The 129,868-nt window shown below is 44.6% G+C and overlaps 3 protein-coding genes across 3 annotated transcripts; all 3 read right to left on the reverse strand.

Annotated features, from left to right (window-relative positions):
- Nucleotides 1-2,669: 2,669 nt before the first annotated feature.
- Nucleotides 2,670-3,235, reverse strand: LOC119406539 (early growth response protein 1). Its single transcript, XM_037673279.2, has one exon. The coding sequence runs from the start codon at nucleotides 3,080-3,082 to the stop codon at nucleotides 2,798-2,800; it is 285 nt and encodes a 94-aa protein (XP_037529207.2). The 5' UTR covers nucleotides 3,083-3,235; the 3' UTR covers nucleotides 2,670-2,797.
- A 38,894-nt stretch (nucleotides 3,236-42,129) lies between these two features.
- LOC119406541 (zinc finger protein 771) lies at nucleotides 42,130-46,170 on the reverse strand. Its single transcript, XM_037673281.1, has 2 exons — nucleotides 46,158-46,170; nucleotides 42,130-42,545 (listed from the first exon to the last, which is right to left on the reverse strand). The coding sequence occupies exons 1-2, from the start codon at nucleotides 46,168-46,170 to the stop codon at nucleotides 42,130-42,132; spliced, it is 429 nt and encodes a 142-aa protein (XP_037529209.1).
- Nucleotides 46,167-83,376, reverse strand: LOC125760269 (zinc finger protein 425-like). The gene is made up of 6 exons (XM_049420131.1): nucleotides 83,371-83,376; nucleotides 82,762-82,825; nucleotides 76,301-76,516; nucleotides 70,054-70,311; nucleotides 55,589-55,791; nucleotides 46,167-46,307 (listed from the first exon to the last, which is right to left on the reverse strand). The coding sequence occupies exons 1-6, from the start codon at nucleotides 83,374-83,376 to the stop codon at nucleotides 46,167-46,169; spliced, it is 888 nt and encodes a 295-aa protein (XP_049276088.1).
- Between the last annotated feature and the right edge of the window lie 46,492 nt (nucleotides 83,377-129,868).

Raw genomic sequence — 129,868 nt, forward strand, 5'->3', positions numbered from 1 at the left:
GTAAAGTACCAGCGAAGCTACAGGGATTTGTTGCACGCTCTAAGCAATTTCTCTCTTTCATCCCAGCGAGTGTGTTGAAAGCTAAACAGGAGGCGGGGCGATAACAAGAGGGCAAGAGCTATGTTCGTATGTCAGCAGGCGTCATGACCTTCCTTTCTTGCTTCCTTCGAACGCACGCGTGGCCAATGCATAAACGTTGTGCGCGGCTCATTTGCTCACACCACGACATGCCGTGGCGTGGTCATGTCATGGCAGACAATGGCGGCCAAGGTAACTACGCAGCTCACGATGCTCCAATCAGCCAATGGCCGTGTCTTTTGGGTTCGTGACTTGATTTGGGTACATGGCATCATTTGTCGAGAGAAGAGTGAACGATTTCTAGCTGACTTTGAAATTTCATTGTAAATTCCCTGCCGCATGCTGCGCTATAATGTTTGGCTCACATGTTCGCAGGAGCCTCGACAACCGATCGGCAGCATTTTCTGACCTTGTTCAAAAAGCGTTGCAGGGCTCCTTTAACATCAATGAGCTTGACAATGCCTAGTGTTCATTCTGATGGTACATTACGTAAACTTCCCATTTGTAAAAGGGCAGTAGTCTCAATGCACACTGTGAGCATTGCTGTATTTGACATATTTTTCATTTATAGTTGTCATTAGCAAACAAAAAAAGAAAGGCTAATGGTGAACCCTACTACTTGGCTACACATCTGGATACAGCCACAGCCACTGTAATGAACCACTGTAACGTGTTCTCTACACACTGATGGCATATGATCGTACAGTAGCCACTAGTAAAAATAAAAAATGTAGCCTAAAACTCTGAAAAATAGGACAATGGAAGCATGTTACTGGAGACTCACAACCACTCTCACTGGCAATCAATAATTTGCATGCAAAATCGACACAATTTGAGTAAAAATGAATCACTGTCATCAGTTTAGGCACTCAGGGGTTGTAAATCTACCACCAATACCTTGGACCTTCTGAAACTCGGGAAGCACTAGGAATTCTGCAAGCCAATTTCTTCCTGTTCTTTCACACAAGAAGGCTGCATAAAAATTTCATGTAACTGAGAGTACAGCAAAACATACTCGATTTCCTAGCCTTTACATGTGGAAGCTGCTTGAGTCACATACTTGGAAAACCTTACAGCTTGATTGGTTCAATGAAAATCTTCACAAATGCATTCTGACAAAAACAAAAAGAACATAACTGCAAGCCAGCTCGTCTTTCTTTCTTGAATGACCTGGTGAAAGCAGCTGAACAAAGATTCCAAGAAAGGCGCATCTACTTCTGCAGTTATGTTAAGTTCTGTCATTCTTTCCATCCTGCTCAGTGACACCCAAACATTGCAGTGCTTGAGCTCATCCAACGTTGACTGTCATTCACTTTTATCAGCAAAAATGTTCTCACGGATAACAATTCTTTAGGACAATCACAAAAGATATAAGTGGATACAGACACACATGCAAATTCTTTGCCACAGCTGCTGACAGCACAAAGAAAAAAAAAGCTACTTGTGTAGCGATTGGTGTACTTTTAAATTCTGTGCTAAATGCAGCTTCGCTACTGTAAAACCTCAGGAAGTGCATAGCACAGGAACCCAGCTGTTCCTGTTTGTAGAGTTCCCACTGCTCCATTTACCAAACTGTTGATGGTGGCAGTGTTTGTGGTAAGCATGTATGGTTTCCCCGGAACCAGTGGGATCTTGTTAGGGAGATTCGCAAACTCAGTGTGGAACATGCGCACTACTTATTGCTGCACTTTATCAACTTCCTGCTTGTTACGACAGTTGAGATATGTGTCATCTGCAATGACTTCCGTCAGGTTGTTTTCCTCTTAAGATGCAGCGACGAAGTGCCAGTGGGAGGAGCAACCACTCGCTCGGCAAGGCGGTGGTGCCCTGTCTTGCGCAACTCGCGTGTCAGCCGCATGTTTCTGAAGTGTTTTTAACGATTTTAAGTTAATTATTGCAATTACTACTTGGTTATTTCTGTTTCGAGCATTGCTAGCCTTTCTTTAGGCCTGTATTGAGCACATGATTGTGGGCATGATCATGCGATGAGGTCTACGGACGACAAGCCAGGCCCCTAAAGTGCTATGCACTTAGAAGAGGTCAGTGGGTGCACATCGCTTATTGGTGCATATGACGTATGAGCCAATAACGACACCGTTGGACATAACTACCTGGTGTCAGACATTGGCAAAAATTGATTATGAATTGAGGGTTGCTATCTGAGAGGCTACAAACACTCTCAAAGTCTAGGTCATAGCTAAAGCAACAATGAAACAGAAATCTTCCTCGGAAAACGCAGCAAGCAGCCATGCGACATTAAGCACGACAGGCTCTGAACTACGCAGCTAATAATAATATCTAGAGTATAACTTGCCAAAACCATGATATGATTATTAGGCACGCCTTAGTGCAGGGCTCTGTAAATTTTGACCATCTGGTGTTCTTTAACGTGCACTTACATTGCACAGTACATGCGCCTCAAGCATTTCGCCTCCATCGAGATACGACCACCACTGACTTGGATCGAACCTGCGACTTTCGGATCAGCAGCCGAGCACTGTAACCGCTATACCACCGTGGCGGACTGAACTTTGCAGCTGGTTCTTAACGCATCCTCGGTCACAGCCAGGTAGATTCTGACTAGAGGTTTCATCACACACTAAGGAATGTGGTGTAGTTGCTCACAAAGCATTGATTGAGAATAGACCACTAGAACAATTGCAAAGACTCAACAGAAGCACGTCACAGGCCCTCGGTTGATTGCGTGCGGATGATGCTCTCAGTTGTGTTCCTGCATGTGCTTGGAGAAGGTGCTCTCACAGGTGAAGGCCATGTGGCAGAGCTGGCAGAGGTAAGGCTTGTCACCCGTGTGGCGCCGCTCATGGAGGGTCAGGGCGTTCCTCTCGAAAAAGGCCTTGGGGCAGTAGGAACACTTATAGGGCCGCTCATTCGTGTGAATGCGAATGTGCTTCCGCATGCGCCACGCCTCCACAAAGCCCTTGTCACAATGTGGGCACTTGTGAGGATGTGCGTCGACGTCGATGCTGCCAGCATCCGCGACCATAGGGCGTGGCTGGGTCACAATACATGCAGAGTGTCCAGACGATGCCGGCAATTCACTCGCAGCAGGTGGTTCAGCTGGTTCTTCTGGCCATACGTAACATTCTTCAATTTTTACTCTTACGGGACATTCTTCAATTTTCACTCTTACAGAACCTGGATCTGCGGAGGTTAAGGAAAAAAGGTTGAGAATTGCAGTTCGTAAGTTCGTATCTCTGAAATTATGGTGTATTGCAAGCATGACTTAGAAAGCAACGATCAAAGCATGCCATAAATATTGTTCCAAGTACTGCACTAGACTGATCTGTCTCTGCATGCATCAAAAGTACACTAGTTCACAGGAAATTCCACAAACAGAGGTTGTACAATTGTTGTATGGCTCTTTTCTCTACAGTGTTATATTTGCTTCAATTTTTAAGCCACAACCTTTAACACAAATGTTTACAACATGTACAATGTACTCATCTGCATTTACCGCAAGATTGGGCTTCAGGTGGCAGCACTGTCGCCGCGTTAGTGTGGATGGGCGGTCAGCAGCACGTATACAAATGTACGCAGCGGCACTTCACTGTGAGCAAATTGAGGCAAGTGTCAGCGAATTAAGCGCACTGACTGCAGCCTAATGTTGATATATACACCCTCCACTGCAACATTAATGCACAAAACTGGCCTAACATTCTTATTACATGCGAGTGAACAGAGTGTTGCCAAAGGCCAGCACCCTGTTCATCTGCCAATGAACAGGGTGCTGGCCTTTGGCAACAGTAGTGTGTTTTCACACTGTGTTTGATGTTTTTTCTCGTTCTATTTATACGTGTTTAGCTTGTGTTCTGCCTATACTACAATAGCGATGGTGTTGCGCGAGTGAACCAAGTAAATATTTACTTCTTGCTTGAGCAGCCTGTATTTCTGCATGAGTTGAAGTAGAATTTTGTGCACTTTGCTTTTCTGTATGCATAAATACGTACCCACATTTTTTTTTAATTATCCACACATTATAGCACTGTTTTTAAGCTTAGCCGACCAAACTGCGGTGCTGACAATGCTTTAGCGTTATGAAGGTGTTTCACACATGCTTGTTCTTATTCCAGTAACGGTATAAAAAGATGCCTGTATAAGTTCGGCACGAAGCTTTCTTTCTATGATTACTTTCAGAACAATGGCAAACCAATGCTCCGGTTATTTTTGTGCGATAACAGTACAATTTTCTTGAAGAAATAATGTCTGCTACCTTCCTTCATTCTATAACGCCACACGGAAACCCAAGCTACAATATGTATATATAAAAACAAGGTGAGATTGGTGTCAAAACCACAGTATGATTGTGAGGCATGCCATCGTGATTAAATTTGATCACCTGGGATTCTTTAAAGCACACTTAAATCTAAGTAAACAGATACTTTTGTATCTTATTTTCTCTAAGGCTGTAATAGCCACCGGCAACTCAGTTTTCACTTTCACGTCATGCATAATTCTCCTGTAATACTGTATTCCATTATCTGTTCTTCCTAGTAGACAATTGATGAATAAAACCATCAGATTTCACTTGCGGAGATAAATATTTTTCTGTAGTGGAACAAGGACCATATAATAAATAGACATCTTAAGCACAACAGCTTGTCGCATAACCGTTAAATGACAGTCACGAAATCATACTCCTAATGACAGATGTGCTGCTATAGAAGTGCATGGCTTGAGGTCTTTTTTACTGCTAACCGGCTTTTGCAGACGCTAGTTCATGCTTCACGCTAACACAAGGATTTCAAGATTGCCGACACTTCACGAGATGGTGTTGCTAAAATTCTGCATTCACACCTTGACATTTAATACTTCTTGCCGACTCTGTTCAATCTTGTGGCCGACAGAGCTCGAGTGTCAGTACATATTGCCTCTGTGCAAAGACTTGTTTATGCATTATATTTAACACACCTCATACAACAAGGACGTAGATAATGGTGAGGCTGTGAAAGTGAAAGGTCACGCAATGACATCGATGTTCAGCCACTAAACGTATCGTTAAAGTGAAGAACATGATAGGCACAGCATCATATTCTAGACACATGCATATTTCAAACATGCACCGAATGGACGTGTTGGACATAATCTTTCAAAAAATTATAAACAGAAGAAAAATGTTTGATGCATCAGTATAAGAAAGAGAAATTAACAACCACCCGTTTGTAGCACAAGGCCACAAAGAAATCCATATGGATTTCTGAAAAAGAAAGCTTTTTATTGGACACATATTGTTGCAACATGTGTCCAATAAGAATTCATAGATAACTTGAAGCACATGGACACATATTGTTGCAATATGTGTCCATGTGCTTCAAGTTATCAATGAATTTCCCTTGCGCTGCCAAGCGCTAGCTTACCGATTAGCTCAATTGGTAAAGCAACCACCCGTAAAGGTGTTGGTCCTGGGTTTGATCCCCAGACCAGAATCAATTTTTCGGCAACTAAGAAGCTTTCTTTCTGAGAAATCCGTACGAATTTCCTTGTGGCTTTGCACTACAAACGGGTGGTTGTCAATTTCTCATTCTGTCACCTTGCCGGATATCGCAGAACTGATTTGCAATGCATCAGTACACCATCTACAAAACCATCAGCATCACATCTCATATTCGCAACATCGCAATGTGAAAATATGTCTGAGTAGCTTATGTCCCAAAATGCTTTTTAAAACTTCATATACATTTTCACTCTGCCGATCAACTCTTTAAAAAGCAGTGGATATGACAGAAATAACAAAATTCGCAAAATGTCAATAGGGACATGTAAAGGACTGCTCAATCACGTGGATGAAGACGTGCCTCCGCAGGCATCACAAGTTCGCAAAGGTCTTCTCACAATACGGGCTCTTGTTAGGCCACATGTCGATGTTGACAACGCTACAATCAAGGATCAGAACGTGGGGCTGGTTCACAATCCATGCAGTCTCTCCACAAGAAGCCAGCGGTACACTTGCAGCAGGTGGGTCAGCTGGTACTTCTGGTCATACAGAACATTCTTCAATTTTCACTCTAACGGAACTGGCGTCTGCGGAATTCAAAAGAGAGAGTTTCAGAAAGACAGCATGCAAACTTGTGCTAGTTCATGTCTGAAGCGAACAGCATAAAAGACAAATAATAAAAGAAAAACGAACCAGGGTGCAATCTTGTATGTGTGCTATGATAAAATGGAACGCAACATCATGAGAAAACCAGAGGGAGGAAAGAGCCAATAAGCAAACGGGAAGCGCCCCGCGAAAGTGCGCCGTGTTTTCAAACACCAAAACCTTTAAGGAATCGGATGATTTAACGCCTCAATTTCTTCCTTGCAAAGAAGAGCCCTTTGGTCAGAAAATGGTAATGATCTACTTTATGCCACCCAAATTGTGTCTTAGCCCTTTACAGCTCCCCTAAATTATAAAAGCCATCTTGAAAGAAAAAGTAGAAAAATGAAATTACAGGTGAATGGAGATCAATAAATATTGGTGATGTGTCTATGAAAAGAAAGGTCACACAGTTGCATATGCATTCACTTAAGATGACTGGAAGGTGAAATTTATCTTCATCTTCTTCTCAGATCATTGTGCTGATCCTTCGGCCCTCCCTCCCCTCCTGCCCTGAAGCTTTCTGCACCTAACGTCGTGTTGCACTTCCTCCAATATCAGCCCACATTGACCAAGCAATGATGTCATGTACTGACGTCATGATGATGTCATGAATGTTGGCAATTTGTGACACCATGATGATGTCATTTGCGATCGCATGACTTTTACAGCGAAAGCCGTTATGAGGTCACAACAAGGGCCGTTTTTGGCGCTGTAGTTGTCCGCCGTCGCTGCCGGTGTCCACAACCACTATCGCGTGAAATAAGAAAAACTATCCAGGACGAAACGAGGTTCGAACCTGGGCCCTCTGCGATGGAGCCCAATATTCTACCTCAGAGCCATGCTGGTGCTTGAAACTGCTTTGCAAAAAGACCCCATACAGGCTTCATGTCAGGAAGGAACCACATTAACATATGTAATGTAGCATGGTAGAAGAGTAAAATGACAACAAGGAGTCACGCAATGCGAATTGCGCAATGAGTGGGTTGTTGAATGATTCCAACCCATAACAAAGGGCTCTGCCATAATTCTTCATCGTCATTAGCCACAGCATCAACAGAGTGCGCATAATGCCTTACAGGTGTTTAGCGTTGACGCCAACGCCGCCAATGGTCACTTTTCACATTTAATGAAGTGTCTAAGGCAATAAGAAAATTGTTGACAAGAATAACGACTATTCAGAGCATCACTTCTTTTTAGCCTGGCAACTGGGTGTTTACCACTGAGGGAGCGCTATTATTTCGGTGTTGACACTGAGTTGACCGCCATCGCCTTCTCTGAGGCACTGGAGGACCAAGAGTGTGGTGCTGAGACATGCGACATACGCCTTGATGTTCTATCAATTTTAGGGCCCTTGACAGGGCCTGTGGGTCCTTTAAGATGATGGAGAACCAGCGGCTGTTTTCACTATACAAAGGGCAAAAGGAGTTGCTACAGAGCAACTCTGTGAGGGAGGTCCAAAGGGGCACTTGCCCCTACTCATGCCACACCAGCACCACCCCCCTACCACAGCCGTGATGCAACATGGGTTTGCAACCCCCCAAGAAAAATTCCTGCCGAAGCCCATGCCCAGAGGCCTGACGCTGCTCTTCCCTGTGCCACATTGAAATAGCTTCTTCTCAAAAAGTACAACAGTTTCCCTGCTTCGTAGGAAATCTTATCTTTCACTGCTATAGCAACTCTCTTTATTTTTCAGCAAGGGCAAGACAACGAGCAAGACGAATGATCTCTTTTCCAGTTGGCACAGTATGGTGAGAAATCCCATTTGCGAGATGGATGGTCATTTGCAACACATTTTGCGCAAGGTGTTTTTGCATCTACAAGTGTGGGATGAGTGTTGAAACCTTTGGCACTGGAAGTACGTTCTCAGGTTCAGGTGTATAATCTCACGTTTACTCATACGTACGCTGGTCACAAGATGAAGGCATTGCGCTAGTTCCAGAAGGAAGCTATGAGTTATGTTGGCTTCAAAATGCCAGTAAACAAGCTCCAACTTTTTTTTTGCACCGCCAAAACAAGCTTACTAATTCAGCAGAAGGCCACAGCTATCACATTTTGCAAATATTGCAGTGCTGCGCACCGCACAGACATTTCATTTCGAAAAACAATTCCCGTGCCTTCCTCCTGCGCCTGATCAGTCCTTTTCGCCCGCGCAGTGACGTAATCTTGCCCATGGGCAACATTATGTAGCACCGACTTCATCGGTTGGTCTATTGCACTACGAAACTGTGCCTTGGCCCTGCAGTGATGCACTTTTGGCCACACAGTCCGCATTTTCATTTTCCTGTGCAGCACTCTGTCGTTTCGGTAGAGCCCTGAGTCTAACGGTACAAGTGGTATCACTAGAACGAGAGCCTCCGTAATCAAGAGGCATCTCACAACTTTACTGATAGGGCAAGGGCGCATGTGCCGTGACATATTTCTTTACCTCGCCAGTGCCTCGCACTGCGCTTCTTCTCTGCGCTGCTCTGACCAGAACGACACATAGAGGAAGCCTTGCACGGTCGTTGGCTTCACGGCAATGATGTAATCACTGAGGAGTGTTACATTGCCGAACTGGACATAGTCATAACAAACGGCTGCGCCTACCCCTCTTCACTATCAGGGGTGGGAAGGCCACCTGAAGCAGATTTCGAAACCACCTGAAGCAGATTGTTCTACACCCTGTAACTCCCTAATTACAGCACTTATTTTCAAAATTCTTGTGACAGCATGTTACACTGCACAAATGAGCAGTTATCTCTCCATCACAAATTCTGGACTGCGAGGTTGTTAACTGACCCTTTAAACGTCCATCCGCTTGACATCGACTCAACCACCTGAATACCCTCTTCCCTGCATATGGCTCAGCCATGCACAGCTACACGTGCGAGGGGGTCGAAACCCCCGTTAGCTCAGGTCCGTGGTGACGCTACTCACCAAACGTCTGCAAAAGCAGACGCCCCTGCGGGAAATTACCCAGTAACGGGCACCATCCGACCTTTTCTCAATATTTAGTGGGAGAAGAGGTAATTTGACCCACCAATAACCCATAGAGTTTCCTACAATACTTACTAGAGGGAACTCTGGCGCTAGTGTCTATGGGAGCTGCAATGCATCGCGCTTCAGCCAGCATGGGAATCATGGGTAGTACACGGATTTGTCTAAACTTCGTTCTTTTGGCTCCGTTTGGCTCCGCGTCGCCTGCATCCGCTTTGTCGCAAAACAAAGTTCAGCAAAAATCAGCAGTTTCACTTCACCACTTTAACTTCTTTAGGCTCACCGATTCAAATCTGGTCACGAAGTTCACAACGATCCATTCTCTTATCCGAAAGAAAACCAAAACATAGCAATAAACAAAGCCACAAGTGCGTTCGAAGCCCACAAGCACGAAGACTAGGCAAATCCGTGTACTACCCATCATTCCCATGGTGGCTGAACGATCGCAGCGCCAGAGTTCCCTCTAGGTCATTTTAGGAAACTCTATGCAATAACCACTTACAGTAAACACCCGTTAACACAAACTTTGCTAAGCCATATTCTTGAATAGTATGGGAAAGATTGTCTGGTGTTCAGTAGACACGAGATAAAAATAATCTGCTTAATACAAGCTGCTTCATGCTTCAGCTTAACTTTTGTAATGTACTATCCGCATCAAATGAAACCCGAACAGTGGCAAGCCTGCGCACGGTACCGTGCGCGCGGTCCTGTCATCACCATTGACAGGCGCGCACATCCGCTTTGACTGCACTGCACATATGCGCGCCTGTCCACGGTGATAACTGGACGGCACGCACTATACCACTGCGAAGGCTTGCCGGTGTTCAGGTTTCATTTCACGCGGATAGTACATCAACATGGGCCTCTTCACTTTTCGGAGTTCTTCCATACAAACAGCGGCAAACTAGTTGTGGTCCCAATATAAAACGACGTCAAGGTAACAGCTACTGTGACCATGGCAAATTGCAAACAGCTTATAGGCCGAAACTGCCTTTGAAAAATCGTCCTGGTGTTGCAAATCAAAATGTCTTTACTTGTAATGTCATAGCGATTTGTGTAAAAGTGGCAACACACTGCCCAGGTTGGACAAATTAGCCCGAGAGTGCCTGATGTCACCATCTTCAAACATACACAGCCAAATAACTACTCCTTTTGTGATTACTTTCCCATTGTGAATTAATCTTATTTGTTATTTCTAGCAACAGATATTTGGATTAGCCTGGAGTGTTGTCACTTCTTATTGACCTTATTCCTCCACTCCCTAGGACAGCCCATACAAAACCACATCAGAAAATACATATAAGATGAATCATGAATGCATTGTACTTGAAGAAATCTGCAGTAGCTCAGGTTAACAGCATGACGTAGATTTTTATTTCTTTAGAATGCGACAGACAGTTGGATCAACTGAGCACAAGAACAGAATAAGTGAAATTGTCAACTGGCATTTTCAACAGTGGTGAACAGCACAGATACCCAGCCACGCACGGCAAAGTATGAGCGGGGATCAGCATACTTGCTGTTCTTACAACAGCAACACTTGTCGGTGAGTAACTATCAATGCCCCTCTGAAGCATCGTTATTAGGCTTGTGCGAATAGTAAATTTTAGGTTCGAAGCGAATTCGAAGCGAATAGTGATTTTGGTCGAATAATTTCGAATCGAATTCGAATAGTACGTATCACATATTATAAAGAAAAATTAGCATATTTGTCATGACCCAACCAACCTGCCCAACATTTTTTTGAAATTGTAACAAGGTATGTGCAAATGTCATTCTTTTTAGTTCAAAGGAAGTGGAACCAATTTTGAATAGTAGCAGGATTTGGCTTTCGGTAGAATGCAAATGATAACCTATAAATTTTGTTACGTTTTAAAATTTACTATACTTAGAGCATAATAGCCGGTATAACAAGTTTTTAAACTTAAAAAATGATGAATCGATGTGAGGGTAATATGTTGATTTAACCTTGAAGTGGGGCTTCGCGCCAGTGCAGATTTTCCCTGGAAAGGTGTATTCACGATATAGCACCCCTCCGCTGCAGTGAAACCACCTTTACAGAAGATTACAAACGGACAGTGCGAATTTTTTCTGGAAAGGTGTATTCACGGCACAGCACCCCTCCACTGCAGTGAAACCACCTGTACAGGGGGTTATAACCGGATTCAAACACACATATTCGTTCATTTCGAATACTTCGAAATTTTCAATAATTTAAATTCGAATCGAAGCGAATTCGAATACTGTATTATTCGTTCGAATATTCGAATTGCTCGAATATTCGCACAAGCCTAATCGTTATTATTGAGAGCTATAAAGATATCTTTTCGTGAATGTCTCCCAAGACCACTAATACGCTGCAGAATGCACGAACATCAACGAGATTGACAGTGCCTAATGTTCACTCTGATGATACATTACATAAACTTCCCATTTGTAAAAAGAGTCTCAATGCGCACTGTGAGCATTGCTACACTGGGAAACATTTTTCATTTATAATTGTCACTACCGAAGAAAAAGAGAAGCTAGTTAGTCAACTCCGCCACATGACTACACATCTGGATGCAGTGACAGCCACTGTAAGGTGTTCGCTACGCATTGATGGCCGTGATTGTACAATAGCCACTAGTAAAAATTTTAAAATGTAGCCTAAAACTCTGAATACGACAATGAAAGCATCTTACTGGAGACACAGAACCACTCTCATAGGCAATCAATAATTTGCATGCACAATCAACACAAATTGACTGAAAATGAATCACTGTCATAAGTTTACGCACTTAAGCGTTGTAATTCTACCATCAATACCTCGGATGTCCTGAAACAATACAGCAATCAGTAGGAGCTCTGCATGTCAATTTCTTCAGTTGTTTCACAGAAGACTGCATCGAAATTTCATGTAACTGAGAGTAAAGTAAAAGCTAATTGATTTCTTTGCCATTAAATGTGGAAGCTGCTTGACTGCTTCGTTAACATTCTGCACAAATGCATTCTGAAAGAAAAAAAAATGAACATCAGTGCAAGACAGCCTGTCTTTCTTTTTTTTTAGTGACAACAGTAGAACACAAGCAGATTACAGGAAAGCTGCGTCTACTTCTGTGAATATTATAAGTTCTGTCATTCTGTCCCTGCAGCTTAGTGACACTTATCCATACATGGTAGCGTTTGAGCAGGTCTAATGTTGACCGCCAGTCATTTTTATCAGCGAAAATGTTCTCACACATAACACCTGTTGGCCACAATTACAAAAAATTTAAGTGGACAAATACACTCATGCAAATTCTTTGCCACAGCCGGTGACAGCACAAAGAAAAAGGGGCAGTGGTTCTAATTCACTCAATGGCTGCCCATCACTTATTGGTGCATATGATGTACCAAGAACCACATCACTGGACATACCTGCCTTATCTCTGACGTTGGCAAAAATTGATTATTAATTGAGGTTTGCTACACGAGGGGCTAACAAACAGTCTCACAATGTGTTCTTTACAGCTAAAGCAACGAAGGAACAGAAACCTTTCTCAAGAAACGCCACTAGCAGCCACCTCACATGAAGCACGGCAGGCTCTGAACTGCGCAACTGGGTGTTAACGTCATCCACGGTCACAGGTAGGTTGATGCTGAATAGAGTTGATCAGACGTTGAAAGGAATGAGGTGCAGTTGCTCGCAGAACATCGAGAATGGAGCACTAGAACAATTGCAAAGACTCAACTGAAGCACGTCACAGGTCCTAAGTTGATTGAGTGCGGATGATGCCCTCAGTTGTGTTCCTGCATGTGCTTGGAGAAGGTGCTCTCACAGGTAAAGGCCATGTGGCAGAGCTGGCAGAGGTAAGGCTTGTCACCCGTGTGGCGCCGCTCATGGAGGGTCAGGTATTTCCTCTCGGAAAAGGTCTTGGTGCAGTAGGAACACTTAAAGGGCCGCTCATTCGGGTGAGTGCGAATGTGCTTCCGCAAGCGATACGCCTCCGCAAAGCCCTTGCCACAATGTGGGCACTTGTGAGGATGCGCGTCGACGTCGATGCTGCCAGCATCCGCGACCAGAGCGCGTGGCTGGGTCCCGATACACGCAGAGTGTCCAGACGATGCCGCCAATTCACTCGCAGCAGGTGGTTCAGCTGGTTCTTCTGGCCATACGTAACATTCTTCAATTTTCACTCTTACGGGACATTCTTCAATTTTCACTCTTACGGAACCTGGATCTGCGGAGGTCAAGAAAGAAAGGTTGAGAATTGCAGTTTGTAAGTTCGTATATTTCTGAAATTATGGTGTATTGCAAGCATGACTTAGAAAGCAACGATCAAAGCATGCCATAAATATTGTTCCAAGTACTGCACTAGACTGATCTCTCTCTGCATGCATCAAAAGTACACTAGTTGACAGGAAATTCCAGAAACAGAGGTTGTACAATTGTTGTATGGCTTTTTTATGTAGAGTGTTACATTTGCCTTCAATTTTTAAGGAACAACCTTTACCACTAATGCTTACAACATATACAACATACTCATCTGCATTCACCGCAAGATCGGGCTACAGGTGGCAGCACTGTCGCCGCGTTAGTGTGGATAGGCAGTCAGCAGCACATATACAAATGTACACATCGGCACTTCACTGTGAGCAGTTTGAGGCAATTGTCAGCGAATAAAACGCGCTGACTGCAGCTTAATGTTGATATATACGCCCTCCACTGCAACATTAATGCACAAAACTGGCCTATCATTCCTATTACATGTGAGAGAAGCACAATCTGCCAATGAATGGGGGGCTGGCCTTCGGCAACAGTCGTGTGTTTTTGCACTGTGTTTGATGTTTTTTCTCGTTTTATTTCTACGTGTTTAGCTTGTGTTCTGCCTATACTACCATAACAATGGTGTTTTGTGACTGAACCGAGTATTTACTCCTTGTTCAAGAGGCTACAAAAAAAGCCCGTGTTTCATTGTAATGAGTGGAAGTAGAACTTCGAGCACTCTGTTTTTTCTGTTTGCATGAATACATATCTGCATATTTTTCTTTTTTTTTAATATAGCGCAGTTATTAAGCTTAGCCAGCCAAACTACGGTGCTGACAGTGCATTAGCGCTATGAAGATGTTTCACACACGCTTGTTCTTATTCTAGTAACAGTATGAAAGGTGCGTGTAGAAGTTCAGCATGAAGCTTTCTTTCTATGATTACTTTCAGAACAATGGCGCACCAATGCTCCGGTTATTCTGTGCAACAACAGTAGATTTTTTTTCAAGAAATAATGCCTGCTACAGTCTTTCATTCTATAACAACGCCAGGCGGAAACCCAAGTTACAATATGTATATATAAAAACAAGGTGAGATTGGTGTCAAAACCATGGTATGATTGTGAGGCGCGCCATTGTGATTAATTTTAATCATCTGGGGTTTTTTTGCTTTTGTATATTTTCTCTGACAACTCAGTTTTCACTTTCATGTCATGCATAACTCTCCTGTATTACTGTATTCCATTTTCTGCTCTTCCTAGCAGACAATTGATGAATTGTCTGCTTGCGGAGACAAATAGTTTTCTGCAGTGGGACAAGGACTATATAATAAAAGGACATCTTAAGCACCACAGCTAAAGCTTGTTACATAACCGCTAAACGACAGTCACGAAATTATACTCCTAATGACAGATGTGCCGCTATAGAAGTGCATGGCTTGAGGTTTTTTTTACTGCTAACCGGCTTTTGCAGACGCTAGTTCATGCTTCGCGCTAACACAAGGATTTCGAGATCGCCAACACTTCACGAGATGGTGTTGCTAAAATTCTGCATTCACACCTGGACATTTAATACTTCTTGCCGACTCTGTTCAATCATGTGGGCAATAGAGCTCAAGTGTCAGTACATGTTGCCTGTGTGCAAAGACTTGTTTATGCATTACTATTCAACACCTCATACAACAAGGACATGGATAATGTTGAGGCTGTGAAATTGAAAGGTCACACAATGGCATCAATGTTCAGCTACCAAAAGTAACTTTAAAGTGAAGAACATGATAGGCACAGCATCATATCCTAAACACATGCGTATTTCAGACATGCACTGAATGAATGTATTGAACATAATCTTTAAAAAAAAATTACAAATAGAAGAAAAATGTTTGATGCATCAGTATAAGAGAAGTCGACAACCACCCGTTTGTAGCATGAAGCCACAAGGAGATCCATGCGGATTTCTCAGAAAGAAAGCTTCTTATTGGACACATATTATTGCAATATGTGTCCATGTGCTTCAAGTTATCGATGAATTTGCCCTTGTGCTGCCAACTGCTAGCTTCCTGGTTAGCTCAATTGGTAAAACGACCACCCCGAAGAGGCGTTGGTCCTGAGTTTGATCCCCGGACCAGGATGAATTTTCTGGCAACTAAGAAGCTTTCTTTCTGAGAAATCCGTATGAATTTCCTTGTGGCTTTGTGCTACAAACGGGTGGTTGTCAATTTCCCTTTCTTAACCGTTCTGCCACCTTGCCAGATACCACAGAACTCATTTGCAATGCATCAGTACAGCATCTACAAAACCATCAGCATCACATCTGATATTCGCAACACTGCAATGTGAAATTATTTCTGAGTAGCTTATGTCCCAAAATGCTTTTTAAACTTCCCATACAAAAAGCAGTGGATATGACTGAAATAACAAAATTCACAAAATGTCAGTAGGGACACGTAAAGGGCTGCTCAATCACATGGATGCAGACGTGCCTCCGCAGGCATCACAAGTTCGCAAAGGTCTTCTCACAATAGGCCACATGTTGATGTTGACACTGGTACAATCAAAGATCAGAACGTGGGGCTGGTTCGCAATCCATGCAGAGTATCCACAAGAAGCCAGTGGTATATTTGCAGCAGGTGTGTCAGCGGGTACTTCTGGTCATACAGAACATTCTTCAATTTTCACTCTAACGGAACTGGCGTCTGCGGAATTCAAAAGAGAGAGTTTCAGAAAGACGGCATGCAATCTTGTGCTAGTTCATATGTCTGAAGGGAACAGCATAAAAGACAAACAATAAAAGAAAGACGAACCAGGGTGCAATCTTGTATGTGTGCTATGATATAATGGAACACAACATCATGAGAAAATCAGAGGGAGGAAAGAGCCAATACGCAAACGGGAATCGCCTCGGGAAAATGCGTCATGTTTAGAAACACCAAAACCTTTAAGGAATCGGATGATTTAAGGCTTAAATTTCTTCCTTGCAAAGAAAAGCCCTTTCGTCAGAAATTGGTAATGATCTATTTTATGTCACCCAAATTGTGTCTTAGCCCTTTACAGCTCCCCTAAATTATAAAAGCCATCTTGAAAGAAAAAGTAGAAAATTGAAATTGCAGGTGAATGGAGATCAATAAATATTGTAGGCATCTATTATGCACTTCTTCCTCATCTCTGTATTATTGTAATCATTATCGCGCGTTTGCCTTTCATCATCATCGTCTTCGGGTGTGTGCTCTTGATCATCGTGGCCGTGGCACTTGTTCACTCTCGACGTCGCGACGAAATAAACCTCCTTACGACTGAGACGTCATACGTGGTGGAGGTGACTTTACGATCCCCGGTCCTCTCCTCGCCCCGACTACTCGCTGGAGCTTCGTTCGGGCCGCCGCTTGCACCCACCGTGCCCCAGCATGGCGCAGAACCAGCCAGCCGACGCCCATGTCGCTCCCATTGCCGCTCCCATCCCGGCGCCGCAAGCCTCACCTCTCTACGTCATCAACAACCTCCAGCGTGACCCCCCGATCTTCACCGGTCTCCGCGGAGATGATGTGGAGGACTGGATTGACAATTACGAAAGAGTAAGCGCCACTAATCTGTGGGACGATCCTCACAAGCTCCGTCACGTCTCCCTCTATCTCACGGGTGTTGCGAAGACGTGGTTCTTCAACCATGAGATTGATTTCGCCGACTGGCCAGGCTTCAAGCAGCAGCTTCGCCAAGTTTTCGGGACACCTGCCGTCCGATCCGCTCTCGCGAAGAGGACCCTCGATGCTCGCACACAACATCCCGGCGAGTCATACACATCGTACATCGAGGATGTTCTTGCGCTCTGTCGGCGTGTCAACTCATCGATGACGGAGTCAGACAGACTACGCCACATTCTGAAGGGTATAGGGCCTGTTGCCTTCAATGCCCTCGCTGCTCAGAATCCGTCTACTGTCGCTGACGTCGTCACAACGTGTCAGCGCCTCGATGAACTTGACTCCGTCCGCCTACAACCGGCCACTGTCGAACACCGTCCTACGGCGGACCGTGACCTACGCGACGTGATCAGGGAGCTCATACGTGAAGAACTGCGGTCAATGGGCTTCTCCCCACCTTCACAGTCCCCTGCACAGCCTTCAGCAACGGCCTTGCGAGACATCATCAGGGAGGAACTAACATCCTTGACCTGTCCAACGCACGTCCCACCAGATGCTTCTCGGCCCCCGACGTACGCACACGTTGCTGCCGCGCCTTCCAGCAACGTGAATTCAACGTTGACGCTACCATCGTACGCGTCGGTTGCTGCTGCGCCGCCGGTCCACCTCCGGTCGATGCCATCTGAATCTCCATCTACCCACCTGACTGCACTATCCTCCGGTGCACCGAACGCCCTCTACTACCCGCCTTGGCGTTCGTCCCGCCCAACGTGCTATTATTGCGGATATCGCGGGCATATCTCACGTTTCTGCCGCAAGCGCCAGCAGGACGAGCGTCGTGGTTACGATATGCGAGAACGTGATTTCTCCACTGGGGATTCTTACGGCCGGCGTTATTCGTCCCTTCCTCAGCGGTCTCCATCTCCGCCCGCATCGACTGACGCACGGAGTACGTACCGGTCCGCAAGACGCCGATCACCTTCGCCCTTTCGTCGCTCCTCCTCTCCGCTCCGCCCTGCCTCGTTCACCACTGCCAACCGTACGGAAAATTAAGTGATGCAGTTTTTGGAGGGAAAACTACATTCCGAAGTAGAACTGAAATTCCTCCAGCACGCCCGTTCAATATGCTTTCTGTCATAGTGGAAGGAGTTCCCGTCGATGCTTTGGTGGACACCGGTGCGACATTTTCTGTGATCTATGCTGATTTGTGTAAACGCCTCAGGAAAGTCACGACGCCTTATAATGGACCCACGCTAGTCGCAGCCCAGGGGAACACCATACGCCCTTCCGCTCTTTGTACTGCCCGTGTTTTTATCGATGACATCCTTCATTACATCCAGTTTACAGTGTTAACCCAGTGCTCTCACCAGCTAATTTTAGGATGGGACTTTCTATCTTCTGCTTCGGCCGCCATTTGTTGTGGGCAACGTGTTCTACACCTTACAGACACAGACTCCATGTTAGACGACGACACCTACAAGCCACTTCGTCTGTTCGCTACAGAAGATCTCGAACTACCGCCACGTCAAGAGCGAATTATGACCCTTACGTCTAAGGACATCGACCACGGTGATGTCTTGGTGTCCCCTTCATCCCATTGCTTTACCAAAGGCATAGCTCTTGCGTCAGGTGTGGTTCGCTTTCGCAACGGCTCCGCGCTCGTCATGGTCATGAACGCCACATCGGAGAAAATTCTCCTTCCACAGGGTACCACGGTGGCCTGCGTTGCCGATGCTGAGCCTGTAAGCGTGGCGCCACTTACACCTGCCTCTACCAACGACCCTCCAACTTGTGAGCCTGCTTCTTCCTCTCCCTTTACTGCACTCCTCAGCGATGATTTGTCCGCTACGCAGGCGCAGCAGCTGCTTGCTTTGTTAACAAAACACGCCGATTCTTTTGACGCCTACTACTCGACGTTGGGCCAGACTACCGCTGCAGCGCATCGCATTCAGACAGAGGGAACATCTATTGTGCACCGCCGCCCATACCGCGTGTCTCTTGCTGAGCGCAAAATCATCGAAGAAAACGTTGCTGACATGCTCCAACGAGAGGTAATCCGTCCATCAGCTAGCCCCTGGTCGTCGCCTGTTGTCTTGGTCAGGAAAAAGGATGGTTCCATGCGTTTTTGCGTTGATTACAGGGCGCTTAACAAGATCACTCGCAAGGACGTGTACCCCATGCCATGCATTGACGACGCCCTTGATTCCCTACAAGGCGCGGAATACTTTTCAAGCCTCGATTTGCGTTCAGGATATTGGCAAATTCCCATGCACGAAGATGATAAAGAAAAAACACCGTTTGCAACTCCCGACGGACTCTACGAATTCAACGTGATGCCTTTCGGGCTCTGCAAGGCACCCGCGACTTTTGAGCGCATGATCGACACCGTGCTGCGTGGCCTGAAATGGAAGACTTGCCTCTGCTACCTTGATGACATTGTCATCTTTTCATCAACATTTGCTCAGCACCTGCAACGCCTGGATGAAGTTCTAACATGCCTCGCCACCGCTGGTCTACAGCTCAACACCAAGAAATGCCGTTTCGCCAGCAAATCCATCAAGGTTCTCGGTCATGTCGTGAGCAAGGACGGAATTCGCCCTGACCCTGACAAGATTGCTGCGGTCCTTCACTTCCCTCGCCCCGAAAGGTCTAAGGATTTGCGAAGTTTTCTTGGTCTCGCATCCTATTTTCGTCGTTTTATACGGAACTTCGCTTCGATGGCTGCGCCCCTGCACAAGCTACTTGCTTCCGATGTACCATTTGTCTGGTCCGACGAATGTCAATCGGCGTTTGACCTGCTGAAGGGAGCCCTCACGTCAGACCCTGTACTATGCCATTTTGATGAGACCGCACCGACTCTCCTGCACACAGACGCTAGCGGCCGCGGTATAGGTGCTGTTCTTCTCCAACGCGACGACTCTTCCCGCGAGAGAGTCGTTGCATACGCTAGTCGCGTACTGACCCCTTCAGAGAAGAACTATACGATCACTGAGCAGGAGTGCCTGGCTGTGGTTTGGTCAGTACAGAAATTTCGCCCTTATCTGCACGGCCGTCATTTCACCATCGTTACGGACCACCACGCCTTATGCTGGCTTTCTACACTAAAGAACCTCTCCGGACGCTTGGGTCGGTGGATTCTACGTCTCCAAGAGTATGATTTCGACATCATTTACAAGTCTGGCAAAAAACATCAAGACGCCGACGCTCTTTCTCGTTGCCCACTACCTACCGCTCCACTCGACGCTCCCGCAACCGTTTTCGACACACACACACACACACACACACGCACACGCACACACACACACACACACACACACCTGCTCGGACGAACCTTCTAGTTCAGTTACCTCGCTCGCCTCAATGGACCAGCTACCAGCCGATGACGATCAACCATTCAGCTCTCGCCAGCTGGCTGACCCATACTGCCGGCGCATTATAGATCACCTCTCTGCAGCATCCCGTCCACCTAACGCGCGGCTTCGTCGTCAACTCTCGCAATTTAAGCTGGAGAATGGTGTTCTGTATCGTCACATTTACCACCCTGACGGTCAACTCTGGGTGCCCGTTTTACCACGCTCTCTTCGACATCATGTTCTTAACGCTTTCACGACGATTTGACAGCTGGCCATCTTGGCTTCCACAAAACCCACGACCGCATTCGAAGCCGTTTTTATTGGCCTGGCCTTTCAACCAGCGTAGCAAGGTACGTAGGTTCCTGCTCTTCTTGCCAGCGTCGCAAACTTCCGACATCTGCTCCTGCCGGCCAATTACAGCCAATTCCGTGCCCCACAACACCATTCGAGGTCGTAGGTGTCGACCTATATGGGCCTCTTCCCGTCACTGGCGCTGGAAATCGATGGATAGTGACTGCCGTGGACCACCTCACGCGCTACGCTGAGACGACTTCAGTGATTACTGGTTCAGCTTCGGAAGTTGCTGACTTCGTCCTTCACGCCATAATTCTGCGTCATGGTGCTCCCAGAGTACTCCTGAGCGACCGTGGAAGGGCATTCTTATCACAACTGTTAAGTGAAGTCCTACGCGCTTCTGGCACTACACACAAGACAGCGTCTAGCTACCATCCTCAAACCAACGGTCTGACCGAAAGATTTCATCTAACCCTTGCCGATATGATCGCCGTCTACATTCAACCCGACCACAAAAACTGGGATAAACTGCTACCATTTCTCACTTTTGCCTACAACACGGCCGTTCAACGCACAACCGGCTACTCACCGTTTTATCTCGTTTACGGGCGTTCGCCTACATTTTTTCTCAACGTTTCTTTCTTCACCTGCAATGGCCATTCATCCCCGACTTCTTCCGAAGAATATATTTCGAGACTTGCGCAGTGTCGCCAGCGCGCTCGCATGAACACACAAGCCACGCAACAAGCCAGGAAGCTCGTCTACGACACATCTCATCGCGTTGTCGCCTTCCGACCTGGTGACGAGGTGTTGCTTTTGACACCACTTCGCACACCTGGTCTGTGTGACAAGTTCCAACCTCGGTTTATCGGCCCATACATAGTTTTGGAGCAGACTTCTCCTGTAAACTATCGCGTGACACCACTTGTCGTCCCTACTGACCGCCGTTACCGCAGTACCGAGATTGTTCACGTTTCTCGGATGAAGCACTTCACGCGACGTTACTCGTCGCCTTGACTTGCAGCGGCCAGGCTGGCCGCTTCCACGTGGGGGGAATTAGTGTAGGCATCTATTATGCACTTCTTCCTCATCTCTGTATTATTGTAATCATTATCGCGCGTTTGCCTTTCATCATCATCGTCTTCGGGTGTGTGCTCTTGATCATCGTGGCCGTGGCGCTTGTTCACTCTCGACGTCGCGACGAAATAAACCTCCTTACGACTGAGACGTCATAATATTGGTGATGTGTCTGTGAAAAGAAAGGTCACACAGTTGCTTATGCATTCACTTAAGATGACTTGAAGGCGAAATTTATCTTCATCTTCTTCTCAGATCATTGTGCTGATCCTTCACCCCTCCGCACCCCTCCTGCCCTGAAGCTTGCTGCACATAACATCGTGTTGCACTTCCTCCAATATCAGCCCACCTTGACCAAGCGATGAGGTCATGTAATGACGTCACAAATGTTGGCAATCTGTGACACCATGATGATGTCATTTGCAATCGCATGACTTTTACAGCGAAAGCTGTTACGAGGTCACAACAAGGGTGGTTTTGGCGCTCTCGGTGTCCGCCGCCGCTGCCGGTTTCCATAACCACTATCGCGCGAAATAAGGAAAAAAAAAAAGAAGAAAAATGATCCAGGATGGAACGAGGTTCGGACCTGGGCCCCCTGCGTGGGAGCCCAGTATGATGGGATCTCTTTGGAAAGAGAATGATCTCTTTTCCAGTTGACACAGTATAATGAGGAATCGAATTCGCAAGATGGGTGATCATTTGCATTACATTTTGCGCAAGGTGTTTTTGCATTTACAAGTGTGGGATGAGTGTTGAAAGCCTTGGCACTGGAAGCACCTTCTCAGGTTCAGGTGTATAATCTCACGTTTAGTCATACGTACGCTGGTTCATGAGATGAAGGCATCACGCTAATTCCAGAAGGAAGCTACTAGTTATGTCGGCTTTAAAAGGCCAGTAAACAAGGTCCGACTTTTTTTTTTTTCACCGCCAAAACAAGCTCGCTAATTCAGCAGAAGGCCGCAGCTATCACATTTTGCAAATATCACAGTGCTGCGCTCCGCACAGACATTTCATTTTAAAAAACAATTCCCGTGTTCCTATCCTGCACCTGACCAGTCCTTCTAGTCTGCACAGTGATGTAATTTTGCCCATGGGCAATATTACGTAGCACCGACTTCATCAATTGGTCTTTTGCACTACAAAACAGTGCCTTGGCCCTGTAATAATGCACTTTTGATCACGCACTCCACATTTTCATTTTCCTGTACTGCCCTATGCAGTTTTGCTAGAGCCCCGAGACTACTGGGACAAGCGGTATTGCCAGAACAAAACCCTCTGAGATCAAGAGGCATCTCGCAACTTTACCACTAGGGCAAGGGTGCATGTGCCGTGACATACTTGTTTACCTCGCCAGTGCCTCGTACTGCGCTTCCTCACCACACCACTCTGACATGAACGACACGTAGAGGAAGCCTTGCTCGGTGTTTGTCTTCACGCCGATAACGTAATTGCTGACAAAATGTTACATTGTTGAAGTGGGCCTAATCATGACAAGGGGCCGTGCCGACGCCACTTGCTGTTGAGAAGGGTGGGAAGGCCAAGCGAAACACCGAAACCAGCTGAAGCAGGTTGTCTGACACCCTGTGACTTCCTTATTACAGCATTTAGTATTCGCAAAATTCTTCTGGCAGCATGTTCACATCGTAAAAATGTGCAGTTATTGCTCCATCGCATTTTTCAATTGTGAGGTTGTTTACTGGCCCTTTAAGGCCCATCCACTTGACGTAGACTCAACCACCTGAATCCCTTCTTCCCTGGACATGGCTCAGCCATGCACAGCTACACGTGCGGTGGTGTCGAACACCTCCCCCCCCCCCCCCCATTAGCTCGGGTCCGTGGTGACGCTACTCACCAAACGTCTGCAAAAGCGGACGCCCCTGCGGGAAATTACCCAGTAACGGGCACCATCTGACCTTTAACCAATACTTCGTGGGAGAGAGCTGATTTGGCCCACCAATAATCACTTACAGTAAACACTCATTTAGACGAACTTTGCTCAGCCGTATTCTTGAATATTGTGAGAAAGTTTGTTTAGTTTTCAGCAGCCATCAAAATAATCTGTTTTATACACACTGCTTCATGGTTCAGATTAACTTTTGTAGTGTCCTTCAACAATGGGTCTCTTCATTTATTAGAGTTCTTGTCATCAGACAGGAGCTAGTTAGTTCTGGTCCCAATATAAAACGTCATGGTACCTGCTACTGTGACCACAGCAAATTCCGAACAGCTTATAGACCGAAATTGCCTTTGAAAAATCGTCTTGGTGTTGCAAATTAAAATGTCTTTATTTGTACTGTCATGTACATTTGCGCAAAAGCGGCTAGAAACTGCCCCAGATTGGAAAAATTAGAGAGTGCTCAATGTCACCATCCTCAAACATCCACAGCCAAATACCTACTCCTTTTGTAATTACTTTCCCATTGTGAATTAATCTTATTCGTTATTTCTAGCAACAGATATTTGGATTAGCCTGGAGTGTTGTCACTTCTTATTGACCCTATTCCTCCACTCCCTAGGACAACCTATACAAAACCACATCAGAAGATATATACAAGATGAATCATGAATGTAGTGTACTTGAAGAAATCTGCAGTAGATCAGGTTAGCAACATGACGTAGATTTTTATTTCTTTGGAATGAGACAGACAGTCGGGCCAACTAAGCACAAGAAAAATATAAGTGAAATTGTCAACTGGCATTTTCAACAGCGGTGAACAGCGCAGATACCCAGCCACGCACAGCAAAGTATGAACGGAGATCAGCATACTTGCTGTTCTTACAACAGCAACACTTGTCGGTGAGTAACTATCAATGTCCCTCTGAAGCATCGTTATTATTGAGAGCTAGAAAGATATCTTTTCATGAATGTCTCCCAAGACCACTAATACGCTGCAGAATGCACGAACATCAACGAGATTGACAGTGCCTAATGTTCACTCTGATGGTACATTACATAAGCATCCTATTCGTAAATGGGCAACAGTCTCAATGCACACTGCAAGCATTGCTGTACTGGGCACATTTTTCATTTATAATTGTCACTACCGAACAAAAAGAGAAGCTAGTTAGTCAACTCCACTGCTTGGCTACACATCTGGATGCAGTGACAGCCACTGTAAGGTGTTCACTATATATTGGCGGCCGTGATTGTACAATAGCCACTAGTACAAATTTGAAATGGCGCCTAAAACTGTGAAGAATAGGACAATGGAAGCATCTCACTGGAGTCGCAGGACCGCTCTCACTGGCAATCAATCATTTGCATGAACAATGAACACAATTTGAGTGAAAATGAATCACTGTCATAAGTTTACGCAATCAAGCGTTGTAATTCTACCTTCAATACCTCGGGTGTCCTGAAACACAGCAATCAGTAGGAGCTCTGCATGTCAATTTCTTCGGTTATTTCACAGAAGATTGCATCGAAATTTCATGTAATTGAGAGTAAAGTAAAAGCTAATTGATTTCTTTGCCATTAAATGTGTAAGCTGCTTGACTGCTTTACTAACATTCTGCACAAATACGTTCTGAAAAAAAAAATGAACCATCAGTGCAAGACATCCTGTCTTTCTTTTTTTTTTTTCAGTGACCTGATGGATACAGTAGAACACAAGCAGATTACAGGCAAGCTGTGTCTACTTCTGTGAATATTATAAGTTCTGTCATTCTGTCCCTGCAGCTTAGTGACACTTATCCATACATTGCAGTGCTTGAGCTAGTCTAATATTGAGTGCCAGTCACTTTTATCAGCGAAAATGTTCTCACACATAACACCTGTTGGCCACAATTACAAAACATTTAAGTGGACAAATACACTCATGCAAATTCTTTGCCACAGCCAGTGAAAGCACAAAGAAAAAGGGGCAGTGGTTCTCATTCACTAATGGCTGCACATCACTTATTGGTGCATATGATGTACCAAGAACCACATCACTGGACATGCCAGCCTGATCTAAGACATTAGCAAAATTGATTATTAATTGAGTCTACTTTCTAAGGGGCCATCACCAGTCTCTCAAAGTCCTTGTTGCAGCTAAACCAAACAGAGATTGCAGCTAAACTAAACAGAGATCTTCCTCAAGAAACGCCACTAGCAGCCACATGACATGGAGCATGACAGGCTCTGAACTATGCAGCTTAGTGTTGCAGTCGAACTCCGCCACAACGAACTCCGCTTCAACGAAATTTCCGGTACAACGAAAAATTCTCGGTTCCCCGTCAACAGTCCATAGGAGTCAATGCATAGATATGCTCGCCACAACGAACACTTTTTCTGCTGCCATTCCGGACTCAGAAATTTAGTTTACTCAGCAACAAACACAATCTCGGACATTGTGATACATTTTAGAACATAAAAATACGAATGCAATGTCTAAATCGCGTGTTTGCACCACCAGAAACCGCCGCTGTTGACTGAGCATGGGGGCCGCCATTCCTTGATAGCGACGGCGATCAGACTTCCCAGCTTTCACAAGTGGCTTGAATAGTCGCAGACAATCCGAAGCCAAACGCCAAACTTCAAAGCTCAGTGCTCAGTAGCTCAGTTGTCCACGCTAGGGTACAATCGCGGAACGATTCCTTTTCCGTTGCCTTTCCAATGCTTTTTGTGCTTTTCGCGCTTCGCTAGTGGTCACAGAGCCACGGTACATCCGCGTTTACAACGCGAGGAGCCCTGGGGTAGAATCGCGGAACGATGCCTTTTCCAATGCCAATGCTTTTCGTACTTTTCGCGCTTGGCCAGTGCGACCAGTGGTCGGAGCAACAATTCGTCCGCGTTATCAGCCGGATCAGCCAGCCGCGAGTGGTGGATAAGAATAGCATCGCTCCGCGATAGCACGCCTGCACCTCGCCGTTGTTGGCGAATAGCTAGTGTTAGCGTATTAGTGAAACTGTGCAGTTCGTGGCGCGCCCGTGCCTCTGTTTGGCTCGATCGTGGAAGCCGTTGTTTCTGCGTGCTTTTTAGGGGCGAAGCTCCTTAAGGCGGCACCCGTTCGTCCCTCGTAGTCGTAGTCGTAGTCCGTAACCAGTCTTACGCTTTGACCTCCAAGGTGGTGCCGGTGGGAGATTTTTCCTGTGCGTTGTTGAACAATAAAAAATTCGCAGCGGTAGCTACAAGCCGACTTCTTCTGTCTCTCATTCACATTAGCAGCCATTCTTTACCTCCAAGGTAGTGCCTGGTGAGATTTCTCCTGTGCGTGATTAATCAATAACAATTTTGTTCAAAACGCTGTTGATTGATGAAATAAACCAACGAAAGACGCCAGATGTTTTGTAAAAGCAAAACGGAAGAACGCCAGATGTTTCTAAAGCAAGAGGAAAAGACGCCAGCTGCCTAACGAAAGATGCCAGATGTTTTCTAAAGCAATGGTTTTCTAAACAATGAAAATTCACAGCGTACATGTAAAATTAAAGTGAGCTGCAAGTCGTCATAACTCATCGAACCTTTAGTATAAACGCGCCCTATCTCACGTCGGTGATGATGTACTGGGCATAATTCACGGAAGATTCACGGTTTACCGATGAACCTCCGCAGCTTCGCCCACTCATCATCATTCACTCCGTGGATATGCTGTGATTTTTTTATCGTGTCGTCGCTATGCATATACGAGAGTCGCGTCATGACGCTGCTGGGGACGCAAAGGAAGCAGTAGATACTTTTTGAATTTTGGAAATAAAAGTTTCTCTGTTCTACTAGCTCAGGTCGGCCATATTGTTTTCGATTTCATTACAACAAAATGTTCGCTTCAACGAACGTTTTTCCGAACACGGTCAATTTCGTTGTAGCGGGGTTTAACAGTAACACATCCACGATCACAGCCAGGTAGATTTTGACCAGAAGGTTCATCAGACATGGAAAAAAAATCTGATGCAGTTACTCACAAAGCATTGAGAATGGAACAACTGCAAAGACGCAACTGAAGCTCGTCACGGGCCCTCAGTTGATTGAGTGCGGATGACGCTCTCAGTTGTGTTCCTGCATATGCTTGGAGAAAATGCTCTCACAGGTGAAGGCCATGTGACAGAGCTGGCAGAGGTAAGGCTTGTCACCCGTGTGGCGCCGCTCGTGGGCAACGAGGACGTTCTTCTCAAAATAGGCCTTGGGGCAGTAGGCACACTTGTAGGGCCGCTCATTTGTGTGGGTCCGGAGGTGTCTCTGCACGTGCCACCAGTTACTAAAGCTTTTTTCACAATGCGGGCACTTTTTACGCTGGATGTCAGAGTCGACACTGGTAGCAACTGGGACCAGAACACGTGACTCATTCACAATCCACGCAGAGTGTCCAGACGATGCCGGCGACACACTGGCGGCAGGAGGTTCAGCTGGTTCCTCTGGCCATACGTAACACTCTTCGATTTTCACTCTTACGGAACTTAGATCTGCGGAATTCAAGAAAGAAAGATTGAGAATTGCAGCTCGTAAGTTCGTATATTTCTGAAATTATGGTATATTGCAAGCATGACTCAGAAAGCAACGATTAAAGCATGCCATAAATTTTGTTCCAAGTGCTGCACTAGACTGATCTATCTCTGCATGCATCATAAATACACTTGTTGACAGGGAATTCCAGAAACAGAGGTTATACAATTGTTATATGTGTGGCTGTTTCCTGTGCAGTTTAAAGGGACACTAAAGGGAAAAACAATTTTTCGCATATTAGTAAATTACAATTTCACAATACCGAGAACACCATTCTTTTTGCGAGAAGACACATGAAAGGAAAACATGGGTGGCAGCGCCACATTGAAATGCCCGCACCCAACGCTGTGACGCTGTAGATTGTGACGGCGTCTACTAGGTCATACGTAGGTCCTAATAAGTAAAAATTAAGTACATTGTCCTCTGAGGGAGCCGTAGACTTAACATACCAAGTTTCAGGAAATTTTGTCGAGCCAATGTCGCCAAAATATGAAAAATGCACTTTGAAATCCATGACATCATGCACGGAGGATTGGGCGCGAAATTTAAAGATGAAACTTTGACCTTGATTTTCTCCTCTACTAATAAATATATGATGGTAAGATTAATGACATTAGAGCTCTCAGAGTACAATTTATCAATCTAAACCGATTCATTGTTTCACTTTAGTGTCCCTTTAATATTCGTCTCAATTCTTAAGCAACAACCTTCACCATGAATGTTTACAACATATACAATGTACTCATCTGTATAGAGCTCGAGTGTCAGTACATGTAGCCTTTATGCAAACATTTGCTTATGCATTAACATTTAACACACATAAAACACCAAGGACATGAATAATGGCTGTGAAAGTGAAACGCACAATGGCTGTGAAAGTGAACGGCTGTGAAGTCACACAATGGCATCAATGTTGAGCCACTCAACATAACTCTGAAATTCAGAGCATGATAGGTACAGACTTATAGATTAGACGCATGCATATTTCAGACATACACTGAATGGGTGTATTGGACAGGATCTTTTGCAAAAGTATTAACAACAATAATAAATAGAAAAAAATGTTTGATGCATCAGTGAAGCGTCTACAAAACCATCAGTTACACATCCGATATTTGCAACACCGCAATGTGAGAATATTGTCTCCTTAGCTTATCTCCCAAAATGTTTTTTAAAACTTATTATATGCTTTCTCTCTGCCCATGAACACTTTAAAAAGCAGCAGATATCATAGAAATAACAAAATTCGCAAAAGGTCGGTAGGGACATGCGAAGGGCTGCCCATTCGTGCTGATGTGCATGTGACGCCGCAGGTGCCACTGGTTCAATGTTCTTGCCACAATGCAGGCACTTGTTAGGCCGCAAGTCGATGTTGACAACACCAGCGTCGAGGCCCAGAACGTGGGGCTCCTTTGCAATCCACGCGGAGTACCCACAAGAAGTCAGTGGTACACTTGCAGCAGGTGGCTCAGCTGGTACTATGTCCATACGGTACATTCTTCAATTTTCAATCTTACGGAGCTTGGGTCTGCAGAAGTAAAAAAACGAGTGAGGAAGACAGCATGCAAGTTTTTGGTAGTTGGTACACGTCTGAAGGGGAACAGTATAAAAGAAAGATGGACTGGGGGCGCAATCTTGCACATTTTCTGCTGTGATAGAACGGAATGCAATGTCACAAGAGAATGAGAGGGAGCAAGCCGCCAATATGCAAAGGGGATGCACCCCGGCAGAATGCATCACGTTTTAATCTGCAGGGGGACCATATAACAAATTCAAAAATGTTTTTAATACGTGAAGAAATATAGAATTATTATAACTGAATACCAATATGCAGGGGCGTTGCTTTCAAAGCTGGAAATGGAAAAGCATCATGACTTTAACAATTTATTTGTGTTAATGTCTTGCACTATGTGGTGTCGCAATTTCACGAGGCGTTCGGTGGCTATTTTTGCAAACAGTTGGTGCCGGGCTGCATTAAGCTATACACAAAGTAGGCCAATTCGCTTCTCCGGCCCAGAGGCTTACGTTTACAGAGCCAATCCATGTTTTGCAGAGACTGTTCCAAATCCACTCTGTAGGATGGACCGGTGTCCTTGCCCGTTCTTTGCCTGTTCCTTGCCTAGTGGACGACAAAATGATTGACAGCACTGCCTCTTTCAGTTGCTGTTCTCATGTCTGACTGTCAGACGCATGCGCAGCAGTCTCGACCAATCACGTGCGGAGTGACAAGATGTTCTATCGGGGAATGTGTACAAGATTGTGCCCTTGGACTACTCTTGTCCATCTTTCCTTTGCACTGTTCCAGTTAAAGGGACACTAAACAGCAAAACGATTTTTCTCGCATTAGTAAAGTAGTCTTCCACGATACCAAAAACACCACGCTTTCTGTGCGAAGACGCATAATAAGCGAGAAAACGCGCAAAAAGAAAAAGGAATTCCAAGGTGGCGACGCCACCTTGGAATTCGCGCACCATTTGCCGTGACGTCCCATACTTTTGACGGCGCCTGCTTGGGCCTACGTAGTTCCTAATCGGTTAAATCGAAGTACATTGTCCTCTGAGGGTGCCAGAGACTTGACATAACGAGATTGAGGAAATTTCGTCGAGCCAGTGGCGCCAAAATACGTTAAATGCTGTTTGAAGTCTTTTATGTCACGAATTACAAAGTTCGGCGCGAAATTTAAAAATGAAACTTTGAACTTGGTTTTCTCCTCTAATAATACACCTATGGTGGTGAAATAAACCACACAAGAATTCTCCGAGCACACTTTATCAATCTAAACCAATTCATTGTCTCTCTTTAGTGTCCCTTTAAGATATGAGGACAGGCATGCAATGTCCTCAGAAGAATGTCAAATGCAAGATTACTCAGACAGAAAAGCGTTCTGCAGAAGTGCAGGAACAAGGCAGCAGGGTGAGAGGATTGAAAGGAGAAAGGATAATATGCAGTGTGCGTCATCAATGTCGTTTATGCCATACCTCTCTCATGTGGCAAGACTTGCATCGGTCAAACTGGGCACTCTATTAAGCAACCTAGGGAGCACTTCGACTGGCAGAGTGGTAAGTGAGGAATCTCAGCACTGGACAAAACTCACTGTGCTTTTGCAGTACGTAGAACTAGATTGAAACAGTAAAGAAAACGAATGATCATGCTTGAAAATTGACCCGCAGGATGCAGAAATAGGCACAGTGCATTCTATGCAGTTTGTTTTTTTATCGGCATCTTATGGATTGTCAAACTCCTGAAGCGGTACTATCGCAGGAACTAGTGTTTCCCAGTAGTGGCCATTGGCGATGATTTTACTCACGAAAGGCATCATGGGAAAGCAGTAATAGAAACAACCTAAATATGAATTGATGACATATAAGGGAAGTTCCATCATTCAATGCAAAGAATGATACCTAGCCTATCGAGTTCACGTTATAAAGCTAATGATAGATTTGGCACTCTATCATGCAGGTAGATTCCCTGTATGTGACGCCTTTTCTCTCTTTAATTTACCGAATAATTTGGAGCGGGCCACGAGAACAAGAAACACAGCCATTCGTGCATAAAGCTCCACTAGTGAATCAGCACTGAATGGCCTAGAACTGGCGAGCTTCATGAGAGAGCACGACACGCATGTTTTTCCTTCTCCGTTAGCAGACACTCACGCCAGAGGGCGCTTCAGTGCCGTGCCCAACTGTGCAACTTCATTGGGACACCCGAGGGAGCGCTGTTTCGCGTGCTCGAGAATTCTCGCTCCGTACCCTGTACTCAGCCGAATGTTATTTAATGTGTTCACGTATTCGATAACTATATTTGACATAATACAGTAAAGCGACTGAAATACACGGTCACAGGAAAAACACTACACGAGCGCTATACACTGTTGTTCCTGTGTCCCTGTCCTTTAAGCACTTTACTGTTAGTATGTCACACCAACAAGGCTGAACATCAGCATTGGTCAACTATATCTGGAGAGGCCCCGCCCAGATGAGCGAATCGCAGCAGCCAATTGCCTCCTAGACTAAAGAAATAGTCCCGGGCGTCTATGTTAGGCATGTTCTTCGTCGGCAGGGTCACAAGCCGTCCGGCTCATGACGTCACCTGAAGTGCCCACCTATTGGTGGAGGCTCGTGTGCATCCGCCTTTGAGAGGGAAATGCCGCTGCCTTCTAAAGTTGTACCCGACTATAGTAGACTTTGTCAAAATCTACGATGTCACGGCAACTGGCACAGGAACTCCAAGGTGGCGTCGCCACCCGTATTTTCTTTTTCTGCATTTTCTCGCTTACCAAGCATCTTGCAGCAAGCTTGGTTTTTTGGTATCCTGAAAGAGTAATTTACTAATACAAGAAAAATCGTTTTTCGCTTTAGTGTTCCTTGAAGAAAATTGATGGGAAGAATGACGTCTATTTAAGTTGCCGTTTTCTTTTTTGTGCGCGACTCTGTCCCTCTTTGTGCCACTGAGCGAGCGCCGTACTTTTGCCGTCGACAACATCGGTTCGACCTCCATGATTTTTTCTCATGCACTGGAGGACCAAGAGTTAGGTGCTGAGACATGCATCTCATGCCTTGGTGTTCAATCGATTTTATGACTCTTGGACATTATTGTCTGCGGGCCCTTTGAAGTGGCTGCTTCCTCTAAAAAATGGCAAAAGGAGTTGCCAGAGTGGCACAGCTCTTCCCTGTGCCACATCAAAGTAGCTTCTCCTCAAAAGGCACAACAACTGTTTCCCTGCTTCATAGGCAATTCTGTCTTTCACTGCTACAGCAACTCTCCCCATTTTTTTTTGTTTAGCAAGGGCAAGACCATGAGCAAGATGAATAATGTCATTTGCAGTTGACGCAGTGTGGTGAGGTATTGCATTTTTTAGATGGGTGATCATTTGCATTAGATTTTGCACAAGGTGCTTTGCATTCGCAAATGAGGGGTGAGTGTTGATACCTTCAGCATTTGAAGCACCTCCTCAGGTTCAGGATGTATAATCTCACATTGACATGTACATACCCTGCCTCACGAGACGAAGACGTTATGCTAGCTTCAGAACGAAGCTACATGTTTTCATATACTAGAGTATTAATGCTGGCTTGTTGGTACATACTGAACTTTGGAAAAACAGTGCTAAGACGAGACATAGAAAGAAGCGACAAGACCACTCGCAGCGCGTGGTCATGTCGCTTCTTTCTATGTCTTGTCTTAGCGGTGTTTTTCCGAAATTCACTACAAGTTTTGTTGGCTTTGAAGGAGTACCGACACAAAAATTTTACGTCTTCGTTTTTTCTTTTGCATTAAGTAGCTACCGACCCACATATCACGACTTCAAACTGTCATTTGCTTGAACGTGCAACAGTTAATTATTTGGGGACATCTTTATGGCGCCCAGTCGCAGTTTCGGTTTCAGAGAGCGCTGAGAAAGGCGGGACCCAGAGCAGTTTGCATGTAAACATAGCTGGCTATGTGAGCATTCAAAGCTGCCTGCACATGAGCACTGTGTTGAGAACCCTTTTCAACAAAGGCTCCCCTTGGTGTTGCTTTAATCCCCTCTAGGATGTTGTAAACATGCGTGGCGCCCTAAAAATGCATGGCTGAGGCGAAGACGTCAGCCTTTGCCCTCCCATGCAAATCCATAAACGAGGTGTTCCTTTTACCGTTCAAAAGGTTTGCTAGGAGAGAGCGCTCGCAAGGAGCATGGCAGCCAACACAAACTCATGAAGCAGGCAGTTGTCAGCTGTTTACATTAAAAACAAGTTGGTGTCGATTTCGTGAGGTGGTATGTTTGGCACGCAGTTGCACAACACGCTCTTTACGATTTATTTTAAACATGTTCTAGGCTATATTAGCCATTCATATTTTGTATATGATGCATGTGTGTCTACACAAATCTATGCCACAAGTTATCTCGCCTTCAAAATTTTGTGTGAGTACTCCTTTAAAGGTCCACACAACTGACATCGACCCAGCCCCTAGTATCCTCTCTTCCCTGAACATGGCTGTCATGCACAGCTACACGTGCAACGGGGCTGAAACTCCCCTCCTATCTATCTGCCCCCCCCCGTTAGCTCGGGTACGTGGTGACGCAACTCACCAAACGTCTGCAAAAGCAGGCGCCCCTGCGGGATTTTACACAGTAACATGCGGCATCTGATCTTTTAGCCAATATTTAGCCGGTGATGAACTGATATGGCCCACCTATAACCACTTATAGTAAACACCCACAAATGCAAACTTTGCTAAGCCGAATTCTTGAATATTGTGGGAAAGTTTGTTTGGTTTTCAGCAGACATGACATCAAAATAATCTGCTTAGTACAATCTGCTTCATGGTTCAGGCCAGCTTTTGTAGTGTCCGTCAATAATGGGCCTCTTCACATTTATCGCGATAGTAATTACATGGAAACTCTCGGTGGGTTTCTGCCATCGTCTTCATGTTCCGTTTAAAGTCCAAATTGATAACATCACTGCATGCATCGTATGTTCTAAACGCGAGCGCTGTTGACAAGCGTGACTGGAAAACAGATGAAACAAGCCAGCTATCTCCCTGCGATCGATGGCACCTCAAGTGCAGAAGAAACGTCTTGTCTGTCTTTTGTCAGGCAAAGGAGCATGAAGGGACGCCGGGGGGGGGGGGGGGCTGTGTCGTTTGAGCAGCAACTGTGAACGTTGATTATAAGGGCGCAGTCTCAAGCGCTGGCGCATGTGCTATCTCGACAGACATCAGACAGCTCGTATACCCTTGTATGCATTGTGCTTTGACCGCTAACTTCACATTGAGATGACAGACTGCACGAAAACCACTACTCTCCCTGGAGTAGCCGTATTCCCTAACACCAGCATTTTGTAGAGTTAAGCGAGACTGAATCCGAAGGAGTTAGCTGCTAGCCTTCCTTCGTATAACATTTCAGTTTGTTTCTGTCGCATTCATTGCTTCGCCCTTGCGGCAAAACTGCGATTCTTGTAATCAAACAGCAGCCGGGAAGTTCTGGTCTCAAGAGAAAACATCATGTTACAAGCAGGTGTGGCCACGACGGACTCCAGACAGCTTATAGACCCAAATTGCCTTCGAGAAATCATCCTCGTGCTGCAAATAAAAATGCCTTCATTTGTGATGTTGCACCGATTTGCTTAAAAGCAGCAAATAACTGTCCCAAACATACATATCCAAATAACTACTCCTTTTGCCATTACTTTCCCATTGTGAACCAATCTTATTTATTACTTCTAGCAACAAATATTTGGATGCAGCTAGCACGCTGTCACTTCTTATTTGCTTTCCTCTTCCTCTCCGTAGTGCGAACTATATGAAACCACACTCATCAGGAAATACATACACGATGAATCATGAATGTAGTGTACTTGAAAAAATTCGCAGTAAATCAGGTTAACAGCACGACACACCTTTTATTTCCTTGGAATGTGACAGACAGTCGGGTCAACTGAGTGCAAGAACAGATTAAGTGAATTTGTCAACAGGCGTTTTCAACACCAGTGAACATCGCAGATGCCCAGCCATGCACAGAAAAGTATGAATGGTGCCGGTAAACTTGTTGTTCTTGCAACGGCAACACTTGCCCGTGAATAACAATCATTGTTCCCCCGAAGCACTGTTATTATTACAAGCGCAAAAGATAATTTTTTAACGGATGTTTCCCAAGACCACTCATATGCTGTAGAATGTATCTACCGTATAAACGCGTGTAAGGGCCGCACCCCGTTTTTTCGAAGTGCATATTCTAAAAAAAAAATCCGCGTAAGGGCCGCACCCACACTTTCCTCAACCAATACGTAGTCAAAATGCGCACGCGTGTAAGCTTCTAGGCGTAGTCGATAGATGGCGCAAGGAAACGCAACCATCATCATCGTCACCAGAGTGTATATATATATATATATATATATATATATATATATATATATATATATATATATATTTGGGGGGGGGGGGGATTTTATTCGTGTTAAGATGTTCATGAAGTGGGCTAAAAATTTTAACTTTTTTATTAGTATTCATAGACCTGCCAACTAAAGGTTAAAGCAGGATTTTATCTTTGGCTTCTCACATCTCTATACAAACGCGCTATCGGCGCTATCCATATCGGCATTAGCATCACCAACTTTGGCATGGCGTTCAAGGTCGATTCAAATAGGTCGCGAAGCTTCGGGCGAAAAACGGTTCAGAACCTATTGCCAATGACACCAGCAAGGGAAATTATGGGTGCTGCGATTGAAGCACGACTATGTTTGGAGGGAACAAACACTAATAGCGAAAAACCAAGTTTAATTCAAACGTAAAGCAATCTTTATGTTTTACAAATTATATTTATTTCCCGAACAATATTATGCAGGCACAATGTGCCAAGAATGTACGACAGTGTTTAATTCTTACGAAAAACATTTTCTTAGCGCCCCTGAAGAGAGGCGCACGTCATTGTCATTCAGTGCAGTTCTTGCGGTGCATGGAAAGGCGCGCTCGTAAGTTCGTCTGCGGCGACACGCCCCCTCAGGTGTTCTGGTGTTTCGCACTTGCATGCGTTCTGTGAATTACTGTGGTGAGAATTTGATTTTGGTGTGCGCGAAGTTGCGAGGTGCGTCTCATCGTTGGTGAACGTGTTGGCTACGGTGTTCAACGGACAACGGCACGAGGCGGCTAAAATTTCACGCCGAACGCTTTCCTCGGTACTCGCAGAAACGATGTGGTGTTCCAAGGATGCAATAGCAACACGCGTACGCCTGGCGAGCCCTCTCTTCTAGATAAGACACCGGGCCAACAGTTCAGAGTAGTGTGCTTGCTGGATTTTCATGGATCAGTATTCCTGCTGCCCGGTTTCCTTCGTGAACAAGCGGTGCCTACTATATTTCCTGTTATCGGTGAGCAGATCGCCAAGTTATCTGTCCCGCTACAATCACTACATTTCGCATGTCTTGATACGTTACACGTAGGGTAAATTTATCGGAACAAAAGGCAAAACATAGTGCACGTATTGTACGCACTTTTTGTACTTATTATGACATTTGTTGCTCATTGTGTAGGGTGTGTTAAATTGCGTTATTGTGATCATTGAATAAAACTGAACTATCATTATTTTGTCGTGACCAGGCGTCATTTCTTCTCGTTAGAACTGAAGGACACATGCAATGCACTCTTTAAGTCCCCTGCGCATGTGCGGAGCAACGCTACAAACATGAGAGGTACGCTGTTGCCTACTTTATTCACGCCGTGGAAGATTACACGAACGCAGAATAAAAGCTCAGAGAATAAAGTTTCCTGGTAAAACCAAGGCGAATTGCACGACGGTACACTTAACCCTTTGCGGTCCGTTGTCGGGCAGCGCCCGACAACGCAACACGGCCGTAGCGGTCCGCTGTCGGGCCCCGCCCGACAAGGGTGTTCGTGGTTTAAATTTTGCTGTTTTCTCACCGCGAGTCGCGCGCATTTTTTGTATACATGAAGGGCCATCTCTTGAGGAATAAGTGAGCTTTGTTTGTTGAGGTTTTACTTTTTTGACACTAGGGTGCAGCACTATGATCAGCACGGGGCCTAGAGCGTACGCACTCGCGCGCGCGGTTCGCTGAGAAGCATGGCCACGTTTTCACCGCGTGCGTTTTACGGCGGTGCTTTTAGCGAAAGCGAGGATGACTTTAGTGAGGAAGAGAATTACGTGCCTCCACCAGACAGTGATGACAGTGATTCGACAGAAGTGAGTGACGAAGACGACGACGGCGGCGGTGGAAACCTGCAGTAATAACCCTGGCCTGCACACAGGGGAATGCTTTGAGCGGTATCATACGTTGCCCAAATATCACTAAAAGAGTTGCCTGCAGAATGCAGGAGCAAAAATAAATATCCTGTGCGTTTCTCTTCCACAGCTTGTGTTTTTATTCGCGGCGCCAGAAACTGGCGAAATAGTTTCGGATCGCTAGAGCCGGAAAGTGGGTAAAGGTTTTGGACCGCAAAGGGTTAAACACCGCTGTTTAGTCACGGGTCGATATTAGTTTAGCTAGCGTTGGCTTCCAGCGCATTCGCCAAGGGCTTGCCGGCTCGCCGTAGCGCGAGTCCTTAGCGATCAGGGGCCTAAGAAAAATATTTTGGGGTCAAATTTCACGCTAGTGCCAACAAAATGACGTCACTTTTTTACCGGATATTGCGTCGCATCCGCTTGATTTTTTGTTCCGCCGGAAGTGTTCCCTCCTCACGCAGATGGCGCTAAGCCCCATGAGCAGCTGATGAGCAGCCATTTTCTGAACGTATGGGCTTCTATGGAAGCTTCGCTACCATTTACATTTACCTTGTGGCGTTCGCGTTGTTCGGTTTGTGCAGTTCAGCCAGCCACTTGCTGTAGTTTTCTGCACTGTTCGATGACCTTCGTGCTAGCTTGTTTTCTACACGGCGTTCACGTTTTGGCAAGATGGGCAAGTACCTGAATAGCTACACTGGTGGCTATAAGTTGAAGGTGATCGAGTATGCTCTCGAGCATGGGAAACGTGCCGCCAGCAGAAAATTCGACGTTGACGAGAAGTGTGTTCGACGTTGGTGTGCTCAGAAAGAAGCCTTGCGAAACACCAACAGCACTAAGCGCGTTTTCCGAGGAGAGCAGTGCAAGTTTTCCGATTTGGAAGAAGACTTGCTCCGCTATGTGGCTGAAGTGCGGAATGATGGTCTTGCACTCAACGGACATGCTGCGTGTGAAGGGACTAGCCTTGGCGACTGTACTTGGGTGGATCCTATCTGCGTGGAGCTCGGTGTCGACGGACATTGTGTCCCGAAGTTTTAAAGTTGCCGGGATATCTAACAGCTTGGATGGCACGGAAGATGACTGCTTGTGGGGTGACGGCGCTTCGCAGCACACCATCTCATCTCGGACTCCAAGTCTGAGGACTCGCTGAGTGATGACGATTGAGCACGTACGTCGCAAGAAATGTCGTGTACTGCAATAAACGCTCTTCGTTCGCTAACTGGTGCGTTTTTACTTTTAAAAAAAATGTCGCGTGTATGGGCCGCACCCTGAAAATTGGCCCTCATTTCTTGAAAAAAAAGTGCGGCCCTTACACGCGTTTATACGGTACACAGTGCCTTATGTTCATTCTGACAGTAGATTATACATAAACTTCCCATTTGCAAAAGAGCAGCAGTCTCAATGCATATTGCTGCACAGAGCAACTTTTCCATTTATAATTGTCATTTGCAAACAAAAAAAAAGCTAATTAGAGAACTCCACTGCTTGACTACACATCTGGATACAGTGACAGCCACTATAAGGTGTTCACTATGCATTGATGGCACTTGACCGCACAGTCACGACTAGTACAAATAAAGACTGTAGGCTGAAACTCTGAAGAGGACAATGGACAATGGAAGCATCTTACTGGAGACACAGAACCACTCTAACTGGCAATCAATAATTTGCATGCACAATCAACACAATTTGAGTAAAAATGAATCACTGTCACAAGTTTACGCACTTAAGCATCGTATATCTACCATCAATAGCTCAGGCGTTCTAAAACACAGCAAACAGTAGCAGCTCTGCATGTCAATTTCTTCCTGTTCTTTCACGAAAGAAGACCGCATTGAAATTTCATGCAACCGTGACTACAGTAAAAGCTGCTCAATTTTCTAGCGATTACATGTAGAAGCTGCTTGACTGCTTTGCTAAAATTCTGCACAAATAATACGTTCTGACAAAAAAGGAACATTAGTGCAAGTTAGCTTGTGTTCCTTTTCTTGGGTGACCTGGTGGAAAAAGCAGAAAAACAGATTACAGGCAAGCTGCATCTGCTTCTGCAGTTATGCTAAGTTCTGCCATTCTTTCCCTACAGCTTAGTGACTTTTACCCATATATTGTAGCACTTAAGCTGGTCTACTGTTGACTGCCAGTCAGTGGCATTAGCAAAAATGTTTTGACAGATCAGAATTGTTGTACACAATTACCAAAAATATAAGAGGATACATACACACATGCAAATTCTTTGCTACAGCTGGTGACAGCACCAAGAAAAATAAAACAGCTGCGGGAGCACTAGAATCGTGTCGTGTAAATAATGACGTACATGACATGCATGACGATTTTCATGTTACGATCTGTCATTTATGTTCCCTGTAACGGTCACGGCCAGCCAATTTTGGTGTACATCAAGTTAACGAAACAGCAGAGAGAGCACAAAACCATGTCGTGTTAATCATGAGGTGCATGACGTGGATGTCAATATTTTCATGTTATGACCTGTCATTTATGCTCGTCCTACACCAATGTCATGCCATATTAACACTGCTACAGATATTAGGTTAATAAAATGGCCGCGAGAGCACCAACACCGTGTCATGGAAATCATTGTGACGAAAAAAAAAAAAGCGCGAGAAGACAGGGGCAGAGGGGGGGAGGGCGCACATGAGCACTGTTGTCTGTGTTACCCCCCTCCTAACAGTCCCCCTCTTAAATGTTGTGTGTGTGCCCCTCCTAATTTAGGATTACACCTGCACTGCAGATTATGCATGTGTTCCATGCTTTGAAAATACAACAGTGCTTAACTGCTTCTCTAACAAGATGACCAGATTAATAACCGAAGAAGAAAGAAAAACGGTTTCTTGATAAGTATAGCTAGATGAGCTAACGGTTGTCACAAGCGGACGACAGGTGCACGTGGTTGCCGAACATTTCTTTATTTTCTTGTGCAAGTTAGTATATATTTCATGCACTGCCCCCCTTTTGTCCCTGTCTTCTGATGCTGTTTTTCGTCACAATGCTTCAAAACCAACTAGCCTGCAACAAGCACTAACAAAATGGAAATCATGACGTAGATGACATGCAGGTCATGATTTTCATGTTACAACCTGTCCTTTATGCTCATCACGTACTCATCTCAAGCCATACCAATCAAGGCAATGAAATAGCCACGAAAGCACCATGACCGTGTCGTGTAAGGCAGGACGTATTAAACATGCATGTCATGACTGTCACGTTACGACCTGCCATTTATGTCTGTGATGCACTCATGTCATGCCGTACAGATTTTGGTATATATCAGGCTAATGAAGCAGACTCACAAAAGCACAAAGTTGTAGGTGGCTAGGTAGACAGATTGATAGATATAGTATTGAAAGTGGCTAAGTCCACTAAGAAATGCTTCACATCACTGAATGGTACATTCGACATACGAAACAAGCACCACACCACTGAACATACCTGACCTGTGTCAGCGGTTGGCAAAAATTTATTATTAAAGGGACCGACAACTGGCCAGAACATGCGATTAGATCCTAGTGGAAATGAAAAGACCATGAATGATGGTGACAGATTCAAGCATCCTTCCCACGATCTGAGTAGGATTTACATTTTTAAATTGCGTTTAAAAGTCACAAAAAATGGTATGTTGCACTGCCTTGCGGAGGAGCCTTGAAGCTGGATTGTGGAGTCGTTCAATTTGCTGTACATAGTCTAATGCTTTCATGCACACCATAATTAATGCTTAAGATTAGAGTATGTATATTATTATCCATCCCCACTTTATTCTGTGCTGCTTACGAGGTAAAATAAGTTGCACACTGAGAAGCAGCGCTGCCTTCGTGGAAACCAGTGGAACATGTTGAGCCGCAGCGCGTGCGCACGGAGTGCAGCACGTATGTGCAGAAAACCTCCACGCACAAACACAAACTGCTCTCGCACTCACCTCCCACTGTCTGCAACATGTGTTATGTGCATACGACATCACAGTCGCCGCAGATCGAAAAATTTGATTATACATGTTTCACAGCGTTTTCCGCGTTAACATTACGTGATTAGACACTCTGACTGGTAAGCTTTCTATTGCGCTAGAGAAAACAGGTACCATAAATATTGGTTGCCGGTCCCTTTAATTGAGGTTTTCTACCTGAGGGGCTATAAACAGGAATGTGGTGCAGTCGCGCACAAAGCTTTCATTGAGGATGGAGCACTAGAACAATTGCAAAGATATAACTGAAGGTCGCCACAACCCCTAAGTCGATTAAAAGCGAAAGATGCTCAGCTGTGTTGCTCCATGTGCTTGACGAAGGTGTTCTCACAGGTGAAGGCCATGTGGCAGAGTTCGCAGACGTAAGGCTTGTCACCCGTGTGGCACCGCATATGGGCGGTGTAGACGTTCTTCTTGAAGAAGGCCCTGGGGCAGTAGGTACACTTAAAGGGCCGCTCATTCGTGTGGGTGCGGATGTGACCCGGCAGGCGCCACGACTCCGCAAAGCCCCGGCCACACTGCGGGCACTTGTAGGGCCGTGGGTCGATGTCGACGCTGCTGGCATCTGGGACCGGAACGCGTGGCTGGTTTGCGATCCATGCGGGTTGTCCATACGAAGCCAGTGGCACGCTCGCAGCAGGTGGCTCAGCTGGCTCTTCAGTCCATACGTAACATTGTTCAACCTTCACTCTTACGGTACTTGGATCTGCGGAAATCAACGAAGAAGGGTTTAGAATTACAGCTTGCAAGCTTGTATAGTTCTGAAATGACAGTGTTTCAGAAGCATGACTAAGAAAACAACAATTAAAGAGTGCTGTAAATATTTCTTCCAAGTATTGCACTCGAGTGATCTGTCTCTGCATGCATCAAAAGTACTTGCCGACATGAAATTTCAGGAAAAGAGGTTGCACAATTTTTATATGGCTCTTCTGTGCAACTTCATGCTGGTCCCAATTTTTAACCCTTTTTATCCCAGCGGCAACAAATGATGCCATAACGCGTAAGGGCGCTGCGAATCTCGTGTGCCACCGAGCCTCGAAATATCAATTTCATGTTGGGCGCCACATTGAGGTTTCAAAATATGCCTTATAGTTGGTACTACCTATACTGGGGACAGTGCAGCAAAAGAAAAAAAAATGGCTTCCTCCACAATGAGCTAGAGATAGCATTCATCTCAAGTTTCTTCCATTTTCTCATAATATATTTGCTTATTATTTCATTCTGATATTTCTGACATGATAGAGCAATACACGGTGACTATTGCCAAGTAAATTTTTTGGTAAAGAAGCAAGCAGAAGTGCATTTTTTTCTCTTTACTTTGTTGCGTACACATTTGTTGCCGCCAGGAACGTGGGGTTCCCAACGTTTCCGTGGTTGTTGCATCATGCAATAAAGAGTTCTGAAATGCAGCTCACGGAATTCAAGTTACAGGTCGCCTTTGGCCCACTGAAGTATGAGAAGTGAAGCACCCCTCCATGATCGTTCATTCATCCAAAATGCCCTCTTGAACCAAGATTCAGATGTGCCCACTGATGTCAAGTTTGATGCTGTAAACCACGCGCCGATTAAAGTGCCGCATAGCAGCACTCTGAAGTGCAAGCTACCGCAATGCACACGAAGAAGAAGGCTTCAGTGAGAAAAGTGCAAGGTGTACTTATGTATTGAAGAAGACGGACCAGCAAACTGCTTCAAAATGTTTCACACAATGTAACTCCGTATTCCTAGCATAAACATATCAGTAAGTACCTTAGCTCAATAAATATGGTTCACTGAGGGACAGTTATTTTACTGTGCATCATTTGGCCCTTTCTGATAGAAAGTCAGCCATTAAATTTTTGCTTCTTTCGCCTGTGAGCATCATGGGATAAAAAGGGTCGAAGGGACACTAAAGAGAAAATTAATTTTTCTCACATTATTAAGTTACTCTTTCACAATTCTAAAATCAGTATAGCTTCTGTGAGAAGACGCCTGGCAAGCGAGAAAATGCGCAAGAACAAAATGCGGGTGGCGACGCCACATTGAAATTCCCAAACCAAACGCCACGACATCATAGATTCTGACGGCATCTCCTAGGTCTTACATAGTTCTGAATCGGTAAAAATAACTGTACATTGTCCTCTGAAGGAGACATGACCTTAACGTATCAATTTTCAGAAAGTTTTGTCGAGCGAATGTCGCCACAATACGAAATATACACTTTGAAGTTCTTGATGTCAAATTTACGCGCAAAACTTAAAATGAAACTTCGACATTGATTTTTCTCCTCTATTAATAAATCTACTAATGGTGAAATTAACAACATTAGAGTTCTCAAAGTACAAATTATCAATCTAAACCAATTCGTTGTTTCACTTTAGTGTCCCTATAAGCAGCAATACCATCAATGTTTACGACATACACCATGTACTCCTCTGTGTAGAACTGGACTATCAGTGCATGTTGTGTTGCCTAGTTCAAAGATTTTCTTAATGCATTAAGATTTAACACTCATACAAAAGCACTAACATGCATAATATTCCAGCTGTGAAAGTGAACGGTCACACAATGACATTGATGTTGAGCTGCTAAACATAACTTTACAACGTGGAACACTTCAAACACACTATCATATCCTAGCCAAATGCATAATTCAGACATGCACCGAATCGATGTATTGGACAGAATCTTTTGCAAAAAGAAAAATAATAATAAAAATAAGTAGAAGAGAAATGTTTGATGCATCAGTGAAGCATCTACACAACCATCAGCATCACATATATTGCAACACCACAATGTGAGAATATTGTTTGTTTATCTTATGTCCTAAAATGTTCTCTCTTCTGATCAACACTTAAAAAGCAGCAGATATGACTGAAATAATAAAATTCGCAAAATGTCAGCTGTTCAGCAAGCAAGCTTATTCGAGGTCGTTTTGTACTGACTGGTGATCCTGTCATGTAAAGCTGTCTACACACAAGCTATTAAAAAAAGATTTTCTTGCTTGTCATCTAAATCTTACCAAAAGACTTGGTTTCACTTTATAAACACATCAGCATTTGTACTCTGGCAAAAAATGAACGCCAATCCCTAGTTCAACGCTCAGATGAACAATTTATTTTTACCATGAGCACACTCTCTGTACAAATAAAACATGTTCATTGCTGAAAGGGTACACAAAGAAAACGTAGGCTAAAATCTGAAGAAGAATGCAATGAAAGCATCTTACAGGAGACACAACCAAACTCACTGGCAGCCAATAACTTTCATGCACAGTCAACAGAATTTGTGCCCAAAGGAATCACTGTAATCAACTTAGGCACACAAGAGGTGTTGTAAATCTACCATCAAGAGCTCACACTCTGAAACACAGTAAACAGCATGGGTTCTAGGTGTCACATTTTCCTGTTCTTGCACAAAAGAACACTGCATTTAAATTTCGTGTAACCAAGAGTACAACAAAAGCTGCTTCAATTCCTAGCCATTACATGCAGAACTACTCGACTAGGTCACTACAATTATGCACAAATACATGCTGACATAAAAAATGAACATCACTGCAAGACAGCTTGTCTCTCTTTTCTTGAGTGACCCGGTGAACACAGCAGAACACAAGCAGATTACAGGCAAGGCACATTTACTCCTGCATTTACTGTGAGTTCTGATATTCTTTTCCTGCTGCTTAGTCACGCTTAATAAACCTCTGATTACTTCAAGCTGGTCTAATGATGAGTGCCAGTCAGTAAACAAAGCACAAATGCTTTGACAGATAACAATTGTCGGGTACCATTGCAAAAGGTATCAGGGGGTACATACATATGCATGCATTCTCTGCCATAGCTAGTGAACACACATGGCAGTCCTCCTTCAGTCAATGGCTGCACATAACCTCCTGGTGCATGTGACGTATGTGCCAAGAACCACACCACTGGACACAGCTGTCTGTTGTCAGACATTGGAAACAATTGATTGATAATCGACTCTACTACCTGAGGGGCTACAAACAGTCTCTCAAACTCTTCGTTACAGCTTAAGCACGGAAGAAACGGAAACCTTCCTCAGCAAACACCACGACCAGTCATGCGACATAAAGCATGACAGACTCCGAACCACGCAGCTAGGCGTTAGCGTATTTACTGTCAGTGGCAGGTAGATGCCAATTTGAGGGTTCATCAGGCACTGAAACAGGAATGTAGTGCAGTTTCTGACAAAGCCGCCATCAATAAATGAGCACTAGAACAATTGCAAAGATGTAACTGAAGCTAGCAACAAGCCCTCAGTTGACTGAGTGAGGAAGACGCTCAGTCGTGTTGCTGCATGTGCTTGGAGAAGATGCTCTCACAGGTGAAGGTCATGTGGCAGAGCTGGCAGAGGTGAGGCTTGTCACCCGTGTGGCGCCGCACGTGGGCGACGAGGCAATCTTCTCGAAATAGGCCTTGGGGCAGTAGGGACACTTGTAGGGCCACTCATTTGTGTGGGTCTGGAGGTGTCTCTGCACGTGCCACCAGTTAATAAAGCTTTTGTCACAATGCGGGCACTTGTTAGGCTGGACGACACAGTCGACACTGGTAGCATCCAGAACCAGAACGCGTGGCTCAGTCGTGATCCATGCAGTGTGTCCAGACGATGCCGGCATACATTTGCGGCAGGTGGTTCAGCTGGTTCTTCTGGCCATACGTAACATTCTTCAATTTTCACTCTTACGGAACATGGGTCTGTGGAAGTCAAGAAAGAAAGGTTGTGAACTGCAGCTCATCAGCTTGTATATTTCTGAAATTATCGTTTATTGCAAGCTTGACTATGAAAGCAACAAGCATGCCATAAATTATTGCTCCAAGTACTGCACTTCAGTGATCTCTCTGCATGTACAAGAAGGACATGAAATTCCAGGAAGAGAGGTTGTACAACCGTTACATGGCTCTTCTGTGCAACTTCATCCCAATTTTTAAGTAACAACCTTTAACATGAATGTTTACAACATATACGTCATTTGCATAAAGCTCAAGTGTCCATATGTGTTGCCTTTGTGCAATGATTTCTTTGTGCATTAATATTTAACACACATAAAACAGCAAGGACATACCTAGTGTTCAGGCTATGAAAATGAAAAGTCACACACAATGACATCAATGTTGAGCTACTAAACATAACTCTGAAATGCTGAGCATGATAGGCATAGAATCATAAGCTTAACACATGCATTATATTTCACACATGCACTGAATGGATGTATTGGACAGAATATTAAAAAAAGGATAATTACAAATAGAAGCAAAATGTTTGATGCATCAGTATAGCATTTACAGAACCATCAGCTTGACTTGGATATTTGAAATGCCGCAATGTGAGAATATTGCCTGTTTAGCTTATCTCCCAGAATGATTTCTAAAACTTGTTATACGTTTTCTCTCTGCCCATTGACAGTTTAAAAAGCAGCAGATATGACTGAAATAACAAAATTAGCAAAATATCAGCACGGATACTTAAAGGCCACTTGCTCATGTCGACGCAAATGTGCCCCTCTGGGTGCCATAAGTTCGCAAAGGTCTTTTCACAATAAGGGCTCTTCTTGTTAAGCTACATGTTTGCGCTGCTAGCATGCGGGACCAGAATGCGTGGCTCGTTCACAATCCATGCAGAATGTCCACAGAAGCCAGTGGTACACTCGCAGCAGGTGGGTCAGATGGTACTTATGTCCATACGGTACGTGCTTGTTTTCACTCTTACGAAACTCGGGCCTGCAGAAATCAAGAAAGAGTGTTTAAGAAAGACGGCATGCAAGCTTGTGCTAGCTTGTACCTGTCTGATGGAGGACAGTGCAAAAAACAAAAGATAAGAGAAAGAGGAACTGGACTACTGTTGTCCATCTTTTCTTTTTCCTTTGCACTGTTCCAATTAAAATATGAGAAGCAGCATGCAATGTGCTTAGAAGAAAGTCAAGAGCAAGACTATGCAGACAGTTAAAAGTGTTGTCTTTTGCAGCAGGGTGAGAAGACTGATCGAGTCTTGGATACGCACATTATATTTTGAAAACAGCGTAGTACTTACCTAAGCAATGGAAATGCTACGAATCCTATTTTAAAACTTGCCAGTAGCGATGGACAGCAGTGGTCACTGGCTAACATCACAACAACCAAGTGAACAAGCCTGCAGCAGTTTTTGGTGTGAAAAAGCACAGCATTAACAGCTCTTCATAGAGAAAGCAGTAATCTGCAGAAAATTCCAAGTAAGGAATTGTAGAAGTGAAGCACTCCCAGGTATTTATGGAAGACAAGCTTCTCTTGCCAAAAAGTTTACATGGAGCAGCTGCTTAGACTGTGATGCCTGTGAAGTTGCAGAGCTAAATTGAATGGCCACTAGTCTTGCTACAAATACTTTACAATTAGTGGAGGAGTTAATTAATTAATGTGCTTAGCATCTTACGGCTTCATTTCTATAGTCTGCTAACAAAAATGCCAACCAATGCATTCCAGCCAGCTTCACTGACTCAAGTAGTCATCTGTAACCAACTATCAGCCAGTGAAACTTGGCCATATTCAACGGCACAGACACTGTTAACGCAGAAGACTCCGTAAAGATCCCAGTTTCAGATTATGTAAGTCGAGAGCAGCCCTTCTGTTAAATTTTATGCTTAAATTGTGAGTAAATGCATCATAAAAATCTAACAAATATGGACATCCTTGAGAAAACTGGAAAAAAAATGTTTTCGACATTCACCAGGAATGATCAGAAACGTCGGACATTGAGAACCCGTGTCTGCCCTCAGCGTAGACATCAAGATTATGTGACGCCATTAAAATGTTGTGGGCCTTGTTCTGATATATGTGTTACATTCACGAATAACTAGCTGCATGTATTGCCTGCTTTGGTGTTATATAAAAGATCACAGAAAAGAAATGCCGCACAAAGACCAACTCTATATGTTTGCAAATACTGCTTTAGCAGCATGTACACTGTATTCATTGCCAACTGAGTCAGAGTGAAATTTTGTGGCAGTTGGTGATCAATTAGAACAGTTCACTACATAGTTTGACTGAAGAGTCGTAAATTACAAGGAAGGGCATCTTGTGGGGGAAGAGAGGGGGGGGGGAATGTTGGGGGGAGGTTTGTCGCACTCGCCTCTCACTCCTGTCATTTTCATCATCGACCAAACATTTCAATAGTCCAAATTATGGGTTCAATTTATTCTATACAGCTGGAAAGAAACTCGTGTAACTAAACTATAAATTCTTGTCACAACAGTGATCTGTCTTTCACCTCTCAAAACAACAGCTACTTCGGCTACCCCCCACTTCCCCGTGTCACTGTCTGGATCATTTACCTGTATTAGCGAGAAAATGGAAAAGCTACAAAGCTATGCTTCTGCCATGCAACGTAAAACCAGAGACGAGCAGTAATAATTTTTCCATATGGTCTGTCTTGAGTAGCTAATATTATGCAGTGACAGCAAACTGAACGAAGACTTAAAAAACTAATGTGAACTGAAAGTTGTGTTCTAGAGAATATTGAGAAATAAAATTTTCATGGCAAGAACACGACAAATGTTTTGTCACTAATTCCACAGCCTGCATTAGTTTGCAGTGCAATTATTTTATACTTAGCTTAGGTCAATCAATACTTCAGAATAATGCAGACAAGCAAGGAGCACCTGAACGGAATGTTGAAATAAGCTTTTTATTACCGTTGATGCCACACAAGTTAAAACTGCAGCTTTTTTTTTATCTACATGTAATGACTCACACAAACTTTGTTTTTCAGTTAAACATATAACCGGCATTACAACATGTACTAATGTAAGGACATCTGCAAGTCTACGAATTAAAGACCCATTTGATTCAGTGTAGTGGCAGTATTATAGTCGTAAGTGTTATGAAGTACTGAAGACCATATCTTTGCGTAGACACTGGAATCTCCTGTTAGTCTTTCCTTGTCTCAACAAATTTCCTTTTTTATTATTATTATTAAGGTTCACAGCTCCACGATACATGAAGCACACTAACCTTAGAAATGCCTTTGTATAAAAGACTATAGCCCTTTAGCTCGCATGCTGAAAATTTTGGATTACTTCGTTTGACACATTGAGGCCACCCCTTTATGTACAGTAAGAAATGTCTACCCGAATGTACCATTCAGGAATTATGCCGAACAGGCCAGAACATACAGGCCACCAAAGCAGCACCAAAAACCGTAAACAGATACTAGATCATGAGAAAATTGCTTTATCATCTGGATATTGTCGACAAAAGCAAATATGCATCCTGTGCAGAGACAGAATACAGTCATTGTGGTAGTGACATGACATCCAGTTCATTTCTAATATGCACCCTGTCATCATTCAAATCAATCACACTTCACTGTGTTTTTTGCTACGCTTTGCATGTGCACAATGACCGCATAATTATATCAGGACAGAAGTCAAGTAAACATAGTTTGACAGCAGATAGAACAGTTTTCTTTTACAAGAGGCCCTTGCAGGTATCACAAAACTTAACCTAACCACAGCGCACTATTCCATGCTAGTGCTATCATTAATCATAAATAGCAGCATTGTAGTACACTCTAAAGTGTACCAGCAGGAGATCAGCACAGTACTAGTTAGGTCTCTCGTTATTGCCTTGTTTATTGGCATATAAGTGCATCTGCGAGCATCCGATATTGGACAGATGGCAAATAACAGCATTTTGGAAACCAGAGAAGTGACAAGTATCAGTAGCGCCAAGCTTCAGTGTGCATGATTCAAAAACACAATCATTCTTAGGGTGCTTTTCGAATGAAAATGATATTCAGATATAAAAACAATGTTAAAAGACTTGAAATACATCACATTCAACAAACATCCAGCTCATTCTACAGCAACGCAACACCAAATCCACACAGATAACTTGCAGAAAGACACTGTCATGGCTTAGACCTGTATCACAGCTATCAAATACTTGTCGCATCATTGGCGTCTATCATGAGGAAGCGTTTTGTTGAACCCCCCTCTCCCCCCTCCAAATGACTTGCAGGTGACATTGGCTGATGTTAACATTAAAGGCTACCATTTATGAAGAAAGAAAGGGGAGAAAACACTGTCCTGTGACAGGTGCCGGCACTGTGACAGGGACATGGCAACACACTTGACATTTGCATGAGTCAGGCTTCAACCACGTCCTATTTACGTATATCTGTATACCTCACAGAACGTAATCTGATCAGCAGAAGGGGCAATTCTGTGCAGAATTTGATGAGCAGCACGTGTTCTCTGACGGTTTTTCATTACATTTAAGCCTGATAAGCATCCTGCTATATGGTCCATCATGCAAGCTCAGAAAGAAGTATGATCATAGGTCGGCAAAAGAAGTGGAGCTCACTCAGACTCACTCATGAAATATACTTTGCCCTTAGGGCTCACTCAGACTCAGACTCATCAAAATTTTCCTGAAGTGGACTCACATGGACTCAGACTCTCTAAATTTTTTTTCAACCGGACCCACTCGGACTCGAACTCGCCATAATATAACTCACTGGAACTCACTCATACTCACGGCTCGATCTGAGTCTGAGTGAGTTGACTCATTAGCCCGTTAGTGTATGATTAGCCTTTTCGACCATGGTGTCAATGCTCTTTAGCAGCAATATTTCGCATACTCGGTGCTTTACTTAACACCTTTTGATGTCGTACCTTTAAATAATGGTTGCAATTGAGTAAGGCCATTTTTATTGAAAGAGATGACTCACGAAATATTTTATTAAGAACTTCCCATGAAAGAGTTTGCTGGGGAGGGGGGGGGGGTCAAGGCATCACCCCCTTGTAACTCATGCCTCTGATCAATAAATATTAAGCTGGCGTATGAACACTAGTTCATTGAAGTAGGTGTGAGTAGACGTGAGCATGAACGCGAGGCAGCATAGGGCTGATAATAATGATGAAGTTGAGTAGTTATCACCATGTGTCAGCACAAATCTGTGGAGCTCACTCAGACTCATTCAAGAAATACATTTTGCGCTTAGGGCTCACTCGAATTCAGACTATCAAAATTTTTCTACACCAGACTCACCCGGAATCAGACCCTCTGAAATTTTTCTCAACCGGACTCACTCAGACTCAAACTCACCATAATATTTTTCACCCGGATTCACTCAGAGTCAGACTCAGGGCTCAATCCGAGTCTGAGTGAGTCGACTCATCAGTGAGTTTGCCGACCTTATGAGTAAGACGCACTAAACTTGGTCAATGAATTCCAAGTAAGGTCCTCTGGGGGGAGAGAATGATTGTGCGGAAGTGTGGGCACTTTCTACAGCCCGGTGTACAGCACTGCTTAGCGAGACAGATGCTGGGTAAATGCAGCAAGCAGCGAATATCAATACAGTAAAAGCTTGTTAATTCGACTTTCACAGGACCGGACAAAAATGTCCTAATGAACTGATTGCCGAATTATCGAAAGTATCAAGAAAACAAACAAGTATCTGTTACATGGCATGGTTACGTGGCAGAAACGAAATTACTGCTTGTGGCAGCTTTGATCTCTGTCACTATTGACGCGATCATAGATAGCGCCCACGCAGTTCTCGTGTGCCGAGTAAAATAAAAAACGGAAGAAATTTGCGGCAGGCGCTGAAGCCTTGGTCGCCAACAATGCAATTGTGGTAAGACTGTGGGTGGGGACCGCACCTTTCTGAAGGCCCGCGGCCGTTTCGGTTGTTCGTGAACGACGTTTTCGCTCCTTTGCATCAAACACTTGTGGTGCTTCGTGCTTAGCGCACTTCAAGGATTGTCTAAATTAACCTAGTTGTGGCCAAATATGACCAAATTAACAAGAGTTTGATGCCATTCATGCCATACATATGCTTGCCGGGACCAGAGAACACGTCCAAATTATCCATTTTCTGAATTAATGGGGGTCAAATTAAAGAGCTTTTACTGCATGCATAAGTCAGCATCGAGCTACTTTGCATAAAGGTTAAGTGCCATGCTTAAACACCTATCTTTCAGGTAAGCTCACATGAGTCAAAGACCAACAGGTGGCGCTGTCACTGCTGTGCATTAAAGGGACCGACAACTGATTTTTCTCGACCCAGTTTTTTACGGCGCGACAGGAAGCTTACCCTTCGTAGCGTTTGTAGCTGCAGTGGTTTATCCCAAAAGCACGTTGTTATTTTATCAGCAGTATTTTTCGATCTGAAAGCCTCCAAACACGCATGAAGGCTTGCTCCAGCAACGTTGAGAATTGATCGCGATGCCGCTAGCCCTTGTGAAAGCTGTCGTTGTTCTGCTTTCGCAGGAGTTACTGTAGCTATGCTTCACCACCTTTATTTTGAGCTTTCCAACCACTTTTGAAAAGAGCAAGCTGTTACAATGAGATGATGTGGCTTTATACACCTTCTCGGTATTTGTACAGCGTTGTGTGTGCTTGAGCCCAAGGTTGCCTGCGCCTGTGTCATGGATGGCTTGGCCCGGCATGGGATCATTACGCCAAGCGAAGGCAGCGCCACTTTGTTGCATACAGCTAACGCAGGCCTATATGTACATTTTTATGGAGTAATATCTTTTATTATAAAGAAATGAACAATATTTCAATACTAACAGAAAAGTCATCGAACGCATACACCAATCAATGGTCACGTGACCGGCTTCATCGGACTGTTTATGATTTTGCCGCCAGAGGCGCCAAAGGTCATTTTTCGCGACTTTCAATGAAGAAATAAAAATTTAAATCCACCTCTCACGAGATAAACAGGCTTGGTTTGAGTCAATGCGACGGACAATCTTTCCATCGGTGCAGTCATCTCATTTCATGTTCTGGGCAGTTGTCGGTCCCTTTAACACACAGAATGAAAAGATTTTAAAGTAACAAAGAAAATAGGGAGGAGGGGAAAGGTTAGGGGTGACAACCTGTTAGTACAAACTACAGAGCACAGAGATGTGTACTAAAGGGCATGGTGGCACTAGCTGTCAGCCCGATTCAAAGGGAATGCTTCTAACATGCATCCATCCATCCATGAGCAGATAATTTATGTGCCCTTTTCACGCCACAGTGTAATTCCTCAGTTCACAGCATGCATTTTTATCGTCCGTTTCCCACCTCTGTCGGCATGCCTAACATTTTGCACGATGACGATGGAGTAAAACTTACGCTGGCAGCTACATGCAATGCCCAACATAATACTGTTCAGTTCATGCTCCCCAGGTCGGTCTAAATTACACCGCTACCAAAACTTTTCTCTCATCTCTGTCCCAGAATGAAACCGACCAAAAGTAACCTGCCTCTTCCTTCGGAATATACTGACGGTTAAATGCAAGCGGTTCCAGAGTACGGTTGGGCGGGAGTACAGTGCACTATCGCGAGAGACAATGGGAGCACTGGAACACGATGGCAAAGTTTTCTTGGGTCACTGCTTTCTCTTGTTACACTAAACAACACACTCAGATTTCCTGTGCGTGACCTCAGCGTGTGCAGTTCATTCGAAGGAACTGGGCTTGCTCTGGAAGCCAAAATTATGAATAACCATGACTTGCTCTGTGCAATACCGGTGGAGCAGGCCATCCTCTAAACAAGGCACTGCCGTAAAATAGTATCAGGAGCTCTAAAACTGATCACATGGGCAAATGAAAAAACGAAAAAAAGAGAAGGGATAGACACCGGAACACAAATTTCGTTATGAAACACAGAAATTAATACTTCTACGCTGCTGTACTTGGATGTACATCAGTCCTACAGTCTGAGGGGCAAGCTACAATGAAATGCCACATAAGTACGAGTCCTTCCTCCAGCAACACTGAGAAGCGACAGCGATGCCGATAGCCCTCCTCGCAAACTATTCATTATGCTCAAGTCAATGTTCTGTTTCACAGGAGTGAGTGCAAGTGTGGTTAAAAACCTTCATTTGGACATTCTGAACTGTTTTTGAATATGAAAAGCAGGCAGAAAAAGTATTCTGAGCGCTCATTGTCACACGAAGTCCTTTTACCGCCTCACGAAGCAAACACTTCTGGTACTTCTCCAACTCGTCGGCAAATAAAAATAAGTGTACTGCATTTCAGCACTTATGTACCAACCATCAACTGCGTACACCACTAAAAGGTCACATGATCGGAATCATATGTACATTTGCTTTATTGCAGCATGGGCTGCCAGAAGTCATTTTTCACTACTTTAATGAAGAAATAAAAATATAAATCTGTGTTTAACGAGAAAAACAGGGTTTGTTTTAGCCAATACAACAGACAATCTTCCCATTAGTGGGTTATCTCAATTCGTGTTCTGAGCGGTTCTTTGTGGTTCTGAGCAAATGGTGGAGATGCCCTTTAAAGGGCATCTCCACTATTTGCCATAACAAATTTTGGTTATGAACTGGAGGCTGTAAGCTTCATTCGGGAGCATTCTGCCGAAAGAATTTTCCAGATCTGTTCAACATTGGTGGCATCAGAATAAACTGAGCTCTTCTGCTTCTGCAACTGCATGTCCACTTGCAAGAATCCATGCAAGCAATCGGAGCTACAACATGAGTAGTTTTTCGAAGCACGTCAGGCACCGGGCACAATAAGAAATTTTTGCTACATACTGGAACATGTGGAGAACTGTCCACAATACATTCGACAACAAGAAACTTGGAAAAAGTGCTACAGAAATGAAACACACAAGCGATGATGCCAGAAGAGGCCCCTTCACCACCCTGACTAGTGTCGCAATAGCAGTGCACACACTTGAACACATGCACAAAGAAAGATGGCGCCCATGAAACATTGCTCTCTTGTCCTTTATCACATCATGCCGGAGTGTGCACTCTCACCAGGTGGCGCTTGAGGTCGTAACTGCGCTTGAAGGCCTTGGAGCACACGGGGCAGAGGAACGGATGTCGGTCTGAATGTCTGATTAGGTGCAGCCGAACGTTCCCTCTTCGGGAGGTCGTGTAAGGACAGAGCGGACACATGTACTCCTTTGAGCCGTTGCCTTTGTCGACAGTCAGTGAAGCGTCGTCTTGGTGATGAATGCCTGGAGAGAAAAGTAAACAACAACTGAGTAGGACTTGTTGCTAAGCGAGTTCCTTAAAATCTGAGAGATACATGTTAGCGCGAGCAAAAACAAAGACTTGAGAAAAGAAGAATGGGAAGTGCCTGATCATTTGCATTCTGCTCATTTTCTCAAGTCCTGTTTTCTGTTTGCACTAACACGTATCCCTTAAATGTATCCCTCAGACTGCAGGTTTCAAGAGTGTTATGTTTCAGGTGCTGTCATGTGGTAAGCAATCCTCCGTGTTTCTTACTCCAATCTCCATTGGAGAGTGAAATGTCACATCATAACATTCAATGTAAACTTTGTCCAACACATGGCATAATTTTTCATGATCATATATCAAACATGTTATGAAATTTCATTCATTAACAGTGCCCAAGTGAAATACACCCACAGGCCTTATGCACAAGGTTTACCACTTTAAAACAATAATTTTTGCGGCTTTATGCACTAGAACAATGTGGTTATCAGGCATTCCATAGTGGGGTCTGCGGATTAATCTTAATCACTTGGGCTTCCTTAAAGTGCACTTCAGTCTAAGTACATGGTGATTATTGTATTTCGCCTCCATCAAAATGCAGCCACCGTGGCCAGGAATTGAACCTGCAACTTTGGACTTAGCAGTACAATGCCCTAGCTGCGAAGCCACCAGAGCGGGCACCCTGACTGTTGTGTATTAGAGACAACCGCTGATTATAAAAGAGAGAGAAACATCACAACTGGCCTTTTGCTAAAAATAATCGCTCATTGTATTGGCAGCTGCGATCAAAACTCAACAGAGAATACCATCGGCCTTACATACATTCATTACGCCATGTTTTGGAATTTGCAGAGTAATGACGTCTTACCAAAACTGATAAATTAAAAAACCTCTGCACGTTCTAAACATGTTAAAATCCCTTGCACATTTCCCTGGTTCGTTGAGGATAGGCTTTGCTGTGCATCTATTAAAGTCAAGCACCTGTGTACTGCACAATATGAAATTTCCATAATACATTCAACATAAAAATGACACCATGCAAGTAATATTCATGGATGATGCACAGTAGACAACAAATGACATATGCATTAATAATTTTCTGTGAGCAAGAAATACAAAAATAATAATTCAAGAGATCAGTATTGAAGTTTTCTTTACAAAAATCGAGGACAGATGAGTAAAACCTATGTGCCACTTGTATGCTACAAGTTGCAACATGAAAAACACTGAAGTGCATGCATCATTTCATATTCAAAAATACAAAAATGCAAAACAGAAAACGGATTACCAGCGGAAATGCCGGCTGTGTAAGCTTTCAATGCACTCCAAGTATATAGACTGATTGTCTGCTAGCAACAGATATCAATACAAAAACTTCCAATGCACAGCTGTCAGTATTTAGGCACACACCACAGTAGAAGTTCTCATAAAGCTGGCACAGAACAACAGCCATACGTGATAAAGTGTTTCCTGCAGAACAACCAGAGGAACCTTATGTATAAACTACCTTTTAAGACATACACTCAAACCTCATTATAACAAAGTCACATCATCCACGAAAATAACTTCGTTATATCCGAAAATTCGTTATAAACGTTTATTCGTAGCACTGTATCTATGACAAGACTATTCCTCATTTACTTCGTTATAACCGATAATTCGTTATATCCGTGTTCGTTATATCGAGGTTTGAGTGTACTTTATCATTAGACACACATGCACATCTGCTCTGCATATCGCAAAAATATTTCTGAACTGCCATCTAACACTAAGTCAGCCTCACAGCGATACACAGTGGTGAAACAGCCCATCATGGTGCACGCAGAGAGCTGACTCGGCATAGCAGTAACCACTTAGGGTAGCCTCCTGTCAAGACTAACTCTGTTAATTTGTATTCGCAGATATAACAAGCAATGTGGGAGCGTTTTGTTGGTATTACGTAGATTCAATGTAAAATTAGTCTGCTTAATACAAACTGCTTTATGGTTAAGATTAACTTTCCCAGTGAACACCAACAATGGGCCTCCTAACTTTATTTAATGCTCAGCAGCCGGCTATTTCTAGGGGCCCTTACTTTAAAAATGGAAAAAGCGTGCTAGTCCTTCTCGGTGCTTTTTCCTACGGTACGGTACACAATACACGGCTCATAAAAATTGCTTTGTCTGCTTTTGTGCCCAATTTTTCAACAACAATACGTCAATTGCATTGTCTGGAACTGAGAGCAGCTTAAAGGGACACACTGTGCTCCTCTTGTGTAGTCACCACCATAGGTTGCCAAGTTCAAAGTTTCATTTTTAAATTTGCTGTCGGGTGTCCGCCTCATTGTTGCCTGTCAGCCTACACAATGTTAACGAGCAATATGTCAATCGGAGGATGCATTGTCACTGGAACAGAGAGCAGCTTAAGCTCAACGAGCGTGAAAGGAAGACACCTATGGTAATACTGTACTGTATTTCTGTAGTCTTTTCGTAATTTCCTGAAAGACTCGAATGTCATGGTACCAGCATGTGTGACCATGATGAATTCCACACAGCTCAAAGGCCAAAATCACACTCACAAAGGAGTATATTAGCAAGCTACAGAAATACCGTGCCGCTTCTCCTTTCTTGCTCTTTGTGCTTAGCCAACTCCCATTTCCAGTGACAGTGCGTCCCCCGAATGACAAGTTCCTCATTAACAATGCATAGGCTGAGAGGCAACAATGAGGCATGACACACCCATAGTAATTTTTGAAGAAGGCATTAGTGGTGTTGGGATGCCTTCACTGGAATTAGGAGCAGCAAAAGCGCAACGAGCGAGAAAGGAGGAGCGGTGTGGTAAAACCATGCCGTATTTCTGTAACTTGCTAAAAAGACTAAAATCATCCTGGTGTCACAAATAAAGAAGACATCTTCACTAGCAATGCCCCATCTATTCATGCAGGAGCGGCAGATAACTGTCACAGAATGGATAAAACCGAGCAAGAGTATTCGAAGTCACCATTTTCAAACATACAGAACCAAGTAAATAAATGCTTCTTTTGCAATTGTGCTTCAATTGTAAAACTCATCTTATTCACAATTTCCGAGCAACAGATAATTGGATGCACCTGGCACATCGTGACTTCTTTTTTGGAGCTGTGTACTTAGATTTAGGTGCACGTTAAAGATCCCCGGGTGGTCGTAATTCCTGGAGTCCTCCATTACGGCATCCCTCATACTCATATCGTGGTTATGGGACGTAAAATCCCAACAATCATTGTTCTTTTTTGAAGGCACCTCTGATTAGCGGAATGTAGAAGTACATGGAATGAAGAACTACTGATAAAACGAAGAAGACTTTGCAGTCCCTTTGAGTTCACCTTAATGGGAGTCTACTGTGTCTACACGCCATATGGTCTGTAGACTGTGTATTAATTGAAATAGTAAAAAAATATAGCACAAGAGCATTTATGCATTCAATGCAGCAGTCCAGATAAAAGTTACTGTACTCTAATTTAATTTATTTAAACAAAATATCTCTCCTATCCGCATGTCTTCTACAATTTGGACTTGCAACGGCCATTTCTACATTTGCGACAGGTCAAACAAGAAAAACGATAACGAAACACTGACAAGGTCAGAGGTTTCTCACAATCGCAGACTCTGTCCTGCATAACTGTGCACTGGTTTGTGTGACAGCCGCTCCAATTACAACCACGAGCACTGCTCTTCCGATCGTGCAGCGTTTTGAGAAAGGTTGCCACTGATGGCAGACCAGTGATAGCCAGTAGTTGTTAACTTCCCTGCTATGTTCTTCCTCTTCTTTCTTTTTTTTTCCTCCTCGTCGCAGTGAGCAGTTTTGCACGCTTAATGCAAGGTACCCCTAAAGCAGCATCGTCAACACATATGCTAAACAATGTGCCCAAATGAACATCATCCGAAGCTGCTTTGTGATCTGACGAGATCCTCTAGCAAGCACCCCTGTTACTGTAGTACACAGAATGTAGAACTGCATCACAAATGGCACAGACAAGACTGCACAGCGGGAGAACATTGGAACGTGAGACAAAGAGAAATGCAACAAAGGAACAAGAACGGCTAATGGAGGATGGATAACATCAGCTTTATCAAAATAAGACAGAAGTTCAGGAGAAGATGGAGGTTGAAGTGATGAGAAGTTGTTTGACAACACACATCGTGACAGCGAATGTTTCAACAAGGGTACCTATTGTCCTCAGCGTGATGAAGACTTTTGTCAGAACGTTGACTCCAGCAATAGCCCTTTGACAAATTCGCATCACATCGGCTATATCAGTGGCAATGGCTGCTTGGTCCATATCAGTGCTGATGATCTTGCACTTTGGGTTCTGGCTTCCATTTTACTTGCAAGGAAGTTTTTACCTACTTTGGTGGCTTGACTTAATTTTTTTCACTAACACTGCTGTTTTTGAGTAGCATGGCACGAACAGCCACTCTCAGCGCAACTCATTCAGTCATTCCTACACTGCCACATAGGTAGATAGTAACATAATGCCTAAGTTCAAGCAGATCTGAAGAGATTGATTACTGGCTGCTTAGAAAGAGATTACAATCCGCAGAGTGCATGTTTTTCTAAGCGTAATGCACATGCTTTACAACATCTTGCAAACCACTGCCTTCAAGAAGCATGAACTAGGACTAAACAATTACATTTTTAACACGAAAGTGTTTTATGCCAGGGTCCACGAAGACTTATCTGACATATTTCCATCACGGATACGACGTTGTAAAATGTACACTAACAGATGACAAAGAAAAAATAAGAAAAAGTTTTGGCGTGGGAATCGAACCAACGACCCCTCGCTCCACAGCACGAAACGACTCGGCCACAAAGCCTACGTTCTTCAGCATACTAACGGCGAGCTATTTATATACACACTTTACCGCTGGCGGTATGCGGAGCTTGGAGGCACTTGTTTTCGTTATCACCAGCAAGATACCGTCCTGCTCGTCGCGATGCGCACGCGCGCCCCTACCTTTACTTTGCCCTACAGGGCGTGGTCGCCCGTACGCGCACTTATCTCGTGATGGGTGTGGTTTGTACGTCTTGCGCTTTTACCGCAAGTTTATGTTAAAGTTACAGAATGCACAAAGGTCACTTCACTCACTGCAGCGGCCGCGTTTGCAAAAGCGGCGAGCTGCTCAAGCACAACAAAAGTAACAACTGTGACAACTGTTAGTTCGCGCTCATCCTGTGTGTGTTCTTTTCGTACGCCCTTTGTGCTTGAGCAGCACACTGCAAGTTTCGAGATGCTTCCTGTTCTTCGCAGTGACGTTCCAATTTGTTGCTATCGCATTCATCGCTTCGCCCTTGTGGCGAAACAATGCACAATAAACACTCAACTACCTCTGTGAAGACACATTTCACTTTCATGGTTATACCTATTCCTATGACGGAAGAATCAGCCATGTTTTTTTTATGCATATGTTCAACCAATCAGACAGGTAGAGGTTAACAGTACTACATTGGAAACTTACATGACTTTGGGAACATGCCAAGATAATGTGTTTTTACAGGTTTTTCAGATGCCAATCAATAAATGCCGCATGTTTCAACATTACCAGATCAATCAACATCTTCTCTGCAGCTAAACCAATACGTGTGTTTCCCATAGCTGCTGCTATCAGCAAGATAGATACAAGAACATTCGGGTTCTGACAATTGAAATGTGCCGAAATGCAATGCATGCAAAGAAAGGAAATTTAAGGAGAGCCAACAAGGTCTACAGTAAATGGTGAAGCACACCAGCCAGGCTTGTACATGGTGCTGAAGAAGTGCAACAGATTACAATTTAGATTACTTGCAAAAGAAATGCAAGTACAGTAAAATACTACTTGAACGAACGTCAGTGAAACAAACTATTCAGTTGTATAAACTTTTTTAAATCCCCCCCACCATTGAACCCAATGTTAACTCACTTTGCTTTAACTAAATTGAGTGCACAGCGCATTTCAGTTCTACGAACATTTTTTGTGACACCATACAATGCTTGCCCGGTCATGCTGACCACTTCAGCAAGTACAACCGTACTTTTAGAAGCATAGTTTTACCGTTGCCTGTGCGGTCAGCTCTGCCAATGGCACGCCACCGGAGCTAATAGCGGAGGCCACGATTTTATGCTGACAAGGGCACTTCATTACCACTTGACGAAAAGTGGGCCCCGATTGACCTTGAACTCGATTGGCTGCCTACATATTTTAGTGTGCTGACTATCATAGTGCCAAATGGCAGTGCATGTCTCTGGACGGAAAATGAGAACTTTCGCGTAGAAGCACTGATGCTCTTGGAGAAACTGAAGTCACTTTCTGCCTAGCAGACTATTTTGTCGGAGAAGGTTCATGAGAGCTTGGACACAGTAACTCAATTCGTGACCACTGCAGTCTTGAGAGCGCAAGTGCAGCAAAAGATTACTGCATTCTTCACAAGATTTTCAGTGAGGCATGCAAATGAGAAGCGTGACAAATAAATAGGTTGAAATTTCATTCGAACACCTCATGTTTCCTCCAGTTCGTAATAACAATCTACAACACAGCTGTTTCAGTTCACCAAACTTTCACTTCAACCAACTTTTTTCTGAGGTCCCTTCAAGCTTGCTCAAGTGAAGTTTCACAGTAGTTACATTCGCCATTTACAGCCCCCAAAATGTAACTGAGGAATTACTGAAAAGTAATCCATTACTTGTATGTTACACTTCTGCAGACGTTTATAAACACTGTAAAATTACAGCAAATAGAACGACTTGGCCCTGTTATTTCAGCACAGCATAATCAGTACTCTACAATTAATGTTCGCTAACAATTTCTTCCCAAATTTTCTTCACTCATCATCCCTTCTCTCTTTCTTGAAAGCATCAGCAGTGACACAGAAAACTTGCTCAACATGCACGCTATGGGGAAAGGCAGAATTGTAATGTATACAAACAGGGGCAATACTGATAGGTAAGCTGGTAATACAGCTTTGTCAAAATTTACAGTGCTCAAATGAACGCAACATAGCAGAAGAAGCACGTAAACATATCAGTGCTTGGGTTGTGTGTTTCACTACATCCATGAGTGCTGCAAGTTCTAACAAAAAAAAAGTATACGAACACCTTGAGCACACGATACCGTGGTGACGCTGCTGCAATTCTCACGTCTGGGTTCCCGATGAAGCGGGGCTTGACGATTGCGACAGCTCAGGAAAGATGCTCTAGGCAGAGCCATAGATAAAATGAGGTGACCATCAGTATCAAACCATAGCGGCGCTGGTTCAATGAGTTGAGAATTCGATTCCACTTGAAGTCCTTAGAGCGCAGTGGGCAACACAAAGGGTGTTTTGAATGTGACCCTTGGTACAAGTGAAGGCAGCCTTTCGAGCTGGTCTTAAAAGTAGACTGAGAGCAGTGATACTCGATTGAATAGGCATCTCCGCCGTCATGTTTCCAAGAACCAAGTTGGTGACGGTACCCTAAAAAGGAAAGTATGCAAAAGTTAAAGACAAGAATGTATGCACTGAAGGTCTCAAGAGAATTAACCTATCCGATATAAACACGTAGCAAGCAATCAGTCTTTGCCACATTGACATTGGTCAGAATGAATGACATACTTCAAGATATCCAGTAAGTTAGTTCGATATTTGGAGTTAAATATTTGGCAGAATTTCCCCAAGTTAGAAGGAAACGTTAAAAGAGTTGCAGTAACCGGCCATGTTGAAATAAAATGCCACAGTAGACCACAGCCATATTTTGCTTGACCACTGCATAGAATAAAACAGAGCTGCAATAATCGCAAAAAAAATTTCCCATCCCTTTTTTCTTTTTTTTTGGTAGTGCCAGTTCCAATTCAACTAGCATCTTTTTAGCAGGACAAGAGGGGTCATATATACCACTGGTCTGCTTGTGCTCTTCAACCCATATCTTGGTATACAAGGTAAACAACAGCGCCCATAGTTATACCCTGTCAGGTGATCAGTAACTTGCATAACTCCTAAAACCACATTTTAAGTGGTCAGTAAGTATAATTTATTGTTGGTTATTTAACAATGCACAGAACTATAGCATGCATGTGAATTAAAGAATGAATGCACATTAAAAGATTGCACTGAGCATGTTGTTACTTTTGAGCCTTAGGTACAAGCTGTGCAATAAAACATATACAATGGAAAGCGCAGAATTGAGAGATAAGCGCAGACTGCACTTGCTTCGTGTTCTTAAGTGCCTATTCATGCACAAATTTAACTAGTATTCAATTTTCTATTGATGTTAAATGCACTTCAGCAATATTCTGTGAAATAATATAGAATTAAGCACAAAACGCATAAGACAATCACATATGGAGGGGGGGGGGGGCTGAGGGGGTCAATACATCAATTGAGAAGAAAAAGAAGAAGATGGCTTTCACCTTTGAGACGTCTTAGGCGAATGCATAAGCGACCCAGTGAGTTTTTTGTTATAACAACGTGTAATTGTCAGATGGTGACATTAGGCTGTCCCCTAGTATTACATGTTTTTAAAAATGTTTTGCAGACTGTGTCTTGTCTCGAACATAGAAAACGATGATTGCTTACAAGTACATAGTTGTACGCTCACAAATTATGTCTTCTGGAATAATCTAAGCTTTCAATGGAAATTTATCTTTAAATGGACAGGAAAGAGCAAACTGATTTTTTTTTTTTTTTCACATTAAGTAAGTTACCATTTCACAATACCAAACATGCTTTGTAAGCTAGAAAGCACACAAAGAAAATGCAGGTGTCGACACTACATTGAGGTTCCCACACCAACTGCAGTGATGTGAGAGATTTTGACGGCGTGTACTATGGCCCGCATAATTCTTAATGGTAAAAATGAAGTACAGCGGCGTTCAAAAGTTCCTAAGCCGCACTGCCATAGCATTACATGGGATAGCGGCCACGCAACTTTTGAACACCTCTGTACATTATTTTCTAATTTATAAGCTACAGGAAATTTGTTGGAGCCAATGCCAAAATATAGAAAAACACTGAAATCCATGACATCAGATTGGTGCTCAAGCGCGGAGATACCAGTGTAAAATTTCAAAATGAAATTTCCGCCTTCATTTTCTCTTCTATTAATAAGCATAAGGGGGTCAAATTATTGACCGTGCAGTTTTTAAAGAATGATTTATCCGTCTAAACTGATTCATTGTTTCATTTTAGTGTCCCTTTAAGCCAAGAGGTTAACTACTCTAGACTAATTATGCACTTACAGAAAATGCGAGAAAGTGGTGTGAATTGCTCCGTATGACAGCCAACACCGGGCACCTTGATCATTTCCTCCTTGACTGCGACAGGATATTTGTAAAAGTTGGCTAAAGTTATTAGGAACTTCTTGGTGCCATCCCACGCAGTGAAAGCTGTGCTCTTCGACTGCCTGCAGTGCCGCCACATTCCAAAGGCCCAGTTAGTGTGTTTCACATAACAGCGATTTCGCTCCAAAAGCGCTGTGGCGGTTGTCACGTGATCCCCACAACTCACTTCTTGAGCAACCTGCCCCACTGCGACCTAGATCAAAACAGCTGGAAGAATCGGCTAGCAGCACAAGCTTATGAACAACGGAGGAACATGCGACTGCAGCGAAGCAGGGGGCATGTCACAGGGGTGGGGTCGAGATGTGAATCTGGGTGAGCGGGCGATAATGGCTGCTTTTGGTAGCAACACTGCACACTGCAGCAGCAGGCATTGCACAAACAAAAGCAGTGTACATGAAATGATGCCCCGTCCACACGTTGTGGTACTAGTACTTGATTGCCGTGAGAGCCGCCACACAGTCGCTCAAAAGTGAAACAGGCTTAAATATCAAGCAACACTTATACTGCAAGATGTTCACTGATGAACGTTTGTTCGTTTCAGTGATGAATGTTCACCAAAACAACCAAACTTAATTGGCTGGTGCATCTATACGAAATGTCTGTGTTATCTGCAGTAAATACGAAACAGCGTTCACTGGTTTCCCCCAAGCATTTGTAGTGTTAAATTTTAAGTCCTCCCAACCTATAGCTGTGGGACATCTCTGTGGAAGCTCTGGATCTATTTAGACAAGCTGAACTTTTTCTACGTGCTCCTAAATTTAGGCGAACAGGTGCTTTTTTTTCTATACATGCAGCTCCCATCAGAATGCAGCTGCCATGGCCAGTAACTGAATGTGCAACTTGGTACGAAGCAGCAGAATTCTTTTTTGATGCTACACTCAGAAGTTATGGGGTCTAGAGCTATGCTAGAGTGGCTGTTATACAGAGTTGCCTCTTCCACTTATAATAAGCGGATTTGGGCTTCTTTTCTCGCTGAGTCACTTTTAGAATTTTCCAGTTGCTTGTCGCATTTTTTTGGCTTATTTGCATTTTTCCAGCAAATATAGTTATTTTAGTGATCATCACGCTCATCAATAGCGCGTTTGTCGATGAGTTCGATTAGTTCAGCGTTGAAGTCAAACATACGTTGGGGGAATCAACAAGTAACAGTTAATCATGCACTGGCATACGTGCATTCAACTGAATGGAGACTACCCTGGAAACAATGTTAAAAAGTAAATGTGTTCTTTCATTCAGAGTTGCACATATTTTCGCTGTACAAAATAATTAAAGAGATTTTTTTCAACTCCCCTTCATATTTGAGTGATATTTTTTTATTATAGTTAAAATATTTTCAAGGATTGGGAAAGTAATTAAATTTCTGCTTATTTTGGACTTCTTCACGAAAGTCACGCCACTTTTTTGGGCTTCTTTTGTGATGATTATTTGCATGTTAGCTCGGTAGCATCTGGAAACTCTGCTGTTACGGATTAGCAGTGATGTAAATGGTGAGTCACTGATAACAGTACTCAACATTGAATGAATTAGCCTCAAAGTTCATTAATTGTAACAAGAATTTATTTTATTACGAGAACACTGTAGTGAAAAGATGTATGCATATAGAAATGAACACTTCTTCGTGTTTCAATACCAGTGCACCACTTACATGTCTTACCAGCACGTGCTTTGTACAAGCGCAGCACGTTGAATCAACGTAAGGGACCGCTTTACATTTTTATAGTGCGTACTTTCTGGAAATGTAAACATTGTCCAGTCAACATTCCTGTCGAACAAAAGAAACACAGAAACCAAAATGTCCAACTCCAATTTTGACCCACAAATACCAGACAGCCGTCCTGTCCTCAGCTTTCATGACATTAACACACCACATGTGCACAAACAAACACAGTCGATAAACAATTGAACCAAAAAAGAAAAAGACTAGTGTAATGGCTTGTTGCCTAGAGGAAAGTGGTCATAGGTGTCAAACTTATCACAGCTGCCTCGCAGACGTCATCACAAGCTTTTCAGCAACACAAATTTGAAATAACAATGCCAGAGACAAAGGCCAGGCACTTGGAAAGAACAGTGCATTTGATGTAATGCCACAGAATGTTTTCATGTGTAAAAGTACAAAGTTGCTATGCAATAAATGCCGAGAAATTAGGTCCCAAGACAGCTGTCAAAATTAAAGTGCAGAAACAACCTTGAAAACTGATGAAAATGAAAATGAGTACAGCGAAGTGTGTTTTATGTCAACCTACTAATCACAATACTGCACTTTATTTTCTGCAAACCAGCCTCCACTGTGCTGGAGATTAAATGCATTCAACCGACGTAAGATGCTTAAAGGCAACAGCACAGTCTGCTTGCTTTAATTCCTTCTACACTCGACAAATCCTCAGTAAAAGATTCATGCTGGGTCTGCCAATGAGTTGGAATACGCTCAAGCCTCATTATAACAGTCACATCCCTGCCACAAAAATAACTTCGTTATATCCGAAAATTCGTTATAAATGGTTATTTTTGACACTGTATTTATGAAAAGATTATTCTTCGCTTATTTCGTTATATCCGAGTTCGTTATATCGAGGTTTGAGTGTAGTGAGAGAATAGTCTTGTCCACTGCCTACTCTACAGCGCTCATTTTTAACTGCTAATCCTTCAGTTACCCTTGGATCCAACTGGTGTCATGTTCGCGATTACTAGTGGTCACTAGACGAGCTTTCGTCGCTTTCATTGCTAACATGTTGAAAGACCCACAACTTAGAAAGAGTAAAAGACACAGAACAGTTAAGGCTATATTGACAGAGTAATGCTTCAAGATGTCTAAAACATCAATACCGGCTGCTCACAACAGCATTTTAGCAAGAGCGATGTTGATGTAAATGTGGCATGTGAAATGTGAATTTAGCAGGACATTCTAGTACTAGCCTGATGATGCAGCACATTCTCACTACAATTTGTCACTAGTACTGAACCACTCAAAACAAAAGGTCACTGCGCAACACCGAAAAATCGAATGAAACAATGCTACACATTCCTATTTCATTCTTTGAGAAACTAACTTTTTCAATGTTAGCCTAGGCGGTGCATACACTCACATTCCAGAGATGAGTAACAGCCACGATTCACAAAGTCTAACATATGGCAATGGATACTACGTTGGCTACTGCGTGCACCATAGCAGGTGTCAGAAACATGCGAGTGGCATGCTTAAGACACAATATCTAACAACACTGGCAGCCAAGTGAACGGAAAGTCTTGTCACTCGCACATTCGTGTTTCACTAGCTCCGTTAATTCTAGCTTCACTAGCTTTGCTTCATTGTGAAGTTCACTCTCAATGCAAGTACTAATAGAAAATGCCGTGTACGCGTGATCTCGACGACTAGTTTTCTGGCCAGGTATGCAGTTCCTGCCACAGCCATGCAGCCCTCCTTTCAAGACATCTCCATGCGCCTTTCGCACAATAAATACGGCCGGCGTGTTTCCTTCCACTTCAACCACGATCTTCGGCAAGGCCATGCACATACTATAACGTACGACATGCAGGGCCACGATATTTATTTGGACTTTATCTGGCCAAATTGGACAACTGGACTTTATCTATGCCAAAGGCTACGGCAAAACGAATTGGGAGTGTCCATATAATTGCTATCGCAACAACGTAAATCAAGGGCCTTATTTGCACTCTGCAATAAACTTCCTTTAATTATCTTCACTGCAACACGGGCATGTAGTGTGGTGAACCATGCAAACAGCAGTAAAGGCAGACATGCAGTGAAATGTAATACCTGTGCCTTACGTGCCTGATATTGAATTACCAATATACCAATTTATTCTGTGAGCCTCTTCATATGTGACACATGCAAGTTTGATTGTATCGTTTCCGATTGCATCACTGCTTCCGGCTCCATGCTTATCCACCAGAGAAAGCTGGTCACGTAATTTTGAAAACCCTTTCACAATACTTTCCTCAAGAAATTCCCAAGGCTTTCCAAGGAGAAATTATATTTCAAGGACTTTGAAAGGACCGTGAAAACATACATTTCAATTTTGATAGTTTTCAAGGGTATTGAGGAGTTGTACACACAGTGGCACAGCTTCAGAGACATTTGAAGATCTCAAGTTTTGTTTATCATGGCATCATTAAATGGCACCATCCAAAAATTCCAGTGCTCTGTTAGTGCAATGCTAGTGTTAATGTTAGTGTTAGTGCTAAAGACTTTACAAGCGTGGTTCTGCTACAATCATTGTAACAAGCAGTGCACATGGGACGGCAACACAGGGCAAAGAAGTAAGCTGAACCAATGCCGAACTAACAACCGATAGATTTGTTGCAAACTAAAAGGATACAAACAATCAATCTGTCAATCAATCTGTGCGGGCACTCTCATAGTAATGACATTTAACATGCTTTCGGGAGACTGATTTTGCAATCCTACAGGTTGACAGATGAACAGAAATGCAGCAGGCATTGTTATTCTTTAATGGCGAGCCCCAGTAATTTCACATGTTTTCTTAATTATGCACCCGATAATGAGATGCACTGCTTGAAAATACGGCTTGCAACCACATGATCGGTGATTGCATGAAGATGGCCAGTTCGTGCTTATTCTTTCACGTTGCAATAAATCTGTCAGTGGTTACTTCAGTGCCTGTCTCGTGAATTTCTGTTTCACGTTGCCGTCAAATTTGCATTGTTCTTACACGAGCTCTTACAGTGATCGTCAGCCAACTTGCACCGGTTTTACACTGCTGCGCTTCAGCTACACACATTTGTCATCACCAAGATGATGTCCATACACTGTGGTTTTCCAAGTGCTTCAGAAGCGACTTCCTCCCGAGAGGGACATTTTGCATTAGCGGCAATTGAAGCAATTTGCTCTAAAGTGACTGCGTAGGTGCGACATAAGATGGTTCTTTTGGTTGAAGGCCAAGGGGCAGAGGTGGCAGGGGAAGGGCTTGTCACCTGTGTGGATGCGCACGTGACGTTGCAGGTGCCACTTTGTCAGGAATGGCTTGCTGCAGAATGGGCACCTGCGGCGACTGCAGCACATGCCGTCATGTTGTGGCCACGCCGATGCAGCTGCTGCACGCTGCGCTTCGCCGAGCGATGCCGACGTCGGGGGCGTAGCAGACGAATGTGACCCAGCAGCACACGCAGACCCTCCGGCATCCTCTTTTTTCACTTCCGGTGGGCCGGAGCTAGGAATATCCCCATCTTGCACTGAAAGCAGAGGGCGCAAAAGCGTGAAAAAAAGACTATGCGCTGCTGCGCAACACGACCCTTAAGCTTCGCCTTTAAGAGTTGAACGCGATAGCGAAATCCGGCCCCTAGTGCGACACTAAGTGCATACTTATTAATGTGTATTGTTACACACACACACGCACACGCGCGCGCGAATTTTACAGGCTTTCGATCCAAAGCAAGAGTCGCATGGCCACCAAGATATAGCCCTCTCGGATGCCAGTCGAGACATATTTTTCACAATGCCTCACAGATGGCAGCACATTATCTAGCGTTTGCTGCGTTTGCTTTTCCTCTAGATGGACATAGTTGGAGCCAGCGATGGCTGCACTAGACGTAGTTTGATGGCCTCGCGAATGTGCCTACCGTAGTTTTCGTCGTGACACCTGCCATGCGTCGAGACTCCTTTCACTACATGACATTTATGTAGAAGCAGCTGCAAGCAACATCGTGGCTTTGTGGTAAGACTCCTGCTTGCCAAAAATTGGGACCGAAGTTTTTATCGTTTATTTTATTTGCTAGCTCGCGTAGCGGAAACACGAGCTCTCTAACGCTACCGCGTTAAAAGTAAAGTAAGTGCCCTTGAAGTCTACCTGCACTCTTCTAACTTCACGAAAACTATATAACACTATAGCACCCCCCCCCCCCCCCAAAGTTTTGTAATACTATCATTCCAGGTCAACATACGGGAGGGACTGCCTGCTAAATTGTAGATGTCGAGCACAGTCAAGCAAATCACGCCTAAGCAAGCCATCGATAGTGGTGTCACATAAATAGTTCAATTTTCTGTGAAAGTGGTGATAATGCATCACAGCATGATTGTGATTGATAACATTGTTTGCTAGCTACAGTTTTCATCTTTTCCCTTCTTTCTTGGGCCTGCTGGCTTGACGAGATCTGCATTGCTAGTGGCATGCGAAGCATATAGTCCTGCCCGATCTGCTATATAAGGACTGTTGTTACTTGCATACTAGAAGCACTGAGTGTGCTTCTTGCAATACCAACATGCATCATCATGCTCATTAGTATTGCATCAGCACAGTCATCTATCGCAAGACTATTGCCTCATTCAGCTAGCATGTGTTGTTTCTAATGTTGACGGAAGCTGAAGCACCAGTAGGCCCAGCAAGGTGAGCAAAACAAACTTCCTCCGGTGCTTGTATTGCATAAACCCCAATTATTAGTTAGCTGTGCTTGCAGCATTCATGTAGAACATGTTTCTAGGTCATTGTCAAGTAGGTCTATGATATAAGTGACACTAACTTTAAGCGGAAATTTTGAATAAATAGAATGAGGGTACTAATATTTGTTTGCTGCCCACAGGCTTTATGTTTACAAACTTACGTGGAACCGAAAGCTTCTTTTTGTGTGTTCATCATAAATAAAACTGTTATTGAAAATATGGCATACACTTTCATTATGTTCCACAGCCTGATAGTCTCTCCTTCATTACAACATGTCAATAGCTTTTGGTTAAAACAATGATTCACAATTTTTCACACCTTTTTTTAAAATAAAGCTTTAGGCAAATACAACAAATCTTCATGTCTTTCCTAATTATTTTACTATATCATCACATTAACGAGGCACCTTAACCACTTCTTTCCTTCTAAAAAGCCATGTACCAAGTGACTGTATGCACTGTTTTCACAAAGCAGCCTGCACACAAACTGCCAACAGATGGAAGAGTTGAATGTTTCTTTTTAGTTGCTTGTTGCTTTTAATTTCGGCTACGGGGTGTCATTATCAGTAGAGTGCAGGCTACAGATCTCCTTTCATTAAGCTCCGGAAAATACCTAGCTAGGTATTTCACAAGATCGTGCACATGCCTGTGGCTAACGGAAATGGAAGTGTGTACTTTAGTTTGCATAAGCATGCTAAAGCTAACCCTCCACTGAGACCAAGCCTGACGAAAATGAACATGCTACGCAGGACTCCCCGTGAACTTTCAACAGCAACGCTGGCAAATCATAAAATGAATGGAGAAGCAGCATGAATATGGAAAACACATGAAAACAACAGGTATACCCAACACCAGCTATGCCTTACCTGGTCCACAGTATAGGTTTTTTAATGCAAATTACAATTTATGTGACTACTTAGCATACTACTGGGGTTAGCAAAATGGGCATCAAAAGCCAAAGGTAAGCAGCCATCATGACATCAAAAAGTCAAAGGGCACTCCAGGCTTTAGGGGCAGGTGATGCAGCTAAACTGACATTAGAGACAATAAGAGCACACTTTTTTTTTTTTTCAAAATGTAAAACTCAAACTAACAAGCAATCTTTCATATCTCTCTGATCTAAAACAAGTAATGATGAATATTATGCCACATCTCAGAAATATCAGCATGTAAGATATACGCTTGCCAAATTATACCAAAGCGCCTTCTATTCGGATGCAACACACAATGTTTGACGGTATAAAACTAAGGCAATGAAAATTTACATCTAAATAACACAGATTTTATATGCATCATTCAAACCGTACCTACATCACTTCCAAGAGGACCTTGACCCTAACTCGGTAATTTGACCATAAAAATGCAACTCATGCGATACTTACCACCTACTGCCTGAAGAGTTGTGACAATTAGGGAGTAATAGCCAACAAACTAACAATGAAATATCTACATTACTCATATATTGGTCCTATTTTCACTGGTCCTACCACACGGAGGATCATTACTGTAGCCTTACATTGTAACAAGGGGCTCATGCTACCATAGAATTAAGAGTGCCGACAACAGTACATGCTTGTATGATGAAACATAATTGGTACTGAAGCTGCCACTACAAAAGCTTAATTCAAGTTAACCCATTTTCTGCAGGTAATGCCTTTTGTCTCAGTTATAATTGAACAAAATTGAAATGTAATACATTAAGTTTACGATTCATGGAAGTCTATCGAAGAAAGCAAGAACTCATTTCTTCAGGTGCAACAACAGCAATACGCAGTTGGGGAATACAAGAAACATGATTAAAGACACTGGACATTTGCTCGACTTTGCAAATTCATCTTTTTTATTACTTAAGCTCACAACTGCACAACAAGTTTTCAGGCTAGCCTTCTTTAGAGTAGCACCCATGCTGAAGGTCTTTCAACCACCATTTCTAACGTGACGATAACACAGGCAATTACATGTCAAAGACATGAACACTGTGAAATAAAGAAGGCAAAGCAAGAAAGGCCAAACCTCAATTGACCATTGGATGCCGCTAAGAGCATGATATTTGGGAAATAGGTCAAATGTACCAGAACTGGAAAGGCCATTGATACAGCACAAAAAGTTTAACAGGTAGTGTACACAAAAAAAAAAAAGCATTTTCCAATTCCACTCATATAATAAATAGTTAGAAACACACAGCATGAAAACAGCACGTCATAGCTGTCATAGAGCAACACAATACTGTGTTAGCTGCTGCTACAGGCACTGGCATATTGGTATGTGTCAAGTCCTCCTACATTGTGCTTTCCTGTAAAGCTCCATGTGTCAATGATCTGTCAACGAAAATAAATCCATCAGTAATAGCTAAGTGAACATTTTTTGAAAACATAGATAAGTATTTTTCCACAAGAAATCCTCACAGGCATCCTTAAAACACAGAGCAACAAAAGGGCCCTACCTTGTGGTCCTAATGTTCAAGTGCAAACATCAGAGCAACATTCCAATATACTCTTTAAGGAACGGTAATTTTCATTAAACTGGTTAGCAGTGAGTAGCGCATGCTACTTACACAGTTTTGAAGAGCTGCAGTGCTGGCAGTGGTCAAATTTTCTTATTACAAGCTTTTAAATAGGATACTAACAGTCGACATGTTCATTCAGTGTGGGGAGCATATGACACGAGTCCCAGCATGTAGCCTCCAAGATCTTGTAGTGCATCACCGGCACCACATAATCTCGGAGGCCATGCCCAGATGCCACACATTCTAGGTCACATGCCACTTGCGGCAAGTGGTAATGGCAGCGTTTGCCAGTTTCATCGTCGAAGACAGTTGTTTATTTTAGCTTTCCAAGATGCAACTGTTGGTACTTCATACGCGCAATTTTGCAAGGGCGCCCCTCAGTATCTACACTTCTGAAAATTAGGCTTTCTATGGAGTCTAAAATTTCATCATAGTCAGCCTTGTAGATAACAGCCCTAGCTGCAGCGAGGACATACACTGGTCCACCTTACTGCCTTGCCATGTAAATGCACTTGGAAATATTTCATTTAAAGGTAATAAATACTAAGACTACCTTGGAAACAATACAAGTGATGAAAAACAGTTACATTTTGTGAGCACTAATGAAAGGCACAGTCATTTTGAAAGGGCTTTTCAAAGTCACTAAATATAGCACATGCAAATTAGGCAATCCCAACCTTCCTGCATGTTCCATTGTACGTAGCAAGAGGTTGATCGAATTTTTTTGTAAATTGTCGTCTTACATACCTCCTGAAATGAAATTTCCATCAAGCTTTGATATATAATACCTATGTGCCACAGCTCATATTCTGGCAATGCAGTGTCTTGACATTTTCTGTTGTACTGATTATTTTTATCTTGCAATTTTTATACACTTGCAACTGTAGTTTTTTCTTTCTTTTTTGTAGAAATATATATTCTTTTATTTACTCTTATTTATATGAATGTTTTTATCACTAGCATGTTTTTGTATAGAACTGCCAGTCACAGTTGTATCGGACTGGTTTACTACTACTCACTTAAGCTATTGCACCACATATTTGTAAACAAATTTTTTCGAATTGCGTAATATCACTTTCACTGACTGACTAAACAATACAAATAATCTACAGGAATAAAAGAAATGCAGTGGACATTGAATCACAAACACTCCCTTGTTCGTTAATTCAGATCAGTGAATTGAAAACTAGGCTAGACAACAATCAAAGTAAGTGAAGAGTGCAGTGCACATTCTGCAGTAACGTAATCCTAAATTTGCACAATACAAATTGCAGAACCATACGATCAATGCTCACAGCTCAGCGATCACTTGTCCAACTTTAATATCCTCAGGAACTCCATAAATTGATTGCATTAGTAGAATAGATGACAATGGTGTAGTGAACAGGACAAAAGTTACCTTTGAACATATTTTCGAGATGACAATGAACACTTTTATGCCTGCCCTGTATTTCAGTCCGAGGGGCTAAGGTAGTCTTTGACAAAAGACCACCTGGTCAGGTTAAAGCACAGTGGATGCCAACACACAAATAAAAAACAATGCCGACTGCAAAGTCGAAAGTATAAATAAGCATTTGGTACTTGCATAAAAGTTTTGCTCATAAATAACATTGGTGTTGATGTATCCTATTCATAAAGCTTTCATACTGGCACAGTGAGTAGGCAAACAGATGACCACTATGCATTCAATCCACTGCAAAGAGATGAGAAGTTTCTGAACAAGGCGCGTCGCCGGAGACAACATTTCGACAAGGGGACCCTGATGAAACAAAGCCCCCTTGTTGAAACGTTGGCTTCGACGACGTTTCCTGTTCAACAATTCCTCATCTCAGAATAACGGAAAGGTGGGCGAGTTGGTTAGGGTTCATAGTGTAATGTATGGGGCAGCGTTAGAACGAATACAAGGACAAGAAAAGACAGGAAATGCGCATGTCCCGTCTTTTCTCGTCCTTGTATTTGTTCTAGCGCTGCCCCATACATTACACTATGAATTCCTCATCTCTTCAGACATCCATCATTTCCCGAGCTTCCGTCATGCTTCCAATTCACTGCACGTGATTCTATTTTTATCTGCAAGCAATGATGTCGCGTTCACCTATATTGACGCGAAACAACTCGATCAGGAATGAAAAAGATCAAAAGCAAGAGAGAAGAAAACCCTACTCGAGATCTTAGGCACTGGATAAAATACCTTTCACCACTGACTGTTTCGTTCGTATGTTTCTTGTTCCCTAGCACACACTACACCACGTTTTCAAAGGTGTGATTTAGGTCCACACTGTGTACTTGCAACAGGTGGCGTTTGAGGTGGTGATTCCTCTTGAAGCCTTTGAAGCACTGCGGGCAGATGAACGGACACTGGTCCGAATGCGTCACCTGGTGCAGGCGAATGTTGCCTCTCCAGGTGGTCTTATAAGGACACTGTGGGCACTGGTACTCAACAGAGCCGTCGCTTCTCTGCACAGACACGAAAGAGCCCATCTGGTGATGGTCCCCTGAAGAAGAAGAGTGCAACAGTTGATTTGTATTAAGCGCGATAACACAGGTTTTAAATTTAAGCTTCCAATGCCGCACGTAACAACAAACCCACCTTTCACACCTCATCTAAGTCAGAATGTACAACTTCTATGCAATGAACATCCACAAGAAGCCAGCGTACAATAAAGCCAAGGAAATCACAGCAGAGGTTATTTGTCATCTTAACAGATGTTTACAAATGATAAGCTAAAGGGAAATGTAAGCAAATGAAAAAAAACAACCTTCACATTACATGTGCGAAACATAACACTGGAAGTGTTAGCCAATGCCCCTCGTGGCCATGGCGGGCGTCCTGTAAAATATCCTTTTTGAACCTTCGGATGCTACCACAAGGCATTGAATCTGATGACATCAAAAAACATGCGATGCAATGATCGTCTAGTGACTTACTCCAGCACTTGACAAAGTTTAACCATTTAGGGAAACTTGCGACGCGAAACAATACAGACTGAGCTGCGGTCAATGATCATGTCAGAATAAAGCGGTATGCATTCCACGTGCATTATGTTTTGACAGTTGCAGATAATCGAATGAAGCATTAATCGTTCCCTATAAAGAAAGAACCTGGCAACATATATTTTTCTAGAATCGTTCCAAATTCAATAGACACTTAATCTCACAAAATATTTGGCCTAATTGTGCTCATTGTATCACATTTTAATATAAATAACATTAGCTTATCTTTAGATAATTAAAGATCAGTTCTGATAAAAATTTATTTTGATATGGTCAGTGATGGCAATTTCATTGTTAATAAAGCAACAATAAAAAGTTTTTTTTGGATTTGATATATTTGTGCAAGGCCTATTGTTGAATAATATGGTAATATGAAGCCCTTATGCATTACCACAGAAATAAGTAAACCATCGAATTTGAAGGTTGTGGGTTTGGGTCCCACCAGCGAAAAGGGTGATTTTTCGTCCACTTTAATTTATTTCAATTTACATCATAATTACTACACTACACCTAAAGACAACAATTAATCTCCCCTATGTTTTCCTTCACCCAATTGTGTGTTGGATTTATTTCTTTCTGCCTAACAATGAAACAAGTCCGTAGAAAAAGAATTCTTTTTTTTCTACCGACAATGTAAATGTGTTACAACTTACCACACAATCAAGAGACCTAAATTTGCTTGAATTCATTGAAAACTGTACTCAAGTTCAAGCTAACATATCACTCAGGAACCAAAGACACTCACTTAGTATACTAAAGTACTTCGACACAGACTAAAGAGAAATAAGGCCAAAATCACAACAGTGATTTACACTTATACCCTTGCCAAACAGCACACGCAAAATCATTCGCAGTAAATGATATTCAAACTGAATGTCATTGCAACCTTTCGTTCCTGATCTACATGGGTGTACAAATGACATTCGCAATTGATGCTGATGTTTGTTGTCAGCCCAGCGCACTTCTCGCTTATTATTCTCCATTGTCGAAACTGCAGACTTTACTTCCATGGCTGGTGGATAGATATCGTGCGTGAAATTCCGAGCTCGCTACCACGGCGCCACTTTATCAAAAGAACATAGAGAAATTGAAAAAGAAGAAAGGAGAGACAAGCGTTTGTAAACATCGCCGACAGGAGGCGTTGGTCGTCGAGTCACAGTTTGTGAACAAGAATATAATTCCACAAGTCGCTTAAACTATGGCACTGCACATAAAAAAAAATCGAAAAGCCATTAATAAGAACCTTAAGATTGATTCCATTTCACCTTAAGCTACCGTTCAGTAATACGTTCTGGCAGGCTAGTTGGTTCATTGCGATAAACTTGTTTATCATGGTGCGCTCGTGCTCAGAACACCACGTGCTACGCTCGTGGTGTTCTGAATGTTTTCTTACTTGTGTCTTCGTCTTCTCACGCAGTTTAAGAAAGTTAAGCTATCGATCTTGTAATTTTTTGCCAAGCACCTGTCATCGAGGTTACACATTTCGCGAAACGCATTCTATGGGCAAATGCCATTAGCTGTGAATGTCATTCACTATGCCTGTGTAGCAGCAACAAAAATAGCATTAATGCCTAATCTCATTCGCTGCGAATAACTCTACAAGTGCCATGTGACAGGGGTATTACAAAACATATGTAAATGACTCAACATTAAAATGCAAGCACTAATTAGCAATACATCTGTGAACACAAGCTGTTAAAACATATTATCCATGGTAGGAACGACAAAGCACGAAATAAGACATTTGCAGTCGCACACTGGCAAGGACAACTAACTGATGCAAAAGTATGTGCCTATAACATTGTAGCTGCATTATCGGTGGAGCACAATTAAGCTATTCAGGAAAAAATAGTGTATAACTATTTGATCTTGACTCGAAGTTCTTTATTTTCAGGCTAATATGTAAGAAAAAAAAACTTCTACATTGCGACTTCCACAGCTAGTAAAAAGTACTTGCCAAAGTACCAGCCTACAAAATACAATGAGACGAGAAACTAGCTTAGTTCTTTCTCTGAGGATGACATGAACAGGTTATCAGTACACCAGGGCATCATAAAGAACTTTGATCAAAACAAACAAACAATGTGGAATAGTTATTTCATGCTGTCACGTGTCTCATTAGACATGGAACAATGCTTGGTTAGCTAAGGAATAAACAGTCTCGCTTTTTGACATCACATGCTCAACTTTTCCTACCACAGCAGACTTTAAAGTTTTTCCAGGTACCTTTTACACAACACATACAGCTTAAATCCAAGAGCCTAGCACTACATCATTTGTTGCCACATCACACAAGTGTCATGTTAATGCACACATGTAGGTACTGCTCTTCCATGTCTAGTGAACACACAATGTATTTGAGAACACATCTTCGAATCATCACAGTAATTCTACCTGTCCAGGTGTTTTCCTTCATCTTCACTAGATACACTGTTATTTTTCTAGCACGTTTATTGCATGGTGCATCACTAGTGGTCAGACGCCACTCAAGGTGGCCAAGTTTTCCTTACAGCTTATATTGGCTAGAGCTGGCTTTTTCTTGCCAATATCTTGAAATGATTATGAGGCACACAACAGCAGTAGACTCCACGAGAGTTCTGACCACCTGGGGATTTTTTGACGTGCACCTTCATTTAAGTATTTGGGCGTTCTTGCATCACACCCGGTCGAAATATGACCATAGTTGCTGCCGACCATAACTCGCACTCTTGTCTTGATGCCTTAGCTTGTAACCCGCTCAGTAGCAGCGATTTTCTGTAAGCATGTCACCCTCAATAGTGCATCCTAGTCCTCAATATTTGAACCTGCTACTTTTATGTACAGACAACATCAATCACAGACCAACAAATGCCCAATCAATCCTAATGACTCTCTACTATTGCAGAAGCGATGCTTAACATCATCGTGCACTACTTAATCCAAGCACAGAGCCATTATCAAGGCAAAATTTAGCTAATAATTGTGGCTGAAGAAGCATTTACTCAGAAGCCTTAAAGAACAGTGGTAAAAAAGGTATGGTAAAAAACTCTGAACCAATACATTAAATAATATATGAAATGTTTATATTCGATGTAATCATTACGTCTTGAAATACCCATGCACTCAATAAAAGTACACTTTAGAGAGCCTTCAAATTTGGATTTTATGAAATATGTACGGTATGGACAAGAACTGTTATTGAAAAGGTGCAAACAAATTAAATTCATCATAAAGAGTGTTGTAAACATGATAGGCAAGTGGAGACTGAGTTAGCAATAACAATTTGTCGATGCTATACAGAGCCCTGAGATGACATGACGTTGAAAGCCGTTCCGCTCTTTGCCGACAGAAAATATCACTGGCCAATGAGAAAGTCAAGAATGCAGTGCTTATTGCACTAAACATCTGAAAAGCAAAAAGAAAAATGTTATTTACATTTCCAGTCAAAGCAGTGCAAAAAAAGAAAAAAAGAAGAAAAGATCAAAGAGGTGTTGACAGCAATTTTCTTAATTCATACAAATGTATTCCTTCATTATGACTGCATTTTACCGATACAGAGATTGACACCCTAAAATAACAGTCCACACACTAAAAATGAATAATGTATTTTTTCAAAATTCAATAAATGCAGGGCACTGACTGCCTACCAATAAAAGGGCTCAAAAGAAAGGTAATAGGGGCATCAGCCTTGTAGAGCTTTGTCCAACCATGACACATCCGAACTTTTTTTCAGTTGCATCAGTGTTCTCCATGAAAGAAAATGATGAAAGTAGTGTGAGTTAATGATAATCTCACTGTCAATGTTTTATACCTGCATTAAGTAAAACGTATAAGTCACTGCATTGTTACATTTCTGCATCCATGGTTAGGCTCACCTTCATTAGCTATTGCTACGAGCATTGTTCATCACATTTCTCTCCAGCAACATGTGACACACAAACGGTAAGTAGTATATGAGCAAACTAAAATTCTCTAGTAAACTAGATAATGGGCCTTGAACACTACTAAATGTAAAAAAAGTCAGTTTCTCTTCTCGCAGTCACAGTCATTCACACTTCACTCACACAATGTGTAACATCCCCGCTGGCACCAAGGCAACATTCAAGTACCCAGGCACTACTATCACATACGATTTAAAATGGTCCGCAGAAGCAGTTAACGTCACACGACAAATATGCTTTATGAAACACATCTGTCTTCTCATATTGGCAACCGCAAGCCATCCCACTATATAGTATGCCAAATGCACTTGTCAAGTCTGCTACTGCCCGCTAACACAATATCCCAAGTGCTGCCAAGCAGGCAACATGTGAAAAGAGCAACTTATGAAAATATAGAGGCAACGTTTTAGGGCAGCCTTGCTCACATATAAGGGAAGGCTTGCCCTGAGTGAGAGCGATGAGGGCACACATACATGGCCCTCCTTTCACAAACACACACTTGCATACAAGGCAGACCATGTAAGCTTATGTGCCCCCTTGAACAGTGTTAGGGCCTCCTTGAGTAACAGGGGGACTTTTATCCTCGCCACCAACTACAGAATTTGGACCTACAGATAGCACAAAGCACTCAAACAACAGCACACGCATCTCAATGAGCTAGTTGGCAATTAAGTGGTGAACACATGGCCCACAACTAGGATGTGTAGCTCATGTGCAGGGCGGCTGTCCCTTTTCTCAGCAAGGTAACTACCTGGCCAGTGCCAAACATTTGTGGTACCCAAAGAAGGCTGTCCACATGAAATGAAAAATTATCACATCTGCGCCAAACTGGATGATGCATTAATGATCACACATGGGGGCAGAAACACTTCTTGAGAATAGAGGCAATGGGACCTGCCTGCCCATCATGTTTGTAGGCGTGAACCTCAGTTTCACGTGATTATGGATACCCATGGAAGAAGCAATCTTACTACTGCATGCAAACATTTTGAGGCTTTCTGTCAAGAAACAAAGCAAGGGTACATCAGTGGCACTTCTGCATATCTAATCGGAAAACAGATTCAGCTTTTGTGTTCATTTTCACTGCCATGTTGAAGTGTTTCTATCTACAAGTTCTTGTGCATGTACTATTATGTTCAATATGTGTTGCAATGTACAAGGTGTGACCGCAGCAATGCTCTGGAGAAGAAAAACTGCAAGGGTGTCATCATTCCGGCACAGTACATACTCTCTGCTTTTTGTAGTGTGTCCTTCGCACTGGCCCCTCGAGCAGCTATTATCACTCCATCACGAAAACAAAACAACAAAAAAACAGGAATAGTTGCAAATGTAAGGCAGCGGTTTGCTGTGACAAAGCACAGTGCTCTAGGGGCAAAGACCGTTCGCAATGCTCGGTGGGCCAGTGCAGTAACGCTCCTATAAGAAAGCACAGAGTATGCATATTGCTGGAACAATAGTTCACTCTCCACTTTTTCATTTTAGATAAGATGCTGCAGCCATGGCTAGTGCGATTTGCTTCATACTGAATGTGAATGTACATATGTAATAAATAAACAGTGAGTAAAGTGCCCATTCTGTAATGCCTTCTGTACTCGGTGGCCATCTTGTTTGCACTACTGACTTCGCTAAGTCAACTCTCCCAAAAGCTTTTCTTTTTGTTTGCTTGTTTGGGTCGCCAGGAAGGGATCTGCTTATCTTCGGTGGCTTCTAGTTCAAGGCTTCGAGTCACGTAGCGGTAGCAGCAGTTGTGGACACGTTGGAGAGCACCAGCCGACAGCTGGCTCATGCCAATGCTGCTTGTCTGGGAGTTTACATTAAATATGTACTGTGCGTGACAGCTGTCCCAATATTCCCTGCAAATCCAGTCTCTGCATAATCCACCAGTAGAACCTGCGCAAACAACCATGAAAGAAGCACCCATTAGTAAGTGTAAAACGCAAAAAACCATGAAAGTGTAAGTGTAAAGCACAAACAACCATGAAAGAAGCACCTATTAGTAAGTGAAAAGAATGCTGTTTGCTTTCCAAAAAACTTTATCCTTCCCTGTGTGAGCCGATTCCATTCTGTCACTGTGAGCTTCTTGATTCCATCACTCCATCTAACTAACTGAATGAAATCCTCGGCTGCATTTTCCATCCCTTGGTAACCACTTTGTTGCTCCGACTACCAGTTGCTTGTCTAGCATCACATGGCCGACACAGGTCAATTTGCTTCTCTTAATGTCAACTAGAATATCTGCTACCCCTGTTAGTACCCTGACCCATTCTGCTGTCTTCTGATATCTCTTAACGTTATGCATGTCATTTTCAGTACCACTGTATGCTGTGTGGTCCTTAATATTTTCTCTGCCTTCAGGTAGCATGCGGGCTGCCAAGTCGTAAAAAGATCATGTGCTACGTGATGCCAGCAGGCAAAAAAAAGTGTTCCACACTCACTGTCATGGCTATGAGTGGTGCTGACTAACACTCCCAGGTTTAAATGCACAGATAGACCCGATAAAGTGGACGAGAGGACGACCACCACTATAGCTCAATTGATAGGGCATCGGGCACGTCATCCGAAGGTTGCAGGTTCGGTCCCTGCCAATGGTAAGTTGCCGTTTCATCCACTTTACTTTCTTCACACAACTATATTATAATTACTATAATACGTACACTTAAAACAGTACAGTTAACGTCCTCCATACTTTCCTTGGGTTCGTTACCCGTTGGTTTTCATTAAAGCGGCCTTTTTGTATTTTATGGTACCCGACGTCCTTGCAACTGGCTACACTGGTGCACGAAGTCACCAGAATTGGTACTGTAGCCTGACGACATGCTAGTGCCAACGTCAGTAGGTGCGTCCTGGGTAAATTGACTTAAATATCAAAATAAAATACCTCATCAGCATTTATCAAGCTTCATACTTGCTCTGTATACAGGAGATCTGCATGGCTGAGTAAACTCAGCTTTGGAAATTGGTGTCAGTACCCTCTTCATGTTTCAGCTCACATTGACAGAGGAGCAAAAGGAAATATGCAATGCACGTTTGCTCGATGCTGCTTATCCGTCTTTCCATCTACCCAAAGCTAATCCACTGCCTTCAAGCCTCACCTCCCTGAAAATCATTTCACCCAGAAAAGCGAAGCTACTTTCAGGGTACTGCAACTTTCAGTCTGTGTAACTGTCCAGTGAAGCCAGGGTCAGACCCAGGAATTATTTTTCAGGTAGGGTTCTGGACAGACAAGAGCAGCAGTCTTGAAATATTTGTGCTCACTATGTCTGAGCAGTAATCGATTGCACATCACTAATGTGTAACACCACAAATATACAGTATAGTGACATATACACACAATGTAATGACAATTGTAAGTTGCGCCTAAGAAGTATGACACTGGAGCAATATCGAAAAGTTTCAGAACTCCCCTGTGTAGACTTGTCCTCTGTTAAATGTGGAAATGATTATTTTAAAGACAATAGTCTTTCTTGGGATACTTGAACGCAGAAATTTTGATCTGCCTGTCTGTGTCTGTCTTTCTGTCTGTCTGTCACACGATTCCAAAGTTTAAGCACTTGCTGAACACCCAGCCATCTTGAACTGGTAGCTGCCTTCATACTTGTGAACACTGTCGATCAAAAAGCAAATATTACGTATATCCGAGGCGCAACATCAATACATAAGTATTAGGTGGTGTGTTCCTTTACTAGAGAATACATAGGTACGTAATTCTAAAGACCCTAGTGTTTCTTAGGCTGCACTAAAAATGCGACGCTATGCACAAAAAGGCCCTCTGCCAATGATATGGTGCTGCCACCTGGCAGTGGCCCTGGGTTCTGCACAAGCTCATGTTTCCTGACGCCGCTGCCAGATGGCGTCCATATCTCATGCAGCGCCTCCTCTATTTTATCAATGCCAGCCAGATGCGGCCGATTAAACATAGAGGAGGCACTGTCTGAGGCAAGGCAAAGCATAGGCCGCTTGATGAAAAAATTGGTATGAGAACAGCATCACGGGTGGCCAGGGATGAGACCAGGACTCATGTAGTATGGCCGGCAGAAGACTATTGTCTTTCGACGACATTTGCAGCGAAGCACGCAGATACGCGGCCAATCTTTTTTACGGCAGTAGTTAAATATGAGCAAGCCACAGCGCTCTTGACTGCCTTTATTGGACTGACAACCTTAGAATGCCTTGAATGAAAGTCAAGAATTGGTTTAGCCAGCATGGAAGAATACATCAAGCAAGTATGGCGTCCCGTAAACTGGACACTCAGATCCAAAAGGTTATACAAATTCAACCTAGGGCCCTTCACACATGAAGCTTATCCTCGACCTGTTTTCTTTGATTACTTTAAAAACGTCTGCTCAGGCTCCTACAGACCTGCGGGTGTCCACAAGTACAAGAAAATCCTCGTGTTAACTCATTTTCTCCAATGTAGATGCTGGCTTCAGTCTTTCAATCTACAAATTTTTTCATGTTTGTGAAAACTACTCATATGAAAAAAAAAGGCAGATTTGCAATTTCTTTCAGTGTGCAGCAGTGGTGTCCTCTGAACCATATTGTATGTTTTCAAAATCGCAGGGCTGGTTCACAAACTTTCTCCGCTTGCCTTGATGACAGTGCTGGTTTCTTGCAAACGGGTAGGGGCCAAGTAGCAGCACAGCAAGCAATGCAGCATATGGCTGAAAGGCGCTGCTTAAATACCAAATTTGCGCATCTACAGAGCATATTTGCACCTAAAACGAAATCCAGGGGGCACTGCAAAGTTATGCAACACTGACAAAGATGGCGGCTGTAAGAAGGGCCACGTGTAGATTGTTGTTAATGCTGCGTTTTTTAGATTGCGATGTCAAAACCTGGTGTTTTGTCGAAGGTGAGAGTGTCCTTGCTGCCAAGTATCTCATTCTGGTTGTCGCAAAGGCCAAGATCGCCGATGAAATAAATGTTGCTGCTCTATTTGTGTGAACGTCTGGCATGAATTCGTACGCACAAGAAATCCCAGTGCGGCTGCGAAGTGTTTTGCTGTGCCTGTGATCTCCAATGACCAATGCTTCTACACTGCTGGCTTTTTAGCGAAGTGCGAATGCATATCAGCCATTCCCATCCATTGCCAAGTAAGTGCTGCTGTGCTGTCACAGGCCAAGTCAATCAGCAAGGCAGACAAACTGCTTGGCAGTGTTTTGAAGGTAGGTGGGCAAACGCAGTCAGCAGCTGCCAGTGGGCATCGTTTATCAAATGCTGGTTGCCTAGAACATCACGGCGACACATCAGTATTTTGCAGCAACTTAGTCTGCTGATTACATCCTCGCATCCTTGCATATGTTCAAATCCAAAGAATGAGGCGGCGACAGTACACTGAGTGAAGTAACAAGGTCTCATGCTGCATATTCGGCGCAGCTACAAGAAGGGGCAGAGAGGAACAATGACTACTAACCGCTAAAAAAATTATGGTACCAAACTTGTTGACCATTTTTCATGTAATGCAGAGAGCCTTATTGATTTGTGGTGCCTGCAAATAATTCTGCTTACCTGCTGCTACAGCAGTGTATCGTTATAGGTAGGTGTAAGTTGGACCTTTCATAGCTCGCTGAACTCTACGATGACACGTAGGCCAGGTTACACCCCGTATGAATGCCCACAAGTCAAGGGAATCGAGCACACAACATCTGAATCTGAAGAGCAAGGCACAAAGCTACCATATGTCCTGAATAGCGAGCATCTCTTGCCTTGACGCCGTCCCTGCAGCTGATGTTCGCTGATGTCGTTCAAAGAGTGCGACAAATTCTTAGCATATCGCAGTATTACGTGTTCCCGAAGTGCCGCGAACAAACAACCATAGTCGGAGTAACTTTGCCGATGCGGAGGTCAGTTGTTTACCCCGTTCTTCGCCGTTCATTCAGAAAACAAAAACTTACGAAAAGATACTATCCCATTTTTCCGCCTAGCTGACGTGCACAGCGAAACGCAGAAAGACTGCTTCGCAATGGATTTTTTGATAATGAAGCTGTATACCTCTACCCCCCAACGGTTTCGTCTCCATGGGCAGAGAAACGCGTGGGCAAAAACCACATGGCCTACAGCATACAGCATAGAGCTCACTATTCGTTTCAATAAAGAAAACCACAAAACAAGCATCAAAACCTCATGATGGATGATAAGGCATCTGTAACAGCCTGCGTGACGTCAATACCCATATAAAATATAAACTAAAGCGCAGGTTTGTGACAGCACAGTTTTTAACACTAGATGTGACATCACTACATTACATATATATATAAAAGTGGGCAAGGTGGCAGCGCGTCTGCAACAATGCGCTACAAGCCTTTTCTGTTTCTCATACAGATCCTGACCTTTGGTTGGATCACGCATGCGTCAACAGAGGGTCATATCTGCTCATCTTTTGACCTCAGCCATGGCAATCATCGCAAGGACAGCGCCGTAAAGATGAACGAAAATCCCTGCTGTTTTCCGGAGCTACCTTCACTGGAACCGCCCATCCTACCTGCTGACTTCCACGTCACCTTCCGGGGAACGTCATCGACGGAGAACCTTATAAATTCGCCGGCTTGGTCCTGCAGCTCCAGTGGGCAAGGTGGCAGCGCGTCTGCAACAATGCGCTACAAGCCTTTTCTGTTTCTCATACAGATCCTGACCTTTGGTTGGATCACGCATGCGTCAACAGAGGGTCATATCTGCTCATCTTTTGACCTCAGCCATGGCAATCATCGCAAGGACAGCGCCGTAAAGATGAACGAAAATCCCTGCTGTTTTCCGGAGCTACCTTCACTGGAACCGCCCATCCTACCTGCTGACTTCCACGTCACCTTCCGGGGAACGTCATCGACGGAGAACCTTATAAATTCGCCGGCTTGGTCCTGCAGCTCCAGTGGGCAAGGTGGCAGCGCGTCTGCAACAATGCGCTACAAGCCTTTTCTGTTTCTCATACAGGTTAGTTATTTACCTGGAGATAAATCATTTAAAAGTAATAATGTTTTTCTCGTGCTGCTACCTTGCCCACAATGTTTAGAGCGTATTGTTTTGATTTGCCTGCACTTATTGGATTTATTATCCCTCTGCGGTGACGTTGAGTCGAATCCTGGACCCAAGGGATCTAGTGAGTCTGTGCGTGGCAAAGAATCATCATCAGAAAACTTAAGTGATCGCAGCCTACTTCTCGAGGTACTCGCGGGCCAAAAAGAGTTGATGAAGCGAATGGACAAATTTGACAGTTCACAGAAAGACATAACAAACACATTAGCTCAATTTAAAGATCGACTAGAATCATTGGAATGTGGTTTAGAAAATCTATCAGTATGCCAAACCAAGGTTGCTGCTGTTGAGTTGCACGTAAGCACGATGAAAAGCGCCATTACTTCCATAGCAGAAAAAGTAGATGACCTTGAAAATCGAAGTCGGAGGAACAACATTATCATTCATGGTGTCTCTGAACCTCAAGATGAAACACTGCCATCGCTTACTTCACGCATAACTGATGACTTCTTTAAGGGCAAGTTAGACTTAACAGTAACCGGAATCGAAAGATGCCATCGGCTTGGCTCAAAGCGGCCTAATAAAACAAGACCTGTAATCGTCAAATTAATAGATTATCGCGAAAAACTGGAAATTTTGAGGAACTGTGTGAAACTTAAAGACTCGGGCTTATATGTAACTGAAGACTTTTCACAAAAGGTGCGTCAGGCCAGGAAGAATCTATGGGACAGCACAGTTGCAAACAGGGAACGAAATGAACGTGTTAAACTACTCTTCGATAAGGTGTCTGTGAATGGAAAGCTGTTCATTTGGGACGAGGCCAAGAATGATAGGGTTGCCCTTCCCAGGCACGTGCCGAAGTGACAGGAAAGCCCGCGTTCATTGAAACTGTTAAATGTGAATTGCCGTAGCATTTTGAACAAAGAGCTTGATCTTGAACACCTGATAGCACTTCATGACCCCGACGTAGTCGCACTCACAGAAACATGGCTTCATGATGGTGTCTATGACAGCGAAATTGCGCCTTCGGGGTTCAACGTGTACAGAAGGGATCGTGGTTCCAGAGGGGGCGGAGTTGCTTTGCTGGTAAAAAATAATTACAGGATAGCACGCATGCCTGATGCCCATGGCGTTGAGGCTTTATTTTGTAAGCTTATCGATAGAAAAGAAAGCCTTGTTATTGGAGTTGTGTATAGGCCCCCTGCCTCAATCCCTGAGGTTTTAGAAAAATTACAGCTGTATATTTCATCTAAAACAAATCAAACTACCAAGCTTATTTTATGTGGAGACTTCAACCTTCCAGGCATCAACTGGTCTTCGTTTAACGCAGGAAGTTCTGATCCCATTAACGATGAAGCGCTTATTGACATTGCCTTCCGTTTTGATTTAACGCAACTAGTTAGTGATTACACTCGTGTGCATGATAACAGTAAATCTATTCTTGATCTTGTCTTCGTCAATGGTAATATTTCCGGAAAAATTGAGTGCGAAGTGGTTACAGGTATTTCAGATCACATGGCAGTCTTGGTTGAGCTTCAATCGCTGAAGTACAAAAATGATGTTAAATACACACGTGTGCCGGTATTTCATTCTTCCGACGATGCATCCATCATAGACAGACTGGAGATAGCCTACGACGAACTTTGCGAAAGTGTTAATCTGGGTTTGAGCGATGTTAACGCTATGTGGTTAAAGTATAAGAACACTGCGCATGCGTGCATACAGCTTTTTGTTCCTTTCAAGAAAAAGAAGGTGCACATGTCGAAACCCTGGATTACACGAGATATAATTCACATTAAGAGAAAAATTAATCGTCTTCGGAAATCACTAAAAAAGCACAGGAGTATCACAACACGTTCTCTGATCAGCGATCTGTCTCGACAACTAAAAGATAAGATGAAGATCGAACAACGCAGTTTTTACGATGTAAAGTTAACTGACATGATGAAGGAATCGCCGTCTCATTTTTGGCAGTTTATAAGGCCGAAGTCATCCAATAGAGACACGTTTGTTATAAATAACGTTTGCACATCAGATGAAACAGAAATAGCCAATGCATTCAACGAACACTTCGCATCTGTTTTTACTTGTGATGATAAAACCACCCCCACTTTTAGCAAGTTTAAAGACCTGCCTCCCATTGAACATCTGGAAATCACAGAAGCTGGTGTATTTGAATTATTACTAAATTTGAATGTAAGAAAATCTTGTGGCCCAGATGACTTACCAAATGCCTTTTTAAAGAGATATGCTGAATGGTCCTCAAAATTTTTGACAATTATTTTTAATGAATCGCTATCCAGAGGTGTCCTGCCTGAGGATTGGAAATTCTCTAAAATTAAGCCTTTATTCAAACATGGAGATAAACAATTGGTTTGTAATTATCGCCCAATAGCTTTGACTTGCACATGCTGCAAGTTATTGGAACACATAATACATAAACACATTTCCTGCTTCTTGGAGTCGCACTCAGTACTTTCACCAGCTCAGCATGGTTTTAGGCGTGGGTTTTCCACAGTAACACAATTGGTTGAAATTGTCCATGACTTCGCATTAGCCATAAATAACCAGTCACAGATAGATGCTGTTTTTTTAGACTTCGCGAAGGCCTTCGACAAAATCTCTCATTCCAGACTACTTATGAAACTTTGGGCAGTATTAAAAAACCCACAGCTTTGTCATTGGATACAAGCATACCTGGGTTCTCGAAAACAGTATGTTGTTTTTAATGAACATTTCTCAAAAAAGCTGCCTGTAGATTCGGGTGTCCCCCAGGGATCAGTTTTAGGACCGTTATTGTTCCTTCTTTTTATAAATGACATGGTGGATGATTGTGGCGTTAAAATAAGACTATATGCTGACGATTGTGTTTTGTATAATGAGATAAATTCAACTTCAGATCAAAATGCACTGAATTTTGAGTTAGATAAAGTGATGCGTTGGTGCAGGACGTGGCAGATGGTTGTGAATTACGACAAATGCGCTGTAATGACCATAAGTAACAAGAAAAATCCTCTTTTATATACATATACAGTTGATCGTAAATCATTAAATCGTGTCAATGAGTTCAAATATCTAGGTCTTATTATAACTGATAACATTCACTGGGATAGTCATATCACAGCTATTTCTAATAAGGCATTGTCTAAACTTTATTTCTTAAGGAGGTCTCTCAAGAGAGCATCTACCATCTGTAAGCTCGCCACTTTCAAAGCGTTAATCCTGCCAATTTTAGAATATGCAAATGTTATTTGGGACCCGTTTACACAGACGAACACACGTAAGCTGGATAGAGTTCAGAGTAAGGCTGTACGATTTATTTTTAACAGTTACGGTCCATCATCTATTACTCAGTTACTTCGCCAAGCAGACTTAAAAAGCATTGCAGTTAGAAATAAAATCGCTCGCCTTAAGTTCATGTTTAAAATTGTCAAGGGTAAGTTACAGAGCCGAACGTGTGACTATATTTCGTTTTCCAGCGGTTATTCTACAAGGCTACGACATCCATACTCATTAGTGCCATTTAAATGCAAGAACAATGTTTTTAAATATTCTTTTTTTCCCCGAACAGTAACAGAATGGAATGAACTCGATAAAGACGTAGTAACGGTAGTTGACTGTGATACATTTCAGGCACTCCTTCAATTGTAACCCTGATGTATTTTGTATTACGAAAGGCTTGTCTGCATTTTTTTTTTTTTTTTTTTCCACAATGTAAATTTTGACATTTCATGTTGATATTGTCAATTGAATTTTGTATTGTCTGAATTTGTTGTATTTGTTAAGAAACCTTGTTATATGTTCTGTACCACCCTGCTAGAGCCCCTATCATTGGGGTTAGCAGTATTGGAAAATAAATAAAAGGGCCCGCCTAGTAAGGCATTGCACTCAACTGCTGACCCGAAAGTGGCGGGATCAAATCCCAGTCGCGGTGGCTGCATTTTCGATGGAGGCGAAAATGCTTGAGGCCCATGTACTTAGATTTATATACACGTTAAAGAACCCCAGGTGGCGGAAATTTCCAGAGCCCTCCACTACGGTGTCCCTCATAATCATATCGTGGTTTGGGGACATTAAACCACGACAATTATTATTATTATTAATAAGGCATGGCATTTCTGCTGTGACGGGGCTATGGGAAGGCCACGTACAGTGAAGACTCCTGAAGAGCATTGTGCATATGACGAGCAGCATCAAGAACAGAGAAGACAATGTGAACAATAGCGTCGTGCTCGTGCCACTGATCAACATCGTTCTTCTCCAGAGTCCACTCTACAAGTTCAACAACATTCGCTTCGACCCACAGGCTTTCAAACATCTCCCAGACAGAGGGGAGATAGACGAAGGCAAGGGCGAGAGGCTGATGGACGTCGACGACTGGGATGACCCAAAGCAATGCATCATGGTTACGAAACCATAGAATAAAACGGTTGTGTAGGATGAAACATGCATGGCCGGTCTGCAAAATCAGACGCACTTCCTGGCCATCACTCCCAGTAGAGGTCAGACACCAATCTCACTCTCCTACGATTCCAATGCAGAAGACCATTCTAGCGACGTCGCAATAAGTAATCGTTATGGGTGTCGTTTACACCTTCGCTGTCCAACCACCTTCACAGCATGAATTGGAGCCATAATTTTCTTTTTTTTGCTGGTGACGAATCTATCCACCAGAACTGCTACAGTTCATGCGAAAGTGAATTTCATCTGCTACATGGACCTTGATAACGTCTTCCGCGTGCTCTCCGCTACATGGCGTATTGGCACAAATTATTCGTGAATGTGCAATGTAAGGAGGTTCACGTCATAAACAGAGAAGACATGAGGGCCTGCATGAGGCCTGTGCCTCATGCAGGCTCTCATCCATGATTCTGGTTGAGAAGGGGGAGGGGGGTATTATAATGTGGAGGGGGGTGTAACCATGGATGCATAATTCGGAGGCAGCAACTTGCCCCACTGACGGCAAGTTGTTTTACAGCGAAAGCTGTTGTGAGATCATTTCAACGGCCATCTTTGGCGCCGTAGTTGTCCGCCACCACCGCCGCCGGTGTCCGTAACCGCTATTGCACAAGTAAGAAAAAAAAGGAAATAATAAAAAATTTCCAGGATGGAATGAGGCTCGAACCTGGGCCTTCTGCGTGGGAGCCCAGTGTTCTACCTCACAGCCATGCCAGTGCTTGAAACTGCATTGCAAAAAGGCCCTAAACAGGCTTCATGTCGGGAAGGAACCACATTAACATATGTAATGTAGTGTGGTAGAAGAGTAAAATAACAACCAGGCGTCACACACGCGAATTCTGTAACTGGGCGTCACACAATGTGAATTGCACGACGAGTGGATTGTTGAATGCTTCCAACCCATTACAAAGGGCTCTGCGATAATTCTTCATCGCCATCCACCACAGCATCAACAAAGTGCACATAATGCCTTACAGGTGTCTAGCATTGACGCCAACACCGCCAATGGTCACTTTTCACATTTTCTCAGGCTCTCAATAAAGTTAATTCCCTCTCTCTCTCTCGCTCTCAGTTTCTCCGGTTAACGTATGTTATAAAGCGTGGTGGGACAGTTAAATAACGACTGGGCGTCACACAATATGAATTACATAACTAGTGGGCCGTTTAAAGCTTCCAACCCATTACAAAGGGCTCAGCCATAATTCTTCATCGTCATCAACCATCACATCAACAAAATGCACATAATGCCTTACAGGTGGTACCTCGCTTCTCCGCAGAATAATGAATAATGTTGTGGTGGGTGCTTCCCAACTTATTTGTATTAGTAGCCCCAAGAGAGTTTCTAACGGGCTCTAGAAATGCCGCTCTTCCAGCTTTTGCTGTGACTGTGCTGCGCTTTCCACGCAGTCCTGGCATTTTTTTTGTCCACTTTAGTTCATTTCCCTTTAAGTAATGATCAGTAAACTTCAATTAAGAACTGTAAATAATGGCCCCCATGTTTTCTTTGGCTTTGTTATGTTGTGTTTAACGAATAAATGAGCCCCTTGATTCATTCTCCTTCTTTCGTTCATATATGTTACAGCAATATTTTGCAAATAAATTAAAACGGTGTCGGAGGGGGAAAGGGGTATAATTATCTTCTTTGTCAGCCCCTCACCGTTTGTTTCAGTGTCACATCGCATCTGCACCACTGAAGTGAAGCTGAAAAATTTCTTAACTTCATGTGCACCACTATGAATTGGCGAGGAGCAGTGCAGTTAAAATTAATGCACAGTTGCGCTCAATATGGCTTGCAACACGGGAGCGCTTGGCCGCGCGTGAGTTCAAAGGCTGTTCATGGCTTCCACTAGCCATCATTTCCATGAATAAACACTGTTCACTCACTTGGGGATGATCCCAAATCAGAAAATATTATTGATTTGGGGAAATGGGAACAAGTTAAAGCCATGCGCAATCTTTGAACTCATGAGGCCACGCGCTCCCATGTTGCAAGTAATATTGAGCGCGACTGTACGTACCCATAGGGGGTTTTGGAGGGGAATACAGTCGTCCACCTGCTTGTAGCACAGATACAAAGAAATCCAAATCTCTAATAGCAACTCGCAAACCAGAACGTCATCAATAGGGACCTTTCATTCCCAGAAATGCATACGAATTTCCTAGTAGTTTTGTGCTCAAACTAGAGGACAACAAATTTCGACTTTATGACCCTTCTTCAAGCTTGCAGGTTGGCACTTAACTGATTCGGCACCTATAAAAGGGTTTTCAGATGCACATAGCCTCAGCCCGCAAGGCATTGTGGGGCCACCGCACTGTGTTGCCAGTCGTGTGAAATAATGCAGAACTCGTGCAAACAAGCAGGTTCAATGAAGCTGATATATCGGCTTATTAGAGCAGACATTTGGGAGAGTTGGTTATGACTTAGTTTGAAAACAGCGCAGCAACATGAGGACGAAAAAAGATGCAATGGTGCTGTCCCGTTGTGGCTTTCTTCGTTCTCTTGCTGCACTGTTTGTAAAACTGGTATAGTGGCTGCAGTGTGTCACTGCTTGCATGGTTTATTGCAGCAGTACACTGAGCTGGAATAAACCTTGCATAAACAAACTTCCAAGTTTTGACCACAAGGAACGACAGGTTTATTTTATGCACACCTCATTCAAGGCATAGTCTGGTCTGACTCCCCTTCCCTCTCTAAACAGCCGACGTCAGAGGGAAAGAAAGAGAGGGGGGGAGGGGGGTATGGCCATGCCAAGTGACTAGAACTGATAATAAGTGTGAAAGAATTGAAGGGAATCAAAGGTGAATTAGATATGAATCAAACGTGAATTATTAAGCGTGAATCAACAGACAAGCAAACGTTAAAGTGAATTGAAGTGAATTAAATGTCCAAGCGAATCAAGTGTGAATCAAATGTTAAAGTCAATTAATGGTGAAACAAATGTGAATTAACACCTTGGTGATGAGATCTCAACACGTAGAACTAGTGACGATTTCTAGGTGACCAAAAGAGAACCAGTAATACATATTATCAATGCAATCAATTGAGAATGTCCAAGTAATTTAATGAGCATCTCGTGAGAGCGTAGGCTTTCACCTGTGGTCTCCTTATCATTAGCTAAAGGGACTATATTTTTTACTTGCTTTATTTGTTTTTCGTCTCGAATTTTCGCTCATGATCAACACCAATTTTTCTCTCACAACTAACGACGCCGACACCAGAATTTCTGCAAAACAAGCTCTTTAATGTTATTGCATTAAAACACAATGACGGCATGTCTAATGCAGTTATTGGGGTCGATTCCCAGTGCTGCTGGGCGCCCACCGGCCTTTTCTAAAGGAGTCAGGGGTACACCAACTTCAGCGGTTTGAGATTAGGAAGAACGCTTATTCTGGCAGCTCATATGAGGGAGCACAGCATACGTTGTGCTGTGCTCCTTCACAATTGTACATTCTACATTATAGGTGGGAGGGTATTAACAGTGCGTTAAGCAGCTGCGTATGTCACGTTATGTGCAAGCTATCAAACAGAGCTTCCATTGTGCTTCTGGAAATATGGAGATGGGGATAACATAAAATTTTTTTCACTGTGCTAGCAGTATAACAAGGAAGTGGCCTTGCTAACACACAATCCCAGCAAAAAAAAAAAGATTAACACAAGTGATTGGTGGTCATAGTGCTGTAGGTCGACAGACTAATGTGCATGGTTCCCTCTAAACGATAAATTATCAACGTGTACTTGGGCCGCTTTCTGCCGGCCACCCCCGCTTTGGAAAATGGAATGTGCCTAGCACTTTCACAGTCTATGCGTTTTTGAACAGCAGCACCGCCTAATGTATTTTGCCGCTCTGGCCACCAGTCATTTGTGCTGATCTTTTTCCACTGGAATTTACGTACGGTCATCCAAACTTTTGATTATAGAGCTGCTGGGTGGCAGACCAAAGAAAAACTACCATATTTACTCCAATCTAGGCAGGCCCCGATTCTAAGCTGACCCCCGAAATTCTCAAGGCATCATTGTACTCGAATCTAAGCCGACCCCCCACTTTCGCACATCGTTTTTTCGAAAAAGACATCGGCTTAAATTCCAATAAATACGGTAATAGCAACAGCTCTAGTCCACGCAGTGCTCCCATACCTACTGATTCCTGGATAAAAAGAAAATCTTCTGATTTTTTCAAGTAAAGCAGTCTCGTGGTACTTTTCAGCTTCACAACTAAGGGTCTCCAGGATGGGCATTCAAAAGCTGCTCTGCCAAGGGGGAGGTGGGAAAATCGTGTTGGAGAAGCGTGGTCTCTGAAATTTGAAGCACGAGGAGACGCGGCATTTGTCATTCATTTGTCAGTTTTTAATCTCAAAGGGCACTGTGGAGGGCACTCTACATTTTCCTGAGGGTCATGGTAGGTGACGCACCAAAAGCCATCAGTCATGGAGTTTATGCTCCCCAAGGGGAACATATACAGTGGCTCTTAATGGTGATGAATTTTTCCAGTGACTCTAACTGGTCGTAGAATTACTGTATAGGCTCCCTTTAGAATAACAGAAACTCTAATCAGTCAAAATTGACAGTCAGGGTACAGTCCCACGGCGCTCTGGTGGAGGATAGGGAAAAGCGAGGCCAATCGGCAAGGAAGTTGAGGAGAAAAAGCACAGCACTTGAGGAGGGTAATCATTAATCACACGTAGCTCCATTGATACAAAGTGCTTCACATAAATTGATTTACTCTAATCGTAATCTGACAACTTAATGATTCTTAAAAACCATTTCAGAGACCCTCAGAGTTGAAATCTTAAGAGCCCCATTTTCCTACTATTTTTATTAAACTGGAACTAACGGTACATCGTCATCATGAACTGGTACGCGCTCGCTTCGTCCTTTTAAACTTCTGCTTCGCTCCCAAAACACGTGCGCCGATTTCTCCGGCATGGCTGGTGACAACCCTGATGGATGAGAGGAGGGACCGAGTGCAGAGAGAGAGAAAGAAAGAGGACAGAAAGAAAGCTATAAAGAAAGAAAATCATTGAAAAAAACTTCTCATGAGGCGGCGGGGTTCGAACCCATGTACCCATGATCCAAAGGCGAGCGTCCTAGCCACTCGGTTATCCAGGCACGCTAGACTTGTGTAGTAGACTATAAAAAGGTGGCGGGAAAGGGAAGTGACGGCGAGGAGGAGAGAAAGGAGGAGGGCAGAGTAAAGCATAGCATAGAGAGAAATATATAGAAAGAAAGGGAAAAGGCAGAATGAGAAAGTAAGACCGAGACAGATATAAAGAGAAAGAAAGAGATAGAAAGAAAAAGGAAGCGATAGATGGAGAGAGACAGAAAGAAGGGCAAGAAGGAGAAAGATAGAAAGAGCAAAAAAGACAAAGAAGTACATAGAGAGAGGACGAAAGAAATTGCAACAAACAGAGACAAAAAAGACAGAATAAACAGAGAGATGAAAGAAAAAGAAAGAAAGAGAGGAAGAAAGAAATAGAAAAATACAGAGAAACAAAGAAGACCGCCCAGCTCCGCACTGCCTTCAGGCTCGGCACCACTAGTGCGAAGCATCACGTAATGACTAGTCACGTGACAAAAATCACCTAAAATCTAGTCACGCGGCTAAAATCACATAACATCCAGTCAGGTGACTAAAACCCACGGAACACTCACGGGACTAAAATCACGTATTATGACGTAACTAGCCACGTGGCTAGAATCGTGTAACATCATGTGGCTACTCGCGTGGCTAAAAATCACGTAACATCACGCAACATCTGGTCACATGACTAAAGATCACGTAACATCTTGTCACGCGACCACAATCACGCAACATCACATAATAGCTAGTCACGTGGCATGCCTCCTACTATCCACGTGACACGTTCCCACCAAAAACCATGTAACACCTAGTCACGCGACTAAAATCACATCGCGGAGCAAGTATACAGTCACGCGACATGTCTAGCCAAGTCTACGCATGTTAGTACTACTAACAAAAACCTAACCTCTCGGCAAAAGTTTGCTAATACTAGCAAAACTTAGCTAGGTCGAACACTAGCCCCGCTGACGGTTCCAGCCTTGTACCACTAGTGCGAGATGCGCATTTTGTATAACACTAAAATGTCTTTTTTTTTTATCTGCTGACATTTTAAGAAATGTACTGATGTTGGACGGTCGCGCTACTGACTTGATAAGCGCTGGACTTTCAGCCTATTGCAAGGGCAGCGCTTTTCCAATTGTGTCCTTTCGCAGCGCATTACCGCGTTGATTCAGCGCTCTTCAGACAGAATAAGCGTGGACGGACAACTGTGTAACTATACAACACTTCCGCACTAACCTCAAGATCGTTCACGAGGTCGTCGTCATACCGTCGTTCGCGCGGTTCCCGCGATGCGCTCGGATGGTCCGACTCCCGCAAGTCGTCGGCAACTTCCTCGCTGCTAGCGGTGACGAGTATTTTTTGCAGGCACGTCCAGCCAACGACGACGGTCTCTCGTACACGGTTCACTGTACCGAAGTACATTTTGCGATGGCGAACATTCCCTAGTGCACACCTTCGCTGCGGCTGATTAGTGACGGTGAGCATACCATTCACGTACCGTGGTCTTCAAACAAGCTTGAACTCGAGTGAGGAAAGGGAGAGGATAGGGGGTTTAGAGGTTGAAGGAGAGGAATCTTTTGCCTGCCTTTCCGTCGGAGGGGGGGGGGTCACGCATATTTGTACAGCTGAAGCAGGGGCGTAGCCAGAAATTTTTTTTTGGGGGGGGGGGGGGGTTCAACCATGCTTTATGTATGTTCGTGCGTGCGTTTGTATGTGCGCGTGTAATATACGCAAGCAAACCTGAAAATTTTCGGGGGGGGGGGGGGGGTTGAACCAGGGGCGTAGCCAGAAATTTTTTTCGGGGGGGTTCAACCATGCTTTATGTATGTTCGTGCGTGAGTTTGTGTGTGCGTGTATATATACACAAGCAAAATTGAAAAATTGCGGGGGGGGGGGGGGGGGGGGGTGAAACGCGCCCAGGTGTCCACGGATGTTCGCAAAGGTTGTGACGACAGGTCATGGCTTGAATGGAGAGGCGCGAGCATGAATGGGCTCGCTCGTTGACGGGGCGCACAGGTGCATATGTCGGAAAAAAGAAGAAAGGGGACAAGCGCTAACTTTCAACTGAGCTTTACCTTGAAATGAAACAGTAGAGAGTTATAGTTGAGCGTTAGCGTGATAGCGGAGGTTAATGGAATACCTTTGCCGTGCCGCAAACGTTCGTTGCAGACAGGTTTGGCTCCCACGATGGGTGGATGGATGCTTGGCGTCCCCTTTATAACGGTGCGGTGACAAGTGCGCCACCAGGCTCGACAAAAAAAAAAAAAAAAAAAAAGAACTCTTGTTCCTCTTTTTTTAATGTTGGCCTAATGTCGGATGGATGGATGGATGCTATGAGCGTCCCCTTTGTAACGGGGCGGTGACATGTCTGCCACCAGGCTCGGGAAAAAAAAAAAAACTACCTTGTTTCATGTTGGCCTAATACCTTATCTACATTGATTAAATCTATGTTATTATACCAAAAAATACAAATTCACGGTCTATCTCTCTGCCTCTTAAGGCAGAATGACCTTATTATTCCCCCATTATTTATTTTTGTTCTTTATCTCTACTTTTCTGCCACCAATACTCTAACCGTCTCTTACTTATTTCTATCGCGGACATGTTCAGCTTTCCATTGTTGTCCCTAAAACCCAAGGCTTCATGTAGACTCGTGCCCACACGTATACCTGGGTGAATATCGCCACATTCAATCAGTACATGTTCCATCGTTTCCTTAGTTCCCCCGCAGCATGTACATTGTTCTTCTTCGTTACTGAATCTCGCTTTATAACTACGCGTTCTAAGGCAGCCCGACCTTGCTTCAAACAGTAAAGCGCTTCCCCTTGAATTATCATAAAACCTTTCCCTCCTTATTTCGTTTTTTCCTTTTCGGTAGTTACTCAGAGCCGGCTTCTTTTCCATCGCTGTCATCCAATAAGTCCTCTCCGCCTCTCTGACCTTCCGCTTAATGCTCCTTGTTGCCATATCGCCCGCACTGCCAGCCGTATATTTACTGGTGAGCCTCCTAGTTCTTTTTCTCCACTGCGTGTCAACACTTTTTCTATACAAATACCTGAAAACCTTCTCTGCCCATCTACTCTTCTTCATTTTCCTCAGCCTCTCTTCGAATCTCATTTTGCTCTGAGCTTCCCGCACTTCAAAGCCTGTCCATCCCATATCACCCTTTACAGCCTCATTTGTCGTCTTCCCGTGAGCGCCCAACGCGAGGCGGCCCACCGTCCTTTGATTTACATCCATTCCTGATTGTACCACTGACTGCATGCACACCACTGAGTTCCCAAATGTAAGCCCCGGGACCATCACACCCTTCCACAGCCCTCGAAGCACCTCGTACCTATTGTACCCCCATAATGCTCTGTGCTTCATAATTGCAGCATTCCTCTTTCCCTTTGCTACCGATGCTTTCTCTTGTACCTCCATATATCTATCCCCCTCATTTACCCATACTCCGAGGTACTTGTACTCGCTTACCCTCGGTATTTTTTGGCCCTGTATAAAGACCGCATGGTCTTCGTGATCATTGAATACCATCAATCAACATTTTGTTGCACTAAATTCTAGTCCTAGAGCCTCACATTCCCTTCCGCATATATCTGCCAGTCGCTGTATATCATCTTGACTGTCCGCAAATAAGACAATATCATCAGCATAAAATAGACCTGGAAGCTTCTGCTCAACCATCGTGCCGACCTGTTTGTGTGACAAATTAAATCCAATGTTGCTACCTTCTAGCGCTTTTTCCATCCTCACCATGTACAGCATGAATAACAGCGGGGACAAAGGACATCCCTGTCTCAGCCCCTTGCTAATTTCAACGCTGTCCTTGCTACTTATTCCTTCCCATTCTATACAAACTGTATTTTCTCGGTATATTTCCCTCAAAAGCTGTATACAGACGTCACCTATGCCCACTTCTTCCAGTATATCCCACAAAATTTCCTGATTAACGTTGTCATACGCCCCGGTAATATCTAGATAAGCTACGTATAAGGGCCTGTTTTCTATTTTCGATATTTCTATACACTGAGTAAGAACAAACAGATTATCGTCTAACCGCCTGTCGATTCGAAATCCATTCTGAAGTTCTCCCAAAATATCATTTTGTTCCACCCACGCTTCTATTTTTAATTTTACTGCCTGCATCGCCAACCTGTATAGCACCGATGTAATGGTTAGCGGTCTATACGATCGAATGTTATCCTTTTCTCCCCTGCCTTTATATATTAAGTTCATTCTACTTTTTCGCCAACTGTCTGGTATTTCCCTCTCCTGTAAGCACTTTTCTACGGCTTTCAGCAGTGCTTCTTTATTGTTATGTCCGAGTTCGTTAATGAGGCTGACGGGAACCCCATCTAAGCCCGGTGTAGTGCGCTTAGGAATTTTTCCTTCGGCTTTCTTCCAATTGAAATTCTCTAGTACTACATCTTCGTCGGTTGCACTCCTTTGCGTACTTTTACTCACCGGGGGAATCCCCTGGGCGACCTTTTTAAACGAATCGGCTGTTATCTTTCGGATGTAACCTAGCGCTTCATACCCTTCCAATTGATTTCCTCCTTCATCTACCATATGTTGTTGCATTGTGACAGACTTCCTACCCAGCGCTTTTAGGTGGCTCCAGAATATCCTAGGCGCGGCCTTCTTCTTTTCGCGAATCTCTGTCATCCAGCGTCCACTTTCACCTTTAATTTTTGCCTCGACTAATTTCTGCACAATGGATTTTTGCTCTAAATATATTTCCCATATTTGGTTGACTTCGTCCTGTGGCCGCTTCTCCTTTTTTGCTTGTCTGTGCTCCCGTGATGCCTCACGTCGCTTCTCGATCGCCTCCCGGATTTCTTTGTTCCACCAACTTTTTGGCTTTCTCTTTCCTTTCCAACAAATCGTTTTCTTCTCTTTTTCCATTTCTTTTGTGATTATATGTAGCAGCTCACTATACTTCCGGTCTTTACCTGGTAGTTCGTCTACTTTTTCCTCGACTCTTGCGGCTATATTTGTTATTTGTTTGTCATTTAGATACAAGCTGCCAAACTTTGATTCTATGTTCTTATTATCAGTTTTATATCCCATTTGTAATATTATGCGTTTATGATCACTACCCAAGCTGTTAATGCCTTCCTCGTCTATTCTCATCTCTCTAAGTTTGTCATATATTCCTTCTGTCATGAGACAATAATCAATGCTCGATTGCCGGTTTCCGACTTCCCACGTGATCTGCCCCTCACACTTAGGCCCCACGTTAACTATCTCAAGACTACGTTGCTCGCAGAGATCTAGCAATAACTTGCCATTGGTGTCTGAATATCCGTCAAGGTCATGAATGTGAGCGTTCATGTCCCCTAGAAGGATTATCTCGGCATCATGACCAAATTCTTTAATATCGGTGCTTATGCATTTCACTATCTCCAGATTCTTTTCTCTGCAGTTATTCCCCGTCCACAAGTAAGCTACACCTAGCCACGTTTTCTTTCCACCTACTGTGCCCGAAACCCACATGTGCTCTGAACACGTTTGTTTCACTCTATCCAATTTTGTTCTGCTATGGATTAGCATTCCAACACCCCCACCTCTCCTTTCTGATGTGATCCTGTTACATCCTTCCCAAATATAATTGTCAATATGTGGTGGCTCTTCCAAGTCTCTAAGGTGTGTTTCTGTAACCGCATAAACACCTATCTGTTCCTTGCTTAACTGCTCCTCAGTCTCTAACCATTTTGCCTTTTTTCTGCCACCCTGCATGTTTATGTAACTAATTGCAACACGCGCCTTCTCCCTTCTTTTACCTTTTCTCTGGTTTTTCGCTATACTGCCTGTCAAAGAGTCCCCCTGGTTGTTTTCCTCTTACAAGCTACCCTGGGCACCGAAGGGCCCGCGTGCCCCCCAAAAAAGCTACTGTGCGTCCTGCCAGTCGCCAGCCCACCTCATGACCAAGCCTCTTATCGAAGTGAATTCTGTCTCTTTGGAAACCGCCCCACCTGTGCACCTCCCTGTTTATATCCACTACCTCGAAGCCCTTCTCTCGACTAATTCGCCATATCTCTTTGTTTGCGTCGACAACCGCTCTTTGCAAGTTGATATTCCTCACTGGTACTTCCGGTATTGTGCATACCACTATCTGCACCTGAGGGGAAATGGCGCGCATGTCATCGACCCCTTTCGCCAATGTGGTCGCTAGCTCGGCTGATTCTTCATTCAAGACGTCGTTTAGACCTCCCGCGATTATCACGAGGTTACGTCCATTAGCCTTAGTTGAGAGTTTTGCGCTAGCTTGTCTCATCACTGATCCCAGCCTATGTCCCGGGAACTTCCCTATTAAAACTCGTTTGTCGCCTCTCACCCTTTCCTTGAGTGATTCTTCGCATCTAACTAAATTCGAGTCCCCGGCGATTATCACGTGCTCGTCCCGCACCTGGCCACTGCCTCGGTTATTAGCGCGTGCCACTGCTGCTTTGTCCCCTCCCCTTCCCAAAACTACTTCGCGGAAGCTGGGTCCTGTGACCCTTGCACCTGTCTTTTCCAAACCTGATTCCCCCTTCGCTTCTACCCAACGTTTATAGATACTTTTTCAGTTCCGTATCTCCTCGCGGCGCGCGTAGGGAGGAGGCGGCCTGTCGCCGCACCCGCCACCACAGCGCTGCAGTCGCGCTTTGCGCTAGGAGAGCGAGGGTCGTCTGCTAGCACGAAGGGCTTCTTCGCATGAGCTATTCCACACGGCCGAATGAGAATTGCGCGAACACTGTACTTTACTCTTCTTACTTAACATTAATTGGACATTTACTTCAATTTGTGCGCGTTATATTGCTCACAAACTTGAAAAGACCTGTACAGACACGCTTCGCAGGCGTCAGTTTTGGGCAATGACAACGTGCTCGCATCGCTCTGCGCCTTTCCATGTCCGTTTCGTTAACACTACACTAGTTTGGCTATTGAGCATGCTCCAAAAATACGAATTTCAAACGTAGAAAACTAAGGGTTACATAACATCTCTCAAACACGAGGAAATTTACAACATTTTGTAGTACGAATCAAACATTGCTCTATCAACATACTCGAATTACTCGCCGAGAATTTTTCGCGGTTGGCAAGCGTGTCCCGGATTTCGCGAGAACTGACGGACACATATCATTTCAGTAATTCTAGTGCGTTCATTAACACGAAAAAATGTGGTCTAGCCAAGAGCACACCATGTTCTGTGCGTAATAATTTTGCAACTTCGCGTTATGTGACGTTTTCGAAAGCCTTGCATTGTACGAAATGATTATGCGCATTTGTATTGTTTCAAAACGACAAGCAACATGCATTTTGGTCAATTAATTCGAACATGGTGGCATCGCAAAAAATATTACATTGTGAAAGCAAACCGAGATCCTTAACTGGTATGCAAAATGAACGTGGAAATTTTTTACACGCGTAGATACTGCACAGCATTGTTGGCAGGCAGTAGCATAACCAGGCATTATATTCGGGGAGGGGGGGGGGGGGCAGGCCCGTAGCCCTAGGGCCCCCCCGCCTCAAAAATTTTGAAGTATGTGTTTTTACCAAAAATAAATAATGAAAATAGGTGTTGTTCTCAAATATTTTCAGCAAGTACCCCCCCAACCCCGAAAAAAAAAATTCCGGGCTACGGACCTGGGGGGGGGGGGGTCAATCACATTTTTTGTGTGTTCGTGCATGTGCTTGTAAGAGTGCGTGGATATATACACATGCAAAATCGAAAAATATCGGACGAGGAAGTTTGACCCCACCCCCTTCCTGGCTACGCTTGTGTTGGCAGGTTTGCTGCCAGCTAATTGTTAAAGCTTGCTTTCTTGCGCTCTCTCTATGCCCTAATGGTACTGCTGTTTTCCAAGCATTTGGCTTGCGCACAGAAGTGCATGGGAGTCATGGGCGTCCGGAGGGGGGTGCAAGGGGGGGCAACTGCCCCCCCTTGGAATTTCGGGTAATATTTTTCTACGCAGTTGCAATAAGCTACACAGCTTGATTAGCACACTCAGGTCCTGGCCTTTAGGTTTGCCATTCAATTTCGCGCTTTACAAACTACTGACTAATCTTGCCATGTCACGGCAGTTAAAGAAAGGCTGCCAGTGCTGAATGCCCCCCCCACCCCCCTTGCATATGCACCCCCCTGCAAAAAGTTCTGCGGACGCCCTTGATGGGAGTAAATAAAAGTGAGGCCAACAGTGTTTGTGCCTCTCGTTATAAGAGCATTCAGCACACCCCAAAACAGGTCACCAAAAAATGTGTCCTTGCTAGCATGCTTGATAGCACGCTCTACCGTACGTGCAAGCAGTTTCTCTGAAAGGCTATCACTGACACATTCGCGCACAGTGACCAGCATGGACTCAAGCGGCAGGGAATCCCGCCTACCAAGGGCATCGTATTTGCAGACCTCGCAACGCGTTGTTTTCTTCAATTTGAAAGCCACGTAGCCTGCCAGGTAACAAAAGGCCGTTGCTTCTGGTAATGGTGCACAGTACCCACGGTCGTCAGAAGCACCTAAGAGGTCACGGAATGGCATGGACATAAGCTGTTGGCACACTTTCTCTTTCATCGCATGTTTCTGGACGAGGACTTCACGGCGCTTTTTTTTTTTTTTTTTTGCACAGATGCTTTCAAATGCACTAAGCAAGGTACAAGTGGCTAAACTTGGTCGCTATGGTATATGGTCTTGCATGTTTTTCTCCGCGGTTTATCGACGTGAGAAATAGCTCGCACCCAGCTTTCAAGATGCTGCGGATCGGGCGGCGGCGCAAAAAAGTGCCGCTTTTCTACCCGCTGGCACAGCCGGGCACGAAACAAGTTGGCATCGCAAAGCTTGAAAACTGCTTGACTTCCTGTGGCAAGGAATGCTCGGTTGTCTGAATTCACCGAAGTCGTCGAGAGTAACCTCGCGCATGCACAGCCAACACACCCAGGAAAAACGTTCCATGTCAGCCCCGCACGCGGCGAAGCAACTTTTTTCATCCTCCTTGGAAGCAACTACGGGAAAGAACACGTGTGCCCGCGCGCGCGACAGCGCTATTCACGACTGTGGCGCCCTCTCACTGCCTGGGTAAAAGTGGCGGCCGCCTTCGGCGGAGGAGTTACGGAACTGAAAAAGTATCTATAAACGTTGCTTCTACCACTGTTGGGGTCGATGCTCCGCTGTTCCCGCTGTCGCTTGCTTCCTGGTTCACCTTGACTACCTCTGCTAACCCCTCCTCGGCTGACTTAAGCCTTTCCCCCATAGCCATCGTTTTTTCCCGCTCTGTCGCCAACGCATTCTCCAGCTCGGCGATATTTACCATGAGCTCATTCTGGGCAGCCATCATTATTTCCATTTTCGCCTCTAACTCGCATTGCTTACACTTGGCGTCAGCTCCCTCTGTCTTCTCATCCGTACAAACCTCTATTTTCCATCCCATTCCGCACCCTGTACACTTTACGGTCTTTTTGACCATGGCTAGATCGTTCACACGGCGGATTAGATACACTTAAAGTCAAATGGTATCACAAAACTCCGCAAGTATGCTATACTTCAAAGCACATGTGTGCCTTTCAGCCACGTGGTGAACGAACAAGAAAAAAAAAAAAGAAGACCCAGGCGACTGTCACACAGGAAACAGTACAAAATTGTCTTCAATCTAGTGGCTTATGTACTCCTATAACTAAAAGAACAAGCTCGAATCATGCAAAAAAAAAAAAAAAAACTTATCTGACGCTGTCATTCCGGAGCCCACGAAAAACACGGCCGTCCTCTAGCAGTAGCAGTTTGCGCTTCAAGTTTGCGCAGCGCCGTCTGCCGCCCCAGCGGAGAGAGGAGAAAGCTCCGTAGCTCGGACGGGTCGCGCTTGCTTGGTTTTCCGTTCCGGTTTTCCCACTGCGCGCGCGGAGAACGTGCTCCACGGGGCTTTTATCTCGCATTTGTCACGCTATGGCTGCCGCTCCTACGTCGTACTGGAAAGCAGGCACGCAGCCCTGCTGCACTGTGAACTGTCACAAAAGTTTAAAAATGACGATGAGCCGAAAACTGCCCGTCAAGTTCTACCTAAAGTCCCTAGATTTTTCCCTGTTCTTTCTTAAAGGCCAACTCCGGCGATTTTTTGGCCATGTCAAAGTAATGGTGCTTTTATGTTCCTGAGACGCTCCTGTTACGGGCCCAATAGCAGAAATACTCGGCAAATTGGAGAATAATTTTAAATAAGCAAAAAAGCGCTACACCGAAACCGAAACCCAACCGAGTGTACTGTCTACGTATGACGTAGACGTTGTTCCGAACGAACCGGAAGTCGTGCAAGGCATGCCGGTCACGCCGGCACGGAGTATGAAAACTGTGACAGCCGGGACGACCAGCGAAGCGCCGGCCAAACATACGCTGTCTCTCACCTTGTGCACAGCAGACGCTCGCTGTAGCGGCCGAAGCGCCGAAGTTAGCGGTGCCCTCGGCTGCGTCACTTCCGCCGCCTTACCAATACTGACGTCACAGACGCAATGTTGCCAATAATTGTGGGAAGCCAGGAGGGCGTTTGCAGACAATCTTTAAAATTCATTTGCAAACAATCTGCGCATGTCTCAAGCCTGTAATGTGGCATAAATGACGGAAACGTGCAAAGGAACGTACCCAGCGAATTTCATTGAGATCCATCGACCTCGAAAAATCGCCGGAGTTGGCCTTTAAAAGCGCCGGCGACGAATCTTATTGGCTAAAGCTCGTTTTCGGTAGCCATGTTCTTCCTGACTCTTTTCCAGCACCTGGTGAAACGCGTCCCCCATTCACTAATGACAGGGGGTTGACGGGAGGAGAAAGGCGCGTCGCGGTAGCATATTGTCCGCTGAAAGATGCGTGGCTAATGTACTTAGACGCACATGGCTTTGTAAATCTTCCAAGTTAGGAAGAAAATGGCGTCGGACGCCAGCTGCGCGTGAGAGAGAGCCGTGAAAGGAGGCAGTTGTCGGTACTTAAGTAAAAAGGAAAAATCTAGGGACTTCTAGGGACTTTAGTTCTACCGTTTCCAATGCAAGCAGTGCGAGGAGCAGAGGCGCCAAGAATGCCAGTTCGCCGCACTAAACGACGCTTTCGCGATCTTGCCACCTTGAAGCAATTTTTGTCGTACACAGTATTACGAACGGGGAGAAACGCGATGATCGTGCTCACTTGAAAGGGAAGTGCGTTTGTGAACCGAAGCTACAACAAATAGACAGCCGCTGTACGTTTCGAGATTGCGCGCGGGCTTTCCGAGTCAACCATTTGTAATGTGACAGCAGCGGAGCATGTTGACTTAATACACCACAGTTTAAATACCGTACCGTGAGCACTACAAGTGTTTTATTCAGCAGAGACTTTGTCTGGGCAAGTTGGTGCGACATTGTGGTCCTGCGGTTTTTGTGTCTTCAGTCCCGTCCCTCGTGCTGTTATATTTTGCAATGTTTTATTCAGCTGATTGTGGTACATTGCCCGTCGCGGCTCACTGTAAACAGAATTAAGCTGCATGTTTGCACTGATCGTTTATATTGGCCTTGCATGCGCCGTGATTGCTTAGCAGGCTGAAGTGTTGCGCTGCTAAGATCGAGGTCATGGGTTCGATTCACGCATACGGCAGCGAGATGCAGTAACACCGGTGTGCTTAGATTTACGTACGCGTTGACGAACCCCAGGTGGCCGAAATTAATCCGAAGTCCCCCACCACGGCATGCCTCGTAATGATGCCGTGCTTTCGGCACGTAATATATAGCCTTGCATGGGCGTGAGCCGCGGGCAATATACAGCTGCCGCTTTGGAAACGAGCTGAAAAAAGAACCAAAGCGGCAATTAAACTTTCGATGGCTTCGCGAAATCAGACGCGCTTATCATCGGGCACAAATCTCGGCATAATCATAGCATGCGCGATCCCAGTGGGTATTGTATAGTATGATGCTGACCAAGCGAGCTGTCGAAACAACCAAAGCGACATTTGAATCAACGAACACGGTCCATGATCAGGCGTCGATATTATCCGAAATGAAACACGCCTCTGCAAGAAGCATGCATGGTCGAAGTGGGCATTATATTATATATATATATATATATATATATATATATATATATATATATATATATATATATATATATATATATATATATATATTGCGCGTATCATTATGCTGTCAAAGGGAGCTCTAAAAAAATCCAAGGTGCCATTAAACTTGCGATCCGACGTTGTTATCATTCGATGCAAACCTCGGCAAAAGTGAAAACGAAACTGAACACTATGCATTGCACTGCTGCCAGCATGGCTGCCAGTGATTCAACAGGGCAGATGTAAACTTATGCTCTTCACACTGAGCTCATAAAAAATTTAAAGCCGCACGACAAACTTGGCATCCAAGCAATCGAAAGGTTATCAGTCGAAAGCGTGGTGGATGTTTGCTGGCAGCTCCGAGCAGACACGACTGCCGCAATGAAGGTGCGTTATTTTACCGGTAACATAATTACACAAGTCGCGCAGTCACCTATGGAAATGTGGCCACGCACGTAGCGCTCGCACAAACAGCATCGTCCTTGACGACCTGTTCGGTTCCGCAAAGGTGATGGATCAACCGCCCTCCTATGGTGAGATTCACACCGTGAAAACGTTTTTTTTTTCCATCCCTGCTATCTTTCTAAACCTCCAGAGCAAGCGACACGTGAAGCTGCACGTGCACGGCGAGCAGAGAACAGCACGTGCAGGGCGCGTGAACGTGCCGAGACAGCGCAGTCAAAAGGCAGGTGCGGGGAGAGCATGCAGCGACCTGTTTTTGCAAGAAAAACGGCGGTGACAAGTGTGCCACCAGTCATGTTTTAGATGCGAAGCATCTTATGGCGGAGTTCAATCCGGTGGTGTGGGGCGTGACCACCCTTACGGCGCATGCGCAAACCCTCTCCCCACACATCACCTCCCCCTTCCCCATCTCCACTTTCTCTATCCACTCCCCCTTTCCCCTCTCCTCTCCCCTCCCCCTCTGAAACGCGGGCTTGACATGCCGAAACGCTGCTTCGCATCGCCTTATGGTCCCCTTTAGCGGGAGATGGTTTTTTTTAATATTGCGCTCAATAATTAAGAGCTTAATTATGCAAAAATTTTCATATTCACTTCAGGCCAAGAGCACGACCGACCCTGGCAACGTACATACGCGATCTTTCCGGCGTTTTAAAGAAAGCCCGCGAAATGTGAAATAAAACCACGTGACATCGCTCATGCGCCCTCAACCGCGCTTCGAGCGAAACAACTGTGTGGGCCTTTAATTTATGGGTTCTTTATCGCATCGACAGCGCTAGGCCAGCAGCATGCATTTTCGCCGCCATCCGACAAAAGCAGGAGGCCCTTGCACATTGCACACTCACGCTGCAGGCGGCACGGCAACTTCAGAAGTCCACGAGTCTGCACCTATTCGCCCCAAGATCGGGCTAGGGGCGGCAGCACCGTCGCCGCGCTAGTGTGGATAGGCGGCCGGCGGCGTGTATACAAATGCACACAGCGGCGCTTCGTTGTGGTCAGTTTGAGCCGATTATCGGCGAATAAAACGCGTTGAGTGCAGCCTACTGGTAATCTGTACATTCTCCATTGCCAAATAGATGCACGAAGCCCGCCGAACGTTACTATTATTTGTGAGAGAAGCGCAACGTGCCAATGAACGGGATGATCGTCCTCGGCGACAGTCTGCATTTTTGCACTTTATGACGTTTTTGCTGTTTTATTTGTACCTGCTTAGCTTGTGTTTCGCGTACTACGCACTGCCGTTGCGCGACTGAGCTAATTATGTATTTGCTTCTTGCTCATCTGGCGACCGAATAGCATTTTGTGCACTGTGTGCACGAATACGCGCCTGTATTTTTTTCTTACTCAGTTATGCGCGATATGTAGGACAGCTGATGAGAAATTTCGTCAAAAAAGCTAAATGGGTGACAGAGCTTTAGCACTATGAAGCACTATATGTTTCACACGTACGCGCTTGTTTTTATTACGGTAACAGTGTAAAAAGGTAACAGTCCAGCACAGAGCTTTTTTTCGATTGATTACCTGCATGCCAGGGATGCAACAAAGGTGCGGTTAATGTACGAGACAAGTCTTTTTGTTTTCAAGCCAATGATGGCCACTGCCTTCCATCAATCTATATTAACGCCACACAATAGCTCGAGATTATGTAAAAATAAAAAAAGTTGAGGTTTGCGTGAAATTAGCACGATATGATTGTAAGGCACGCCATCTGGATTAATTCTTGACCATCCGGGTTCTTTAACGCGCGAGCCTAAATAAAAGTACACTGGTGTTTTTTCATGCATTTCACCCCAAGTTAAAGCAACACCCGGCAACTCAGTAAAATGACATCTTAAGCACATCCAAAGCTCGTCGCGTAAGCGATAAAAGACAGTCACGCAATTATACACCTAACAAGTGTGACGCGCAAGTGCGTGGCCTAAAGCGCGCGCGCCTTGTTTTTGTTTACCACCGAGTTGCTAAAACTCTGCATTCACTCGGTATTTAATACACCTCGTGTATAGGACGATGTCAAGTGCACTTTGCTATGTGCTTGAACCAGAAAACGGCGTTCACACTGAAATGATTCTGGCGAATCAATGTACGACACAATGAGCAGCACTTTCGACAAGTGCACTCACTGATCTTATTGTTGTGCATATACAGCCGAGCAAGGCCAAATGCTTCTGTATATCGTGCTAGGAATACGTACAAGCAGTTAAAATTGCGCTAACAGAGCGGAACAAACCACCCTTTGAGGACGTGCATGACGTAAGCGCACATGCAAACACGCCGCAGCTAGCAGACGACGCAGGGAGCAATCCACACTAGGCACGGTTCAGCCACTAGCCACATGGCCGCGAGATCGAGCGGAGTCGCCGCCTGGCGGCTACTGGCTGAAGCGCGCCTAGTGTGGATTGCTCCCTGCGTCGTCTGCTAGCCACGTCGTGTTTGCATGTGCGCGTACGTCCTGCACGTTCTCAAAGGGCGGTTTGTTCTGTTATGTTAGCGCGAGTTTAACTGCGTGTACGTATACCTAACATAGTGTACAGAAGCAAACGGGCTTGCTCGGCTGCATGCGCATTGTAATAAGATCAGTGAGTGCAACTTTTGATAGGGCTGTGTATTGGTGTCGTACCCTTCGTTCACCAGAATCATTTCAGTGCTGGTGCCGCTTTCTGGTTCAAGCACATCGTAAAGTGCACCTGGCATAGTCCCAAACACGAGGAGCATTAAATCTGTGAATGCAGCGTTTTACCGACTCGATGGTAAACAAAAACGAGGCTCTAGGCCATGCACTTTCGCGCTGTTGTTAGGTGTATAACTGCGGCACTGTAGTTCATCAGTTACGCGTTGAGCTTTAGTTGTGCTTAAGATGTCATTTTATTGTACGGTCGTGGTCCCACTACAGCGAAACATTTCTATCAAGTGAAGTCTGTTACTTCGGTACTCAAACTGTTCCCTAAAAAAAAAAACAGACAATGGAATGACACGGCGGTGATAAAAAGAAGTTGCCGCGCGCAATTATAACTTGGCGCGAAATTTATGAAGAACCACCCGTTTGCTTAGATTTAGGTGCGCTTTGACGAACCCATATGTTCGTAATTCCGATGGCGTGCCTTACATCTACGTCGCATAATTTCACGCAAAACCTCATCCTTTTTTTTTACATTATCTTAAGCGTTTCTGCGGAGTTGTTATAAATTGATGGAAGGCAGTGGACATTACTAGTTTGAAAAAAAAAAAAAAAAACTTATTCCATAATATAACCGGACCATTTATGCATCACTGTCGTGCACGTAATCAATCGATAGAAGCTCTGTGCTAAACTCTTACCTTTTTATTCTGTTATTTGAGCAAGAACAAGTGCGCAGGCGTTGAATGCCTCCGTTGGGCTAAAGCGCTGTCAACCACGTAGCTTTCCTGACTAAACTTATCAACTATCCTACATTTCATGGAGGACTGAACAACAACAAAAAAAAAAAAGAATGCGTAGGCGTATTCGCGCGAACAGTGCTGTAGAACTCGGTGCTCAGGAATATGGGCTGGCATACAAATGAACAAGGAGTAAATACTTAAGTACTTCAGTCGTGCTACAGCAGTGCGTAGTACACAGAACACAAGCCAAACACGTACAGAGAAAACGGATTTTTCCATATTTCGAGGGCTTTCTTTGCAACGCAAAAAAAATAAAAAAAATACGTAAGACGTATCGAACAAGTCGCTGGTTTCTGAAGGTGCTCTACACGTACACGTACACGTACAAAGAAAACAGCAAAAAACGTCATATATATAGTGCGTAAGCGCAGACTGTCAACCAGGGAGAGCATCCCTTTCATCGGCAGATTCAGCTTCTTTCACTAGTAATAGTAACGTTGGATCATCTTCGTGAATAAATTTATCAATGAAGAGCGTATATATTTGCCAGTAAGCTGCAGTCAACACGTTTTATTCGCCGATAATCGGCTCAAACCACTCACAACGAAGCGCCGCTGTGTGCATTTGTATACGCGGCCCCGACCGCCTATCCACACTAACGCGGCGACGGTGCTGCCACCACGGCCGTACCCAGGAACCTTTTTCGAGAGGTGTTTGTGTGTAGAACGGCTAACTTTGCCAACTAGTGGTCGCTGTGAAGGCGTGCAAGTATTTTAGTATCAACCGAAAAGTTAAAGCATGAAAAAATTTCGGGACTGCCGATAACCCCGCTTTCGGAGAACGTTGTCGCGTGCATGAGCGGGACTATTTCTTTAGTCGCGGAAGCGATCGGCTGCCGCGCTTCGGTCGTCTAGGCGGGGCCTTTGCGGACTTAAGCTGTAGCCGACTGTAGAGAGCAATACGACAACAATGCGCCAAATGCTCCGTCACGGATTTTTCCATATGTCGAGGGCTTTCTTTGCAACGCAATAAAAAAATACGTGAGACGTATCGCACAAGTCGCTGGTTTCTGAAGGTGCTCTACAACTCTGCTATCACACCTTGGGTCTTCAGTCAATAATTAAAAAGTTTGGTTTTAAACATATCAATTATTTTCATTCTTAAAGCGTTGGCTGAAGTTTTCTCACAAATGTATTCCGCGCGACCTGAAGCAAGCGCGAAGGTGTTCCAACTTTTACTTGACGTAGAACTGGCACTTGAACATGACGAGATAAAAAGTTTTATTCAAGGTGCATTCTCGAATGGCTAAAACAAAAAAAGCACGTCTCACTGAGGAGGACGCTGTGTCGACGCGACGATGCAGTGCAGGCGGAGAAACGCTTCGAGACGAAAGACTCCGGTAGATGAGGTCACTGGAACTTTACCGTGACGCCAACGACGCCGAAGGCCAGGAAGTCCTTAGAGACGACTTCCGCGTCAACGGCTTCGGTGGTCGCCACTCTCGTCCACCTTCCGCTTTCCGGCCACCGTGCGAGGTCAGGAGAGTTGCGGGTTCGAAGCAACCTGTCGTCTGCACCGCAAAGGCCGTTGAGGGTCAGGGCGACGCCACTCGCGGGAGGCCACCTGCGGCGGCGGTCGTACGTTCCTTTCGAGTCGTCGACGTCCCTAGCAAGCAGCTCGAAGACGACCAACTTTGTCAAAGCGGCGGGCGAGGCGGAAGAGAAGGCCGGGTCGCTGACGTTCTGCGCGGAGTCGTAGAACAGCATGGCGGACATGGCGAGCCGGAAGCCGTCCACCACCAACTGGTCACTGCCGAAAAACTCGACACGCGAACTGTGCACCGGGCTGTCGGCTGGCCTCTTGGGGGTGGCGCCCAAGGGAGGTGTACAGTCCGGAAACCTCACCAACAGCGTGCCGGCCAGCAGTGTTGGGCTGCCTTGTCGAAGATGGCCAGATGGAGCGGGGGCCTCTTCGAGTTTTCTGCGCGCTCGGCCTCGCCAGATTCGGTGGTTCGCGCTCGCTACCGGGACGACAGGGGACGGAGCGGCACCATTTAACGCGGAGGGGACAACATTCGTCGCCGCCGCCACTTGCTCAGAGTCGGGGACCACCAACTCCCGGCTCCAGTTGACGAACTCCGCTACCCAGACGAGCGCGGGGTCTTCCGAGGCGTCCGGTGGTGACGTGGCGGCACAACCGCTGGTGCCGACGTGCCGAGTGAGGTCCCCGCGCACCACTCGTTGACCGCAGAAGCGACACGCGACGACGTTGAAGGTGCACGTGAACGAAAGGTGGTAGGCGAGATCGGAGAGCTTCCCTCTAAAGTCGCAGCCGAGGAAAGCGTTGGCGCATAGCACCTGTAGTAAAGAAGGCGGAGATATATATACATATATACATGTATATATATATCTTTAATCTAGGCTCGATTAGTATGTGTAAACACACGCGCAAGTGAATCGCGCCCGGATCTTCATAAAACCGACGCAGTGCATCTTTCGGAGCGACTTGTGTACGCACGGTATCTTCCAAAAAATGTTGGGGCCGGAACGCGAACCAAAGGAGTGGTCATGGCGTATGACGCATGCGCAATGGTGACAAACCATGGCGATTGCGTACGTAAAGCGCTGGGTACCTTCTTCTAAAAGCTCTGTAATACGTACGGTCGAGAAGATGCGTAGAGAAGCCTAACAGCACGAGATGCATATCGATAAAAATAAAACATAGGGACGAAAGAAGAAACTGACACGAGCGCTTCTTTGTGCGTCAGTTCCTTTGTCCCTGTTCTCGTTGTGTTATACTGATTTACACGTATCATATCAAACTATATAGCCCAGTCAGAAGCGCTAAATAGTTAAGGGTGATAATGCGCTGAAAACTCACCGGAGTTCTTAACAGCTAAAGTGTTGGGCTGCTTTATATAAGGTCGAAAAGGCGTGTTCCGATTCCTTTCCTCGTCGTCTGCATTTTGATGGGGCAAATCGCAGAAAAAAGAAGGAGGAACACCCAAGTGTACTAATTTAGACGCATTTAAAAACGTACCCAAAGTAATCTAAACCAATCCGCAGTCCCCAACAATGGCGTGCCTCGTAATCGTACCGTTTTAGCTCATGGAAACCAAAGAATTTAATAGTGCGATGAAAACTGACGCTCTCGAAAGCAAAGCGACGTGACAAGGGTTAAAGGGGTACTGACACAAAATTTCAAAGCCGAGATAGCCTGCGGGATCGATTCCCGTGAACATGCGTATATCATCTGCAAAATATCAACAGCGAATTGGAAGGTATTTTAAATGAATTTTGAAGTTTGCGTGAGCGATCGACGCCCTCGCGCTATTGACACCCTCAAAGGTGACCCTCGGTGAACCCCCTACTTCCCTCACGTGACCAGGCTGCAACAAGTTATGATGAAGTCATAGCCGCCATTTTTTTTTCTTTTTTTGCCGCGTTCGCTCCAGCAGACTACTTCTCGGCGGCTGCTCGCGAACCGCGCGGAAGTGCGTCACAGTTCTGTGTGCTGATGTGTCGAGCGCTGCACCCGCTAGGTGGTGATAGTTGCACCCGGAGGCTTGTCGTTCTTGAAACCGAAACTGCCACTGGTCGGTAATGAGGCGCCTGTAATTAATTATCTGTCGCGCGCTGCATCAAGCGATGTGCCGTGTTATGACTAACAGGCCACCAGCAACACATTGCAGCAAAAAAACGCGAGGCCAAAATTTTTGTGTCAGTACGCCTTTAAAGTTGCTGCCGTAACATCACGTGCAATTTCATGGACGTCTCGGAGTTCCATGCGTACAGGTGCTGTCACGCATGAATATAATGGAGTTGGGCGGTTTGGTTAATTGATGCGTAAACAGATAAGAACCGAAAAATAAGGACGTGGACTCTGAAGAGAGAGAAAAAAAAGGAACGTCTCACAAGTCCACGTGATTATTCGATACTGTTTATCTGTCTAGATAGTTAAGGATTTTAGGCGTTCGAATGCGTGATGAAGTGCGCAGCTCGAATGAGATCGAGACACGTCAAGTAGTTGTCTCAGTTTGTTCCTTACCGCCCTGTTTGACCACAGCATGACCTGCCCGGACCGCCATCCGAGCGAGCGATGCTAGGATCAGAGATTAATTAAATGGTTAACTATCGGGAAATAACTCAGCACTACAGATTCGCACTGACAATGTACCCGACAGCACACAAATATCGCTTAAGAAGTTCCAAGTAGCAGCACACGACTCCAGACATATACACGTATATAGTCCAATCCTGTAGCCTATCGCTACTACTACCCGGACCACCCAAATACGCGCAAGCGTTGCACGCAAAGGGACTAGCTATTATGCGGTCATGCCCAACAGCAAACCACAGGAACTGGGAAGTAACTTATGCTGACCAGTGTGAGGCCGTGCTGCGCAGCTCTGACCCTGACCTGCAGGCCAGGGTTATCGAGAGAGCCGAAGATGCCGTTCTGGTCCAGGTGCTCGTGGCCGGCCGCCTAACCGCTCAACGAAATATCTTGCTTCTACATTGAAATATCCTACACTGAAAACACGGCGTGTCGCTGAAGCCGACGTTTCGACAAGCGGAACTGTCTTCAAGATAAGTCCGCTTGTCGAAACGTCGCGACTCTAGCGACACCCCGTGCTCCGAGGATTTCGCATCACTTCACAAGATTACATCTTGCCCTGAACTTGTATCTTGCTCATTTTATTTCTTATTTGGCTTCTACATTATAAATTTTTAACCCACTCGTTGCTTACCGCCCCTTGCCCGCTTTCGCACTGTGCACTTCACAAAGTAATACCAGTAGCCCGTTCTTACGCCATGCTCCAAAGCCTGCTCGAAAACACTGCTCGAAAAAAAAAAGAGGACGCGTTCAAAAAGAAGGGCACGGGGACATGCACTTGTTCGCGCACCCTTCCTTGCGAAGGTGTCTTTTTTGAGCAGTGTTTTTCTTTCAAATATGCACAACACACGACGCACCGAGTAACGGAAAGAATGATAGGGGTAATAACCTTAAGGGACAAGAAGACAGCAGAGTGGGTCAAGGAACAATAGTCGATATCAAGAAGAAATTGGCATGGACAGGGCATGTAGCGCGTAGGCAAGGTAACCGCTGGTCATTAAGACTAACAGACTGGATTCCAAGAGAAGGCAAGAGCACAAGAGGCAGGCAGAGAGGTAGGTGGGCAGATGAAATTCGGAAGTTTGCGCGTATAACGTGGCCACATGCAAGCACAGGATCGGGTTGACAGGCGGAACATGGGAGAGACCTTTGCCCTGCAGATGGGCGCAGTCACGCTGATGATGATAATGGACACACAAGGCCAAAAGCGAGTTCTATACTAGCCTTGTACTCGTTGAGGAGCCTGACGTCGTCACTGTCGCAAGGCTGCGGCAGCCGATTCCAATCGTGGAGCTCCTCGAATTCGGCAGAGCCGCCGCGGTCGAGTCGGGGTGGTTGAGCGTTGGTTCGGACGCACGTGGGACACGCGAAGTCTCCGCTGCGGGCGCTCGCGTACCGGGGCTCGGTGGCCGACACGGTTCGGCAGACGGCGCACACCAGGCGCTTGGGCGGCGACTCCCCGGCGAACAGCAAGTCAAGGGACTCCACGTCGCCCGAGACGGTCGCGACGGCGAGGCGGTACGGCTGCGCCTCACGCATCTCCATGATCGAGACCTCGACGAGCGAGTGCGCACTGAGGCGACGACGAGGGACTGTTCAAGCCGGCGGCGATATCGGCTGCACAGCTGGACGGGCTTACATTACAATTGTCACTATTGCCTCGATGTATACCGTAAGGGGGCGCGGGGGTGAAATCGCTGTTTATTGGCTACACTGATATTAAAAGGAGTTCATCGGCAATGGAACTCACTGAAAATGCGATCACGAAGCGCGCAACAGATAACCCGACGCCTGTAAGCGATGCGCGTAAGCTTACGTGTTTGATAATGCGCATATTGTGTGGCACGCAGGGGCGTAGCCAGAAATTTTTTTCGGGTGGGGGGGGGGGGTTCAACCATGCTTTATGTATGATAGTGCATACGTGTGTATGCGCGTGTATGTATACACAAGCAGAATTGAAAATTTTCGGGGGGGGGGGGGGAGGGTTCAACCTCACCCCCCCCCCCGGAAATTTTCAATTGGCTACGTCCCTGGTGGCACGTGCACGTTCGCGGAATGGAGCCGGTATGCGCTTGCGCAGTGTGCACTGTGCAACACGTAAAGAATGCCCAACTATTAACGCGAGAGCGTTGAATAGCTAGCTCGTCTCGAAGAAATTGCGAGCGTTGGTTGTGAAGGAAAAATCAGCGTTATCCGTGAGCGAAAATTCGAGATAGATGCAAATAAATTAGTAGAGCTCGCCTGACTGACGCACTGATGCAAAAAAATAAATAAATAAATAATAAAACTTCAGTTCTAGTGGGAATCGAACCAGGCCTTCTAGCTGCGTGGCAAACAGTGTCCTGCCACAGAGCTATGCCATTGCTTTGGTAATGCTTCCCAAAAAAACCCTATACCATATGTCATGCATAACGCGAGAAGTCTTCTTAACACATGTAATGTTAAGTGGCAGAAGCGTATAGATTCACGCCAAGCGTCAAGGCATGTGAATTGCACAAGGTGTGAGTGGTTTAAATGCCAACTTATTAGAAAGCACTCAGACATAATTGATGATCGTCACCAACAAAAGCATCAACGAAGTGAGCAGCTGCACAGGCTCGCGTGTTGTCTTACGGACGCGCGCAGTGGGTAGTTCGCTGATTCGTAAAAGGAAGAATTACGGCGAACTGGGCACTTCGCAAGTGCATGTACTTGCAGTAGGCATTCTAGGAAAGTTTTAAACGGCTAACATTACACGCACAGCCGTTCCTTACGGCACGGTTGAGGTGTCCGCCGAGAAGAGAAGCGAGGCTACTGGTTGAGAACGTGATGCAAGCGAGGTTCGGTTACGCTATCGCGTTCTACCAGAGTCCTTTAAAACTTCGCCGCCCAGAGCTGCCGCCACGCGGCACCACTGTGTCACAGAGGGTAGAGTCACTGTATATGCTACCTTTAGGTAGCAGAGTAGCGCATAGGTCCGGCTAGCAACCACAGCTATGCGGTGAAGTCGCACTTCATTTTTGCGTGCGACATGCCTACCGTGTCGCCGGTTAGCCTGCCTGGCGTGTCGAAGACCGGCGATAAACATTGGCTGTCGATGGCTAGTGTTAATTCAGTTCGCTGCAGCGGCGGCGTCGAGAAATAAAAAAAAATTGGCCCAAGCGGCAGCTTCTCTGCAATGCATGGTTGCTAGCGGCGTTGGAAGACAGATGCGCAACTCTGCTACCTAAAGGTAGCATATACAGTAACTCTAACAGAGGGCATCGTTCGCTTAAAACTAGGGTGGCTAGCCCTAGCCACCCTACTACACGACGTTCTAGCCACCCTACCAAAACGCTTGCGCGGCGCGACACGAGCTGATGGTGGAGCTTTCAGCGCATCGGCTGCGTTATTTTTTGAGACAGTTGAAGTATCGATTTAGGACGTCGATGCCGAACACATTTTGCGTGCCGGCGGGCCGTTCCGTTTACAAGGGAACAACCAAAGTTTACCGAGTAACAAGGAGCAGCGCGAGATATGAAGGTGGGCCCTATACCACTGCTAGACAGTGGTGATTTCAATTTCTAATGACGTCACTATGACGTGACATCACACGAAGGCGCCTCTTTTTGGTCAAAGGTGAGCCGATCACGGAGGCAGCGCGAAACCATGTTTATAGCTGCAGAAACGCTTTAGGAGGAGGGCGGCGGAGTATCAATATATCGAGTGAGAAGAAAAGGAAGAAGATGGATTTCGCCTTGGAGTCGAGGCGAATGCATAAGGGAGCCTCTGAGTTCTTTACTTTAAGCCTCATTATAACGAACGTTGGGAGACACGCGGTGAAATTCGAGTGGGAGCGCGAACACAGCTAATGTCAGCCGTTTCTATCCTGTCAGCAATGGCGTCATGTTAAGGGGACCAGTGCACCTGGTTTGATTACAGCGAAACGTAGTAAAAGCGCGGCCCGTACAGATCGCTCGGCGGGAATTGTGTGCTCGAAGTTTGAAACGGTTGTGGAGCGCGGGAACCTTCCACGAACATTCCCGCTCGAAGGAGAAGCGGGCTCCGAGAGACAAGACACTTTTAGTTGGGCGTACGTATCGAGCCCACGTACGCTGCACTGCCACGGGAAAGAACTGCGCATGTGCAGTACGTAACGCATCGATTCCAGAGATGCGCGCGTACGCCCGATAAAAGACACTTTTAGTTGGGCGTACGCAGAAGTTGCGTACGCTGCGCACAATACGTTGCGTACGCTGCAAGCGAAGCGTGCTACAACAGTTTTAGTTTAACGTACCCTGATGCGTTTCACTCATATAGATTAGTCGTACGCGAGATGTGAGTGTTTTCGCATGCTTATCAGCGCCACCGACGTCAGAAGAATGCTAGGTCCCAGGAGTAACGTGGCCTCTGTGATCTGCACGCAGGACCTCCCGATGGCCTGGGTAATGGCCACTGGCATACATGTGAGGCGGCGGCGTTCGCTGTGTGCATTTTTGGCGTCGTCCCTGGCTGCATTGGTTGCGCGCGTTGACCTTTGCCGTAAACGTTGAACATTACTATGTGCACACAGCTTTGAAGCTGGGTACACTATGGAAGAATGGCGTTTGATGGACTACGGCCGCACTGGATCGAACACAGCGTTCTATCTAGCGCGGCTGTGTATGAGGCTTAGCGTATACCTTACAGCAACTGGTCGTATTGCAGGCATTCTTGACTTTCCGATCTACTAGCAGTACTTTCAAGGAATCAAAGCTCGCACAACGCTCAATGTGCGTTATGTTGCGGCATGAATAAAAGTAAGAGCCAAGCTCACGTTCTTTTTTTTTTACGGCGTCATTCGCCTAGATGCCTGATAGAAATAGATAGCGCGTTCGCGCACACAACCTGTCGAAGACGGTTGCTTGAGGATTTCTGGGAGACGCCAGGCTATGTCTTCCACTGGTCAGGACGCCGGAACGTGCCGCTTGATTGTACCTTGTCTGGCATGGAAACATGGCCTTTCAATGTGGAGTACACACGACTTGCATCGGGTTCACTATTGCTGTCTGCGTCGAACGCCACTGCAGCCGCCATGGGCTCTCGTTTCTGGTTTGTTCGAGATCTCGCGAGAACGCAACGTAGTAAGCGTTGCGTTACGTACGCAGCGTCTTGCTACGGGCGTACGCGCGCATCCCTGGAATAGATACGTTACGTACTGCGCATGCGCACTTCTCTCCCGTGGCCGTGCTGCGTACGTAGGCTCGTTACGTACGCCCAACTAAAAGTGTCTAAAAAACGCGGCGTGCGTAAACGTGGCCAGGCGAAGCGTACGCGGCGTGACGCTCTCGCGATATCTCGGTTGATATAGGAACCAGATAGCAAAACGGCAGCGATGGCGTCGAACGCAGAGAGCAACAAAGCCGGCCCAAATCGAGTTTATTTTACTTTGAGCGACGATATTGCGCTGCTAGCGGAAATTCAAACTAGCGATCCGTTTAGGCACCCGGGCTACTACGCGAGGGCGCTAAAAAGCACCCAAAAGCTGTTTTATTTCTAATAACATACGTCCAGTTGAACCAAACGTATCTCGGTACGGCAATACGGGGAACTAAAAGTGTCGTTGAGCGCTTCGCATGCAGCGTACGCAACGTATCGTGCCGCGTACGTGGGCTCGTTACGTACGCCCAACTAAAAGTGTCTACAGTCAAGGCTCAGACGCACCGAGGCCCCTACTACGCAACAAGCACAGCTTTCGACGTGATAGACCTCGGCACGTGACGTGCGTTATTCGTACAATACGAAACGCGCAATGCCGCCACTGCAAAGTATACGCCACCCGCGGAGCAAAATAAGACGAGAAAAACAAAAAGAACAAGAAGCAAGGTTCGTCACGTGGGCGGAACGATCGAGGTTCCTAGGATCCGACCGGTTAGAACTCAGGAATAGTCTTGCATGACCAGAAAAAAACGTGAGCAAGAAGTCACACAGCAGCTCCCGCAAGCGATAATTCCAGATTACAATCATGCGGTTTGTTTAGGCTCTACGCCATGTGTGCAAGGCGAAATCGCGTCGGCATTAGGCGTATCGGTGAAAAACAAAAGCGACAAAACGTCTGCTGTTAGCCATAACTTGTTCGTAATTCAACTGCGCATGACCGTATACACGGGAGAAGCCCAACCTTGTCAGAAGCCCACGAAGGAACGCCACTTGCACATCCTATAGCTGAGGCAGAGGGACGGCAAGTGGCAATGTACCATGCAGTGCAATAGCTTACTCCTGCAATAACAAACCCGTCATTGACAAAGCACTCCCTTGATGGTGCCTCACAACCCATCGTGACTCGTAGAACCGTTCCTATAGACACAGCTCCCTTCCAGTAACGGAAGCATATGCACACCACCTACGATAGAAATGTCCAAGTTTGCCATAAGAACGCTCCTGCCTCCTACAGCGAGCCTGCCCCTGCTACAGTACCCCACTCAGCTGTGACCAGTGCAATCCATTGAGAACATCAAGGTGATTAGCCACAAGGTCGCGTTTCTTGCTTCTTACCTAACTGCCTCCTTTCCCCTTCCTAAGTAAAGTCAGATCGTCACGGTCTCGGTTACAGGGGATCTGAACATCCCCTCGTTCTTGGTAAAAAAAAAACGCATGGTTCGGAAAGTATACGCTGCTGTGAACAGCTCAGCCAAATATTGCGGTCGAGCGTGGCAAAGAGCGTTTACAAGCGGAGCGAGAAGTTGCCCCTTTCTCAAGCACGGTCTGTTCATAGAGGGTCGTCCTCACTTCTGTGGGCAGGGCGTCAACTGTATGTCGTCATACAGCAGACGGCTTCTATTGGCCGATACCTGACACAAACCAAGAGCGCCGTTTAGACTAAAACTATACAGTAGCAACACTAACGCGCACCACAATCACACCGAAAAAGAGCCACACCGTTTCATCACCGGCGTTGACGTATACCTTCTTTCCCCTGAGTCATCTCCATAGCTCCTTGTACATATTCGCGAGGCAATAAACACCTATAGTGGGGTTACCTGATGATTACTTGTAAAAGTGGTACAGGACCCGTCTAACTAAAGTATTGCGGTTAACATCACAGCCTTCGATTTTAAAGCAAAGCTTTGCTGATCTAGGATAGATAGGCTTTTGCCGGCTACTTTTTGGCTCATTTGAGCTTTTCTTTTTGAAGAAAAGTCAGCGGCGTCAACACGAGTGGTGCAATAAATATGACAGCGTCGCTTTGCATTGCCTCCGTGATCGGCCCACCGATAACGGAGGCAGTGCAAAGCGACGCTGTCATATTATTATCAACGGAACCCTGCTGAAACTGCGACTTTTTTCCAAACCAGTTTACAGACCTGGCGGGGCTCTGTGGTAGAATACCTGACTGCCACAAGGAATGCTTGGGTTCGATTCCTGCTGGGATCCTAATTTTTATTCTTTCCATTCGTCGGGTCAACGCTGCCGATGTCGGTTGTTCTTAAAGGGCCCCTCACCAGGTTTGACCATTTTGAGCTAACGAGCGCAATGCATGCACTGGGCGTTCACGATCCCGTCTGCCAAAATTTGCAACGCTACGCGCCGCGGAAATGGGTCAAGTTTCAAGCTGAACGCTGCTTGCCCTTGTTCTCGCGGGCGCACGGCCAGAGAATGAGGGGATGACGTACACGATGGAATGGCTCTACGTAGACGGTAGTGCTGTGACGTCGGTCCTCTATGTAGACGACAGTGCGTCGCCAACAGTAGCACGTGACACTGCGATAATTATTTGAAACGACGTGTAGTTTGTGTAATTTGTTGCTTGGATAGATTATAGAACTTGGGAGCAATAATAAAACAGACAAACGAAATGTGTGCGTTTTCTTTTCTTAATGTTTACTGCGAAACGCAGCGAGATGCGTGACTGCTCCGCGTCCATGCTCCGTGACTGCGGCGGAGCGCGAGCATGGACGGGTAGGTAGGCGCCTGGCCGGATCCCTTGGAAACCGAAACGGCGGCATTTCCCTTGCGTGCCGCTAGACGCCGCCAGCATGAAGTGGGGCTCCGGCAATGTGACGTTATCTGGTCGCCTCAAGCAGCGGAGTTGCACCTCCTAAATGCTTTAGATGCGAAGCAGCTTATGAACGAGGCCTGTGCCCCCGGCGTCACCTGTGCCCCGCGTGCCACTAGATGTATGGAAGAACGAAGAGAACGAAGTGCTGGCACGAGATGAGGGTGATTCCACGAGAGATCGAACATGCCTGTACGGTCGCATTTTTTGTTTTGCCTGGGTTTTTTATATGTTGTGTGGGCACATTCAAAGTGCACGGAACTGAAAATTTTATTACCAAGAAACGCTCCCAGCGCGCCAAAAAAATATTTGAAGGTGGCGGCGCATGCCTCCTGTTTTTGCTCACTGCATTGTTTTCGGATTTCACGGCCGAATTTAGCGCGAACTATAAATGATGTGTCGAAAATTTCTTTTGCTGGTTTTAATACGCACTACTGTGAATTACATCCATGCTTTTTTTATGCCGTCCTCAAAAAGAAGAAAATGTGAAAAAATGGCAAACACGGCCGAAATCAAAAAAGGGTCCTAAGTTTGAGGCGCCTTGGCGCCTTTACTATTTCAAACAGAAACTTGAAAACAGTGTCAAATATAGAAAAGAGCCTTTGCAACATTTATGCGGAAGATCATTTTCCTACGGTCAGCGCAAAAAAAGAAAAAAATTGTTAAAGAAGCGAGTTTTTTCAAAAAAGTACATTTTCAAAAAATAAAATGAAAAAAACTCCGGTCTCAATTTTGACGGCAATTTTTTATCGAAGAGCGCTTATGTCAATGAACACACGGTTTTAGTATCATATGTCATCATTTGCTTTGTTTACGAGATATAACTGGCCAAAGTGACCCTCGCTGTGAGTGCTCACTTCAGTGCGACTGATGGTTGTTAATAGCTTGCATTGTGCGTAAATCGCAGTTTTATTTATTCTGCTGCAGCAAAACCTTGCTCTGGTGGCTTTTTGTCAAGAAAAATGTGTTCTCAGATTTTATTTGTGTCTAGCGTGTGCAAAAGTGGGCTGCTGCCGCCCTCTAAATGGCTCACGTGTAAACAGTTTGCAGCCTACAACCTCGCCTACAATCATCAGAGGAAAGATGGGCGCGCCTGTTCAAGATATCAGCCGCTTCTTCTTCCTGAAGGAATGCCTGGTCTACCTCATCGCGGTTAGATGTAGACAGGTTTTCCTTGAGGAGCCTAAAGCAATGCAAGCAGACCTCGCAGGTGTCGCGAAGATCCTCAGCCTATGACAGTAGCTTCTGGAGGTAGGCAACAACAAAAAGAGCAAAGAAAAAAAATTTGCGCAACGAAAACGTTTTCCTCAGCAATCTTCTTTTTGTGAACGCGTAAATGATCGGCACAGAACAATCGGACGTAGCCATGGGCCGCGCGCATCGCGTGTAGTGAACAGCTAGACCTAGAGCAAGCCGAAACGTTTATACTGAACGGCGCCGCACAAATTATCTCACATCTGCGCAGCTGTCATGAATGCCTTTCCAGAACTGCTTACGGTTTAACATTTTATGACTAAGGGTGTCTAAGCGTTTTGGGCTCTAATATTTAATTTGTAGGCCGCACTCATTGTCAAAACTAAGGGTAATGTCCGTCTGGTGCCACCAATGACCTTTGCTGTCCTCGACGTGGGAAATCACTTAAGTAAAGTAGCAACAAAACATCATCAATTGGGAAGCTTCGGCCACTCATGGCTTAATCATGCCGCACCGCACGTTTTCTGGCTGCTGAAACGCTGAGGTAAAGGTCGAGATGATACAGGAAGACGTTATCTGCGACGCCGAAAACATGTGATTGCGGGAAGTGAAATAAACGGCTCGGAAATCATTGAGCTAACTTTTTTACAAATGTTGTTTAGGCACAATGTGCGTCGAATGGGGAAGATGGTTAGAGCGTACAATGCATGTAATGGAAGGGAAGCAAGCAGGCAGTGAGAAAACAACTGCATAACAGCGCGCCTGCTGATTGTGGCATTTAGTTACAGATTAAGTTGGCCTTCGCTGCATACAGATGCTTTATTCTGTGTGCAAGGAGAGTTTTGACAAAGTGACCTAAACCATGTGTTCGCGGTGTCTCGCGTGCTTCTGATTAACGAATACTGGCGGGTAAGTTGAGGTTGTAAGCTGCAAACCGCGCACGCGTTCGGCCTTTAGAGAGCGGCAGAAGCCCATCCCCACATAATTAAAGTTTGAGAATGCATTTTTCTTGACGACAAGACACCAGAGCAAGGTTTTACTGCAGGAAAATAATTAAAACTAGATTTAAGTGCCATGCAAGCTGATGGCAACTATCGATCGCACTTAAGTGAGCACACACAGCAAGGGTAATTATGGCCCGTTAAATCTCGTGAACAAAGCAAATGAGGACATACATATTAACATGGTGTTTTCACTGACATAAGCGCTCTTCGACAAAAAAATGTCAAAATTGAGGCCTGAGTTGTTTTATTTTTCGAAAATGTACTTTTTTGAAAAAAACTCGCTTCTTTAACTATTTTCTTCTTATTTCGCGCTGCCTGTAGGAAAACGATCTTCCGCATAAATGTTGCAAAGGCTCCTTGAAATACTTGGAAAAAAGCATGGATGTAATTCACAGTAATGCGTATTAAAACCAACAAGAAAATTTTCGACACATCGTTTATAGTTCGCGCTAAATTCGGCCGTGAAATCCCAAAACATTGCAGTGAACAAAAACAGGAGGTCTGCGCCGCCACCTTCAAATACTTTTTTGGCACGCTGGGAGCATTTCTTGGAAATAAAATTTTGGGTTCCGTGCACTTTGAATGTGCCCACATAACATATAAAAAACTCAGGCAAAACAAAAATATCGACCGGACAGGCATGTTCCATCTCTCGTGGAATCACCCTTTAGAGGGCGGCAGCAGCCCACTTTCGCACACGGTAGAACCAAATAAAATCTGAGAACACATTTTTCTTGACGAAAAGCCACCAGAGCAAGGTTTTGCTGCAGCAGAATAAAGAAAACTGCGATTTACGCACAATGCAAGCTATTAACAACCATCAGTCGCACTGAAGGGAGCACTCACAGCAAGGGTCACTTTGGCCAGTTATATCTCGTAAACAAAGCAAATGAGGACATATGATATTAAAACCGTATGTTCATTGACATAAGCGCTCTTCGATAAAAAATTGCCGTCAAAATTGAGACCGGAGTTTTTTTCATTTTATTTTTTGAAAATGTACTTTTTTGAAAAAACTCGCTTCTTTAACTATTTTTTTCTTTTTTTGCGTTGCCCCTAGGAAAATTATCTTCTGTATAAATGTTGCAAAGGCTCTTTTCTATAGTTGACATTGTTTTCAAGTTTCTGTTTGAAATAGTAAAGGCGCCAAGGCGCCTCAAACTTAGGACCCTTTTTTGATTTCGGCCGTGTTTGCCATTTTTTCACATTTTCTTCTTTTTGAGGACGGCATAAAAAAAGCATGGATGTAATTCACAGTAGTGCGTATTAAAACCAGCAAAAGAAATTTTCGACACATCATTTATAGTTCGCGCTAAATTCGGCCGTGAAATCCGAAAACAATGCAGGGAGCAAAAACAGGAGGCATGCGCCGCCACCTTCAAATATTTTTTGGGTGCGCTGGGAGCGTTTCTTGGAAATAAAATTTTCAGTTCCGTGCACTTTGAATGTGCCCACATAACATATAAAAAACCCAGGCAAAACAAAAATTGCGACCGGACAGGCATGTTCGATCTCTCGTGGAATCACCCAGGAGAGCTCGCGCATGGTGTGCATGCAGAAAGGAATGTTTGCCCGAGAAAACGGTGCCACTATATATATGGACGAAAGAAGAGAACGAAGTTTTCGCACGAGCGGAGAGCTCGCGCATGGTGTGCAGAAAGGAATGTTTGCCTGACACATGGACGTGCAATAGAGCGCTCGCTCCACTGCGGCGCGTGATCTAGTATAAATCATGCAAGGTACCCACTACGCCATAAATCATGCAAGGTACCCACTTCGCCATAAATCATGCAAGGTACCCACTTCGCCATAAATCATCGTCGTTCATGCAAGGTACCCACTACGCCATAAATCATCGTCATTCATGCAAAGTACCCACTACGCCATAAATCATGCAAGGTACCCATGCGAAGCAGCTTATGAACGAGGCCTGTCTCCCCGGCGTCGCGTCGACGTAGCCAATGCCCCAGCCGATCCGGAGCGGCGGGCTCGCGAAGCCGACGCGAAACGGGCGCGTTGACATCGCATTCTCAAACTTCAAGCTGCAACCTTTGCAGCAAGAGCCATTAACTTTATACTTTACGGACCACAAGGCCGTTATACTCAAGGAAAAACGTTCCCCTGAGCTTAAAGTGATATATGACGAGTAACAGCATCGGGAGAACCTCGAATAGAAGGACCATGAACAGTGATGAAGAAAATGAAACATTTAGAAAAATCTAAGTCGACTCATTACTGCTTCGAGTACTACTCAGGGTTCCCTTTAC

The sequence above is a fragment of the Rhipicephalus sanguineus genome, chromosome 10 (genome assembly GCF_013339695.2).
Source record: "Rhipicephalus sanguineus isolate Rsan-2018 chromosome 10, BIME_Rsan_1.4, whole genome shotgun sequence".
NCBI lineage: Eukaryota > Metazoa > Arthropoda > Arachnida > Ixodida > Ixodidae > Rhipicephalus > Rhipicephalus sanguineus.

Excerpts from the sequence above, each read along its gene's own strand:
- LOC119406539 (XM_037673279.2), bottom strand. The coding sequence starts at position 3,082 with ATGGTCGCGGATGCTGGCAGCATCGACGTCGACGCACATCCTCACAAG.
- LOC125760269 (XM_049420131.1), bottom strand. Across the intron at positions 76,517-82,761 it reads TGGGACAGCTGTCACGCACA|GGGACCATCACCAGATGGGC; the intron begins GTACATATTTAA and ends CTTCTTCTTCAG. Across the intron at positions 46,308-55,588 it reads ACGACCTCAAGCGCCACCTG|AGACACCTCCAGACCCACAC; the intron begins GTGAGAGTGCAC and ends TGGCACGTGCAG.